The sequence below is a fragment of the Bufo bufo genome, chromosome 5 (genome assembly GCF_905171765.1).
Source record: "Bufo bufo chromosome 5, aBufBuf1.1, whole genome shotgun sequence".
Lineage (NCBI taxonomy): Eukaryota > Metazoa > Chordata > Amphibia > Anura > Bufonidae > Bufo > Bufo bufo.
The window spans coordinates 144,922,074-145,066,252 of NC_053393.1; the positions used below are offsets into that span (position 1 = coordinate 144,922,074).

General features: G+C 43.9%; 2 protein-coding genes across 3 annotated transcripts; one reads left to right on the forward strand and one right to left on the reverse strand.

Moving 5' to 3' along the window:
- Nucleotides 1-15,320: 15,320 nt before the first annotated feature.
- On the forward strand, nucleotides 15,321-78,266 carry LOC121002162 (maternal DNA replication licensing factor mcm3). Its single transcript, XM_040433501.1, has 17 exons — nucleotides 15,321-15,465; nucleotides 18,994-19,106; nucleotides 21,611-21,819; nucleotides 37,662-37,792; nucleotides 37,872-38,110; nucleotides 50,097-50,205; nucleotides 50,285-50,438; nucleotides 50,510-50,641; nucleotides 50,767-50,975; nucleotides 51,551-51,725; nucleotides 52,458-52,581; nucleotides 52,761-52,914; nucleotides 59,202-59,342; nucleotides 69,042-69,115; nucleotides 69,220-69,302; nucleotides 71,698-71,782; nucleotides 78,041-78,266. The coding sequence occupies exons 1-17, from the start codon at nucleotides 15,385-15,387 to the stop codon at nucleotides 78,237-78,239; spliced, it is 2,412 nt and encodes an 803-aa protein (XP_040289435.1). The 5' UTR covers nucleotides 15,321-15,384; the 3' UTR covers nucleotides 78,240-78,266.
- A 22,749-nt stretch (nucleotides 78,267-101,015) lies between these two features.
- On the reverse strand, nucleotides 101,016-143,457 carry LOC121002163 (meprin A subunit beta-like). 2 transcript variants are annotated; one of them, XM_040433504.1, is made up of 15 exons: nucleotides 143,389-143,457; nucleotides 134,989-135,007; nucleotides 134,829-134,876; nucleotides 134,706-134,746; nucleotides 129,561-129,639; nucleotides 123,506-123,623; nucleotides 121,481-121,659; nucleotides 119,753-119,971; nucleotides 117,570-117,722; nucleotides 115,820-116,035; nucleotides 109,905-110,360; nucleotides 106,904-107,083; nucleotides 105,029-105,305; nucleotides 102,462-102,663; nucleotides 101,016-101,104 (listed from the first exon to the last, which is right to left on the reverse strand). In XM_040433504.1, the coding sequence occupies exons 1-15, from the start codon at nucleotides 143,443-143,445 to the stop codon at nucleotides 101,090-101,092; spliced, it is 2,259 nt and encodes a 752-aa protein (XP_040289438.1). In that variant the 5' UTR covers nucleotides 143,446-143,457; the 3' UTR covers nucleotides 101,016-101,089. The 2 variants fall into 2 exon arrangements, with proteins under 2 accessions (XP_040289438.1, XP_040289436.1); XM_040433502.1 differs by lacking the exon at nucleotides 143,389-143,457 and adding an exon at nucleotides 137,408-137,527.
- Between the last annotated feature and the right edge of the window lie 722 nt (nucleotides 143,458-144,179).

Here is a 144,179-nt window from a genome sequence, read left to right on the forward strand (position 1 = left end):
AATGCAAACCCTTCATCCGCCACAATGACAAATGGAGCCGGCGGACCTGCATATCCGGGCAGTCTTCTGGACTCAGGCAGGGCAAGTTGGTTGGCACAAAGCCGCTCACCCATTCTAGAAGCACTAAAGATGCGAGCATCAGCAGTGCTTCCATAGGACCCGATATCAACCATTATAAACCGGTAGTTACTGTCAGCAACAGCTATAAGCACTACAGAAAAATATTGTTTATAATTGAAGAAACGGGTCCCTGAGTGTGGCGGCTTCTTCACTTGGATGTGCTTGCCATCCATTGCCCCAATGCAGTTTGGAAACTGGGCCGAAATATTGAAACCCTCAGCAATCCGAACCCAATCATCCACCTTCGGCTGTGGCATCACCGTCTCTCGGAGTTGCTGCCAGATGACATGGCAAGTGTGACGCACAATCCGAGAAATTGTTGAGGTTTTCAAAAGAAACTAAAAATGCAGGGATGCAAAAGAGTTCCCAGTTGCAAGGAATCTGTAGAAGTAAAAAAAAAAAAAATGTAAACAGCTTCAAAAAGGGAACATACAATACATGTTTCATCTAATGCTTTTAAAGACACGTGTTTCTAAGGGTACTTTCACACTTGCGACAGGACGGATCCGACAGGCTGTTCACCATGTCGGATCCGCCCTTCCGCTATTTTGCCGTGCCGCCCCCATTGACTATACTGGGGACGGGGCGGAGCTCCGGCGCAGAACGGCAGTGCACGGCGAGAGGCCGCCGGACTAAAAGTCCTGCATGTCCGACTTTTTAGTCCGGCGGCTCTCGCCGTGCACTGCCGTGCTGCGCCGGAACTCCGCCCCCGTCCCCATTATAGTCAATGGGGACGAAGCGGCGGCACAGCGAAATAACGGAAGGACGGGTCCGACAGGGTGAACAGCCTGTCGGATCCATCCTGCAGCAAGTGTGAAAGTAGCCTTAAATGTCCATTCATAAATAACAACCTACACAATAGCATTTTTTGGGTTTGCAAAAAACACTAGTAGCAATTGGGGTGTGGGCACTACTTCCACAAGCTATGTTACCCTGTTAAGGGAAATATGGCTTTCAGCCAGAACCTCATCCTGATGACCACACAAATATACCTAATAATTGGACCCAGTGGTATTCACCCATCAAGTATGGCCAGTAGCAGTGTGTCCCTTGTTAGCATATCTAAGGCAGGAAGGGCGCATTGTAAAAGCAGTTGAACAACATTCTCTTGTCCAAGAGATGGGGGAAGATATTTGGGTGGTCACAGGGTGGAGTCTATGGTGGGGGGCTGGGACATAGGAACATATAGGTGAAAGTTGGGAGTGGGGCTGGGGCTTCTCTTCCTGAACACCCATGGATGAACAGCATTTCAGGAGCAAGCTAAGTTATATTGTTGCGTATGTGGGTATGTATATAAGTATAATATCCCAGTAGACTTTATATGTGTACATATAGATACAAACCGGATTCCAAAAAAGTTGGGACACTATACAAATCGTGAAGAAAAACTGAATGCAATGATGTGGAGGTGCCAACTTCTAATATTTTATTCAGAATAGAACATAAATCACGGAACAAAAGTTTAAACTGAGAAAATGTACCATTTTAAGGGAAAAATATGTTGAATCAGAATTTCATGGTGTCAACAAATCCCCAAAAAGTTGGTACAAGGCCATTTTCACCACTGTGTGGCATCTCCCCTTCTTCTTACAACACTCAACAGACGTCTGGGGACCGAGGAGACCAGTTTCTCAAGTTTAGAAATAGGAATGCTCTCCCATTCTTGTCTAATACAGGCCTCTAACTGTTCAATCGTCTTGGGCCTTCTTTGTTGCACCTTCCTCTTTATGATGCGCCAAATGTTCTCTATAGGTGAAAGATCTGGACTGCAGACTGGCCATTTCAGTACCCGGATCCTTCTCCTACGCAGCCATGATGTTGTGATTGATGCAGAATGTGGTCTGGCATTATCTTGTTGAAAAATGCAGGGTCTTCCCTGAAAGAGATGACGTCTGGATGGGAACATATGTTGTTCTAGAACCTGAATATATTTTTCTGCATTGATGGTGCCTTTCCAGACATGCAAGCTGCCCATGCCACACGCACTCATGCAACCCCATACCATCAGAGATGCAGGCTTCTGAGCTGAGCGTTGATAACAACTTGGGTTGTCCTTGTCCTCTTTGGTCCGGATGACATGGCGTCCCAGATTTCCAAAAAGAACTTTGAATTGTGACTCGTCTGACCACAGAACAGTCTTCCATTTTGCCACACTCCATTTTAAATGATCCCTGGCCCAGTGAAAACGCCTGAGCTTGTGGATCTTGCTTAGAAATGGCTTCTTCTTTGCACTGTAGAGTTTCAGCTGGCAACGGCGGATGGCACGGTGGATTGTGTTTACTGACAATGGTTTCTGGAGGTATTCCTGAGCCCATTCTGTGATTTCCTTTACAGTAGCATTCCTGTTTGTGGTGCAGTGTCGTTTAAGGGCCCGGAGATAACGGGCATCTAGTATGGTTTTACGGCCTTGACCCTTACACACAGAGATTGTTCCAGATTCTCTGAATCTTCGGATGATTTTATGCACAGTAGATGATGATAGATGCAAAGTCATTGCGATTTTTCGCTGGGTAGCACCTTTCTGATATTGCTCTACTATCTTTCTGCGCAACATTGTGGGAATTGGTTATCCTCTACCCATCTTGGCTTCTGAGAGACACTGCCACTCTGAGAAGCTCTTTTTATACCCAATCATGTTGCCAATTGACCTAATTAGTGTTAATTGGTCTTCCAGCTCTTTGTTATGCTCAAATTTACTTTTTCCAGCCTCTTATTGCTACTTGTCCCAACTTTTTTGGGATTTGTTGACACCGTGAAACTTTGAATCAACGTATTTTTGGTTTAACCACTTAAGGACCACAGGTTTATACCCCCATAGTGACCAGGCCCTTTTTTACAAATCGGCACTCCACAAATTTAGCGGTTTATTGCTCGGTCATGCAACTTACCACCCAAATGAATTTTACCTCCTTTTCTTCTCACTAATAGAGCTTTCATTTGGTGGTATTTCATTGCTGCTGACATTTTTACTTTTTTTGTTATTAATTGAAATTTACCGATTTTTTTTTGCAACAAAATGTCATTTTTCACTTTCAGTTGTAAAATTTTGCAAAAAAAACAACATCCATATATAATTTTTTTTCTAAATTTACTGTTCTATATGTCTTTGATTAAAAATAATTGTTTGGGTAAAAAAAAAATGGTTTGGGTAAAAGTTATAGCGTTTACAAACTATGGTACAAAAATGTGAATTTTCGCTTTTTGAAGCAGCTCTGACTTTCTGAGCACCTGTCATGTTTCCTGAGGTTCTACAATGCCCAGACAGTAGGAAAACCCCACAAATGACCCCATTTCGGAAAGTAGACACCCTAAGGTATTCGCTGATGGGCATAGTGAGTTCATAGAACTTTTTATTTTTTGTCACAAGTTAGCGGAAAATGATGATTTTTTTTTTCCTTGTCACAATTCCACTAACTTGTGACAAAAAATAAAAATTTCCATGAACTCACTATGCCCATCACGAAATACCTGGGTGTGTCTTCTTTCCAAAATGGGGTCACTTGTGGGGTAGTTATACTGCCCTGGCATTTTAGGGGCCCTAATGCGTGAGAAGTAGTTTGAAATCAAAATGTGTAAAAAATGCCCTGTGAAATCCTAAAGGTGCTCTTTGGAATGTGGGCCCCTTTGCCCACCTAGGCTGCAAAAAAGTGTCACACATGTGGTATCGCTGTACTCAGGAGAAGTTGGGAATGTGTTTTGGGGTGTCTTTTTACATATACTCATACTGGGTGAGAGAAATATCTCGGCAAAAAGACAACTTTTCCCATTTTTATATACAAAGTTGGCATTTGACCGAGATATTTATCTCACCCAGCATGGGTATATGTAAAATGACACCCCAAAACACATTGCCCAACTTCTCCTGAGTACGGCGATACCACATGTGTTGTCACTTTTTTGCAGCCTAGGTGGGCAAAGGGGCCCACATTCCAAAGAGCACCTGGGCATTGCCTATAGCACAGACCTGTCACTTACCAGTAGGAGGAGTGCCCGGCCGGTCACAGACATCGCAGCTCGCAGGTAAGTATAATGCTTCTAAAAATTGCTAAGTAACCATGGCAACCAGGACTGCAGTAGCGTCCTGGTTGCCATGGTTACCAATCGGAGCCCCAGCGATTAAACTGGGACTCCGATCGGAACTCTCCACTGCCACCAATGATGGGGGAACGTGATTTTAACTGGGGGGGGGGAGAGGTGAGGCCAAACTGGCCACCAATGATGGGGGATTCGGAACGTGATTTTAACAAGGGGGGGGGGGAGGTAAAGCCGCACTGGCCACCAATGATGGGGGATTCGGAACGTGATTTTATCAAGGGGGGAGAGGTGAGACCGCTCTGGCCACCAATGATGGGGGATTCGGAACGTGATTTTACCTGGGGGGGGGGGGAGATGTGAGGCCGCACTGGCCACCAATGATGGGGGATTCGGAACGTGATTTTAACAAGGGGGGGGGAGATGTGAGGCCGCACTGGCCACCAATGATGGGGGATTCGAAATGTGATTTTAACTGGGGGGGGGAGGCCGCACTGGCCACCAATAAATATAATATTGGGGAGGGAGGGGGTCTGCCCCCTCCTGCCTGGCAGCACCTGATCTCTTACAGGGGGCTATGATACGCACAATTAACCCTTTAGGTGCGGCACCTGAGGGGTTAATTGTGCGGATCACAGCCCCCTGTAAAAGATCAGGTGCTGCCAGGCAGCAGGGGGCAGTCATGTACACAGTTCTCAGTATATTCTAACTTGAAGCGTCCCCATCACTATGGGAACGCCTCTGTGTTAGAATATACTGTCAGATATGAGTTTTCACGAAGTGAAAACTCATATCTGAAAAAGCTTTTATTTAGACGGATCTGCGGATCCGTCTGTGTGAAAGTTGCCAATGGCCACGGATCACGGATGCCAATCTTGTTTGCATCCGTGTTTTTTCACGGACCCATTGACTTGAATGGGTCCGTGAACTGCTGTCCGTCAAAAAAATAGGACAGGTCATATTTTTTGGACGGACAGGAAACACGAATCACGGCCGCGGATGAACAACGGTGCATTTTCCGAGTTTTCAACGGACGCATTGAAAGTCAATGGGTCCGCAGAAAATCATGGAAAACGGAACAACGGTTGTGTGCATGAGGCCTTATATTGAGCATACAGTGTATGATATTTTTTTTTTCCGTTCAGCCTCTGAAAGTAAAAATGAACGGCACAGATTTCTTCATTCGCATTGATCAATGTGGATAAAAAAATTTCTGCCCAAAAAAAAAAAGGAGGGGAAAGGCGTCTGTCAGGACATAGGAGCTCCGCCCAACATCCAAACCCACTTGGCCCGTATGCCCTGGCAAACCCGATTTCTCCATTCACATCAATCGATGTGGATGAATAAATCATTGCCGGGATTTTTTTATTTTTTATTTTATATACAAAGTGTTTGCCAAAGCATATGAACACCGCGCCCCTCAGCTCATATGCCTCGGCAAACGTATCTTTTACTGCAGAGGAGAAATCTCGTCTTGCAGCGCCGCATACACCGACTTTTGTGTAATCTGACAGCAGCGCAATGCTTCTGTCAGAATGCACATCAGTGCTGCAGCTGGTTCATCGGTTGGTCCACCTAGAAGGTAAAAAAAACAAAACAAAAAAGAAAAAAAACAGGCCACAACGCAATAAATTTATTAACTTTATAATAACATTTGAACGGAACATATAAACTTTATTTAACTTTTTGAACAGAACGTTAACTTTTTTGCTTACCGGTGATTTTTTTTTTTTACTTTTATAGGACAAACCTCTCCTTCCCCATGGGACAATGTGCAAAGCGCAAATCGCCCAAAGATGTGGCGAAGTACATTATGCACTTTGTCCCAGGTGAAAGGAGAGGTTTGCAGCAGCTGTGAGTGAAAGGGCCCTAATAGCCCTGTGTGCCTGTCCTTTGAGATGCTAAGTGTACCTGTGTGTGGTACTTCCGGAAACACTCCCCAAAGCATAGGGCAGGGTGGTCAGGACAGTCAGGACAGAAATAGCGGGTGTCACGCCTTATTCCACTCCTGCTACAGACACATCTTTTTCGGGGTGGCGCTTGGGTTGAGGTACCAGAAACGACACTGGGGAAATGTCGCTCGTGTAGACGGCTCACTACACTGGTGGATGGGGCCACGGAACCTCCTGGATACAGGAGGTTCTCGATGATCTCTTCCTGAAATTTGAGGAAGGATCCTGTTCTCCCAGCCTTACTGTAGAGAACAAAACTATTATAGGCAGCCAATTGAAATAAATATACAGACACCTTCTTATACCAGCAACTGGTGCGTCGGGAAACTAAATAAGGAGCCAACATCTGGTCATTGAAGTCCACCCCTCCCATGAGCGAATTATAGTCGTAGACCGAGAGGGGCTTTTCAATGACACTGGTTGCCCGTTCTATTTGTATTGTCGTGTCTGCGTGAATGGAGGAGAGCATATAAACGTCACGCTTGTCTCTCCATTTCACCGCGAGCAGTTCTTCGTTACACAAGGCAGCCCTCTCCCCCCTTGCAAGACGGGTGGTAACGAGCCGTTGGGGGAAGCCCCGGCGACTAGGTCGCGCAGTGCCACAGCAGCCAATCTGTTCTAGGAACAAATGCCTGAAGAGGGGCACACTTGTGTAGAAATTGTCCACATAAAGATGGTACCCCTTGCCAAATAAGGGTGACACCAAGTCCCAGACTGTCTTCCCACTGCTCCACAGGTAGTCAGGGCAACCGACCGGCTCCAGGGTCTGATCTTTACCCTCATAGATCCGAAATTTGTGGGTATAGCCTGTGGCCCTTTCACAGAGCTTATACAATTTGACCCCATACCGGGCGCGCTTGCTTGGGATGTATTGTTTGAAGCCAAGGCGCCCGGTAAAATGTATAAGGGACTCGTCTACGCAGATGTTTTGCTCAGGGGTATACAAATCTGCAAATTTGGTGTTGAAGTGGTCTATGAGGGGCCGAATTTTGTGGAGCCGGTCAAAAGCTGGGTGGCCTCTGGGACGAGAGGTGCTGTTGTCGCTAAAGTGCAGGAAACGCAGGATGGTCTCAAATCGTGTCCTGGACATGGCAGCAGAGAACATGGGCATGTGATGAATTGGGTTCATGGACCAATATGACCGCAATTCATGCTTTTTGGTTACACCCATGTTGAGGAGAAGGCCCAGAAATTTTTTTAATTCGGAAACTTGGACGGGTTTCCACCGGAAAAACTGGGCATAATAGCTTCCCGGGTTGGCGGCTATAAATTGAGTGGCATACCGATTTGTTTCTGCCACGACTAAGTCCAAGAGCTCCGCAGTCAAGAACAGCTCAAAAAATCCCAGTGCCGAACCGATCTGAGCTGTCTGAACCCGAACTCCAGACTGGGCAGTGAAAGGGAGAACTACAGGTGCGGCTGAAGTTGGGGGCTGCCAATCAGGGTTTGCCAGCACCTCAGGGACTCTAGGGGCTCTACGGGCCTGTCTGTGCGGTGGCTGCGACGGGGTAACTACTTCACCATGTTGTACGGCAGTGCTGGTACTAGGTCCAGGATGGGCTGCGCTGCTGGTGTATGCCTCACCACGTAATCCGACAGCGCCAGCCCCACTCTGCTGCACTTGAAGCGGATCCTGCGCAACCTGTGATCTAGCAACACGGGGCCGGGTACGCCTGGTGGTATCAGGGACCTCAACCTCCTCGTCCGAACTTTGGGTCAGACTGCCACTGCTTTCTACAGGTTCATATTCTGACCCGCTAGATTCGTCAGATGAGGGTTCCCATTCCTTATCCGACTGGGTCAGAATCCTGTAGGCCTCTTCAGAAGAATACCCCTTGTTTGCCATTTGGTCAACTAAATTTAGGGGTATTCCCTGAGACTACCCAAGAAAAAAAGCAAGCCTGTCTTACAAATGGGAGGCTAGCGAAGTACCGGAAGCCGCTGCGATTGATAAAAAATATCAAAACTGATTTTTTTTTATCGCCGCAGCGCTTGTGAAGTGATTGTGCAGTGATCAAAAAATATAAAAAAATTTGCCACTGCGGCGGGGCGGGCGTGGGTGAACGCACGTGTGGGCGACCGATCAGGCCTGATCGGGCAAACACTGCGTTTTGGGTGGAGGGCGAACTAAGGTAACACTAATACTATTATAGATCTGACTGTGATCAGTTCTGATCACTTACAGATACTATAAAAGTACAAATGCTGATTAGCGATACGCTAATCAGCGAATAAGTGACTGCGGTGCGGTGGGCTGGGCGCTAAACGATCGCTAACTACCTAACCAAGGGGCCTAAACTATCCTAAAACCTAACAGTCAATACCAGTGGGAAAAAAATGTGACAGTTTACACTGATCACTTTTTTCCCTTTCACTAGGTGATTGACAGGGGCGTTTAAGGGGTTAATTGGGGTGATGGGGGGGGTGATCTGGGGCTATGTGTGGTAGTGGTGTGTACTCACTGTGATCTGTGCTCCTCTGCTGGGACCAACCGACGAAAAGGACCAGCAGAGGAGCAGAGAAGCCATTTAACACCTTATATTTATAAATATAAGGTGTTAGATGGCTTCTGATTAGATTTTTTGAAAATCATCAGCCTGCCAGCGACGATCATTGGCTGGCAGGCTGATGACGAACTTGTCCTGTAACTTTTGCCGGCCCGCGATGCGCATGCGCGGGCCGGCTGTGAGCGTAATCTCGCGTCTCGCGAGATGATGCGTATATGCGTGACTCTGCCTGAGACTACCGCCTCCGGAACGCGATCCTGCGTTAGGCGGTCCGGAGGTGGCTAGACAGACTGTCTAAAACCTCTGTCATCTTTATGATTAGTAAATCTGGACCACTGTGTTTCAGAATTAGACCATATTCACACAGTCAGTGTTTGGTCAGTGATTTTTATCAGTGTTAGGCCTCATGCACACAACCGTTGTGTGCATCCGTGGCCGTTGTGCCATTTTCCGTTTTTTTTTCGCGGACCCATTGACTTTCAATGGGTCTGTGGAAAAATCGGAAAATGCACCGTTTTGCAGCCAAGACCGTGATCCATGTATCCTGTCCGTCAAAAAAATATGACCTGTCCTATTTTTTTGACGGACAACGGTTCACGGACCCATTCAAGTCAATGGGTCCGTGAAAGAACACGGATGCACACAAGATTGGCATCCGCGTCCGTAGGTTACTTTCATACAGATGGATCCGAAGATCCTTCTGCATAAAAGCTTTTTCAGAGATGAGTTTTCACTTCGTGAAAACTCATATCCGGCAGTATATTCTAACACAGAGGCGTTCCCATAGTGATGGGGACGCTTCTAGTTAGAATATACTACGAACTGTGTACATGACTGCCACCTGCTGCCTGGCAGCACCCGATCTCTTACAGGGGGCTGTGATCCGCACAATTAACCTCTCAGGTGCTGCACCTGTGGGGTTAATTGTGCATATCATAGCCCCCTATAAGAGAGCAGGGGCTGAGTTCCGATCGGAGTCCCAGTTTAATCGCTCTGGGGCTCCGATCGGTAACCATGGCAACCAGGACGCTACTGCAGGCCTGGTTGCCATGGTTACTTAGCAATATTACAATATTAGAAGCATCATACTTACCTGCTGCGCTGTCTGTGACCGGCCGGGAGCTCCTCCTACTGGTAAGTGACAGATCATTAAAGGGAACCTGTCACCTGGATTTTGTGTATAGAGCTGAGGACATGGGATGCTAGATGGCCGCTAGCACATCCGCAATACCCAGTCCCCATAGCTCTGTGTGCTTTTATTGTGTATAAAAACCGATTTGATACATATGCAAATTAACCTGAGATGAGTCAGAGCTTGAAAATATGACTCTTCTCTGGTCACACAAGTAAGATATGACTCTTTTATGTTAATTTGCATATGTGTCAAATTATTTTTTTTTTTACACAATAAAATCACACAGAGCTATGGGGACTGGGTATTGCAGATGTGCTAGCGGCCATCTAGCAACCCATGGCCTCAGCTCTATACCCAAAATTCCGGTGACAGGTTCCCTTTAAGCAATGCGCCGCACAGACCTGTCACTTACCAGTAGGAGGAGCTCCCGGCCGGGCACAGACAGCGCAGCAGGTAAGTATGATGCTTCTAATATTGTAATATTGCTAAGTAACCATGGCAACTGGGCCTGCAGTAGCGTCCTGGTTGCCATGGTTACCGATCGGAGCCCCAGCGATTAAACTGGGACTCCGATCGGAACTCTCCGCTGCCACCAATGATTGGGGGGGGGGCCGCACACTGGCCACCAATGATAATACAATAGAGGGAGGGAGGGGGGGCCGGGGCCACACACTGGCCACCAATGATATTGCAATAGAGGGAGGGAGGGGGGCCGGGGGAGGCGGCACACTGGCCACCAATGATAATACAATAGAGGGAGGGAGGGGGGGCCGGGGGAGGCGGCACACTGGCCACCAATGATAATACAATAGAGGGAGGGAGGGGGGGCCGGGGGCCGCACACTGGCCACCAATGATATTCAAACTGGGGAGGGAGGGGGGTCTGCCCCCTGCTGCCTGGCAGCCCCTGATCTCTTACAGGGGGCTATGAACCTCAGGTTAATTGTGCGGATCACAGCCCCCTGTAAGAGATCGGGTGCTGCCAGGCAGCAGGGGGCAGTCATGTACACAGTTCGTAGTATATTCTAACTAGAAGCGTCCCCATCACTATGGGAACGCCTCTGTGTTAGAATATACTGTCGGATATGAGTTTCACGATCTAACTCATATCCGACAGTATATTCTAACATAGAGGCGTTCCCATGGTGATGGGGACGCTTCAAGTTAAAATATACCATCGGATTGGAGAAAACTCCGATCCTATGGTATATTAACTCCTGACTTTACATTGAAAGTCAATGGGGGACGGATCCGTTTGAAATTGCACCATATTGTGTCAACGTCAAACGGATCCGTCCCTATTGACTTGCATTGTAATTCAGGACGGATCCGTTTGGCTCCGCACGGCCAGGCGGACACCAAAACGACTTTTTTTTCATGTCCGTGGATCCTCCAAAAATCAAGGAAGACCCACGGATGAAAAAACTGTCACGGATCACGGACCAATGGAACCCCGTTTTGCGGACCGTGAAAAAATACGGTCGTGTACATGAGGCCTAAGGCCTCTTTCACACGGGCGTTGCGGGAAAATGTGCGGGTGCGTTGCGGGAACACCCGCGATTTTTCCGCGCGAGTGCAAAACATTGTAATGCATTTTGCACTCGCGTGAGAAAAATAGCACATGTTTGGTACCCAAACCCGAACTTCTTCACAGAAGTTCGGGCTTGGGATTGGTGTTCTGTAGATTGTATTATTTTCCCTTATAACATGGTTATAAGGGAAAATAATAGCATTCTGAATACTGAATGCATAGTAAAACAGCGCTGGAGGGGTTAAAAAAAATAAAAAAATAATTTAACTCACCTTAGTCCACTTGTTCGTGATGCCGGCATCTCCTTCTGTCCCCTTTACTGAATAGGACCTGTGGTGAGCATTAATTATAGGTCAAGGACCTTTGATGACGTCACTCCGGTCATCACATGGTACGTCACATGATCTTTTACCATGGTGATTCACCTTGATTTTTGGAGGATCACCAGACATGAAAAGTGAAAAAAAAATCTAAGTCAAGTTTGCCTTGAAAATGATAGGAAAAAAACGGACACGGATCACAGACGCAGATGACAATCTTGTGTGCCTCCGTGTTTTTTCACGGACCCATTGACTTGAATAGGTCCGCGAACCGTTGTCCGTGAAAAAAATAGGACAGGTCATATTTTTTTGACGGACTGGAAACACGGATCACGGACGCGGATGACAAACGGTGCATTTTCCGAGTTTTCAACGGACCCATTGAAAGTCAATGGGTTTGCAGAAAATCACGGAAAACGGAACAACGGACACGGAACCCAACAACGGTCGTGTGCATGAGGCCTTAGGCCTCATTTACACGACGGTGGTTCGGTTCCGCATGCGAGCCACATTTTTTGCAGTTCGGGTGCGGACCCATTCACTTCAATTGGGCTGCAAAAGATGCGGAAAGCACTCCGTGTGCTGTCCGCATCTGTGGCCCCGCAAAAATTATGTCATGTCCTATTCTTGTCCGTTTTGCGGAAAAGAATAGCCATTTCTATAAAGGGCCGTCCGTTCCGCAAATTGTGTGAGGCACATGGGCGGCATCCATGTTTTGTGGATCTGCAATTTGCGGACTAGATTCGTGTGAACAAGCCCTTTGTGATCTAAAACCAGGAGTGGAGACTACACAGAGATAAGGTATAATAGAAAGATTGTTACTGTGTTTCTGGCCCACACTTGATTTTGGGTCACAATAACCGAGATTCAAACACTGATGTGTAAAAAAGGCTTTAGGCCCCTTTCACACGGGCGAGTATTCCGCGCGGATGCGATGCGTGAGTTGAACGCATTGCACCCGCACTGAATCCCGACCCATTAATTTCTATGGGGCTGTTCATATGAGCGGTGATTTTCACGCATCACTTGTGCGTTGCGTGAAAATCACAGCATGCTCCTCTTCGTGCGTTTTTCACGTAACGCAGGCCCCATAGAAATGAATGGGGTTGCGTGAAAATCGCAAGCATCCACAAGCAAGTGCGGATGCGGTGCGATTTTCACGCACGGTCTCTAGGAGACAATCGGGATTTTACCATGGTGATAGATCATGTGATGACCGGAGTGACGTCACCACAGGTCCTGTTCAACAAAGGAGACAGACGAGAAGCCGGGCAGCGCGATCAAGTGGACTAAGGTGAGTTAAATTATTATATTTTTTTTTAACCCCTCCAGCGCTATTTTACTATGCATTCTGTATTCAGAATGCTATTATTTTCCCTTATAACCATGTTATAAGGGGAAATAATACAATCTACAGAACACCGATCCCAAGCCCGAACTTCTGTGAAGAAGTTCGGGTTTGGGTACCAAACATGCGCAATTTTTCTCACGCGAGTGCAAAACGCATTACAATGTTTTGCACTCGCGTGTTCCCGCAACGCCCGTGTGAAAGGGGCCTTAGGGAAACAAGTTCAGGTAAGATCCTGCCACCTGGTGGTAAAATATATGAAATGACTAGGTTTAGAAATTAACTAGTCCCTTATGAAAATGTTTGTAAATTGGTGCTATATAGCACCACCATGTGGTAAAGATGTGAAGTTCAGGCTGCTGTACACCATAAAAATAAAGGCTTAAAAGTACAGTAAAAAATTCTACTTATAAACAGTTCTACAAAAAAACAAGTAAATTGTCAGATAATTGCACAAATTAGCAAAATATAATCACTGCCTATACAATGTAACAATTTGCAGCAGTGTGAAAGCAAAACTACTGTTGTTTGTGACAGTTTTCAGCCTATATATATATAGAGATAGAGAGAGAGAGAGAGAGAGAGAGAGAGAGAGATCCACCATTCACAATTGGTGATATCACAGCCTATCTACTCCTTCCTGATCTCTGCACAGGTCACAGAGCATGCCTAGAAATCTCTCCGATAGAAGTCAATGCGGTCCCCTCCTGACCATTGTGTCTATGGACCATGTGACTGCCGTAAAGTGTATCTTGAACAATAGCTCGGGCAAGAGAGCTGCCCCCTCCCCCCCCAAATCATGTCCAGGAAATAGAATTAAAAAATCTACAATCGGAAAATAAAAACAGATTGCAAAAAAGGATATGTGTCGCCATAATAAACCTTATCCCATATGGAGAATGGGGTAACGGAAAAAAAATGTAAATGGCCAATTTCCACGTTTTTTCATCAATTTACTTAATAAAAAAATGGAATAAAAATGGATGAAAAAGTTATGCACACCCAAAATGGTATTAGCAACAATGAAAGATCGTCCCGCACAAAATGAGCCCCCACTCATCTCTGCAGACCTAACTATAAAAAAGTTATGGGGTCACAATACAGTGATGACAACAAAAAATAATTTTTTTCAGATTTTATATATTTTTTTCAATATTAAAATGACAGAAAAACTATACATATGTGGTATTACCATAATTGTACTGATTTGGAGAATGAAGAGCAAAAGTCAGTTTTATGGCATAGTAAAAACAAAACCCCTAAAACTGTGGTGGAATTGCATTTTTTTTTCTTTTTTTTAATCCACCCCATTTGGAATTTTTTTCCTGCTTCCCACTACAATGTAGGCAATATTAAATGGTGGCATTACAAAAGTACAACTTGTCCCGCAAAAAAAAAAAGCCCTCATACAGCTATGACAGCAGAAAAAAAAAAGTTACGTCTCAGGGAAGGCTGGGAACGAAAAACAAAACAGAAAAATCGCTGCATCAGGAAGGGGTTAAAAAAAACCCTCTTTCATGCACAAAGATTTGATTTGTCACAGACATTTTGGTGAAAAATCCATTCTTTCCATCTGCTTGGAGTTGTACCTGCAGCAGTGCATGGATTTCATCACATCCCATTCAATTCTGTAATATACCCCTAAGGGCTCATTCACACGGCCATAGGTGGTCCCCAATGCACGGGCAACCTCCGTACGACCCCCGGGAAAAATCCAGACCTATTCAACTTGAATGGGTCTGCATTCGTCCGTTCTGCAAGTTCTATCTTTTTGCGGAACGTAAGTGCGGAACAGAACCTCACGGAAGCACTCCGTTCCGTATCTCCGGACCCATTAAAGTGAATGGGTCCGCATCCGTGATGCGGAATGCACACGGAACAGTGCCCGTGTATTGCGGATCCGCAAACTCGGGCCGCATTCTTGTGAATGAGCACTAAGGATTTGTTCACACAGCATTACATTTTTCAGTAGTACCTGGAGTATTAAAGGGGTTTTCTGATACTGATTATCTACCCTTAGGACAAGCCATCAGCATTACACCTTACCTACAGCTGTGGTGAAACTACAACTCCCAGCATGCTCCATTCACGTCTAAGATTGATCTTAGAACAGCCAAGCCAGTGTGCATGCTGGGAGTCCTAGTTTCACCACACCTGGAGTGTACAGTGCAAAAGTCTAAGCACCAGGAGCGCAGTTTAAGAGACAAAATGCTTGAATTTAATTAAGTCCTAAAATAACAACGCTACAGGGCAATGAGCCCCTCAGGAAGGGTAACAACATGGCGGCCTGAGTCTGGCCCAGCGCTCACACCGGCGCCTCACTGAGCTCAAGTAATTTCACCTTTCACACTGTGCGGGGGGCGGAGCAGCAGCAGCAGAGTCACGTGGTGGCGCGACTTTAAATGGAGGGGGCGGAGCAAGCGGGAGGTCAGCGGAGAAGATGGATTTCCAGGGCGGGCCGGTGGAGGACCACGAGCTGCGGGAGGCGCAGAGGGAGTACCTCGACTTCCTGGATGATGATGTGCGCGGCATTAAGCTTTAGTGAACTTGGCAGCGCCACCTGCTGGTGACTGCATGCTATTATCTAGCAGACGCTGCTGATACCTGGCGGCGGGCGCCGGGGCTGGTACTGTCTGGTGTCGTGCAGGCCTCGGTGTGGGAGCTGTGCACCGTTACTGCATGGCTTTCAGCTCCAGGATAGACATGTACTGACTGGACTGGCTGTGTATGCCTTCAGTACGTGCACGTTATCATACTGCTTTCCCAGGCTCCTGAATGGCATTAGGCTATGAGGCAGAGATGTATTTCTACATGAATGCTCCCTTACAGAGGCTTCTTGGCTGTATCTTTCTAGGAGTTTAGTATGTAAATTAGGAAATATACATACGTTTCTATTTAATGCTAGTATGGCCTGTCCTCGGGATAGGTCATTAAAGGGGTTGTTAAGGATTAGAAAAAACATGGTGGCTTTCTTCGAGAAACAGCACCTCTCAGTCCATAGGTTGTGTCTGGTCTGAGCTGCAATACCACACACGACCTGTGGACTAATGTAGTGCTGCTTTTGGAAGAAAACAGCCATGTTTCTCTAATCGCCGGGGTGTGACTCCCAGCACACCGGTCACCTGTATGTGTGCAGCTCCTTTCCATTCAAGGTAATGGGCTTAGGCTACTTTCACACTTGCGTTGCTGTTTTCTGGTATTGAGATCTGGCAGAGGATCTCAATATTTGAAAAAAAAACCCCAAAAAAAACGTTTGGTCTGTTCCATCAGCTTTCCGTTTTGTGACCGGACCTAAAACCGCTGCAAGCTGTGGTTTTGTCCGGTCATAAAAACGGATCAGTCACTGAAAACAATGTCAAGTCAATGATCAGATTTTTTTTATTTATTTTTTTGGAGCCTGAAAAACCCGATCCATCACCCATTGACTTTTAATGTATTTAGTGACCCTTTTTTTTTTGTTTGTTTTTTTATTTCACACAACCACATCCTAATGTGCAAAACCAAAACGGATCCGTTTAACTCCAGTATTGAGATCCTCTGCTGGATCTCAATACTAGAATTAACAACGCAAGTGTGAAGCAGGCCTTGGGCTGCAATACTAGGCACAGCCTCTTTACAATGGATGGCGCTGTGCTTGGTAAGCCGTAGGGAGGCTACAGTACTCATCGGAGCTCCATGGGCTCTTCAAACAGCTGATCAGTGTGGGGTGCTGGGTGTTAGACCCCCACTGGTCAGATATTGATGAGCTATCCTGAGGATAGGTCATAAGTGTTCTGCGCCTGGAAGACCCCATGAAATCTCCAGCCTATCCCACACCACACATGTGCCGGCATCAGCCTCAGGGAAGGAACTGCGCATGCGCGAGCTTGCTGGCCGCGAGATTACGGCGCTCTGACTTTGTGAGCAAGGAGGAGATTCCTGGATACAGGGGGGCATGGCTGGGCTCCAGAACTGCTAGTACAGCCCCTTGGGCTCCTTACCAGGCTGATTTACATATATAATCATTTTTTACACTCAATAAAACCACTGAGAGATGTGGGACAGGTATATTGCGGACATGATAGCGGCGATCTAGCCGTGCATGTTCGCATCTCTATAGGGTAAAAAGAGGTGATGGAATCCCTTTAATGATGGATGCAAGTCCCACCTCATGCTTGGGTGTTTTCTTTGATTCCCATAGAAGTGAATAGATAGTGCCGTGAACATGTGCGGTCACCTCTCAATCTATTCCCCACCCGGATGTGGCGTCCTGCAGCCACCTCACCATGGTTATGGACGTGATGGACCCAGAGGTGGCAACCAATCCTAACGGACATTCATGGCATGACCTGTAGATATCTCGTACATGTGCTTGACAGGTGGTGGTAACTGTGACAACTATCGTGGTGACCAAATTGTGTATCATTCGATCATCTAAAAATGAAGTAATGGCTGAATCCAACTTGACAGCCGCAGATGCTTCAAGGGCTTGTGAGTTTGAATTCTGCAGAAATTTCATGCAACTTGTGATTGCAGCTTCCGTGGGGTGTAATATTACTTTAGCTCACATGTGGTTACTGAATGCTACTCGTACATCAGACATGGCGTACAGTATGAGAAGGTTTCACAGGCTCGGGGGAGACCACTGTTAACTAGGAAGCTGATAAAACTCTTGTCACAGCATATAGCAGAGTCATTCTGGTGAATGTTCTGGTTCATTTTCTGAGACCAGTGGTAAGCTTTGTTCACCTTTTGTCTTGTGTGAACGGATCTTAAAGGGGTTTTCCAAGACTCTTGCACTGGTGCCATCAGCATATGAGATTATTACCAGAACTTGATACTAAAGTCACAGTTTTACTGATAAGTGTGGTGCCATTTCATGATATGACACCTGCAAACATTAGAGATCACAGGTTTAGACACTTTCCACACCTTTTGTAGAATTTGGTCCCAATTTAATTAAAGGGCTTCTGTCACCCCACTAAAGTGTTTTTTTTTTTTTTGGGCTAGTTAAATTAGTTATATTAGTTATATCTATGAAAATATAATGGTGTTACTTACTTTGATCCAGCAGTTTCTTCCAAAAACGAAGTTTTATAATATGTAAATTCGGTCTCTACCAGCAAGTAGGGCGTCTACTTGCTGGTAGCAGCTGCAGAAAACCGCCCCCTCGTCATGTTGATTGACAGGGCCAGCCGGGATCTCCTCCTCCTCCGGCCGGCCCGGTCAGTAATTTAAAAAATCGCACGCCTGTGTTCATTTGGCGCAGGCGCTCTGAGATGAGGAGGCTCGTCTCCTCAGCACTCCCTCAGTGCGCCTGCGCCGATGACTTCTTCTATTTCGGTGATGTCATCGGCGCAGGCGCACTGAGGGAGTGCTGAGGAGGCGAGCCTCCTCATCTCAGAGCGCCTGCGCCGAATGAACGCAGGCGCGCGATTTTTGAAATGCCGACAGGGCTGGCCGGAGGAGGAGATCCCGGCTGGCCCTGTCAATCAACACGATGAGGGGGCGGTTTTCTGCAGCAGCTACCAGCAAGTAGACGCCCTACTTGCTGGTAGAGACCGAATTTACATATTATAAAACTTCGTTTTTGGAAGAAACTGCTGGATCAAAGTAAGTAACACCATTATATTTTCATAGATCGCAATATAACTAATTTAACTAGCCCCAAAAAAAAAAAAAATCACTTTAGTGGGGTGACAGAAGCCCTTTAATCTTACCCACTTACCTCTCCTGCTTCGAACACCGCCGCTCACCTCCAATGTTCTTCCTGCCATCGGTTGTGCTCTGACCCGACATGTACAGCGAGAGGACACAGAGTACCTTCACGCTGTGCACAGCCGACAGCAGAGGACCAGGAAGCGGTGAGTATAGAGCCCGGGGAGCGCTGCAGTCACCGCTTCCCCATCCTCTGGTACCATTATGGAAGCGCTCATTAGTATTCGTCCCATAAGAAGCAGTGGGGTGGTAAAGTGCATCTTATAGGGTGAAAAATACAGTGTGTGTGTATATATGTATATAGGTAATTTACAAGCTTAAGAATAATCCTTCTTGGCTATTGTGCTTGCAGCAAGATCAAGGTGTTTACCATGGAAAAGTAAGGGACATGATCGGTGCGAGTGAGCATCGCTTAATTGTCAACCTGAATGACCTGAGGCGTAAGAATGAGCGCCGAGCTAATATGTAAGTATTTATGTATGCAATATTTATGCAGCTTTCAATTGTTTACACGTAAGCTTTTCCATTGTAGGCCCAATCTGTCTGTTAGGCTGCCTCTATAAACAGTATTTTAGGTTGATCTTGCAGTTATTTAAAGAGGTTTTCTGAGATTTTTACACTGATGACCTTTCCTCCAGTTCAGTCATCAGTATCTGATCGGTGGAGGTCTGACACCTGGGACCCCCGCTGATCAGTTTGAGGAGGCGCTAGCAGAAGCACCGTAGCCTTCTCTCAGCTCGCCAAGCACAGTGCAGTACATTGTATAGCGGCTGTGCTTGGTATCAAGCTCAGCCCCATTCACTTCAATGGGACTGAGCTGCGCCTATGTAATGTGACTGAATGTGTAGTCACTGGCCTAGGAAAAGCTGAGGGGAGGCCGCAGTGCTCACAGGAGTGCCGGTGCCATCTCATACAGCTGATTGGCGGGGTCCTGGGTGTTGGACCCTGGTCAGTCAGAACCTGATGACCTGTCCTGAGGAGAGAGCATCAGTACAAAAATCTCAGGAAACCCCTTTTAAAGGGTTTCTACCACTTCGTTTTCACATAATTAGCTTTCAGACACTAGCGATCCACTAGTGTCTGCTCTGCCAAACAATCCTAATATAATAGCTTTTGGTGCAGCCGTTTCCCTGCTCAGACATCTCCACTGCGCCTGCGCCGATGACGTCATAGTGCTCCGAGGAACAGGCGCAGTGGAGATGTCTGTGCAGAAAGCGGTCAGACATTCACTGCGCATGCGCCGAATACAGATGCACATGCGCGAGAATTCGTCCGCTGGCTCACGGAGGATAGCATTCCGGAGGAGATGGGCGGGCTGGAGGGACGCGCTGGGCGGCGGCATTTTGTGAAGGTAGACCGAGCCTCTAGGTGCTAATGACGCCCCCATAGCACCAAAGAGGCTCATTAGCATATCAATATAAGTTCTTTTTTTAGCGAAACGGCTGCACCAAAAGCTATTATATTAGGATTGTTTGGCAGAGCAGACACTAGCGGATCACTAGTGTCTGAAAGCTAATTATGTGAAAACGAAGTGGTAGAAACCCTTTAAAGGGGCTTACCAGAAGTAGGCTGTGAATCAGTTAAATTAAGTCACTCTCCAGTGGTGACCTCACTGATGCAGCCATTGTAAGAGCTTCATGTACTACTTCGACCCTTTTTTTTTTTTTTTTTTTACTTTTTGCTGAAGTGTGTTCTCTTGCGGCAAGTCGGTTTTGAATTTTCCGCAGAAGAAAGTCTGCAGTGATCTGACCAAATGATGTGGATCTTCTTGTGGATTTTATTACAGAAGCACTGCAGATTTGCCACAGACTTCACCCTCGGCATTGCAAGGGATGAAATATTAAACAGATGTCCACAGTATGTCAACTTAAAGTTTTTTGTTTTTTGTTTTTTTTCCAGGAATTTTATAATGATGGCCTATCCTTGGGATATGTCATCAATATGAGATCGGTGGGAGTCCAACTCCTGGCACCCCCATTAATCAGTTGTTTGAGGAAGCTAGAGGCCTGGTGAGGGCCACAACATTCTTGCAGCTTACCATTGGATAGTGGCTGTGCTTGGTATTGTAGCTCATCCCCATTCACATGAACACAACGTCACATGGCCTAGGAAGTCACGGAGTGCCACTGCCTCTTCATATCTTCATACAGCTGACATGCATGTGTACCCCCTCCGATCTCCTATTGATGACCTATCAGCAGGAAAGGCCATCAATAGGAAAATTTCAGAAAACCCATTCAAAATCTGCACCACATGTCAGGTTGTGTGCACATAATTTATTTTTAAACTCATCTAATTCGTTGCCACTGTGCAATGCTGCAGATTTGCAGAGTCAAAACCCTCAATGGACTCTCCACTTGTGAACATACCTTGAATCTGTGGCCAGCTTTACAGTAGGGATCCAATAGAAAGAATGTAATAAGACATTTCAACCACACAGCCAGTAAAATAGGAATACGTTTAGAGTGTACTTCTCCCTTCATCAGGTCCAACAGTTCAGCTTACTGCAGTATACTACCATGGTTCTTTCAGACTGGAGCATTGCAGTAAGGCAAGGGCTACACGGCGACACCTGTCACGGCCAGGATCGTTGAGCAGCGGTGATTCCATAGAAATGAATGGGATCGCCACGTCGGTCTCAAAAAATCCAGCCGTGTTGCCGTGGTCATCCTATTCAGTTCTATGGGATCACTGCTGCTCAGCGATCCTGGTCGCGCAGCCAGTGTCGCCGTATAGGCCTTGCCTAGTGCTTCATAATGAATGCAGCAAACAGAGGACTTTCAGCAGCTTTGTGTGCATGGCGTTCCTAAAATCTTGTGTAACTTCTGACTGTGCTAATTGTCAGTTTTGAGTGTTCAATGACTAAATCAGCCAGACCTCAGAGAAGAGCGTATGTCTGGATACTAGCATGAAGATTGATGTTATCCGTTTCTGTGATGCTTTGCAATTAACTGGTGTCCTCATTGCAGATTGCTGAGTAATGCCTTTTTGGAGGTCGTTGCATTTCAAAGAGCCTTAAAGGATTTGGTAGCTTCCATTGATGCTACATATGCCAAGCAGTTTGAAGAGTTCAGCGTTGGATTTGAAGGCAGTTTTGGAGCTAAGCATGTCTCCCCTCGCTCTCTGATCGCAGGTTTCTTGGGAAATCTGGTCTGTGTTGAAGGAATCGTTACAAAATGTAAATGCAGCTTATTTTACTATTTGGGGGAAATTAGACAGTGTATTGACATTCATACTGTTAGTGGTGGTGCCAGTAGAACACTCTATTCTTGTGTATATCCTTACATTGGAGCCACATTGTAATCTGACAGATAGTGAAGTATGTGGATCTGTATAAAAACCTAGTCACAGTTGGGAAGTTCACCCAACCATGTTGATTCAAAGTCTAAAAACTCCTTTGAGGTAGTTTCCATTTGCTAAATAACTGAGGAGAAATTGGTCCTGATTCTAGTATGACCAATGGAGAAAATCCCTTTTTCAACAGCGCTCCTCAAACAATCTTCTATAGGTCATCTGTAACATGTCGTAAAGAGCATGCAAGATGAAGCGATCCAGCACTACAGCTTCTTGATAAAGTCCACAGGCTTCATTGAAGAGATAAAATGACACTATGTAGCGCAACAACGCATGTCTGACGGCCAGGCAATGCTGCATGGTGTCATTTTATCAGAAGGTAGTGCTGGATCGCTTTCTTACATTTTCACCTGCTCCACTCGGGATTTCCATGCACCTAGCGGTCTGGGTGAAGCAACATTGGTGAGCTGAACTTGTCTTTTGATTTTCTCTTAAAGAGGACCTGTCACCTCTCCTGACATGTCTATTTTAGCAGCTACTTGCATCCCTGTGTAATAACAATTCTGGAGCCTTTATTCTTATGACTCTATGATGTGCCATTCCATTATTATTCCTTGTACAACTTATGATTAAATTGATAGCAGTTCTAAAGAAGGTCCAGATGGGTGTTACCAGTTGGGAGTGTCCCTGTACAATTTGACACTATCCAATCAGTGCTGCCATTGTTAGTGTGCAGGGACACATCACCAACTGGTAACATCAATCTGGATCTTCATTGCAAAATGCTGGCAATTCATTCATAACTTGCATAACATACAGTCATAAGAATAGATGCTCCATAAATATTACAAGGGAGGTGTAGTAGTTTCTAAAACAGACATGTCGGGAGAAGTAACGGGTCCTTTTGAAAAGTGAGCTCCAAAGAACTACTAAAATAAAATGAACTATGGTTTCTCTGCATGGGTCTCGGCACTTGGACCTCTGCTGATCATGGTTTTATAGTTCATGTGGAATACAAGTGTTTATTGGGAGAAACTCTTTTAAATTGTGAGGTGCAAAGCAGGCCCACAAAGAAAGTTCAAATAGTCATGTGCATTGAGGGGTAGACTTATTATAAAATACATGGAAACTGATTCGATCTGTGTAAGTAAAATCCCCTAAAAAAGTTTTGGATCTGTTTGACACAGAATTGGACTCGCAGCAGGAGTATCAGGCAGCTCCCGTCCTGACCTCCCAGCACTGACTGGATTGCATAACAGTATATTGATTTATGATGGTGTGTAAACCTTAGAGGTCTGGAATAAATTGGAAAACACTGACCGCATTATGTCAGTGTTATCCATTACATTCCAGAACTGTAAGGGCTCTTTCCACCTAATCACCACAAGGAGATTGACCCCTGACCTCTGTAGGGGCAGGAACAGAGAGAGGGTTTAAATCCCCCCTGTCCTCCCAGCACCAGTGTTTCCTGTCCCTACAGAGGACAGGGGCAGAGAGTCTCCCTACTGATGTCATTCCAAAACACCTCTGGTTACCTGGTGTTCCCCTGCCCTCCTGCGGTCTCTGTACTAATGCTGGGCAGGGGGTGATGTGGGAGGCCTCGCTCCGTTACTATACGTGAGCCTGCTCCTCGGCTCGCGATCTCCTGCCGGGCCTCCTACGGCTGTAGCTGGGCTGCGCGCCGCAGCACTTCAGGTATGCGGCAGACGTCACTTCCGGTGGACAGAGGAAGTGACGTATTTAGGATGCGTCTCCTTCAAAACATCGGCACAGCACATGGAAGTGCCGAGCAACAGCCGTTGTGTGTGCCGACATGTCTGCGGAACCCCGCTCCCTAGGAGACCCCTCTGTTCCGCCTGCCGTAAGTTCCCCTGTGGGGAAAGCGCTATTGCCCTGTTAACTGTGTCTGCACTGTTTTCAGGTTACCTGTCATTCATCCTCCTCCTCCACTCTTCAGGCTTGGGGCTTACATACTTTCTATATATGTATGTGTTCAGCTAGCCTGATTGGGGCTATTCCCCCCCCCCCCCCCTTCCCCAGGTCCCTAAGGAGGCCCCGAAGAAAGTCAGGAAGCCTGCTAAATGTGTATCCTGTTTTAAGCGACTTCCGGACGATTACCGCAAGAGATTATGTAAAGATTGTATCTCTAGCGTTATACGAGAAGAACAGCCTTCCTTAATTGAGGAGCTTAGATCTATGATACATGAGGAATTAAAATCCTCCTTATCCCAGCTCTCCTCCTTACCCAGGGACCTACCTCCATCTAAAAGACAGAGAAGGCCGTCTTTTTCTTCCTCGGATTCGGAAGAGGTTGCAGAAAACGCTTCATCCTCCAGACCCTGGGAGGATGAGGAGGCTTCCTCTGATATAGAAATTTCCGAATCTGACCGAAGATTTTGTTTCTCCTCGGACGAGGGCAGTCAGAGCCACTATGGGGGTGGAAGAAGCTCCAAAAGCTCACTCTGTGCAGGACGAGATGTTCGGGAGACTTCGTGTTAAGAAGACCCGGGTCTTCCCGATTAACGAAAATATACGCGATATGGTGCTCGATGAGTGGTCAAATCCCGAGAAACGCGTGGGAGTGTCTAAGTCCTTCAGGAATCGTCTGTTGTTCGATCCAAATGAATGTAAAATTTTCAATGAAACACCTAAAATTGATGTACAAGTAGCAAAAGTTAATAAAAAGACTGCCTTGCCCTTTGAGGATGCCTACCAGTTACGCAACCCCATGGACAGGAAGGCGGATAGTCTGTTAAAGAAATCTTGGGAGGCTGCTATGTTTAACCTAAAATCTAATATTGCTGCCACCTCGGTGGCAAGGTCTATGGGTTTGTGGTTGAATGACTTGGAGTCTCATATTAGGGACAACACCACTAGAGAAGAGATCTTAAGGTCCTTACCCTTACTAAAATCCGCCACGGCATTCATGGCAGATGCCTCGGCAGAATCTGTCAGATTCGCTGCTAAAGACGCCGGCCTCTCCAACTTGGCCCGCCGGGCTCTGTGGATGAAATGCTGGTCAGGGGATAACACCTTAAAGATGAAGTTGTGCTCCATCCCGTTCTCGGGGAATACGTCTTCGGTCCTGTATTAGACCGTATTTCAGAGAAAGCAGCGGATAAGAAAAAGGGCTTCCCGGAGGAACGACCCTATAAAAGAAAATATCCCTTTCGTGCCCCCACTAGCCAGAATAGGCCCTATAGGGATAAAGGAAAGTCGGGGCGTTAGAGCTACCCGAAAGGGGGCAGGGGGAGAGGTACCCCTCCCTCTTCCCAGAACAAATCTTCTGACAATGACTCCAAACTCGGGGGGAGATTGAAGAATTTTCTGGCTCCTTGGGAGTCCATTACTCCGAACCCTTGGGTCTGGGACATCATAAAATTCGGATACCAGATCGAATTTTCTTCCTCTCCCCCAGACCGCTTCATTGTAACCAACCTGAGCTCCTTCAATGTACGCAAGAAGATCCTGCAGGGGATTCAGAACCTTCTAGATATGGAAGTGGTAATCCAGGTGCCATAAACACAGCTAGGACAGGGGTTCTACTCGAATCTCTTCCTGGTAGAAAAGAAAGAAGGTTCATTTTGCACCATCATAAATCTAAAGACCCTGAACAGGTTTATAGTATATTGAAAATTCATGATTGAATCCCTAAAATCCCTGATACTATTAATAAGGAGAAACGCTCTGATGTGTACAGTAGACCTACGGGACGCTTACTATCACGTCCCAATCCATCTGGATTTTCAGAAGTTTCTAAGATTAGTCATTCAAGATCACAGGGGAGTAACCCTTCACTTCCAGTTTACGGCCCTTCCCTTTGGGATATCATCTGCTCCCAGAGTCTTCACGAAACTGGTGGTCAAGATGGTGGCCTTCCTGAGACACAGGAGAGAGCCAGCTCAAAACAGACCTAGTAACCTTCCTGTCTCTCATTCAGGATCTAGGGTGGTTGGTGAATCAGAAGAAATCAAATTTTTGACCTTCCAGCACAATCCAGTTTCTAGGGGTCATCCTGGATTCCCGGGTTCAACATACATTCCTCCCATCAGACAAGATCAGAAACTTTCATTTAAAGATCTGACTGTTTCAGAACAGGAGGTCTTGTCCCATAAGGGAAGCCATGAGCCTTCTGGGTCTCCTCTCGTCTTGCATTCCTTCTGTCCCCTGGAGTCAGTCGCACTTCCGATCCCTCCAGTCATGGATTCTCCGAATCTGGAACAGGCAGCAGGATTCTTTAAATCACAAGGTGCTTATCCCTCCAACAGTAAAAGCCTCCCTTGAGGGGCGTGGCTTGGCCGCTTAGAGGAATGGTCGCTTGATCTATCTGCTCCTGCACCTCAGCGACTACAGAGAAGCTCCCTAGAGCCACGAACACTGCCATCTCTAGTTCCCTACCTGCGACAGGACTGGGGCACGCTCCTGAACAAGATGGGAAAATCCAAACGGCAGCTTCACAGGCTGCAGAGCGGCAACCTGGACGGCTTCCTGGAACGGGGCCTAGCCAAAGATGGCGCATGTTCCCGCGCCGGCAGACTTGCCTCGTCTCCTCAGAGTAATACATCGCCGATAAGCGCCTCCAGGTCTTCTTCACCCCCATCGGAGCCCGAAGTCTTCTCCTTGACTGAAGCAGAGTTCCCTTCACTACCGCCGACTCCGATTGATCCGGGCATCACGGCTGCACAAAATGGCGCTGCGGCTAATAACATCGGGCTCTCACCTTCTTGTAGCCCCCAGAAGCAGAAGCCGCGCCTGGACCAGTCATGCTCTCTTGAGGTCAGTAAGGGGCCATGGTCACAAGCGGTGGAGACCCCCGCCATTATTGCATATCAGACCTCTGATAAACCCCTGTGTGAGGACTCCATTAAGAATATGCTCTTAGCTTTGCACCAGTCCCTGCGTACAGATATGGAGGGAATCATTAACCCTCTGGCGGCCAAAGTTAAAGAGTCTGCAGATAAAATACTGCATGTGGAGAGTAAGATGGCTGATTTTGCCACCTCACAGAATAACATTATTGACGCCCACAACGATCTGGCGGATGAAATGGAGATTAAGGGCAAATTGGCAGATCTGGAGGATCGTTCCAGAAGGAACAATGTTAACTTCAGGGGCATTCCGGAAGATGTAGCACCCCGAGATTTACAGCCCTACCTCAAGAACCTTATTAAAGCATTGCTACCGAAAATCCCTATCCCTGACATGATAATTGACAGGGCACATAGGATCCCAAAGCCGCCTCACCTCAATGCAGATATCCCAAGGGACACACTAGCCAGGATCCACTTCTTCCATACTAAAGAGGCCCTAATGATGGCGGCTAGGAATTGCGACAAACTCCCTGCTCCCTTCCAGACAGTCAGGCTCTTTGCTGACCTCTCTATGGCGACTTTGAGGCAAAGGAGGGAATTGCAGCCGGTCACCCTTGCCCTTAGGGACAATGACATTCAATATAAATGGGGATACCCGCAAAAATTGCTGATCCGCAAAGATGGAAAAACCCATGTGGTGAAATCAGTTACTGATGGAAGAGAGCTACTATCAACATGGGACATTCCCCTTCAGATGGAAAAATGAGGGACCCACAGAAGAGACGATCAAATGTCTGTGTCTGGAACACAGGATTGCTAATTTCCTTACTGGTCTAACCCGGATCCAGGCTGAAAATAAAGGAACTGTTCTTCATACTTAACCTTAAAGTACAAGCGCCTAGGAGAGGTGGAGATATCTTCGCATTGTACAATATGGGTCTGATAACTAACCTTTTTATTTAGGTGCTGTCACTATGTTTGTGCATTTAACGTAGTCAAGACCCCTCTCAGCTTCACCAGAGGACTTACGCCACCTATACTGCACAGACGGGTTGATCGTCTGGAGTTGTATTATTTTTTTCATTTTTTCCTTTTCCCGTTGTTTTTTTCTTACCACTTTCACCAACTTGTCATCTAGAGTATATATTTACAGCCTTCTGTACATCTAGCTTATTGTTAGGCAATTGTCTGTTACTGTAGTTAAATAATTCTTGATAGTCTGTCTATCCGTACAGATTCTGGTTCCTCTCCACTCATATGGGTCTCAAAATTTTATCACTTAATGCCAAAGGACTTAACTGTCCTCAGAAAAGATCATATGTTTGGAGAGAGGCAACCAAAGCTGGAGCGGACCTTATTTGCATCCAGGAGACTCACTTGCTGCAGGAAGATGCTAAACGTATTCATAACCGACTTTTCCCCCATGTACTACATTCTCATTTCAGTAAGAAGTCCAGAGGAGTGTTCATAGCTGTTAGGAGTTCAGTGGCATTCAACACCATTTTCTCAAAAGTGGACTCCAACGGCCGGTACATCATTTTGGTATGTTCTATCAATAACATCATATATACCATAGTTAATGTGTATGCACCTAATGAACACCAAATCCCCTTCCTGCGGAAAATACTGAAACAGCTCAATTCACTGAAACAAGGGAAGGTGATTATCTGTGGGGACTTTAATTCGGTGATGGACCGGTCGTTGGACTCCACTAGCTTAACCCGGCGTTCGGGGGGCGGCGTTGCCTCTCTGTTACACACGGAGGGTCTCATTGATGTGTGGAGAGCTCAACATAGCATGGAGAGGGATTATACTTTCTTTTCTGCTCCTCACCTCTCATACTCACGCATTGACATGTTCTTTGTAGATCAAGCTACCTTGATGCACACAATATCGACAGATATTGGACTCATTCAATGGTCTGACCATGCCCCAATAACATTGACACTAGAGGACCAATTTCAATTCCCACGCGCTCCCATTTGGCGTAATGACACATACTTATTCTCCAACCCAGAAACTATTAGGGAGTTATCTGCTGAACTGCGGGAGTTTTTCTCCTTCAATGACGGATCTGTCACGGATAAATATATCCTATGGCAAACTCATAAAGCGTTCATCCGAGGCTCATTGATCAGATTGAAATGTAAACTAAGGAGAGTCAGGGAAATGGAAATTTCTCAGCTGCTTAAATCGGTCGCAGAGCTTGAGAATCGGAATAAGATATCTCCTACAGCTCATATATCTTCCCTACTGAGGGTAGAGAGGGACAAATTGTGTAGTCTCAAGGCACGTGATTATTCTAGATCCCTACTCAGACTAAAGTCGAGATATTATATCCGGGGTAACAAGGCTGGCAAGCTACTGGCCAATCAACTTAAAGCCCAACAGATCAAATCTAAAATCCCATTTCTCATTCACCCGTCCTCCAAAGCAAAACTATTAGACCCCAGAGATATCGCGGAACAGTTCCGTTCTTATTACCACAGCCTTTATAATCTTAAAGATACGGTCGTTTTGCCTGATAACTACCCTGAATTGGTGGAGAACTTCCTAACTCAGTCAGACCTGCCCACCCTATCTACCGACCAGCTTCATTCATTAAACGCTCCTCTCACGTCAATGGAACTTCAAAGAATAATAGCAACTCTCCCATTGAATAAATCTCCTGGCCCAGACGGCTTGTCTAATGAATATTACAAACACTTCCTCCCCGTACTGTCCCCCCACTTTCTAGACATTTTTAACCGCGCTCTTGAAGGAACCCCATTTCCACCAGAGATGCTTACAGCCCTTATAGTTACATTACCAAAACCTGGGAAGCCCCCAGATACCCCTCAAAATTTTAGACCAATCTCGCTATTGAATTCGGATATTAAAATTTTTGCCAAGTTAATAGCCAACAGATTGTCAGTCATCCTCCCCTCCTTGATTTAAAGAGGACCAAACTGGGTTTGTTAGGGGTTGTGTATCTTCAGATAATACCAGAAGGATGATTGACTTGTTTGATTACGCGGAGCAAAATAACCTTCCAATGTTAGCGGTGACCCTAGATGCCGAGAAGGCATTCGACCGGCTACACTGGTCGTTTGCATTCTCGGTTCTTAGTAGGATGGGCTTTCAGGGAAGGATACTGAACGCTTTCCACAGCTTATACACATCCCCCATGGCTGGGGTATTGTCCGCGTCCTTCCAGATCACCAATGGGTCACGCCAAGGTTGCCCTTTATCGCCCCTCCTGTTCATTTTGGCCTTGGAACCTTTAGCTCAAAATATTAGGAGAGCTCCCCTCATTCATGGTGTGGATGTTGGAGGAAGGGACCATAGAATATCGTTATATGCTGACGACATTATCCTCACTCTATCGAATCCCCTTCAGTCATTAAGCTCAGCCTTTGACATAATTGCACATTTTGGCAAGCTTTCCTATTATAAAATTAACAATTCTAAATCCCAAGCCCTGTTACTTAATATCCCACATCATGACACTGAGGTGTTAAAGTCTCGCTTTTCCTTGGATTGGCAGGAATTGGAGCTTTCATATTTGGGAATCAAACTGACATATCCCTGCTCCCACTTATATAAGCAGAATTATGTACCTCTCCTTGATACTATGTCATCTGACTTTACTCATTTCTCCATGAAGGAGATATCATGGGTTGGTAGGATAGCGGCATTTCAGATGATGACATTGCCAAAACTAATCTATATATTTAGAGCTCTTCCTATTCCAATCCCTGATGCATTCTTTCGAAAAGCGCAGGAGATTTTGTCTAAGTACGTTTGGAAATCGTCTAAACCCAGGATTGCCCAAAAACAGTTATGCCTACGGAAAAAAGCCGGAGGGCTGGGTTTACCCTGCATTAGAGACTATCATAGCGCTATCAGTTTGTCACTTGCTAGGGAATGGTGGAACAATCATTGTAGCAAAGCCTGGCACCAAATTGAGTCTCATTCAACAAAAGAGGGCTCCTTAAGAGATTTGCTGATTAGTATAATATGGAGCGGGAAGGCCCTTAGTGTCTCCCTGCAGATGGTGCGACATGTAGGGAAGCTCTGGCTACACTTTCACAACACATACGCTGATTCTACTAGTGCCCTGACCTCTCATTTGGATACTCGCTCTCTAGAAGGGTTAGTGGGGAATATCAATCTTCGCAACTGGCGGGATCAAGGTATAGAGAGGGTCTCCCAGCTCATTTGCCCTGAGGGGGTTCTCCCGTTCACCTCTGTTCAACAGAAGTTCCAGCTTCCAACTAGGGAGATCTTCAACTATCTCAGAATTAAACATCTACTGACATCTGTTATCACTAAACCCCCCTCCACGCATGCAGGGATACTTCAACTCTATTGCACCCAGAGTTTACTGAAAAAAGGAGCAACAGGCCGTATATATGAGTTCATGGGAAATAAATCAGAATTTGCTAAATCCAAACCTTTCCAGAGGTGGGAACGAGAGCTGGGCAAAACTTTTTCTGAGGAAGACTGGTCCTCCGCAATAGGCTTCTTGACTTCTACCTTTAAATGTGTCACTCACTATGAGGCTGGGGTTAAGACTTTTTTAAATTGGTACTTTACTCCCAAACGACTACATATCATCTACCCTACATCTTCTCCCCTATGTTGGAGGGGATGTGGAAATATAGGCTCTTTGTTCCATATTCTATGGACATGCCCAGTTATCACTGACTTCTGGAAACAAGCGTTTGCATTGTTGGGGGAAATAACTGGCCACAACACCCCCCCCCCCCCCCTCCCCGGAACTTGCTCTCTTGTTCCTGGGCATTAGGAGTATATGCCTGACATATAGGCCCATAGCAGGACATATCTTACTTAGCGCCAAACTGGTCATAACCCGTCACTGGAAGAAAATGCTCCCCCCAGACTTCTCAGAAGTGATAGCTGAACTAAACACCATGTTGATATGAGAAGATGATTCCAGCTTCCATACTCCCCCCCCCCCCCCCCCCCCGGGAAATATAGTCATAACTGGAACCCCTGGTTAGCCCACCCGAAATTTTCCCAGTAGTTGGCCCTTACACACACGGCTCATATGAGAGAGTAGTGGATGGATGTATATTTTAGAGACCTTTTTTCGGATAGGTCCTTCCTGTAGATGAGCTTTCTGAATGGACAGACCTGTGTTCGATATGTGGTTATATCTGTGGCTTTTGTTTAATATTTGTTGCTTATGTTTGTATGCAAATACTCCATGAGAATGGAGACCTTACCTATGGAAATATTCTTGTCTCTGGTGGCTGCGTCCATCTCAAACTGTCAATGCATTGACATACTTTGCTGATTATTATGTGAAAAATTTCAATAAAAAACGTTGAACTATAAAAGCCTCCCTTGACTGGTAGACGAGTGCAAACAACCTGTCCTTAGGAGTTCCTTGGGAGAAGACTCCCTACATCTAAGTCCTAACAGACGCAAGCAAAAAAGGATGTGGAGCGAAATTGGGGGATCATTATTTCCAGGGTTCCTGGCCGCCAACAACTTGCTCTCAATCCTCCAACTTCAGAGAGCTGAAAGCGGTTTGGAAAAAATTAGACAGCAGAGGACCTACTCGAGGGCCTGCATGTGAAGGTCCTTTCCGACAACACTACAACAGTACTGTACCTTTCTCACCAAGGAGGGACAAGATCAGGAAAGCTGATGTTCGTGGCAGGGAAGATCTTCAATTGGGTAGAGTCCCACGTAAGATCCATCTCTGCGATTCACCTGAAGGGAGCACTAAATGTGGAAGCAGACTACCTCAGTCGACAGCTAATAGACCACACCGAATGGTCTCTGAACCAGGACGTGTTCCAGATGCTAATAGACAGATAGGGCACCCCTCAAATAGACTTGTTCGCCTCAAAGAAGAACACAAAGGTACCAACGTTCTGTTCCCTAAATCCACAAGAAAATCCCTGGACGCACTCACGATACGGTGGAATTGGAACCTCTGTTATGCATTCCCACCCCTGCCTCTACTTCCCAAGATAATCCAGAAGCTCAACCAAGAAGATACAACCTTAATATTAATAGCCCCTTATTGGCCGAAGAGGAGCTGGTTCCCTTCCTTAAAGAACCTATCAGTAGAGAACCCGTGGCCTCTCCCATCCAGGAGGGACCTACTTTACCAGGGGCCAATCTTACACCAAAACCCGGGTTTCCTCAAATTATCAGCCTGGATCCTGAGGTCCAGATGTTGAAATCACAAGGTCTCTCTGATCGGGTAATCTCTACCCTGAAAGCAAGTAGAAAGGTAACCTTTTCGATATATCTGAAAATTTGGAAGAGGTTTTGCTCCTGGATCGGTAACCCTGCCCTGAAGATTTATGAAAGCAGCTTCTCGGCTCCGTCCTTCTCTAAAATCCCGGATCCCTACCTGGGACCTAAATACAGTGCTCACAGGCCTGACACTTGCCCCTGTCAGATTGTTCCATTAAGCACCTATCTCTAAAAAACGCTTTTCTTGTTGCCATCACATCCGCAAGAAGGCTAGGTGAAATTCAAGCCCTATCAATACAAGAACCCCATCTCCGTATCACCGATGATAGAATCATTCTTAGGCTAGATCCTGGTTTTCTTCCTAAAATGGTATCCGATTTCCACCAAAACCAGGAGATAATTTTGCCTTTTTGTAGTAATCCCTCTAACAGTAGAGAATCTAGTTTCCATTCACTAGATGTGAGACACTCAGTTTTACGGTACCTTGAGGTTACAAAAGAATTCCGTAAAACCAATAACCTGTTGGTCTCATTTTCAGGTAAGAATAAGGGTCTAAAAGCCTCCAAGTCTTCTCTAGCACGATGGATTAGGGATTCTATTTCTCTTTATGAAATCCAGGGCCTACCTTGTCCCTCAAACCTAAGAGCCCACTCTACCCGAGCTATGTCCTCTTCCCAGACCGAGAGGGCCGAAGCTTCTCTAGAGGACATCTGTAAAGCTGCCACATGGTTCAGCATTCAGACCTTTTATGAAGCACTATAGACTAGACTTATCTAGTAGTTCAGACTTGTCTTTTGGACGTAAAGTCCTCCAGGCGGTCGCCCCCCCCCCCCCCTAGTTTATAATTTTTTTTATATCTCTTCGTGGTGATGAGGTGGAAAGCTGGAATTAGACTTACCAGTAATTCAGTTTCCACGAAATCACCACGACAGCACATATATTCCCTACCCTAAATTTGTTCCTGAGCTTGGAGGTTATGAAGTAATATCCCCTTGACTTATTATTTATTTTTTTTCTCACCACCTTTGTTTCTGTCTCTTTAATTTTGGACACACTGGTGCTGGTGGTGGGAGCGGGAGATTTAAACACTCTCTGTTCCTGCCCCTACAGAGGTCGGGGGTCAATCTCGTTGTGGTGATTTCGTGGAAACTGAATTACCGGTAAGTCTAATTCCGGCTTTTCACACGAGTGGATGCCGTGCGGGTAATCCACTGCGTGAAAGACAAGCCCTGTTCCGGACAGCAGAGACACGGAGAGACATGATTATGCTCTTTGCCATAAAGTTGTCATTGTGATTTTGTAGTAAAAAGATCAGAGAGGCAAAGAGCATTATCAATCATGTTAATTCTCTGTGTCTCTGCTGTCCGGAACGGGGCTTGGCTCTTTCACGCAGTGGATTCCACGTACGGGATCTGCTTGTGTGAAAAAGACCTAAGGGTTACATAGCATTATTAATCAATATAATGCTATGCAACCCTGTCAGTGCTGGGAGGTCAGTATGGGAGCTCTCCATGACGCACTATGCGAGTCCAGTGTGTGGAACTCGCTCGTGTGAAACCAGCCTTAACCCCTTAGGGACACAGCCTTATTTCACCTTAAGGACCAGGCAATTTTTTTCAAATCTGACCAGTGTCACTTTTAAGTGCTCATAACTTTAAAACTTTGACTTATCCAGGCCGTTCTGAGATTGTTTTTTCGTCACATATTGTACTTCATGACACTTGAAAAATGAAGTCAAAATTTTTTATTTTTTTGCATAAAAAAAATACCAAATTTACCCAAAATTTGGAAAAATTTGCAAATTTCAAAGTTTGTTTCTCTACTTCTGTATTACATAGTAATGCCCCCAAAAATTGTGATGACTTTACATTCCCCATATGTCATCTTCATGTTTGAATTATTTTGGGAATGATATTTTATTTTTTGGGGATGTTACAAGGCTTAGAAGTTTAAAAGCAAATCTTGAAATTTTTCAGAAATCAAATTTTTAGGGACCACTACAGGTCTGAAGTCACTTTACAAGGCTTACATAATAGAAACCACCCAAAAATGACCCCATTCTATAAACTACACCCCTCAAGGTATTCAAGACTGATTTTACAAACTTCGTTAACCCTTTAGGTGTTGCACAAGAGTTATTCGCAAATGGGAATGAAATTTGAGAATTTCTTTTTTTTTGCCTAATTTTCCATTTTAACCCATTTTTTTTCCCACTAACAAAGCAAGGGTTAACAGCCAAACAAGACTGTATCTTTATTGCCCTGACACTGCTGTTTACATAAACACCCCATATGTGGCCGTAAACTACTGTACGGCCACACAGCGGGGCCTAGAGTGAAAGGTGCACCGTTTGGTTTTTGGAAGGCAGATTTTGCTGGACTGGTTTATTTACACCATGTCCCATTTGAAGCCCCCCTGATGCACCCCTAGAGTAGAAACTCCATAAAAGTGACCCCATCTAAGAAACTACACCCCTCAAGGTATTCAAAACTGATTTTACAAACTTTGTTAACCCTTTAGGTGTTGCACAAGATTTAATGGAAAATAGAGATACAATTTCAAAATTTCACTTTTTTGGCAGATTTTCCATTTTAATATTTGATTTTTTTTCCAGTTACAAAGCAAGGGTTAACAGCCAAACAAAGCTCATTATTTATGGCCCTGATGCTGTAGTTTACAGAAACACCCCATATGTGGTCGTAAACTGCTGTACGGGCACACGGCAGGGCGCAGAAGGAAAGGAATGCCATACGGTTTTTGGAAGGCAGATTTTGCTGGACTGTTTTTTTGACACAATGTCCCATTTGAAGCCCCCCTGATGCACCCCTAGAGTAGAAACTCCAAAAAAGTGACCCCATTTTAGAAACTACGGGATAGGGTGGCAGTTTTGTTGGTACTAGTTTAGGGTACATATGATTTTTGGTTGCTCCTATATTACACTTTTTGTGAGGGAAGGTAACAAGAAATAGCTTTTTTGGCACTTTTTTTTAATTTATTTTTTATTTTATTTACAACATTCATCTGACAGGTTAGATCATGTGGTAATTTTATAGAGCAGGTTGTCACGGACGCAGCGATACCTAATACGTATGCTTTTTTATCTATGTAAGTTTTACACAATGATTTCATTTTGTAAACAAAAAAATGTTTTAGTGTCTCCATAGTCTAAGAGCCATAGTTTTTTTCAGTTTTTGGGCGATTATCTTAATTAGGGTCTCATTTTTTGCGGGATGAGATGACTGGCACTATTTTGGAGTGCATATGACTTTTTGATCGCTTGCTATTACACTTTTTGTGACTTAAGATGACAAAATGGCTTTTTTTACACCTTTTTTTTTTTTTTTTTTACGGTGGTTACCTGAGGGGTTAGATCATGTGATATTTTTATAGAGCCGGTCGATACGGACGCGGCGATACCTAATATGTATACTTTTTTTGATTTATGTACGTTTTACACAATGATTTCATTTTTGAAACAAAAAAAATCATGTTTTAGTGTTTCCACAGTCTAAGAGCCATAGTTTTTTCAGTTTTGGGGCGATTATCTTGGGTAGGGTATGATTTTTGCGGGGTGAGATGACGGTTTGATTCATCATAGTTTTTTTATTTTTTTATGGCGTTCATCATTCGGGTAAAGTAACATGACCGTTTTATAGATCAGGTCGTTACGGATGCGGCGATACCAAACATGTGTAGGGAATTTTTATTTTTTTGGTTTTTAATCAGTGATAAATGTGTTTTTTTTTATTTTTACTTTTTTTTTTTTCACTTTTTTTTTTTTTTTACCCAGATCCAGTGGGTCTGATGTCTGTATAATACAGTACAATACACTATATAGGGTATTGTACTGTATTTTACTTACACCTTGTCTGAACAGATCTATGCCTTCAGCACAGATCTGTTCAGCACCATGGACAGCAGGATGCCTGAGAAGGCGTCCTGTTGACATGGGAACCTTCCCCGTCTTCTCAGTTGTGGCCACAACTGAGCAGACTGGGAAGGGTAAGGACGGGGCTGTCGGGGGGGCTGTCTGGGAGCTCTCTCTCATCGGGGGGCTGCAAAGGCACAGCAGCCCCCCGATCGGAGAGGGAGGGAGCTCCCCGAGCTGTTAACCTTTTTCATACAGCGGTCCGTACGGACCCTGGTATGGAAAGGGTTAAACGGCTGACATTGCATCACCGATGTCAGCCGTTTATACCAGGGTGTCGGCAATGTGCTGACACCCTGGTATACCCACTAACTACCAACGATTATTCAAGGGGAGGCGGGCGCACCGCCTGCCGCACCGCCCGCAACCCTCCCCCTGCACCTCCCGCCGCCATAAAATTATTCAGGGGTGCAGGGGGGGGGGGGGGGGTGAAACATATATATATTTTGGGCATTAAAGTTTCTGACCGCGGGGATCAGAAACTGCAAAAAGCGCATCAAACCGCAGGTCTGTATTGACCTGCGGTTTGATGCGATCGCCGACATGGGGGGGGGGGGGGTCACGGGACCCCCCCCGCGCATTTAGCCTAGGTGCCTGCTCGATGATTTGAGCAGGCACCTTGTTCCGATCACGTCATGTGTCCTTAAGAGGTTAAAGTGCAAAAATATAACAAAAAAAATCAGACAACACTTTGAATGGCGAGTCTTTAGCACACATGGTTGGTTTATCTCTTAATTTTAAAATGCTTTTTACCGCTTTCCTTTATAGGTTCCTTGGTCCGACCTAAGGTCATGCGTAGTGTCCATTACTGTCCAGCTACAAAGAAGACCTTGGAAAGGAAATATACTGATCTCACAACACTAGAGGCGTTTCCTTCCAGTGCAATTTACCCCACCAAGGTAAGTGTTGTAGTGTGCCCTGAATGCTGTACTGCTACTTTGTATTGTCACTGAAGATTACTGTTCTAAAATGTCTTAGGATGAAGAAAACAATCCTCTTGAGACAGAATACGGGCTGAGCACGTACAAAGATCATCAAACTCTGAGCATACAAGAAATGCCTGAGAGAGCCCCGGCCGGACAGCTGCCTCGTTCTGTTGATATCATTGCAGATGATGATCTGGTAGACCAATGTAAACCTGGTGACAGAGTCCAGATAGTGGGGATATACCGCTGTTTACCATCTAAGCAGGGCGGATTTACATCTGGCACATTCAGGTATAAGGGGGATAAAGGTGTGTCTTGTTATGTTTGTGTACATCAAGAAAGCTTTCTGATGTGTGTGCTAGTTGTCTACATAGTCACTTTGTCAGATGGAGGCTAAAGCAGTGTCCTTTGACCTCTGGTCCTTATATATCAGCATAGCGTAAAAAGAAAATTAAATGGTGTAGTAGCCTACGCTATTCAATCTCACATAGTCCAGTGTAAAACCTTAAAGGGGATCTGTCAGCATTTTTGACCATGCTGAACTGCTGACAGCACTAGGTAGGGGCTGGAAAAAGCAGAACAGATGTACCTTTTTGTGGTGCTTTTGTCATCAGGAGTAGTGAGAATGTGAACTTTTTGTTCTGCTCCTTAGAGGTTCTCTGGGAATCCTTTAAAATGACTGCCAGCAACTTGTGTTAGAATGTGAGCAGGAATGGTTGCCTCCACTTAGTTCTGCCTAGGGGGTGAGGGGACAGGAGATCAGTACACTGTACAATAGATGGTAATAATGTGATCCTACCTATGATATGCCATCATGGCAGGAAAGCTCACCAATGTGTAGTATATTTAAGTGCCAGAGCGTGGTGTGTAGTGAGGCCCCCCCCCCCCCCCAGGCAGTTCTGCAAATGGAGGCAAATAGTCTGGACCACATTATAGGACAGGTTGCTTTTTAAATAATTTCTGGAGAACTCTTTAGTGCACTGGAGGTGGAAGTTCACTTTAAAGTGATCTTTGCATTGAGCTGCTTCACAGCCCCTCCCCTCTGCTGTGAGTGACAGCTGTCGCATCCAGCCAGAAGACAGCTACAGCTGTCACTGAAAGCTAAGAGGAGGGCCTGTGAAGAGCAGAGTACTGCACAACAGTGAAGCATCACCTCAGTGTACTGAGAACCTGGCAGAATGAAACTTCATATTCACTCTAATCCTGATCATGTAATATCCGCAAAAGGTATGTTTGTCCCCCAATGTGACAAATGGTAACCTATAAATTTAATGGACTAGTCATAAGCTTTTTCCCTGGCGCGTCCACAACGGCACTCACAGGAGGGTGTGACCGCCTCCCCAGGACAGGAAACAATGTAGAAGCTAAAGTTTAAAAGGCCCCCTCCGTTTACCTGCTTCAGTTGTTGTTTCCTGTCCTCAAGGGATCGCGTGGAAGCCGCTCCTGCAGTGTCGGAATTACAAGTGAAGTTTCGTACGGCCTGTCAGTTTGCCCGTCAGTGAAGGCGGCCTTGGGCATCGGCTTCCCCGGTGACAGTACCTGGGGAAGCGAAGGATCGCGCGCGCATGTGCCTAACAGGCTGGAACTTCTGGGCAGAGTGCCACTTCTCTGCGCGTCACTTCCATCAGCACATGACGTCAGAGACCTGGCTGATATCAGAGGAATGTCAGGAGCAGGGAATGCAGTAGACAGTGTCCTGCACATGCAGCATGTCCGCTCCCTTGGAAGTTCCTGACATGTCCCGCAGACCTGTGGATCCTTCTGCCACCCAGAGCCCGGTAAGCCTCCTTTTAACAGTCTCACATGTTACCTCTATTTGGGGAAGAGGGAGCACAGTTATATTGTTTCTCTCTCTTCCACTGGTATTGGTGCTGGCCTTCATTTAAAATTCTTAGTTGCTAATTCAGCCCAAAAATGTATTTTACTTTATAGGGCAGGGAGGCCAGGACAGTAAAGACCTCTGGCGGAGATTTGGTGCGGAGAAAATGTGCAAAAAATCCCTGCCGTCTAAGTCTAAAAGACGCTCTGTCCTAGGTGTACAGACAAAGTAGTAACTGAAGAATCGCCGTCCTTCCTAGAATCCATAAGAAATATTATCAAGGAGGAAGTAAACGTGGTGATAGACGCAAGATTACCACCAGGATCCCCCCAACCTCACAGATCAGATAGCGGAATTCCTATGTGATCCAGACTCTGGATGAGGGTAAAAGATTTTCACAGGCAGAGTCCGATTCTTCTGAGGACGAATCGGGGAAGCCTTTTTGTATTCCCGAAGATGGGGAAAAATTATTAAAAACAATAAGGGCTACTATGAGCATTGAGATTCCTTTACGTCCTTAATCAGTTCAGGATAAAATGATTCAATGATTGGGTGAAAGAGTCTTCCCCGTCATAACATTAAAATGTTGATCGCTAAATGGAAGAATCCAGAAAAGTGAAATACAATTCTGAATGCCTTTTAAAAGAAAACACCCCTTTGCAGAATCAGACTCCTCCTTGTGGGATAAAGTTCCCAAGATCAACGATCCAGTTGCCCGCATATCAAAAAATACTTTTTTACCTTTTGAAGACATGGGCCTCTTAAAGGATCCAATGGATAAGAAATGTGAGGGTCTTTTCAAGCGGGCATGGGAGACAAACACAGCTATGCTGAGGCCTAGTATAGTGGCTACCTGTACCTTCAGATCATTATGTCTGGTTAATCAGCTGGAGAAACACCTGGCAGCAGGGACCCCGAGAGGAGATCCTGGCCTCTTTCCCCATTTTGAAGCAGGCCTCAAATATTTTGTCAGATGCACCGGCGGATCTAGTAAGGCTCTCGGCTAGGTCTGCTGCCTTATCGAATGCCACTCGTAGAGTTGTATGGCTCAGATCCTGATCTGGGCATGCTACCTCGAAGAGTCGTCTGTGCTCCATTCCGTGAGAGGGGGGATAAGTTGTTTGGTTCAGCCTTAGACGACATTTTGGAGAAGGCATCAGATGGGAAAAAAGGCTTCCCTTCAGACTCAAAATTTTTCCAACAGACGGTCCATTTGGAGCCAAAAAAGGACCAGATCAGAGGAGGAAAGACATCTCTGGAAGATGGCAATCCTCAAGTGGAAAGGGGAAAGGTTTTTAGTTTACCCCAGAAACCACTGCAAAGTCTTCACAATGGCGCTATATTTCAGGTAGGAGGCAGATTAAAAAGATTTGCCTCTGCCTGGGAAAACCTTTCTACCTCCCCTTGGGTAAGAAATGCCATAAGAGAAGGTTACAAGCTAGAGTTCGCTACTATTCCCTGATTTCTATACCAGCAACAAGTCTGAGTCTACTAGAAAAACAGCAGGCTCTGGAATCCGATATTATTGCTGCTACAAAAACAAGTCCTAATTCCGGTGCCAAAAGATCAGGAGGGAACAGGGTTTTATTCTCCGTTCTTTTTAGTTCGAAAACCAAACAACTTTTACAGAGTAATAATAAACCTGAAAAGGTTGAACAAGACCATAGCCTACAAAAAAATTCAAGATAGAGACAATCGGGAAAACAGTAAATCTCCTGACTCAAGACTCCTACATGGTAATGCTCAACCTTTCCGATGGATATTACCATGTGCCCATCCACAAAAAATCTGACTGGCGATATTTCTGGAAGGAGAGAAGTGTCACTTTCAGTTTCAGGCCCTTCCCTTCGGGTTGTCCTCAGCCCCCAGAATTTTTTCAAAGATCATGGCAGGAGTGACAAGTCACCTTCACGGTATCTTAATCGTTCCGTATCTGGATGATTTTTTGATTGCAGCACCATCCCTCCAAATTCTCCAGTTATGTTTCAAAAGAAGTTGCCGGAATTGGGCTGGTTACTAAACAGAAAAGTCAGACTTAGTTCCTAGCAGAGAGAAAATATTTTTGGGGGTCAAGTTAAACTCCCACAATGTTTGTTTTTTTTAATGTAGAAAAACTGATTTCTCGATCTCAAAAGGTCTGTTTTGCAAGTCCAAAACAGTATCCTTTAGAGACATCATGACTCTTTTAGGCCATTTGATGTCCATGATTCCAGCAGTGCGGTGGGCCTAACACCACACAAGGCCACTACAATCATTTCTACTGGAGAACTGGGATGGAAATCAGAATACCCTGGACAAGAGGATAAAAGTTCCTTTAAAGGTAAAGTAGTCTCTCCTGTGGTCGAAAATAAGAAATCTTCAGTCAGGAGTATTTTGGCGACACACAAATCAAGTCGTTATTTCTACTGACTCCAGCAATCGCGGATGGGGAGGCCACACCAAAGATCAGGTAATACAAGGTGTTTGGAGTAAAAAAAAAAAAAATGGCAGAAGCATCTTCAAATCTAAAAGAGCTGATGGCAGTCTTCAAAACACTCCTCTCCAATCAACTGTAAAATCCCAACATGTAAAAATTCTGTCCAACAATTCCACTGCTGTGGCCTATTTAAACTGGCAAGGAGGGACAAAAAGCAGACTCTGCAAAATCTGTCGGGGGAGATATTCTTTAACGGTTGTCCATCTCAAAAGTAAGGAAAACATAGTAGCGGACTATCTCAGCAGAGAGAATTTAAAAGAGGGAGAATGGTCACTAGACACCGATATATTTGATCAATTATCCTCCTTTATGCATTTCCACCTTTCAATTTAATACCGAGAGTGCTTAACTCATCCTGCTATCTTGAGACAAAAGCCATTGAAAATCAATTGAAGGTGTTTGCTTAGATTAGATAACACAACTCAGAAATCTCAGAAAACAGGAGTGTTAACTCTACTCCATCTATGCTTATGTTATAATGTATTATCTGAATATTTAAACACACTTTCTTTGCATTATGATTAATTCCTATGTCATTAACTGAAGCAGGTAAAGGGAGGGGGCCTTTTAAACTTGAGCTTCTATGTTCTTTCCTGTCCTGTGGAGGAGGGGACATCATCCTGTGAGTGCTGTTGTGGAGGCTATTGGAAAATCCAATTACTGGTAAGAGTAACTAATAATGCCATTATAGCCTATGGATATCCGATGTGTTTAATAGATGCCTAGGAGCATTTGTCACCCATAGGCCATTATGGCAACTCTTAACCCCCTTGGTCACCAAGCCTGTTTGGGCCTTAATGACCAAACCAGCTTTTGGAAATCTGACCTGTCACTTTAGCAGAGAATAACTTCGTAAAGGTTTTGCACACCAAAGTAATTCTGACATTGTTTTCTCGTCACATATTTTACTTTACTTAGGTGGTAAAATTTTACTGATAAAATATGCACATCTTTATTAAAAACTTCAAAATCTATGAAAATTTGTAAACATTGTCCTATTTTTCAACTGCAGTATTTCACATACATACATAAATACTATTCAATATTTTTATCAGAAATATATTTCCACATCTTTACTTTATTTTGGCTGCACACTTTTTTTTATTTTTTTTTATTTAACCACTTCAGCCCCCAGTGCTTAAACACCCTGAAAGACCAGGCCACTTTTTACACTTCTGACCTACACTACTTTCACCGTTTATTGCTCGGTCATGCAACTTACCACCCAAATGAATTTTACCTCCTTTTCTTCTCACTAATAGAGCTTTCATTTGGTGGTATTTCATTGCTGCTGACATTTTTACTTTTTTTGTTAATCGAAATTTAACGATTTTTTTTGCAAAAAAATCGAGATCCATATAGAAATTTTGCTCTAAATTTATAGTTCTACATGTCTTTGATAAAAAAAAAATGTTTGGGTAAAAAAAAAATGCTTTGGGTAAAAGTTATAGCGTTTACAAACTATGGTACAAAAATGTGAATTTCCGCTTTTTGAAGCAGCTCTGACTTTCTGAGCACCTGTCATGTTTCCTGAGGTTCTACAATGGCCAGACAGTACAAACACCCCACAAATGACCCCATTTCGGAAAGTACACACCCTAAGGTATTCGCTGATGGGCATAGTGAGTTCATAGAACTTTTTATTTTTTGTCACAAGTTAGCGGAAAATGATTTTTATTTTTTTTTCTTTTCTTACAAAGTCTCATATTCCACTAACTTGTAACAAAAAATAAAAACTTCTATAAACTCACTATGCCCGTCACGAAATACCTTGGGGTCTCTTCTTTCCAAAATGGGGTCACTTGTGGGGTAGTTATACTGCCCTGGCATTTTAGGGGCCCAAATGTGTGGTAAGGAGTTTGAAATCAAATTCTGTAAAAAATGACCTGTGAAATCCGAAAGGTGCTCTTTGGAATATGGGCCCCTTTGCCCACCTAGGCTGCAAAAAAGTGTCACACATCTGGTATCTCCGTTCTCAGGAGAAGGTGGGGAATGTGTTTTGGGGTGTCTTTTTACATATACCCATGCTGGGTGAGATAAATATCTTGGTCAAATGCCAACTTTGTATAAAAAAATGGGAAAAGTTGTCTTTTGCCAAGATATTTCTCTCACCCAGCATGGGTATATGTAAAAAGACACCCCAAAACACATTTCCCACCTTCTCCTGAGTACGGCAATACCAGATGTGTGACACTTTTTTGCAGCCTAGGTGGGCAAAGGGGCCCATATTCCAAAGAGCACCTTTCGGATTTCACAGGTCATTTTTTACAGAATTTGATTTCAAGCTCCTTACCACACATTTGGGCCCCTAGAATGCCAGGGCAGTATAACTACCCCACAAGTGACCCCATTTTGGAAAGAGACCCCAAGGTATTCGCTGATGGGCATAGTGAGTTCATGGAAGTTTTTATTTTTTTGTCACAAGTTAGTGGAATATGAGACTTTGTATGAAAAAAAAAAAATCAGCATTTTCCACTAACTTGTGACAAAAAGTAAAAAATTCTAGGAACTCGCCATGCCCCTCACGGAATACCTTGGGGTGTCTTCTTTCCAAAATGGGGTCACTTGTGGGGTAGTTATACTGCCCTGGCATTTTCCAGGGGCCCTAATGTGTGGTAAGTAGGTAAATGACCTGTGAAATCCTAAAGGTGCTCTTTGGAATATGGGCCCCTTTGCCCACCTAGGCTGCAAAAAAGTGTCACACATGTGGTATCGCCGTATTCAGGAGAAGTTGGGGAATGTGTTTTGGGGTGTCATTTTACATATACCCTTGCTGGGTGAGAGAAATATCTTGGCAAAAGACAACTTTTCCCATTTTTTTTTTTTATACAAAGTTGGCATTTGACCAAGATATTTCTCTCACCCAGCATGGGTATATGTAAAATGACACCCCAAAACACATTCCCCAACTTCTCCTGAGTACGGCGATACCAGATGTGTGACACTTTTTTGCAGCCGAGATGCGCAAAGGTGCCCAAATTCCTTTTAGGAGGGCATTTTTAGACATTTGGATACCAGACTTCTTCTCACGCTTTGGGGCCCCTAGAATGCCAGGGCAGTATAAATACCCCACATGTGACCCCATTTTGGAAATAAGACACCCCAAGGTATTCAATGAGGGGCATGGCGAGTTCATAGAAATTTTTTTTTTTGGGCACAAGTTAGCGGAAATTGATATTTTTAATTTTTTTCTCACAAAGTCTCCCGTTCCGTTAACTTGGGACAAAAATTTCAATCTTTCATGGACTCAATATGCCCCTCACGGAATACCTGGGGGTGTCTTCTTTCCGAAATGGGGTCACATGTGGGGTATTTATACTGCCCTGGCATTCTAGGGGCCCTAAAGCGTGAGAAGAAGTCTGGAATATAAATGTCTAAAAAATTTTACGCATTTGGTTTCCGTGAGGGGTATGGTGAGTTCATGTGAGATTTTATTTTTTGGCACAAGTTAGTGGAATATGAGACTTTGTAAGAAAAAAAAAAAAAAAATTCTGCTAACTTGGGCCATAAAAATGTCTGAATGGAGCCTTACAGAGGGTGATCAATGACAGGGGGGGTGATCAATGACAGGGGGGGTGATCAATGACAGGGGGGGTGATCAATGACAGGGGGGGTGATCAATGACAGGGGGGTGATCAATGACAGGGGGGTGATCAGGGAGTCTATATGGGGTGATCACCACAGTCATTGATCATGCCCCTGTAAGGCTTCATTCGGACGTCCGGATGCGTTTTGCGGATCGGATCCATCTATCAGTGCATCCGTAAAAATCATGCGGACATCTGAATGGAGCTTTACAGGGGGGTAATCAATGACAGGGGGGTAATCAATGACAGGGGGGTGATCAGGGAGTCTATATGGGGTGATCAGGGGCTAATAAGGGGTTAATAAGTGACGGGGGGGGGGGGGGTGTAGTGTAGTGTAGTGTAGTGTAGTGGTGCTTGGTGCTACTTTACTGAGCTACCTGTGTCCTCTGGTGGTCGATCCAAACAAAGGGGACCACCAGAGGACCAGGTAGCAGGTATATTAGACGCTGTTATCAAAACAGCGTCTAATATACCTGTTAGGGGTTAAAAAAAACACATCTCCAGCCTGCCAGCGAACGATCGCCGCTGGCAGGCTGGAGATCAACTCTCTTACCTTCCGTTCCTGTGAGCGCGCGCGCCTGTGTGCGCGCGTTCACAGGAAATCTCGGCCATCGCGAGATGACGCATATATGCGTGACTCTGCGCAGGGCTGCCACCTCCGGAACGCGATCCTGCGTTAGGCGGTCCGGAGGTGGTTAAAAGACTTACTATTTTAACATTCATATTTTTTCCTGCAACAAGCCAAGTTTGTAGAGTCTGTGTCAGAATAATAGAGCCCCCCCCCCCAAAAGTGACCCCATTTTGAAAACTAGACCCCTTAACATATTCATCTATGGGTGTAATGATTTTTTTAATTTTTTTATTACCCCCTATTTATTTTTTTCCTACAAAGCATATGAAAAGGAAGTACACCGCAAAATGTATCACCCCATTTCTCCTTTTTTCAGAAATATCCCTGTTGTGGCCCTAATCTTGTCTTGACAAACAGCAGGGCCCAAACATAAAGGAGCACCCAGTGGCTTTCAGAACACAAAATTTGCTTGAAAATGTTTTAGGCCCCATTGCACACTTGTAATGCCGTTGAGCTGCCAAAACAATAGAAAACCCGCATAAATGGCCCCATTTTAAAAACTAGACCCCTAAAGTATTCATCTAGGGGTCTAGTGAGCTTTTAGACCCCCTAGCTTTTTGTAGAAATTAATGCTAAGCAAGTGAATGTTTGTTTTTTATTTATTTTTTGTTCTACAGAGCACATGAAAATGAAGTATGCTCCAATGTATAACCCCATTTCTCCTGTCTGCAGAAATATCCCCATTGTGGCCCTAATCTTATGTCTTGACACACAGCATGGCCCAAACATAAAGGAGCACCTGGGGCCTTTCAGATAATAAACTGAAAATGGTTCAGGCCCCATTGTTACATTTTCACAGTAAATTGGAGAAAAATATTTGTAGATGGGTAACCCTGTTACTGTCTTAGAAATATGCCACATTCTAATCTTTGTGGTGCATACAGATGAGAAGTGAAGCTGTGCACTTAAGGGAGGCACATTTCTGCCATTCTGATGCTGTTGTGAGCAGCGTTCTGGTCTGACATATAATTACTTATTACAGAAAAAAAACTGAACTGTAGTGAAAGGCAACATGTCCAAGAAAACCGAGAAAAATGTATCCAAATATGTTGCAAATTCCAGTTTGTTCACAAGATACATGAACACTGATAGGGCTGTAATGACAAGCTGGCATTCAAGGACAGTGACTGCTCGTACAACGGCTCTTTAACCCCATTAATCCCTATTTGAGAGACTAACGTGCTAAGTGATGGTGCACCATAACAGGCCCCTGCCCGGCAAGGTAGAAACCACTATGCACACAATCAACCAGTTACCTACAGAATATATGAAAGGACAGTGTCCAGAGCCGTCTATAGGAACAGTAATGGATGGCTAATGATGTCAGGATTTCTAGACTTGTTGTGGGGTGTAAGAGGTCCACACAAAAAAATTATTGATAAAGCCCTTAGTGTACTGGTAAGGAACAGCTTAATCATTAGAGTTCCTCCAAATAAAACAATATCATGCCAAAATCGTGATACAGTAATGTGAATGGAATTAAAAGCTTTGTGTGGCAGGACACAGTCATAAAAAAATGAAATTAAGAAAACAAATCTGAAAAGGTAAAAATTGTTCCAATGTCTGAAAAAAAAAAAATGGCTCCACAACCCATCCCAAAAGGATCCCTCCCTCCCTGGAAAGCCCACAAATTAAACAGAAAATGAGAATAAATTGACTTCCTGAAAAGACCCCACCCTTTTTGGCATTAAATAAAATTTATAATTAGCACAGTATGGTATGTCTCAAAACAGGGGTAATTGCAGAGGCCTGGTTGTGATGGGCAACTTGGGCAGTAAAATCGGGTGTCCCTCCTCCTTCCATGTTTGCTACACACCCGGCATCGTTTCTGAGGATATGTCTTGCTGGTAGTGACTGGGTAAGGGAAGTGTGAGTTCTGAAAGCCTTCGAACATCCTCCAGATTCAAAGGCTTGACCAAGTGCGGGCAGGGCCGGTGCAAGGATTTTTGCCGCCCTAGGCAAGATAAAAATTGCCGCCCCCCCTTATCAGATGATCTGCCCATATCATGACATCACATATGTTCCACCCCTTTCTCAGCTTTTAAATTAAAAGAACTGCTATGTTTCCCTTAGGGTTAATCCAGCTTCTTGTAGCTGTCTCTTTTTGCGGAACGGAATTGCGGACCCATACATTTCTATGGGATCTGCAATTCCGATCCTGAAAAAAATTTAACATGTCCTATTCTTGTCCGCAATATCGGACAAGAATAGACATATTCTCTTAGTGCCCGCAAAATGCGGAACGCACATTGCCGCTGTCCGTGTTTTGTGGATCCGCAAAACACACACAGATGTGTGAATGGACCCTAAATGTGAGGTAAATTAGTTTCCAATGTAGTATTAATAACTAAACAATTACATAATAAACATATTGCATTGTCTACTTACCACCAGGACAATAAGATGATCTGGTCTCTGGCTGCAGTCTGGCTCTTGGTCTGGCTCTGGGGACTCCCTTGTCACTCTCATTCCAGCCCCCCCCCCCCCTCCCTTGTCACTCTCCTTATTGCAGCCCCCCCCCCCCCTTCCTTGTCACTCTCATTATTGCAGCCCCCCCCCTTCCTTGTCACTCATTATTGCAGCCCCCCCCCTTCCTTGTCACTCATTATTGCAGCCCCCCCCTTCCTTGTCACTCTCATTATTGCAGCCCCCCCCCCCCTTTCTTGTCACTCTCATTATTGCAGCCCCCCCCCCTTTCTTGTCACTCTCATTATTGCAGCCCCCCCCCCTTTCTTGTCACTCTCATTATTGCAGCCCCCCCCCCCCCTTTCTTGTCACTCTTATTATTGCAGCCCCCCTTTCCTTGCGGCGCTCCAGCCCAAGGCCTATTAGTGACCGCCGTTAAAACATGTGGTTGGTTGGTCACTAAGGGGTTAATGAATAAGTTATGAAAAAAATATTGAGTAGCCTGTGACTTATCCAACATTATAGCCCATGGATAATGGATGGCATTATTGGGAATCCATCACAGCCTCTGGTTAAAACATACTTTTGGTATCTTTTCCCAGTGTTTACATTAAAGGGTTTGCCTGGGACTTTATATATCATTTGCCTATATTCAGCATAGGTCATCAATATCAGATTGGCAGGGGTTCAATGCCTGGCACCACTGCTAAGCTGTTTGCTCACAGCGTGCAACAACCTCAATGTGGCCTCCTCACACCTTACAAAGCACAGCGCCATCCGTTGGATAGTGGCTGTGCTTGGTATTGCAGCTCAGCCCCTTTTGCTACAATGGGAGTAAGCTGTGCCTAGCCCTTGTGACAGTGGTGATGTCACTGGCCTAGGAAAAGGATACAGTGTTCACTGGAGTTCAGCTGCCTATTCAAGCAGTTGTTGGCAGGGGTGCTGCGAGTCAGACCCCTGCTGATCTCATATTGATGGCCTATCTTGAGGGTAGACCATCAATATCAAAATATCAGACAGCCCCTTTAAACTGAGGACAAAAGAATGTGAACATAGCCAATGTTTTTTAAGTGGTCAGTTATTTTTATTTAAGAAAATTACTATTTGTGAAACCTAACCCCGTGTATAAGCTTTGATTTACACTGGAAAGAGGCAGTATTTTCCATAGCCCTGCTGGAATCCAATTCTAGTGAGGTTTCATTGTAGTGAGCCACGTGTTCTGTTGAAAACACTTCAGTGACCAGTTCCATAGAGGGAACCAATGAACCCGTAGATAAAAGGATTGCTCCTGGAAAAACCTGTGTTGAAGTAGATGGACTATGTAGGGGAAAAAAAAAGTATGCTTTCTTCAAATTTAGGACAATACTGTTGGCCAGTAATATCAAACGGATGAGCAAAGAAATTTCCCCAACGTTTTCTGCTGATGATGTTGCCAAAATCAAGAAATTTTGCAAAGTTCATACTAAGGTAAGTTTTAATTGGACTGTTAAAATTAAGAACAGATGGTTTTTATCTGCATGTTGATTCCTTTTCCCTCTTCTATTAGGATATTTTTGACCAGCTGAGCAAGTCATTAGCACCAACTATCCATGGCCATGATTATATTAAGAAAGCCATTTTATGCATGCTGCTTGGTGGTAATGAGAAGATCCTTGATAATGGAACTCGTATAAGAGGAGATATTAATCTTCTCCTAATAGGTAAAGACTATTTAAAAATTGTGTGTAAATTTCTCCATTTAGGTATAAATATTTTATATTTCCTTTTCCAGGAGACCCATCTGTCGCCAAGTCCCAACTGCTGCGCTATGTATTGCACACAGCTCCAAGAGCCATTACCACCACTGGTAGGGGGTCCTCTGGAGTTGGGTTGACAGCCGCTGTGACAACTGATCAAGAAACAGGCAAGTTACTCCTCTTGTTGTGCACAATGATGAAGTCAAGTTAACAGAATCTGATCCATCGGCCCTGGGTTTAATGTACTGCAAATGCCTTATTAATATATATATATTTTTTTTTTCGATGCTAGGGGAGAGGCGTCTTGAGGCTGGTGCCATGGTACTTGCTGACAGAGGTGTTGTGTGTATTGATGAGTTTGACAAAATGTCTGACATGGACAGGACAGCTATACACGAAGTGATGGAACAAGGTCGTGTGACAATAGCGAAAGCTGGGATCCAAGCAAGATTAAATGCCCGGTGCAGTGTTTTAGCTGCAGCAAATCCTGTTTATGGAAGGGTATGTGTTAGGAAAATGTCTGGTACATGGTGTGTGTATATCGGTAGTACATACATGAAACCAATGCAACATGTGCCATATGGATTGTCTGTTAGTGATTCTAAGACATGACCCTTTGAAAATCTTTTATTGGTCAGTAGTACTGAAGAATCCCTGGTTTGTCTTTTTTTTGCAAGTACATGTTATGTACCTAATCAGGTGTTTCTAAAATGTATGCATTCATGTAAAAATACTGTTCGTGTGGTTGTCTAAGGTCTCTTTTGCTGATATTCCCCTGATGGAAAGTTGCAATATATTCCTATACAGTGGCTAACTAGGAAATAAAGGAATGCTGACACATATCAGCTCAGTTTATGCCAAAATGACACCATTTTGGCATACACCAAATGAATGGGGTGCCCATGTATGCATTAGGAGGTCTTATTAGTACTTATTGAGTAAGTTCCAGTCAATGATTGTGCAAAGTGTTAAACACAATCTGGCTTACATTTCTCCCTATATTTTCAGTTCATTCTTTGGTGTAATTGGTGTAATATATGATGACAGTAACTTTCTACCTGTTCTGCATTTTACAGTATGATCAGTATAGGACACCAATGGAAAATATTGGCTTACAAGACTCTCTGCTTTCAAGATTTGATTTGCTTTTTATTGTTTTGGATCAAACGGATGCAGACAGTGATCGTGAAATTGCAGACCATGTGTTGAGAATACACAGATATCGAACTCCTGGAGAGCAGGATGGATATGGTATGCGGTGATAGCTGCATGCTTAGTGTTTCCTGTGTTAAGTATGGTGTGATTTGTAACAGTAAGTCATGTTTAAAAGAAATGTTAAAAATCTGCTAGTAACCGGGTCAAGAGTGGCCAAATGTCATTGATGTGTGGTAAGCAAAGGGCATTCCTTGTCTGTTTTTAAGCCCACAGGAGACACTGTAACACAGATTATTGTAGTCAGCATTAGCTTTTTCAATAGAGGTGTCCAAAAACCCAAGTGCAATGCTACTTTGCGCAGAGCCACTGACTGCTCAGAGTGCCCATGCTGACCCCTGCCTGTTTTTGTAAGCACCTGCAATCTGCATGCGACCAGCAGAACCGGACCATGGAGCAATGGAAGCTGGCCTGGTCTGATGGATCATGTGTCCTTTTTACGTGTGTGTGTGTGTGTGTATAGCCAGGTGCATGTCTGTAGCTTACCTGGGGAAGAAGTGGCACTTGTGATCGCTTGGGGTACCAGTGTTTTGACTCCCACCAATCAGATACTTGTCCCCTAACCCCAGGATAATAATTTTTTTATCTTGGCACAAACCCTTTAACTGCATTGTGTATTGCATTTAGCCAAATATGCCTGTTATTTCAGGAGAGCCGGATACCATAAGTGAAATCAGTTGACACTTGTAGCCATTGCCTTTGACTGTGGTACTAAAATGCTCCTGACTTCTGTTCGCTTTTTATTTTTATTTTTTTATTTTATATTCACAGCAATGCCTTTTGGATGCAGTGTTGAGATTTTTGCAACTGATGATCCGAATGCTACTGATGTCACTGATCAAGAGTTGCAGATTTATGAGAAACATGATAATCTCCTGCATGGACAACGGAAAAAGTTTGTAGCTTTATGTAATGCTTTTCTGTCTAGAATCTATGCTCCAGCATTGGAGACCCCTTGAAAACATCATAATCTGTATACTTTTTATGTAGTCTAAATATTAAGCTGTATTAATGATGATGTTAAAGGATATCTATACATTACAATACATTTTTTTTTTTTTTTTTTTTTCAAAGCAAATCTAAAATTGTAAGCATGCAATTCATCAGAAAATATATCCATGTTGCTAAACTGATAAAGCCTACTCTAACTCAAGAAGCAGCTGATTACATCTGTCAGGAATATGCCAAAATACGGAGCCATGATGAGATTAACAATGATCGGGCTAGGGTATGTACATTTTTAATGACTAATATAATTGAGTCACATTATTATGACCACCAGCTAATATCCAGAGTAACTGCTGTTTGCAGCACAGACAACAGCTAGACAGGCTAGGAGTGGCTCAATTAAGGTCCTGGTAGGTTGTCACAGATACCTGGAGCCATGCTGACTAGAGGGTATGGTGGGGAGGAATATATAGAGCGAACACAATGATTTGAGCTAGTCCCACAGATGATAAATTGGGGGGCCAGACTAGTACTTGGAAGTCTTGGTCATGCTCTTCCAACCAATGTCGTACATTTCTAGCGGTGTGACATTGTCGCTGGAAGATCACATCTGCCACAGGGAAGACAATAGACATGTATGGGATGCACATGATCTGCAAGGATTGATTTCATACCCAAATCAGTTAAGTGTGCCCTTCATATGGATGAGTAGGCCCAGAGAATGCCACAAACATTCCCCAGACCATGACACTGCCACCATCAGCTTGTGTTCTTCCAGCAATGGTTTTGGGGTGTTTAAGCAGAGAATCAGCAGAGGTCCAATTCCAATGCTGCAGTGAGAGTGGACTCCTTTTCTGCTGATGCAGCTTGGTTAGCAGAGGTTAACTGGCCATCGTCTGCTTCAGAGCCACATACGCAGTAGGGTTCACTGAACTGTTTTAGACAAATCTGTTAGGTCCTTGGTTCATTTTGGCGGTGAGCTGCTCCACTGTAGTGTCTGTCCCCTCTCGCGCACCTTCATAATCTATGTTTAGCTCAATCAGTGGCATGTGCTCCGCAGTTTCCACAACGCTTATTCACAATGATGCCATTTGTCCGCTCATGATAAATGTTCACCACAGCAGCAGGAGAACAGCTAACAAACTGCGCTGTTTCAGAAATGCTACCACCCTTGGCCGAAAGCCAATCATCCTTTCTTGCAACTCTGATTACCCCTTTTACCTATGACCGCAACAAGATTGTGTGCAGACAGCCTATCGTACACTTTATACCCTCCAAGAAAACTCACTACATGTGACTTCCATCGGGAGCTACACACCGACTTATGAAGTGATCATATGTAATCTACACAGTGGAGTCACATTTATTAATACATACTGCGTTTTTTGTGTTTTTTTTTTTTTTCTGAACCTGGAAAGTTATAGGTGAAATGTTATGTAAAAAGTCCTTCTGGCAAGTTTGCACAATGATTTTCGTTCATTTGCAATGTTTGTAGCCTTTATAGGTTATTTTGAGGCAGTGTTCTGGTCCAGTTTCAGATCAGGACTAAAATTTGAGCTGAAGTTTATCAGGAATATGTTTAGGATAATGTAAATTGTAAATTTAGTTCTTGTCTAAGGATATGCATGTGCACATTTTACATTAGTTTTCTGATTGCACACAGTATCAGTTTGTACTGAAGCACTTATCAGTTAGTTCTGGAGGTTATCTTGCAGTTCTACCTTTGACACCTGTTAAAAGAACAGATACAGTTGTCAAGTGTATTTAAATACTATGCCTCACATTTACTAATTGTTAAGATTTTAACATGAACGGCATCAACTTTTGGCACGTTTCTGCCCCATAATAAAGTTTTAGACCAACTTATGAAGTAAATGTGCCAAAAGAAAACCACTGTGTGGCTTGATAAGTGGACATGGCTTAAAGCCCATTTACACGGGATGATATTGCAGCATACTGTTCCTTCCCGACAATCTGCTGCTCACTAGCGAAGAGACCGGTGCATTTACATACAGCAATCTCCTCCAGCTCCCTCAGAGTCTGGGGAGGAGAGATCGCTAATGCCATCGCTCTTTCCCATACAGACTTGTTTCCCGGCAGCACAATCTGACACTGGGGAAACAAGGATTTCTCGTTAATGGCATTGGGGGACACTGCACCATGGGTATATGCCCAGCTACCACTAGGAGGCAGGTGGGCTATACCCTCTCCACAGCACTAGGCTATTCAGTTTTAGTCTAGTGTCCGTAGGAGGCAGACATGACCTGCTCTCTTTTTCGCAGGTCTTGCTGCTTTTTGTTTTTATTCTTTTTCCTTTCTTCTGCAGGTCTTGACCTGCCGCAGGATGGGGCTCAATCGTGGATTACCACTTTAGTTGCACCCCCTGCAGGCGCATACTCGGGTACCTCGCCGGTCACCCAGTCCCCATGGACTGCATCCGCAGTGGCATGCCGGCATTCCCACAGTCCCCGTGTTGAGTCTGCCGATGGGGTGACCCTGCGGTGCCCGACATCGGACGGTGAGTATTTCCCCTGCGTGCCTGTCCCATAGTTAGTGGGGGTCCCGGGTTAGGTCCCCTGTCGTGGCCGGGGATGCGATCCACTTTGTCGGGGGACCAGGGTGCTACTCCCCCTTTAACCCCTTCTCCCCCAGGCGCGGAGGTATTTCTCCCTCTGGGACGGGGGGGGGGGACCCTTTCTATCTTCCCCCTCCCTCCTTTTTTTTCCCCCCGGGGGGGGTCCTTTTCTCTTCTCCCAGGCCACCCTGCTTCCTTTGCAGCCTCCCCCTGTCCACTCCTCGGCCTCCCATCTACTTTGGTCCCCGGCTTCTGCTGGGACTAGGCCACGTTTTCTCCAGCCCGCCCCCGGTGCTCCTTTTGCCCTACTTTTCCCCCTCACTGAGCGTTGCTCCTCCTCAGGAAATCCCCTCACATTATTATTTTTTTTTCATTCTGGAGGGCCCCCAGTCTTCTGCGGTTCCGTCCAGGCGCACCTTTTCCGGCCACCTCATTAATCGAGGCCCCGGCTTCCACCACGCCTGGGCCGCGTTCTCTCCTGCTCGCTTCCTGGGCTTTTAATGGCCCCTTCCTGCTCCTCTTGGCTTCTGGAGGGGTTCCCCCTCCTATGCCGGCCAAGCGCAGGCTTTAACCCTGGGGGTGCTGTTTTCTACAAGAAATAGCCTCCATCTTGCCAGCAGGGGGGTACTTTCTCTCTGAGATTCTGCAGCTGCTGCAGCCCCTCTTTGGGGACTCGGCCCCTGGGATCCAGTAGACAGCCTTGGCTGGCTGCTTTCTTTTTCAGGCTCCCTCTCAGGCCTCATGTCCTCTTTCTGAGGACTACCATTCCCAGCCCCTCTCGAGGGGTCGCATGTATTTGGGTGCGCCCGTTGTGATAAACTGTTGCCACATGGTCAGCCTGTTCCCGTTTGTGTGCAGTAGCTCCCAGGCCCTCTCGTTACACCCTGACCTACTTTTTTCGGTCTCTCCTGACTGGGCCTCTTCCCTGTCCCAAGCCATAGGGAATCCTGTCCAACTCTCCCAGTCTGTGGCAGTCGCTGCACCGACTGCCTGACCAAAAATTGCGGCCACCTCTACCCTCCCAGGGACCCTTCCGCGGATGGGGCACACTCTGCTAGGTCCCGCAGACTACCTCTGGTTGTCACAACTATGTCCCACTCCACCTCGGCATCCTCGGGTCACTCCCAGGACAAGTCTGAGACTGGTGACAAACCCTTCCCTGCCATTCCATCCGCTGCCTTTGGGGGACACTTCTACTCCGATTCTCTCTCGATAACAGAGCATCAGGCGGTCTTCCACCATACAGATTCTCTCTGGGTGGTTAAAGACAAATGTCCACTGAGGAACCGCTTCTCTCCAGGGTTGGTATCCCCTCTAGTGGACTTTCGGATGGCGCTCCCCTGGCTGCACAAGGGTCAGCCCACTATTTGGTTAGCATGTCCCAGGTACATATGCCTTCCCCTTAACAGGGGGGTACTTGTACCACTGCCAAATGCTGTACCTAGAATTGCAGCTATTTCTCTGTACCAGGGGCTATATTCTACACACCATCCTAGTCTGAGAGTGTTCCCGCCAGGTGCTGTAGCCAAAACAGCCATTCTGGTGCTAGCATGCGACACGCAACCATATATACAGAGGGAGCCCTGGTTCATCAGAGTGAGAGCCTGTAGCCATCACAGTACACAATGCAGCCGTATCCAAGCACATAGGTAGAGTACCTGTACCATCTCCAGATGCTGTAGTCATTACACCGGTCTGCCTCTCTGGTGCTCCATTTTCAGGGGCTGTAGCCATTTCCTCTGCCTGGTTCTAGTGTGCACCAAGCAGCCACATTGCTCCCTTTTAGAGGTAGAGTACTTGTTCCATCTCCAGATTTGCTATAGCAGTTACACCTCTCTGGTTCTATTGTGCACCATGCAGCCCTATTTCTCCCTTACCAGGTGAGGTATAGAGGCCCTCTTCTAATGCTGTACCATCTCCAGATGCTGTACCCTTTACACCTGTCTGTAGCTATGTTCCACTCATTATAATGAGCACCATGCAGCCACATTACTCCTATTATAGGTGGAGTATTTGCAGTATCTCCAAAAGCTATGCCCTATTGCAGGGGTGGCCAACCTGAGGCTCTCCAGCTGTTGTAAAACTACAATTCCCACCATGCCCTGCTGTAGGCTGATAGCTGTTGGCAGTCTGGGCATGCTGGGAGTTGTAGTTTTGCAACATCTGGAGAGCCTCAGGTTGGCCATCCCTGCCCTATTGGTACAATCTGCAGCCCATTCGGCTCCTGCATTACTGGGCGTATCCCTCCCTTCCCTGGCTCTGATCTGTGATAGGCAATCATTGGTCTGAGACAACTTAAACTTTTAGTCTTTGGTTGAGGTCTGCTTCTGTCCTTTTTCCAGGCATTTTATTTCCTGCCAGGCACCCTTTATAGTCTATTTTGTCTTGTTGGGTCTGTCCTCTTAGGGCTTCTCCTCCTGGAGCTTCTTTATATATGCAGAGCGCTAGGTTGTTTCCAACTTGCGTCTTTCCCTATTCAGAGCGCTAGGTCGTTACCAACAGACTTTGCTGTGCTACTCTCCTGTTTCCCCAGGGGAGCTCAGGTTCTTCTAGATCCTTCCTCGGGCTCTCTAGTGCACTCTTGGTCAACTCTTGTTTTTAATTTTAATTTTTTCCACCTCGGGTGAAGCTGGGTGTTTCCCTTTGTTCCTTCTTGCAGGCCTTGTTTCCCAGGCACCTATCCCTTTTTTTTTTTTTTTTTTTTGGAACAATTTCATGCTAGGGTCTCTCCTGGTTCTGTTGGGTCACATGGTTCTTCTGCACCTGTGCACCCTTTTATTTTACATGAGATTCCAATCCTACCCTTGAGGACTGCTTTAGGACGTCCCATGGTGCTGTGTCCCCCAATGCGAGAAAATTGGATTTTTGCACTTGCCGTAAAATCCGTTTCTCATTCAATGTATTGGGGATACAGATCCCACCCCCTGTTTTTACTTTCTCTCCCGGTCACCGGGCTGCTGTTTTTTCTTTCCCGTTCCAGGACATGTTGGTTCTTCGCTTTTGTTTCTCTCTCCTACTGCTATTGGTACAAACGAAATAGCCTAGTGCTGTGGAGAGGTTATAGCCCACCTGGACGGAGCCAACATTTTTTGATATCTAGTGGTAGCTGGGCATATACCCATGGTGCGGTGTCCCCCAATGCATTGAATGAGAAACTAATTTTACAGTAAGTACAAAAATCCAAATTATATTTTTTTTTGTGCTGCACAAACAATCCAGTTACCCGATTAATAAGCATGCAGCTCTTTCATCTGGTAATCGACTGTGCATTCACACTGCCAGATCATCGCTAACAAGCGTTACTATCAATGCTCATTAGCAATGATCTTTTCAATTCTCAGGGCTTTAGTGGGGGAGGGACATGGTTTAGAGGAAATACATTGCCTGAGATGCAATAAGGCGTGCCAAATTTGGCCACAGTTTTTAGCACAAAGTAAGCCAACTAACAGTTGGTGTAAAGTTAGTGTCTATCAATGCACCATATTTATCACCCAGCTTGAGCATCTATTTACATGTTAGACAGGATTAGTAAATCTGTACCCTATGGGGGAACTTTTTGGCCCTTGAGCTTCCTTTTTCTGGCATGCAAAACATGCCAATTTTGTGACTTTTGTTCATTTTGCGCCTTGCTTGACCCTTGTCAGTTGTGGGTGGTGCAGCACATATGTTATAAATTATGTAAATTATACCTGAAACTATGCCAGTTCTGGTCCATGGGTGGCCTGAGATGTGGCACAATTAAGAGGTATGCTCCTCTTAATTGTCACATCTGACGCCAGCAGAACAGATTAAAGGGGGTTCACCAGGCATTTAGTCTAAATGGTGAGGGGGGAGCTTTTACATAGGACTTGTGCCCTTGATGCTGCCTTCTGCACTGCACCGTCATGCTCTGCAGGCTCTTCTGACTGGATGTGCCTGCTCATTTTCCTGTTTGGCTGCATTATTGGCAACTTCTAATTAGTTTGAATAACCTTTTTCTAATCTTCCTCTAGACTATGCCGGTGACTGCTAGAGCTCTGGAAACTATGATCCGGCTGGCCACGGCCCATGCTAAAGTCAGAATGAGTAAAACCGTTGATAGCCAGGATGCAGAAACTGCACTTGAACTTGTTCAGTTTGCATATTTTAAGAAGGTTAGTAGACTTCAGTTTGAGATACTAAATGCATTAAATTTGTTTTGTATTGGGTTTAAAGGGGTTGTCTGGGTTCAGAGCTGAGCCTGGACATATCCCCCTCCCCTTCTTCATCCAGGCAGCCCCTCTGAGATTAGCATTGGAGTATTTCATGCTCCAATGCTCTCCCTGACCCTGCTATGAATTGCGCAGGACAAGGGCTTTTTCTGCCGATCTGGTGACTTACTGGGTCTCTGCTAGGTGGAGGCTTCTGCCGAGCAGTGTTCCCGGTGACTTCACTGGTGCTGATGAGTGGGCTTTAGCGCTGCCCTAGTCTGTAAAACTCTGCCTAGCAGTGTAACAGTGTAAACAGAAAAGCCCTTGCATGAAATGCTCCAATGCTCACTAATATTAATATATATTTTTTTTTTATTATGGTCTCACACCTCCACACACCAAGTGTTCTTCCTGTCCCTACAGGGGATAGACGCAGAGAGGTTCCCTGCTCTAGGGTTGGAGATTCTACAAGAACTTTTAGGGCCTAAGGCTGGGACTAGGATCCAGGATGTCTGGCCTCTCCTTCCAGGTCTCGAATAGCCTTGCTAACACCTCTCAGGGTAGAGGTTCCTTAGCAGCCTGGAACTCACCTGGCAGAGTCCGTGCCTATAGGTGGGTTCTCTGATGGCCTGGGTTCATCCTCATCCTTCCTACCCTATAAGTGGCCGTGCCAGTACCTCTTATGTGGAGGTCGCCTGGCTTGCTCCTAACACTGATGAAGTGGGTAATGCAGCTGGTGGTTACTTCACTATGGATGGCTATGAGTTCATGGAGCTTAGATCCGCTGTTCCTTAATGGAGTTTAGCAGGATCGTTCTTCAGTGCGCCTGAAACAGTCAGCAGCTGGAATGGGTCCTTTTCTTTTCTCCTTACCAACGCTCCGTATGCAAGTGTTGGCAGAAGCTGCATGACATTATTGGTGCTTGCTTTGGCAGCACATACTCCATGATTGGTAAGTAAGCCATGCAAACTATTTGTCAGGTAAGAAAACCATGCATGTGTTTAACCAGCTGGATTGCCTCAACAGTTCTAATTACTTTAATTGAGAATCTGTGTGTGGATCTAAATGGGAACTCAGGCGATAGTAGCATCACCTGTTTTCTTTAATGAGGACTGAATGTGGATTTAACATTTTCAGATCCAGGCAGGGGCCCTGAAACATAAAAGTAACAAGGTAGGAAGTTAAGTTAAAGCTAAAGGGGTCCTAAGGTGAAGACTTCAGGTAAGAACCCAGTGTGACGGGGCGGAGCTAAGCACGGCATGTGAGCAGACGCAAGGCTGCTGAGCTCCTCTGCATTATCGGCAAATACATCCTGTAAACGGGCGAACATAGCTCACAAACAACCCCTAATCTACTTCTGGGCCGTTACTGACCTGTCCGGTGTGCAGCAGAGCCGAAAAATCGCGGCCATGAAGATAAAAAAGGACGCCAAAAGCGGGGACAGAGATATTCAAGATGGCGGAGCGGCAACCCCAGGCCGACAGAGCCGCTTGGGGGAGGTGCAGAGAGATACAGCGGTGAGGCTGGAGAAGTATGCCAGGACACCGATGTCACAGAGCACCAGGGGTATGAATAAAAGGCAGACACAAATGTCAGAAGAACTGCTGGCAGATGATGTGGCTGAAAAAGAAGCAGCTGCAGGGGAGCACAGTACTAAATCCAACAGGTACAATGCCCTGCAGTCAGAAGATGATGACATAGACACAGGGGAGCAGGACTCTGACTCTGATGAACCCACCCTGAAAGATGTTATGCATGCTATATCAAAGTGTGGCAAATCACTGAATGCTCTCACTGTGCAAGTGGGTGCTATAAAGGAGGATGTCACTATAGTCCGCCATGACATGAAAAAGTTGGCAGAGCGCACCTCAGCTTTGGAGGAAAGAATGGGAGCAGTTGAGGATGCCATACCACCCATGAAGCGTGATGCTACAGAATATATGCGACGTCTAGACATTATTGCGGCTAAACAAGATGACCTAGAGAACCGGTCACGCCGTAACAATATAAGGTTGGTGGGAGTGCCTGAAAAAACCGAAGGGGCTAATCCTACAGACTTTTTTGAAACCTGGTTAAAAGAAAAATTTGGGGAGGCAGCGCTGACACCACTATTTGCGGTCGAAAGGGCTCATAGAGTTCCAACTCGCCCGTTGCCTCCGGGCGCACCCCCGAGACCAGTCTTGATGAAAATATTACATTACAAGGACCGGGACATTCTATTGAGAAAAGCCAGAGATGTGGCTGACCTTACCATTAATGGGCAAAAGGTGGCGCTCTTTCCAGATTTCTCTCAGGAAGTGCAAAAAAGAAGAGCTAAATTCCTGGACATTAAACGTCGCCTTAGGGCGTTGAATGTATCCTATTCCATGATCTACCCAGCCAAGCTAAGAATTGTCGCACTGGGAAATACAACATTTCATGAGGATCCGAAGGAGGCGCTGAGATGGCTGGATCGACATGAACGGCAACTGGCGGAGAACAACAGATGAAGTTATCCGAGATGATAAAGAACATGCTCTCGTATGGACGCACTTTTTGCTTATCATCTGGCAGAATGAGTATATATGGGCGTGATTGGAGGATATGAATGCTGTAATGGTTGCATAACAGTTGTTATAAGGTTGGAATATGCATCAGAGTATTTAGCAGGTTTCAGTAGCCCGTTAATATTAATATCACTATATATGAAAATGCAGAGGGAGCAAGTAGACCTATAAGGTAAAGGAGGGATTTATACTACATAAACAATTTAAGTGTTGATAAGTTTTTAGGATTAGCCAACCCAGTTACTAAGGGTAAAGTGCTGACTAGTGCTAGGCCTCAGCAGCGGGTGCTGTTTTATCCCACGGGCCAATCAAACGGTGTTGTAGTGGGGACTCGTGGAGGAGGTTGAAGCACTAACCTTGTCTTTTTAGAGACAAAACTGTTAAAGGGGAAGTTACCAGTTGTTTGTTCAGATACTGCGACCATGATGGTTCAGACTAACTATGTTAGAGCTTGGTTTGTATACCATACACCAGAGAAATGTCTTGATATGTCTTATATTTATATAGGGTTCTACCCGAAAAATATGTGTGCAACGTGTAGGGATGGCAGGAACAATTAAATTTGTTAGTTGGAATGTCAGAGGGGTAAAAGATAATAACAAGAGAAAGGCAATATTGGATGGCATGAGGCAATGCCACCCCGTGATCTGTTGCTTACAGGAAACACATCTGTCTAAAGAACAGACATCGCTGCTCAGTCCCCGTTGGGCGGGGCATTGTTTTCATGCTACCTATTCCACATATGCAAGGGGTGTGAGTGTTCTCATACACAGGAATATACCATTTAAATGCCTATCCCAAAAAATAGATACTGAAGGGAGATTTATATGTTTATATTGTACTGTATTTAATACAAGATGTGTTATAATAGGAATGTATATACCGCCGCCGTATTCCCCTACTGTGCTCAGAACTGCTCTGGGTTTTATGACGGATCTACCAGAGGTCCCGGTTTTAATGTTAGGAGATTTCAATACGGTAATACATACTGATATGGATAGAATGGGTGGGGGTCCACAATCTGCGGGGGGTGGTGTCACTCAGTTTGGCAAATTAATTCAGGAGGTCTCCCTGTTGGATTACTGGAGGATGAAACATCCACAAACAAAACAATATTCATGCTATTCTACAACATATGGTTCCTTGTCAAGGATAGATATGATATTGGGTAATGAGAGCATGGGACAATATGTCCAAAAGGTGGAATATCTCCCACGAAGGATCTCAGATCATTCCCCAGTGATGGCAACGGCTGACTTTCTTTCTTCCCAATATAAAGGCATTAAGGTATGGAAATTCAATCCGTACTGGCTGCATATACTTCCAGATATTGGTGGAATAGGGGAGAAATTGAAGGAATTTTTCACACTTAATAATCCATCAGCCCCCAAAATGATAGTATGGGATACAATGAAAGCTTTCTTAAGGGGGTTATTAATAGCTGACATAAATAAAAAGAAAAATGAATCCAGGTTTAATGTACGTAGACTAATGGCTGAGGTGGAAACAACAGAAGCGGAGTACATTGTTTCACCGGACGTAACAATGGAAAAGAGATGGCGGGAGGCACAACAAAAACTGAACGACAATCTACTACAAACTGCACAAAATAAAAGGTTCTTCTCAAAACAATCCCATTATGAAGAAGGAGAGAAGGCAGGTAGGATGTTAGCATTAATCTCTAAAGCCCAACAACAAACAGCATACATAGCGGCTCTTAGGGATAGGGAGGGGAACATACACACATCATCAGAGCATATACTGAAAATCATGCACACATTTTATTCTTCTTTATATGAGACTAAGATGCGTGCAACGGATGAGGATTTGCAGGGCTTCCTACACCCGTTACATTTAAATGTCCTCTCTGAGGATCAGAGGAATATGCTTGAGGGGCCTATAACATTAAAAGAAATGGAGTTAGCCCTCTGTGATATGGCCAATAATAAAGCTCCCGGCAAAGATGGGTTACCGGTGGAAATATACAAGTCTTATGCTTCAACACTTTTGCCTCAGTTGTTGGAGGTGTGTGAAGAAGCTAAGGGTTTGGGTAGTTTACCGCTGTCTATGAATGAGGCCATAATTGTGGTGTTACCAAAACCAGGTAAAGACGTTCTAGAAGCTGATTCTTATAGACCTATATCTTTGCTTCCAGTGGATGTGAAGATCTTGGCAAAAGTGCTGGCGAATCGCTTAAATACAGTAATTACATCTCTCATACATACCGACCAAGCTGGCTTTATGCCAAATATGTCCACAGCGGTGAATATTAGGCGTCTGTTTTTAAATATTCAGGCAGGTCATGTTCACACCTCGAATGCGGCGGTCGCATCTCTTGATGCGGCCAAAGCATTTGACAGTGTGGAATGGCGGTATTTGTGGTCTGTACTCCAGAAGATGGGCTTTGGCCCAGAGTTCATAAAATGGATACAGTTATTATATGCTAGTCCTAGAGCGTCCGTAAGAGTAAATGGTAATTTATCAGACCCATTCAATATTTATAGGGGGACTAGGCAGGGGTGCCCTCTGTCACCACTATTGTTTGCGGTGGCGATAGAGCCGCTAGCTGAAGCCCTTAGAAGTGCAGGTCTAGTAAAAGGTTTTCAATATGGGAATCTTATAGAAAAAGTCGCATTATATGCAGACGACTTGTTGTTATTTTTGGAAGATTGGGAAACATCCCTTTCGGAAGCTATTAAGATTATAAATGACTTTGGCCAACTATCTGGATTGACCATAAATTGGTCAAAATCTACTGTAATGCCTTTATCTAAAACAGTGAATCCGTCTTTGCTAGTGTCATCAGATCTCAAAGTTGTTACATCCTTTACGTACTTGGGGGTGAAAATATCTACTGATACTCGAGAATATAGTGATCTGAATCTAGTACCCCTACTTGAAAAGTTCAGGAGTAAAATGCAAGCATGGACTAAGTTACCCCTTACGTTGATTGGCAGAGCCAACCTTATAAAAATGATTCTTATGCCCCAACTGTTATATCTCGTCCATAATGCTCCAATATGGATTCCAATCCGTTTTTTCCACAAGGTTAATACAATTTTTAGGGATCTTATATGGAAACGAGGTGTTCCTCGCATAAAACTAAGTACATTACAGAGGCCTAAAACGCATGGGGGACTAGCTATACCAGACCCTTGGGTGTATTATGTCGCAGCCCAACTGCAGCATATCAGGGGTTGGGGAGACAGTGAAAACCTAAACAAGACGGGAAAAATAGTGAAACACCTTATAGGGAAAAAATGTTTGCTATCAGCCTTGGAAGAGGGTACTTTTTATGATAGAGGTGCGCAATATCAGATATTGAGAGTGATACACAAAATATGGTGGAAAGCCAGGTCTATGGCTAAAATATCAGGATATACAAAATATACACCAATATGGCCGAACTATATGTATAAAGAAGTAGGTAAAGTGTCAGAAACAAAGGGGTGGGAGAGGTATGGTCTTAATAGAATGGTTCAGTTATTCTCTAATAACAATCTAAAAGAATTTGCACAACTAAAACAAGAATTTAATATACCACATAACTCTTTTTATCTTTATCTTCAGCTCAGACATGCTATACGATCGCAAATAAAACATGAAAACATTGTTCAGGCACCGAAGCATAGTATTATAGACCTCACCACAACGCAGGGGAGCACAAATGGGGTAATATCTCTTCATTACATGACCCTGATGGAAGTGCAGTATAAAAATAGGCCGTTAGGACTATATGGGAAATGGAAGTCTGACATTGGAGATCTAACTGAGGACTTATGGGAGGAAGTAATGAAGAATTTTCAAACCATAGCAGTGAGTGAAGCACAACGGGTATCACAATTGTACCTGATGCACAGGGTATACAGAACCCCGGTTTTGTTGAAAAAGATGGGATATAGAGCAGATGACTGTTGCCCGAGGTGTAATAGGCATAACGCTGATCTAATCCATCTGATGTGGAATTGTCCAAAGCTTAGGAGATACTGGATGGATGTTGTGAACTTGATAAATGTCGTGTTCCAAACTAACATAGAGGTTGCACCACTAGTGTGTGTTTTAGGATGTGTTAAAGTTCAGCCAGGAATGGCAAAAAAGAAAACGGCCATTATGCGTGTTTTATATCAAGCCAGGAAAAGTATTGCACAACATTGGATAGATCCAGAAGCACCTACATTGAAAGAGCTAATAGACAGGGTTCACATCTTGGTAAAGTTGGAAAGGTATGTCTATCAGAAGAGAGGAGCGGTCAAAAAATTTGAAATAGTATGGTTCTCGTGGTTGAGATATTACAACATTAATTAATAGTATATTGGGTGGAAAATGTCCAAAATATTGTATGTTGGATTATTTTATTTTATTTCTTGCCTGTTGGGAAGAATGGTGACCATTTATATGTTGGATGGATGAAAGATGAATATGTGAGCTGTTGAAGACAAGGGATGGAATGGCGGTCACGGAAGATATATGGGAGAGAGTATGTTAATGGTGTATGGTGTTACAAAGACTATCACGGAAATGACTCTGGACTTTACTTGGTCGCAGGACTGAAGAAGGGGTGGGTGGGAAGAGGGGGGTGGGTGGGTGTAAGGGGTTGTTACTGTAATAATTTGTTTTTATGAAACTCAAATAAAAATTATCTGATTTAAAAAAAAAAAGAACCCAGTGTGACAGAAAGATTAAGGAAAGCCTAGTGGATATGAGTGGTAGTTCAATCTATGCACTCTACTATCATTTGGGGAGTGGAGTAGCCTACAGGGCCTATTCACGATCTACAGTTTAGCGCAAAGCTGTATTTGGAACCACTTTCCTCCATGGACAATGAGGACAATATTAACGGAAATTGTATATAATTCAAGGAGTGCAAGACCTATGTGTACCTGCCATGTGATTTATAGGGTATAGTATACTCTACACCTGGAGATAGTATGGGTCAGTACTGTGTGCATTTTTCTGTCCACATTCAAACTTACAGCCATGCTCACACATATAAGCTGCAGCTATGTACGCTGCACAGGTCCTGTAACCTTTTGCCACTCCTCAGTCCCTGTGTCTCCTGGCTAGTGCCATGTAAAGATCTTGTGAAACCCTTAAGACTGCCTCTGCCTCTGACCTTGAAACGATATGGGCAAGTGGGTTCTTGGTTGGCCTGGTTTGTCTGGAAGGTTTTCTCCTTTCTTCTGCCTTGAGTTCATACCAACACCTCCTGGTATGGGATCCCAAGCTTGTCCTGGACCGGTATGAAGTTAATGGTACAGTTTGGTTACCTCATCGTTTGTCCATGCCTGCCGTGTGACAGTGCTGTCAGCTTGGCTTGGTTTCTTACATATACCTAGCATTCTTTGTGGAATGTCACTTGAATATACAGTCAGGTCCATAAATATTGGGACATCGACACAATTCTAACATTGTTGGCTCTATACTCCACCACAATGGATTTGAAATGAAACTAACAAGATGTGCTTTAACTGCAGACTGTCAGCTTTAATTTGAGGGTATTTACATCCAAATCAGGTGAACGGTGTAGGAATTACAACATCCCTGGTGATGCTTTGCCAGACCTCTACTGCAACTGTCTTCAGTTCCTGCTTGTTCTTGGGGCATTTTCCCTTCAGTTTTGTCTTCAGCAAGTGAAATGCATGCTCAAACGGATTCAGGTCAGGTGACTGACTTAGCCATTGCATTACATTCCACTTCTTTCCCTTAAACTTTGGTTGCTTTTGCAGTATGCTTTGGGTCATTGTCCATCTGCACTGTGAAGCGCCGTCCAATGAGTTCTGAAGCATTTGGCTGAATATGAGAAGATAATATTGCCAGAAACACTTCAGAATTCATCCTGCTGCTTTTGTCAGCAGTCACATCAATAAATACAAGAGAACCAGTTCCATTAGCAGCCATACATGCCCACACCATGACACTACCACCACCATGCTTCACTGATGAGGTGGTATGCTTAGGATCATGAGCAGTTCCTTTCCTTCTCCATACTCTTCTCTTCCCATCACTCTGGCACAAGTTGATCTTGGTCTTATCTGTCCATAGGATGTTGTTCCAGAACTGTGAAGGCTTTTTTTAGATGATGTTTGGCAAACTCTAATCTGGCCTTCCTGTTTTTGAGGCTCACCAATGGTTTACTTGTGGTGAATCCTCTGTATTCACTGGTGAAGTCTTCTCTTGATTGTTGGCTTTGACACACATACACCTACATCCTGGAGAGTGTTCTTGATCTGGCCAACTGTTGTGAAGGGTGTTTTCTTCACCAGGGAAAAAATTCTTGGTCATCCACCACAGTTTTCCGTGGTCTTCCGGGTCTTTTGGTGTTGCTGAGCTCACTGGTGCGTTCCTTCTTTGTAAGAATGTTCCAAACTGTTTCGACCACGCCTAATGTTTTTGCCATCTCTCTGATGGGTTGGTTTTGTTTTTTCAGCCTAATGATGGCTTGTTTCACTGATAGTGACAGCTCTTTGGATCTCATCTTGAGAGTTGACAGCAACAGATTCCAAATGCAAATGGCACACTTGAAATGAACTCTGGACCTTTTTATCTGCTCATTGTAATTTGGATAATGAGGGAATAACACACACCTGGCCATGGAACAGCTGAGAAGCCAATTGTCCTATTAATTTTGGTTCCTTAACAAGTGGGAGGCACATATGAAAACTGTAATTCCTACACCGTTCACCTGATTTGGATGCAAATGCCCTCAAATTAACGCTGACGTTCTGCAGTAAAAGCACATCTTGTTCATTTCAAATCCATTGTGGTGTACAGAGCCAAAAAATTTACAATTGTGTCAATGTCCCAATATTTATGGACCGGACTATGTAAACAGGGTTGTAGAAACGCCCTTAATATGCATGGAATACTAATTGCACATGGATTTTGGTGCGGGAATTGCACCAAAATCAATGTGAAAATTTTACCATATGAACATGGACATTTAGCTATTACGTTAGTGAAGCTATGCAATAATCTATCTTCTATTGGAGCTCTCATCCTAGAACATGTAACATTTTACCCCCGTCCTATTAGACCTGTTTAATATCGAAGGCATGACTGACTCGCAAAGTATGTATGCATTTCTAGAGTTCTTACATCTTAACACATTACTTCATAGGTATTGCCAAAGGAAAAGCGAGTGGAAAAAGATCCAGGTTTAAGTCAAGAGACACAAAGCCAAGAAGGAATAAGGTACATATGTGAAGCACTGCTTATTCTCTTATTTGTAAGATGACAAGGGCTGTCTATTTGTAAAGTCCATGAAGAATGAATTTTGTTGTGATGTGATTTTTCAGAGAAAGACGTGCAGGGAAAATATCTGACACTCAAGATTCAGTGGATCCTTATGCTTTTAGCCAGGATGTCAGTCAGAATGACTGTAAGTACATGCTTCACATACTTGTATTACTAAAATGGTAAAACTGATGAACATGCTTTGCTCATGAAAACCAAGAATGTTCTCAGGCAATCATAGGTCCACATGTATCTAATATATAAAGCTGTGTGTATGTCCGCTAAAGGAATCCGCACCGTCGCATTTACAATCACGAAATTTGGTACACGGGTACATCAGGTGTCCGGAAAGGTTTTAGACCGGGTCTCCGCTCTCTAGCACATATCGTTCCTGAGATATTACCAAAAAATGCATCAGCTAATAGAAGCTTGGTCACATGACCCATATCAGCCGATAGAAGCTCGCAGGTCCTCCAGCCTCCACATACAGTTTTACTCTAGGTTTCCATAACAACCCAGCCATTTATCTTCATTGCTGTAGGAGAGCTTTAAAGGAAATCTGTCACCAGGATAATCGCTATTGAAATAAAGCCATGGCCTAATAGCGCTTAGTACCTTATTTCCAGATGTGCCTTTTGTTTTAGCAATAGATGTTTTTATCCTATGGAAATGAGCTAGTAAGGTGCCCAGAGGGGCGTCACTCTTGCAGGAAGGAGCCCAGACACTGCCCCTGCCACAATGTGTCCACCCTCAAAAGACTTAAGGGACCTGGGGGCGGGGTTTTATCTGGTTAGGCCACGCCCCCTCCCACGCCTCAGCCGACAGGGATTGAAAAAATGAAGTTAAAGAGGACCTTTCACTAGTTTAAAAACTAAAAACTAACTTTATCAGTGGGCAGAGCGGCGCCCCAGGGGTCCCCCTGCACTTACTAGTATGTCTGGGCGCCGCTCCGTTTGCCCGGTATAGGCTCCGGTGTGTGCAGCTCCCTCTGTTGTATGGGGCGGAGTTTTTGTATTAGGGTTGTCCCTTGCTGCAGCGCTGGCCAATCGTAGCGCACAGCTCATAGCCTGGGACTCCCAGGCTATGAGCTGTGCGCTACGATTGGCCAGCGCTGCAGCAAGGGACAACCCTAATACAAAAACTCCGCCCCATACAACAGAGGGAGCTGCACACACCGGAGCCTATACCGGGCAAACGGAGCGGCGCCCAGACATACTAGTAAGTGCAGGGGGACCCCTGGGGCGCTGCTCTGCCCACTGATAAAGTTAGTTTTTAGTTTTTAAACTAGTGAAAGGTCCTCTTTAAAAATCAACTTCTAGGTCCTGCTAAGCCACGCCCTGATCTGGTTAGGCCATGTTCCCTCCACTCAGCCAACAGGGATTGAAAAAATGAAAGTAAAAATCAACTTCTGTCAGCTGCAGAGGTGGGAGGGGGACTTTCCCCCTGAAGCTCACACTCAGACAGTACAGCCCTGTTGTCTTAAGTGAGCTGTTCAAAAGGACACGCTCCCGATCCAGTAAAGGCCACTGTTAAGGGAGCGGGTGCCTGTGGAGGTCACTGGCAGGGGGGTGGTATGCTGTGAAAGACACTGTTGAAGGGGAAGGCTGCTGTAAAGGTCAAAGTTAAGGGGGTGGGCTGCTGTGGAGGTCTAATTTTAAGGGACAGGGCACTGTGGGGGGGGTGGGGGGGGGGTTGCTGTAGATGTCACTGTTATAGTGAATAGTGTTATCTTTTAACGACACACAAACATTAAATGAAATAGATTAAATATACCCGAGCGATACCCGGGTCCTTCTGCTAGTCTATAATAATGCTTAACTGCTCAATACAGTGTATCAAAGGGGCTTGAATTCCCTTTTTATTCTTTAAAGGGAACCTGTCACCGGGATTTTGTGTATAGAGCTGAGGACATGGGTTACTAGATGGCCGCTAGCACATCCGCAATACCCAGTCCCCATAGCTCTGTGTGCCTTTATTGTGTAAAAAAAAAACATTATATACATATGCAAATTAACCTGAAATGAGTCCTGTACGTGAGATGAGTCAGGGACAGGACTCATCTCAGAGTAATTTGCATATGTATCAAATCTTTTTTTACACAATAAAAGCACACAGAGCTATGGGGACTGGGTATTGCGGATGTGCTAGCGGCCATCTAGCAACCCATGCCCTCAGCTCTATACCCAAAATCCCGGTGACAGGTTCCCTTTAAACAATGTTGGACCAAGTTCATGGACTCTAACCATTTGGAAGATGAAGTTTGGTTGGATTTCATTACTCAAGCTTGAGATGAAAATGTGTGGTCATTTGAGGTGGTGCTACCCGCTTATAATTCTGCAGCCTCTATTCTTGTAGAGTGTGTGTATATAGTTGGTATACAAATATTAAGTATTTAAAGGACTATTGTGTTGTGTTATAGGGCAGTTCCCGTTTAACAACCAATTCCCTTTATTACAGTCCAAAAAGCATATTTGGTTTTAGAGGGGCTTTATCACAAGATGTCCAGAAAGTTCTAATTCTGCTTATTTTTCACCCCATAGCTCTTTCTCAGAGCGGGAGAACTCCAAGGAAGATTTCTGAAAGTCGGGTTGAGATCGACACCAAGAGATCATTGAGTCAAAAGAGGTAGGAGACATGATGATGATAATGATAATTGAGCTAGTGTTGTGTGGTGCCTCATGGCCAAAATAACTAGGAAAAGTATGTTTATCTGCAAACCATAGTTACTGAAAGCATTTAGGCTATGGCTAAATGGCGACCTGAAGATCTTAATCTTACATTTTAACATCTATTGTCTTAAATTATGGTTCCTAAAAAAAAAACTGGGTCTGATTCAGTTTACTGATGCCAAATGCCATTTGTGTAGAAGAGGAGGAAATTAAGAATAAGTAAGCTTCTAACAAAGGATATCAAACCTGATGCAATGGTCCGTGAAACATTCAACAAAAAGAATAACCAATAAAGCCTAGATGCCTGAACCGAAAATAAGTTTCCCTGTGCAAGGGATCCATGTGTAAATCTTGCAACATATTTATGGATATACAGTGTTATATAACATAGCATTGGCATGATTTAGCCCCTTCCTGACCAGTTGATCCTTATTTTAGAATATTTGTATTTTTATATATATATTTTTTTTTTTTTTATGCCTGGGGGGGGAAATGTTTTTATAAAAGGGGGAAAAAATAGTAAATTTTTCAATACAGAATGGCCAGGTGCAGAGCAGGAAGCAATGCACAATATCCATGCAGCTGCCAAGGAGATTCAGAAACATCCTTGCAGAGTTAAAGGGGTTGTCCGCTTTATTTATATTGATGACCTGTCCTCAGGATAGGTCATCAATATCGGCGGTGGGTTGACTCCCGGAACCCCCGCCGATCAGCTGTTTGAAGAGAAAGCAGCACTTGTACGAGTGCTGCCTTCTGTTTGTTTACCTGCTCGCCGTTGCAACCGCAGCAGTGAGCAGGTGTAATTACAACTACGCCGTCACATTCACTTCAATGGGACGGCTCTATAGTGTTCACTTGAACAGGAAGGAGCCGTCCAGTAGAAGTGAATGGGAAGGCTGAGATGTAATTACACCTGCTCACCTCTGATTGCGACAGCAAGCAGGTAAACTGTGAACAGATGGCAGCTCTTGTACAGAGCGTGACTTTCTCTTCAAACAGCTGATTGGTGGGACTGCCAGCAGTTGTCACTCCCTCCGATCTGATATTGATGACCTATCCTGATAGGTCATCAATATAAAAAAAAAAGCTGATAACTCCTTTAACCCCTTAAGGACCGGGCAAATTTTTTGCAAATCTGACCAGTGTCACTTTATGTGGTAACTTCAAAACGCTTTGACTTATCCAGGCCATTCTGAGATTGTTTTTTCGTCACATAGTGTACTTCATGACATTGGTAAAATGGAGTAAAAAAATAATTTTTATTTATAAAAAAAATACCAAATGTGCAAAAAAATTAGCAAATTTCCAAGTTTCAATTTCTCTACTTTTATAATACATATTAATACATACAAAAATAGTTATTACTTTACATTCCCCATATGTCTACTTCATGTTAGGATCATTTTGGGAATGACATTTTTACTTTTTGGGGGACGTTACAAGGCTTAGAAGTTTAGAAGTAAATCTTGAAATTTCTCAGAAATTTTCAAAAACCAACTTTTTAAGGACCAGTTCAGGTCTGAAGTCACTTTGTGAAGCTTACATAATAGAAACCACCCAAAAATGACCCCATTCTAGAAACTACACCCCTCAAGGTATTCAAAACTGATTTTACAAACGTCGTTAACCCTTTAGGTGTTCCACAAGAATTAATGGAAAATAGAGATACAATTTCAAAATTTCACTTTTTTGGCAGATTTTCCATTTTAATATTTTTCCAGTTACAAAGCAAGGGTTAACAGCCAAACAAAACTAAATTTTTCTGGCTCTGATTCTGTAGTTTACGACCACATATCGGGTGTTTCTGTAAACTGCTGTACAGGCACACGGCAGGGCGCAGAAGGAAAGGAATGCCATACGGTTTTTGGAAGGCAGATTTTGCTAGACTGGTCCTTTTGGACACCATGTCCATTTGAAGCCCCCCTGATGCGCCCCTAGAGTAGAAACTCCAAAAAAGTGACCCCATTTTAGAAACTATGGGATAGGGTGGAAGTTTCGTTGGTACTAGTTTAGGGTACATATGATTTTTGGTTGCTCTATATTACACTTTTTGTGAGGCAAGGTAACAAGAAATAGCTGTTTTGGCACAGTTTTTTTTTTTTGTTATTTACAACATTCATCTGACAGCTTAGATTTTTATAGAGCAGGTTGTCACCGACGCGGCGATACCTAATATGTATACTTGATGATTTTTTTTTTTTTGGTTCAAAAATGATAGTGTAAAACTTACATAAAAAAAAAAAGTTTTAATGTCTCCATATTCTGAGACCGTGTGTGTGTGTGTGTGTGTGTGTGTGTTTTTTTGTTTTGGCAATCGTCTCAGGAAGGGGCTCATTTTTTGCGGGATGAGGTGACTATTAGATTGGTACTATTTTGGTGGGCGTACGCATTTTTGATCGCTTGCTGTTGTACTTTTTGTGATGTAAGGTGACAATTTTTTTATTTTATTTAGCACAGTTTTTATTTTTTACGGTGTTCATCTGAGGGGTTAGGTCATGTGATATGTTTATAGAGCTGGTCGATACGGACGTGACGATACCTAATATGTCTGTCTTTTCCCTATTTTTTTTTTTATTTTTTTTTATTTTTTTACTTTATTATTTGTCCCACTCTGGGACTTCAACATTACAGGGTCTGATCCCTGTTTCAATGCAGCACGATACATCTGTATTGTGCTGTATTGAACTGTTAGTGTCTTACACTGTAAGACGCTAACAGTTGCCTAGGAGACCCAGCCTGGGGGCTGGGCCTCTTAGGCCTCCGTACATACTTGGATTGGGGCTGCCATGGCAACCATAGAGTCCCTGCCACAGCAGCGCGGGGAACGATGGATGAGGTGAGGGAGCACAAACCTCCCATATGCCGCGGTCAGTGCTGACCGCGGCATATAAGGGGTTAATCCACCGGCGTTATCGTCAATGCTGGTGGATGCAGCAGGGATCCGGCTGTCAGTAACAGCCGGATCTCTGCTGCTGATCGCGGCACCGCATGCGAGGGGGGGAGGGGGGAGGAACGACTGCAGGACGAGAACACTCGTCCTCTATCGCTAAGTGCCGGCGATTTAGGACGAGCATTCTAGTCCTGGGTCGTTAAGGGGTTAAATGCACACTGCCCTGATGTATATAGTTTTAAGGGCAGTCTGCAACTGGTGTAATCTCAATCCATCTTCTAAGTCAGGGCTGCCCAACCTGCGGCCCTCCAGCTGTTGCAAAACTACAACTCCCAGCATGCCTAGACAGCCTACAGGTATCAACCTACAGCAAGGCATGGTGGGAGTTGTAGTTTTCCAACAGCTGGAGGGCTGCAGGTTGGGCAGCCCTGTTCTAAGTATTCTAGACTATGCCTCACTTACCATAATAAAGACATAGTAGCACATAGAACTCATTATGCAGTAAGGGTCCTCATTTTACATTTCTGGTTGCAACTCCTGGCCAAATTATTATATTGATGTTCATTTGAAGGACCTTTTATGTGGGCAGATAATGTCCTGAATGAAGGCAATTAGCTTGGCCAGTAATTTGCCTGTGTAGAATTTTAACTTGCTATGCAGAACCTGTTTTTTTTGGGCTTTCAGAGCAATGTCTTTGACTCATGCAGTAATGGCGCCACATGTTGGAACAATACTGTGTATCTCTTGCATTTTATGATTTTTTTTATGTTGCCATCGTGTTTTTAATGGGATATTAAAATCACTATAAGGCATCATGAACACGACCGGTTTTTTTTGCGGTCTGCAAAAACGGGGTCCGTGATCAGTGTCCGTTTTTTCTTCCGTGGGTCTTCCTTGATTTTTTGAGGATCCACGGACATGAAGGAAAGTCGTTTTTGTGTCCGCCTTGCGGAGCCAAACGGATCCGTCCTGATTTACAATGCAAGTCAATTGGGTCGGATCCGTTTGACGTTGACACAATATGGTGCAATTGCAAACTGATCCATCCCCCATTGACTTTCAATGTAAAGTCAGGAGTCCCTATTATACCATCAGATCTGAGTTTTTGCCAATCCAATGGTATATTTTAACTTGAAGCGTCCCCATCACCATGGGAATGCCTCTGTTAGAATATACCATCGGATTTGAGTTAGATCGTGAAAACTCATATCCGACAGTATATATTCTAACACAGAGGCGTTCCCATAGTGATGGGGACGTTTCTAGTTAGAATATACTACGAACTGTGTACATGACTGCCCCCTGCTGCCTGGCAGCACCCGATCTCTTACAGGGGGCTGTGATCCGCATAATTAACCCCTCAGGTGCTGCACCTGAGGGGTTAATTGTGCGTATCATAGCCCCCTGTAAGATCAGGTGCTGCCAGGCAGGAGGGGGCACAACCCCCTCCCTCCCCAGTTTTAAATTCATTGGTGGCCAGTGTGCCCCCCCTCCCTCCCCTGTATTACTGTACATTCATTGGTGGCCAGTGGGCTCCCCCTCCTAATTAAAATCCCCCCCCCCCCTTCCCATCATTGGTGGCAGCGGAGAGTTCTGATCTGAGTCCCAGTTTAATCGCTGGGACTCCGATCGGTAACCATGGCAACCAGGACTCTACTGCAGTCCTGGTTGCCATGGTTACTTAGCAATTTTAGAAGCATTATACTTACCTTCGCTGTCTGTGACCGGCAGGGCGCTCCTCCTACTGGTAAGTGAAAGGTCTGTGCGGCGCATAGCTTATAGCACAGACCTGTCACTTACCAGTAGGAGGAGCGCCCGGCCGGTCACAGACATCGCAGGTAAGTATAATGCTTCTAAAATTTGCTAAGTAACCATGGCAACCAGGACTGCAGTAGCGTCCTGGTTGCCATGGTTACCGATCGGAGCCCCAGCGATTAAACTGGGACTCCGATCGGAACTCTCCGCTGCCACCAATGATGGGGGGGGGGGGGGGGGGGGGATTTTAATTAGGAGAGGGAGGGGGGGCCGCACTGGCCACCAATAAATGTACAGTAATACAGGGGAGGGAGGGGGGGCCCACTGGCCACCAATGAATGTACAGTAATACAGGGGAGGGAGGGGGGGCACACTGGCCACCAATGAATTTAAAACTGGGGAGGGGGGTGTGCCCCCTCCTGCTTGGCAGCACCTGATCTCTTACAGGGGGCTATGATACGCACAATTAACCCCTTAGGTGCGGCACCTGAGGGGTTAAGTGTGCGGATCACAGCCTCCTGTAAGAGATTGGGTGCTGCCAGGCAGCAGGGGGTAGTCATGTACACCGTTCTTAGTATATTCTATCTTGAAGCTTCCCCATCACTTTGGGAACGCCTCTGTGTTAGAATATACTGTCGGATCTGAGTTTTCACGAAGTGAAAACTCAGCTCTGAAAAAGCTTTTATGCAGACGGATCTGCGATCAGTCTGTGTGAAAGTAGCCTACGGCCACGGATCATGGACGCGGATGCCAATCTTGTGTGCATCCGTGTTTTTTCACTGACCTATTGACTTGAATGGGTCCGTGAACCGTTGTCCGTCAAAAAAATAGGACAGGTCATATTTTTTTGACTGACAGGAAACACTGATCACGGCCGCGGTGCATATTCCGAGTTTTCAACGGACCCATTGAAAGTCAATGGGTCCGCAGAAAATCACGGAAAACGGAACAACGGCCACGGATGCACACAACGGTCGTGTGCATGAGGCCTAATACTAACAAATTTTTTTACTTGCCAAACAGGAGTCCTTCTTACAATGTTGGTTACAGTAATTACTTGATCACCTTAAAGGTGCAGATAAACTTGGCATACAAAATGCAGTGTTATATAAATTTGCTCTTACAGACAAATCCTATACTAATCAGAACTATGGGGATTAAATAATTTTTTTTCCAGGCTTTAACGGTTACTTGTCACCTTTCCTGCGGATAGGTCATTTTCAGATTGAGGGTCTGACTATGGGCACCTATGGTGGATCAGCTGTTTGAAGAGCATGTGGTGCACTGATATGTTGCAGCCTCTTCCTAGGCCTGTGACGTAACATTCATCGGTCACGTGACCATTGTGCAGCACACGTCCATTCAATTGGGCTGCCATACCAAACATAGCCACTATACATTGTATAGCGCTGTGCTTGGTTAAGTATGAAGGGTCTGCAGCACTTGTCTAAGTGCTTTGGCCCTTTCAGACAGCTGATCGATGGGGGTGACACAAGTATTGATTACCAATCCTGAGGATAAATCATCAATATTTAAATCCTGTGTGTTAACTGATTATTTTTTATATAGGATAAAAGAATTTAAAGCCGCTCTATTAAAAGCATTTAAGGCAACACGCTCCCAGTCTGTTGCTGTTACTCAATTGCTTGAACTCATCAATAAAGGAAATCATGACCCATTTGAACTTTCAGAAGTAAAGGAAATGCTGGACTACATGCAAAATGACAACCAAGTCATGTTGGCAGATGATGTGGTCTTCTTGATTTAAACAAGTTCACATTTTGTGGAAATCTCTTAAAACATGTTACACTTTTTTTTTGTTGGTCATTTGTAAATGTATATATTTGGTTTGTTCATGTATTTTGTATTGCAAAAATAAAATGTGAATGCTGTGGATGAAGTATCTTGTTTACTACTCATTTGACAAGCTCTTAAATACATGATGACAAAACAACAAAAATCTACCATATTTCTGCTCCTGATCCACATCAATTCTTTATTCTAAGCCCTACCTCTGGAGGTTAGTCTTCCAAATGGCTCATAATGTCTGAACACTTAGGCTAGGTCTGCACGATGACATTTTTCGCGCAACATTTTGTTGCACTAATGTCGCGCGACAATTTTTATAATGGCAGTCTATGGTGTCGCACTGCAACATGCATTCGAGATGGATTTTTCTGCGACTGTTGCGTCGCAGCATGTTGCATGTTGCAGTGCGACACTATAGACTGCCATTATAAAAATTGTTGCGCGACATTGGTGCAACAAAATATTGCGCTACAAATGTTGCTGTGTAGTTGTGCCCTATCTGTCGCGCGACAAATGTCGTCGTGTAGACCTAGCCTTAGCCTAACAGTTTTTTGTCATGTCTCTGGCATACAGGGGAAGCTATGTTAACACAGTGGTTACTCTGGAAATCTGCAGCGGAAAAAACTTGCCAAATGGAGCATTTTTGTTGCAGATTTTATTTTTATTTTTTTTGAGAAATGCTGATTTAATACAAATTTAACTTTTTGGATTGCAAAGGGTTAAAACTGCAATGAAAATCTGCAGTAAGAATTATAAATAAATATATCTGCTTTTATTTTTTTTGCTGCATGTGGTGCTGTGGATTTTTCTTCGGTCTAGCTGTGCTGGTACTTTAAAATATGTATTTGAAATCTGCAGTATGTCCAATTCACTGCAGATTTCACCCTTTGCAATGGAGAGGGTGAAATCCACAGCCATTTCCATGGCAAAAACAGCATGTAATACGTTAGGTTTTTCCCATGGCTTTTGCTGCCTTTGACCTGCTGTAGCCAGTGATTTGCTGAGCTGTCATTTCCACATTGTGAGGGAGTAGGAACTAGAGACTATCAGGAGAACCAAGAAGAGGCACGACACGACTTGAGTGATAAACCAGATGAATATTATATTTTAAAAATTCAATTTAAGAACATTCTGAGCTTTTTTTTCTTTTTTTTTTCTACTGGCTAAACAACCTCTTAAAATTTAGAGTTCTCCAATATCTGGAAATCTAGTATGCGTCTGTCTTCCTGTCTTTGCCTATGTCATACCAGCAGTACATTGTTTTGTCTGAGTGTAAGACATGTGGCTGTGGGACCTGGCTCCTACAGGCTGGGTTTCTCATGGACAAAATCTGCCACTGAATCAGCAGTGGAAGATTTGAGTGTTGATTATGCAGCGGAAAATGCCCAAACATAATCGACAGTTTCCCATTGACCTTAATTTTTTTTTTTCTTTTTAAAAAAAAAATAAAAATCTATTTAACCATGTGCACACCTTGTGCTTGACAATGTTTTTCAGCAGCTGATGAAAAATACTTGAACTGACATGTTACTACATTTGATGGTCTCTTTCAGTAGAAGTCAATAGAAAACAGTAGTACCTCACAAACTCTTAAAACCCTTGTAAAAACACCTGTAAAATAAGTTGACAAATGTACCACTGTACAAATCAGTTTTTAGCTATTGATCTGCATAAAAAAACATGAATGTAAACCATGTGTAGTGTGTGTAGTGTGTGTGTATATGTATGTGTATATATATATATATATATATATATATATATATATATATATATATACATACATATATATATATATATATATATATATATATATATATATATATATATATATATATATACATACACTTAAACAACACAATGTAACTCCAAGTCAATCACACTTCTGTGAAATCAAACTGTCCACTTAGGAAGCAACACTGAGTGACAATCAATTTCACATGCTGTTGTGCAAATGGGATAGACAACAGGTGGAAATTATAGGCAATTAGCAAGACACCCCCAATAAAGGAGTGGTTCAGCAGGTGGTGACCACAGACCTCTTCTCAGTTCCTTGTGCAAGGAGGAACAGGAGGAGCACTGCCAGAGCCCTGCAAAATGACCTCCAGCAGGCCTCAAATGTGCATGTGTCTGCTCAAACGGTCAAACAGACTCCATGAGGGTGATATGAGGGCCCGACGTCCACAGGTGGGGGTTGTGCTTACAGCCCAACACCGTGCAGGACGTTTGGCATTTGCCAGAGAACACCAAGATTGGCAAATTCGCCACTGGCGCCCTGTGCTCTTCACAGATGAAAGCAGGTTCACACTGAGCACATGTGACAGTGTTGGGAGAGGCCGTGGAGAACGTTCTGTTGCCTGCAACATCCTCCAGCATGACCGGTTTGGCATTGGGTCAGTAATGGTGTGGGGTGGCATTTCTTTGGAGGGCCGCACAGCCCTCCATGTGCTCGCCAGAGGTAGCCTGACTGCCATTAGGTACAGAGATGAGATCCTCAGACCCCTTGTGAGACCATATGCTGGTGCGGTTGGCCCTGGGTTCCTCCTAATGCAAGACAATGCTAGACCTCATGTGGCTGGAGTGTCAGCAGTTCCTGCAAGACTAAGGCATTGATGCTATGGACTGGCCCGCCCATTCCCCAGACCTGAATCCAATTGAGCACATCTGGGACATCATGTCTCACTCTATCCACCAACGTCACGTTGCACCACAGACTGTCCAGGAGTTGGCAGATGCTTTAGTCCAGGTCTGGGAGGAGATCCCTCAGGAGACCGTCCGCCACCTCATCAGGAGCATGCACAGGCGGCGTAGGGAGGTCATACAGGCACGTGGAGGCCACACACACTACTGAGCCTCATTTTGACTTGTTTTAAGGACATTACATCAAAGGTGGATCAGCCTGTAGTGTTTTTTTTTTCCACTTTAATTTTGAGTGTGACTCCAAATCCAGACCTCCATGGGTTAAAAAATTTAAATTTCCTTTTTTTTATTTTTGTGTGATTTTGTTGTCCGCACATTCAACTATGTAAAGAACAAAGTATTTCAGAAGAATATTTAATTCAGATCTAGGATGTTATTTTTGTGTTCCCTTTATTTTTTTTGAGCAGTGTATATAATAGATAGAGATAGATAGATATATATATAGATATATCTATCAATTTTTTTTCCCCCCAGTCTCCATGACAGCACAACCTGAGATTGATTGACGGACTTCCTCTGATAGGACAGGAAAAAACTGAGAGGTTAAGAATCCCACCCCTTCCCCTCATCACCAGTGTTTTTTCCTGTCCTGTCAAGGAAGAAATACCAGAGAGGTGTGCTGGGAGCTCGCCTGGGTTCCCAAGCTTAACTCTGCATGTTTTTTTTTTTTTTGTTTTTTTTCCCTCCTCCTCCTTTACCGGATTGTTCAGGCCTGAGGTCCGGCTCTTCCCTCTGTATGCGGCCTGTGCCCGGGCCCCACTGTGTTTGGTGGCCCCGCCGAAGCTCCCTCCTGCGGCGGTCCAGTGGGGCTTGATGCGGAGTGGATAGGCGGCCGGAGCGAGGCTAGGACGCTCTTCCCTCCGGCCGCCGGGTGATGACGTCGGACGCTGAGGGGCGTGGCTTAGGTCATGGCGGCGCGCGGCCGGGAAATTAAAAATTGCCATGGCGGCCTTCATAGTGCGCCCAGCGTTTCCTCACCTGCCTGCAGTGCTTTGGCAACCTGCTGTGGACGGGACCGACGAGTGCCCCTACTACTGCCGGCTCTGCATTGGAGCCCTCCACTACTTTGGGTTCTGTGAGTAGCCTGTTTCAGGCACTCCTTGTATGTTTGTTTGCCCTGTAGTGGTTGACCCTTCTCTCCCTTGTGTATTGCAGGGAGAAAAGGAGTCCTCCTCTTCCACTAAGGTTAAACCCAGGAAGTGTGGCCTCTGTGCTAAGTGCTTACCTTCCTCTGGGTCTAAACTGCTATGTAAAGAGTGTACCACCTCAGTAGTCAAGTCATCCAGTTTAACTATGGATTTTATTTCCTCAAGCAGAGTGAAAGTCCAGTCTGCCATGGCTGCCCGGGAGCCCCTTCCCCCACTGAGTTCTTCTAAGGATATTATGAATGTTGGTAGTGATTCCGACTCCCTTAATCCGGAATTCTCAGACTCTGAGATATTGGAAAAATCTCAGGAGTCTGATGACTATAATGAATACAAAAAGTTTCTCTTCAATCCTAAAGATATTGATGATCTAATTAAGGCCATAAGAACCACGATCAGGATGGAAATTCCCAGGAAACCTAGGTCTGTCCAAGAACAAATTTTTGGGGGGCTGGGGGAGAGGCAGAGATCCGTTTTCCCTGTTCCTGATAATGTGCAAAAACTCATCAAGGCAGAATGGGATAAGCCTGAAAAAGGTTCATTTATTCCTTGTGGCATAAAAAGACGGTACCTCTTTGAAGAGGCGGATTGCACGGACTGGGAGTCCACCCCCAAAGTCAATGCTCCAGTGGCCAAGGTCGCTAAACGTACGGTCCTGCCCTTTTGAGGATGTAGCCCAATTAAAAGATCCCATGGACAGAGACAGAGAGCGTACTAAAAAAAAAACTGGGAAGCCACTGCAGCCCTATTAAAACCAGGGGTAGCTGCGACCTGTGTAGCCTGCACCTTAGCCGTATGGTTAGAACAGTTGGAGCTACACCTAATTATCTAGGATTTGCTCCCTAGGGGTCTGGTTAGTCTCCCCTTACTCAGGAAGACCACAAATTTCCTAGCGGATGCTTCCGCTGAGTCGGTCAGACTGTTGGCTTGCACTGCAGTGCTCTGCAATACCACCAGAAGAGTCCTGTGGTTAAAAGCTTGGTCGGGAGATATGGATTCTAAAAATAAGCTGATATCTTTACCATTCCATGGACAATATGTGTTTGGCCCTGATTTTGGATACAATTTTAAAGCAGGCTACTGACTGTAAAAGAGGCTTCCCCAAAGATAAATCTGGAAATAGAAAAGTTTTTTCGCAAGCAGCAGCAGGATTCCAGACCTGACCATGGAAGGTCGGGGGGACGGAATTATACCAGGGGGAATAAAGGGAATAGCTTTCTCTTTAATCCCAACAAGGGTGGTCCCTCCGCCTCCTCTTCCAAACAATGACGCCATCCGAGTTGGGGGAAGGCTCAGTTCCTTTTTAAGTTTCTGGGAACAGACCATCACAGACCCGTATATTATCAGCATCATAAAAAACGGGTATTCTTTAGAGTTGGATTCCCTTCCCTCGCAAAGGTTTGTAATAACCCAACTCCATGGATCTCTAAGGTCCTCCCTGTCCGAGAGTATAAGAGAACTCCTGTCCCTAGGGGCAATAGAAGACGTCCCCAGGGAGGAATGGGGGAATGGTCACTACTCGCCCTCTATTCATGGTCCGGAAACCAAACTGGAGATTCCGAACCATTATAATCCTAAAACCACTCAACAAACACATTTTATATCACAAATTCAAAATGGAAAGTATCAAGACGGCAGTAAAACTTATCTATTGCAATCATTTGAGCCCCCTTCTTGATATCAAGGATGCTTATTTCCACATTCCAATACATCCCCTCTCCAGAAGGTACCTGAGGTTTGCGGTGAAGCTGAAGGGAAAGATCCGCCACTATCAGTTCACCTGTCTACCTTTCGGAATTGCCTCAGCTCCTCGTATTATCACCAAGGTTATGGCAGAAGCCGTGGCCTCTCTAAACCGCAGGGGGATTTTAGTGATCCCTTATCTCGACGACTTGCTGGTAGTGGCAGAAACGTCAGAGCTCCTCCTCCTAAATCTACAGGTTGTCCTCTCTCACCTTCAGAACCTGGGCTGGATCATCAACAGGGAAAAGTCCAATTTGCCTCCAAGTCACCGGAGAGTGTTCTTGGGCATTCTACTGGATTTGACACTCCAGAGATCTTTACCTCCAACAAAGATCCAGAATCTAAAACTAAGAATCCAACTATTCCTAAAGATGCGTTCTTGTTCTATCTGGCAGGCCATGAGGATTCTAGGTCTTCTATCCTCCTGCATCCCAGCCGTTGCCTGGGCCCAATTTCACATGAGGCCTCTGCAGAGCCTTGTCCTCAAAAGGTGGAACAGATCCCAGTTGACCCTAGAAGAGAGGATGCCGGTAACCAGAGACATGAAGGCCTCCTTAATATGGTGGCTCTCGGACAGGAACCTGAAGACGGGGGTTCCCTGGAGCCAAGAAAAGGTACTATCACTAATGACTGATGCCAGCTCCTGGGGTTGGAGTGCCCTTTCTGCCACCGGTTCCTTTCAGGGTGCCTGGTCCGAAACTCAGAAGAGAATGGCATCCAACTACAGGGAGCTCCATGCCATATGATAAGGCCTCAAAGCAATCCAGATTCAGGCCAGAAACCGTCATGTTCTAATACATTCAGACAACTCCACAGTGGTAGCGTTCATACAACATCAAGGAGGGTCGAGGCACGGTCATCTTCAGAACCTCGCAAGACAGATATTCGTCTGGGCAGAAAGGAATGTGAAATCATTAGGGGCTGTACATCTGAAAGGCTCACTCAATACTCAAGCGGATTTCCTAAGCTGGCAGAGGCTGGATCCAGGCGAATGGTCTCTGTGACAGAGAGAGAATGCCCCACTGATTTTGTATTTTCTGGAAGGCTGGTTGTGACGGACCTATTTGCCTCAAAAAGAAATCACAAAGTACCACATTACTTCTCTCTCAACCCGAGGGATCCGCGTGTGGCAGTGGATGCCTTCACCCAGGACTGGACGTCTGGGCTGGTGTATGCCTCCCCCCCCCCCCCCCCAAATTCCGATGATCCCAAAAGTCCTCCAGAAATTCCAAGCAGAGAGATGTTTTTCCTGATCCTAGTCGTTCCCTTCTGGCCCAGGAGAGGCTGGTTCGGTCCCCTGAGATCCCTCAGTCAGGAGGACCTAATCCTATTTCCCCTGGAGAAAGATCTTCTGATGCAGGGTCCAATCCCTCACCCAAATCCCAGACTCCTCAGTCTATCAGCTTGGTTACTGAGAAATCCATCCTGTTAGGCCGATGCCTCTCTCAAAGGGTAGTAGATACTCTCCTACTTAGTAGAAAAAACAAATACCTGTAGGTCCTACTTTAAAGTCTGTAAGAAGTTCGCTGCCTGGGCGAATTCAAGGTTTAACCAATCCTCACCAGATATCCAACCCATCCTAGAGGAATTCCAAGATGAGAGGGATATGGGCCTCTCCCCTAATACTCTTAAAGTACAGGTTTCTGCCATAGGAGCCCTTTATAACACCAGTCTTTATGAGAGTGCCTGGGTGTCTAGATTTTTAAAGGCAGCTGATAGGCCTGATAGTATGGTATTCAGGTTCCAGGGAGCGACCAGAATTTTAACTGTGGGTCTCAACCTATTGGATACTCCCTTTTGAGCCTTTGGATTCCCTGTCCATTAAATAGTTCACCCTCAAAACCATTTTTCTAGTGGCCATTTCTTCTGCAAGAAGAGTATGTGAGCTTCAGGCCCTGTCTATTCAAGAACCCTTTCTCTCCATTTTAGAGGACAAACTCCAATTTAAATTAGACCCTGGGTTCCTCCCCAAGGTGGGGTCCACCTTCCACCGGTCCCAGGATATTATTCACTCTTTGTCCCAATCCTAGGAATGATCAGGAAGTAAAGTATCATAACCTAGACGTTAGGAGATGTGTTCTTCATTATATGGAGGTCACAAAAAGTTGGCGAATTGATAAGAATTTATTTGTGAAGTTCTGTGGCCCCAATTAGGGAAAAAAGGCAGCAAGGAGCTCTATATCCCGTTGGATTAGGTGTGCCATCACTGAGGCCTACATAGCTTCCGGCAGGGAACCTCCTCAGTCTCTCAAAGCCCATTCTGTAAGATCTGTTTCCAACTCTTGGGCCGAGAGGGCCTCTGCATCACTAGAGCAGATTTGCAGAGCAGCCACGTGGAAGAGGGCCCATACCTTTACTAAACATTACAGAGTAGATGTTTTTGTTAATGAGGACATGACCTTTTGGACGCAAGGTCCTGGGTGCTGTTGTCTCCCCCCCCCCCCCCAAATAAGGTTACTTTGTTAGTTCTCAGGTTGTGCTGTCATAGAGACGACTGGGGAAATGAGTATTACACTCACTGGTAACCCTTTTTTTTCTTTATTTGTTTCAAATTTCTTTAATACACTGCTCAAAAAAATAAAGGGAACACAAAAATTACACATCCTAGATCTGAATTAATTAAATATTTGTGGCGAAAGCCACTTCGCCACAGTGTTTTGGAGCGGGCTGTTTGCCCGCCTCCTGCCCCAGGATTATGGCCCATACTTACTTTGAAGGAGAAGATAGACCGGCCTTAAATCTGCTGGAACTCTTTTGGGCAGGAAAACCATGCTTGCGGCCGGCCAAATGTGACTTCCATGGAATTCGGGAACCCCTGCTCAGATCTAGGTGATTTTTGGATATGTTGTTCACCCAGATCAGAGCTATCCATGGATGTATACATTATGGGGATATGTGGGGTTTTGGGGTGTTTTCTGTGTTTGGGGGAAAAATGTGTGTTTTCTGTCTGAGTGATTAAGTTAGCCCATTACGTTTGGTAATTGTATTTTGTGGATTGCGTCTCAGTGTGTTAGTTAATTGCGTCTCAGACAATGCTCATTGTATTTTGTTGATTGTGTTACAGACAGAGGGAAGGGGATTTTGTGTACAAATGCTGGGAAGGTTCAATACTGTAAATACATGTGATTGGCTAAAATATAAACTGTCAGTCTTTTACAAGGCCCCCAGAGGGAGTGTCCCTTGCTAGGAGACCTGCATAAAAGGCTGGAAAATAACCCATTAAAGAGTTCTGCTTAACCCTCAAGCGAAGTGTCGTCTCGTTCCTGGGGGAATTCGATTGTATGCTGATTGCCAGGAGTGTAAGCCGATTGTACGCTTTTCCTGTTCCGCGGTTTCCAGGATTCGTGTAGTTTGCAGTTCGGCAGACTGGTGCTTGCAGTAGCTGCCTGTGCATGGAAAGGAGAATATCGTTGGAACGGAGTTGTGTGCTGAACGGTCGTTACAATTGGTGGCAAGCAACGGGATCATTCTCACGGCCCAGAAGGACAGCTACAAGGCAACACCAGTTCCTGGATTACAAACTGAGGGCAACGCTAGTACCCGTACAGCGCCCCTATCTACAAAGGAACCAAAATCAGCAGAGCAAGCATGGACCCCTGCTACACTCAGATGAGGTTGATAGAGAGGTTAATGGGGTGCTGTCTCTCTTGGGACCCAACCCTGCGGAGGGCCTCGTGCAGATCGTGAAGTGGAGGATCAGAGAGTACCTGCAGGCCATGGCAGCGGTAAACAGGGGGGAGATACCCCAGCAGCCGAGCAAGTTCCCGGAAGCTGAAGATGCCGTCCTTGCTCCCCAGCGGCAGTGTGTACCCTTAGGAGAGGAGACAGTTGGTCCCTCTCCACAGCAGCCAAGTGATCCACAGGGTGCTGAAGGTGCTGGCCTTCCTCCCCAGCGGCAGTGTGTCCTGCAGAGAGCAGAGATAGTTGGTCTCTCTCCCCAGCAGCCAAGTGAGTCCCAGGGAGCTGAAGGTACCGTACTTGCTCCCCAGCGGCAGTGTGAGTTACAGGGAGCTGAAGGTGCCGTCCTCACTCCCCAGCGCCAGTGTGTATTCATGGGAGAAGAGACAGTCGGTCCTCTCCCCCAACAGGAACCAGAAGTATCGGAGGTCGCGGACCTCATAGACTGGTCCTGGGAGGACTCCCAGCAGGCAGGGGGAGATGGGACCTAAGTCTCTCTACCAGCCCTACAGGGAGGCTGGGCAGTCGGCCCAGATCTCCAGCGGCAGTGTGAGTACCAGGAGGAGGAGGTAAGCGATCCCTACCCTCCACAGCTGACCCCTACCGAGGTACTGAGGTCAGTAGAGGAGCCGTTAGCTTCCTCTGACCCCCTCCCATCAGAAGAGCTGGCATCTGGGCAGAGCGCCGCTTGCCTCTGCCCTAACTTTCCCTTTGTCACCGGGCAGGACTATACCCCGGTTGCTCCAGCGGAAGAGCTGGCAACTGGGCAGAGCACAGTTGGCCTCTGCCCTTCTTTGTCCCCTTGTCCCAGGCTTGTCTACCTGCAGGTCCCCCCAGCTGAAGCGCTGGCACCAGGGCAGAGTACCGCCGGTCTCTGCTCACTCAGCGACCCACAAAGCCAAGAGACCAGTGCCCAACACAGCCATGTTGAAGCCATGGGACCGAAACAAGCTACAAAATTCCCCGGGTGCAGTAACCAAGTGTTGGGGGGGGGACTGCACTGCAGATTGTATATTATTGTGGGGGAGCTGCCTTGTTGATTGTAATTTACTGTGGGTGGTTGACTCGACTAACTCAGGCACTGACCGACTGAAGGTCAGCTACCTGGTTAGTCTCCCCCCGAATGGGAAGATATGTGGCGAAAGCCACTTCGCCACAGTGTTTTGGAGCGGGCTGTTTGCCCGCCTCCTGCCCCAGGATTATGGCCCATACTAACTTTGAAGGAGAAGATAGACCGGCCGCACAGCTTAAATCTGTGGAACTCTTTTGGGCAGGAAAACCATGCTTGCGGCCGGCCAAATGTGACTTCCATGGAATTCGGGAACCCCTGCTCAGATCTAGGTGATTTTTGGATATGTTGTTCACCCAGATCAGAGCTATCCATGGATGTATACATTATGGGGATATGTGGGGTTTTGGGGTGTTTTCTGTGTTTGGGGGAAAAATGTGTGTTTTCTGTCTGTGAGTGATTAAGTTAGCCCATTACGTTTGGTAATTGTATTTTGTGGATTGCGTCTCAGTGTGTTTAGTTAATTGCGTCTCAGACAATGCTCATTGTATTTTGTTGATTGTGTTACAGACAGAGGGAAGGGGATTTTGTGTACAAATGCTGGGAAGGTTCAATACTGTAAATACATGTGATTGGCTAAAATATAAACTGTCACAGTCTTTTACAAGGGCCCCAGAGGGAGTGTCCCTTGCTAGGAGACCTGCATAAAAGGCTGGAAAATAACCCATTAAAGAGTTCTGCTTAACCCTCAAGCGAAGTGTCGTCTCGTTCCTGGGGGAATTGGATTGTATGCTGATTGCCAGGAGTGTAAGCCGATTGTACGCTTTTCCTGTTCCGCGGTTTCCAGGATTCGTGTAGTTTGCAGTTCGGCAGACTGGTGCTTGCAGTAGCTGCCTGTGCATGGAAAGGAGAATATCGTCGGAACGGAGTTGTGTGCTGAACGGTCCGTTACAATATTCTTCTGAAATACTTTGTTCTTTACATAGTTGAATGTGCTGACAACAAAATCACACAAAAATAAAAAAATGGAAATCAAATTTTTCAACCCATGGATGTCTGGATTTGGAGTCACACTCAAAAGTGGAAAAACACACTACAGGCTGATCCAACTTTGATGTAATGTCCTTAAAATAAGTCAACATGAGGCTCAGTAGTGTGTGGCCTCCACGTGCCTGTATGACCTCTCTACAACGCCTGTGCATGCTCCTGATGAGGTGGCGGACGGTCTCCTGAGGGATCTCCTCCCAGACCTGGACTAAAGCATCTGCCAACTCCTGGACAGTCTGTGGTGCAACGTGATGTTGGTGGATAGAGCGAGACATGATGTCCCAGATGTGCTCAATTGGATTCAGGTCTGGGGAACGGGCGGGCCAGTCCATAGCATCAGTGCCTTAGTCTTGCAGGAACTGCTGACACACTCTAGCCACATGAGGTCTAGCATTGTCTTGCATTAGGAGGAACCCAGGGCCAACCGCACCAGCATATGGTCTCACAAGAGGTCTGAGGATCTCATCTCTGTACCTAATGGCAGTCAGGCTACCTCAGCCCTCCAAAGAAATGCCACCCCACACCATTACTGACCCAATGCCAAATCGGTCATGCTGGAGGATGTTGCAGGTAGCAGAACGTTCTCCACGGCGTCTCCAGACTCTGTCACATCTGCTCAGTGTGAACCTTCTTTCATCTGTGAAGAGCACAGGGCGCCAGTGGTGAATTTGCCAATCTTGGTGTTCTCTGGCAAATGCCAAACGTCCTGCACGGTGTTGGGCTGTAAGCACAACCCCCACCTGTGGACGTCGGGCCCTCATATCACCCTCATGGAGTCTGTTTCTGACCGTTTGAGCAGACACATGCACATTTGTGGCCTGCTGGAGGTCATTTTGCAGGGCTCTGGCAGTGCTCCTCCTGTTCCTCCTTGCACAAAGGCGGAGGTAGCGGTCCTGCTGCTGGGTTGTTGCCCTCCTACGGCCTCCTCCACGTCTCCTGATGTACTGGCCTGTCTCCTGGTAGCGCCTCCATGCTCTGGACACTACGCTGACAGACACAGCAAACCTTCTTGCCACATCTCGCATTGATGTGCCATCCTGGATAAGCTGCACTACCTGAGCCACTTGTGTGGGTTGTAGACTCCGTCTCATGCTACCACTAGAGTGAAAGCACCGCCAGCATTCAAAAGTGACCAAAACATCAGCCAGGAAGCATAGGAACTGAGAAGTGGTCTGTGGTCACCACCTGCAAAACCACTCCTTTATTGGGGGTGTCTTGCTAATTGCCTATAATTTCCACCTGTTGTCTATCCCATTTGCACAACAGCATGTGAAATTGATTGTCACTCAGTGTTGCTTCCTAAGTGGACAGTTTGATTTCACAGAAGTGTGATTGACTTGGAGTTACATTGTGTTGTTTAACTCCAAGTCAATCACACTTCTGTGAAATCAAACTGTCCACTATAGGCAATTAGCAAGACACCCCCAATAAAGGAGTGGTTCTGCAGGTGATGACCACAGACCACTTCTCAGTTCCTATGCTTCCTGGCTGATGTTTTGGTCACTTTTGAATGCTGGCGGTGCTTTCACTCTAGTGGTAGCATGAGACTGAGACTACAACCCACACAAGTGGCTCAGGTAGTGCAGCTTATCCAGGATGGCACATCAATGCGAGATGTGGCAAGAAGGTTTGCTGTGTCTGTCAGCGTAGTGTGCAGAGCATGGAGGCGCTACCAGGAGACAGGCTAGTACATCAGGAGACGTGGAGGAGGCCGTAGGAGGGCAACAACCCAGCAGCAGGACCGCTACCTCCGCCTTTGTGCAAGGAGGAACAGGAGGAGCACTGCCAGAGCCCTGCAAAATGACCTCCAGCAGTCCACAAATGTGCATGTGTCTGCTCAAACGGTCAGAAACAGACTCCATGAGGGTGATATGAGGGCCCGACGTCCACAGGTGGGGGTTGTGCTTACAGCCCAACACCGTGCAGGACGTTTGGCATTTGCCAGAGAACACCTAGATTGGCAAATTCGCCACTGGCGCCCTGTGCTCTTCACAGATGAAAGCAGGTTCACACTGAGCACATATGACAAACGTGACAGAGTCTGGAGACACCGTGGAGAACGTTCTGCTGCCTGCAACATCCTCCAGCATGACCGGTTTGGCATTGGGTCAGTAATGGTGTGGGGTGGCATTTCTTTGGAGGGCCGCACAGCCCTCCATGTGCTCACCAGAGGTAGCCTGACTGCCATTAGGTACAGAGATGAGATCCTCAGACCCCTTGTGAGACCATATGCTGGTGCGGTTGGCCCTGGGTTCCTCCTAATGCAAGACAATGCTAGACCTCATGTGGCTAGAGTGTGTCAGCAGTTCCTGCAAGACGAAGGCATTGATGCTATGGACTGGCCCGCCCGTTCCCCAGACCTGAATCCAATTGAGCACATCTTGGACATCATGTCTCGCTCTATCCATCAGCGTCACGTTGCACCACAGACTGTCCAGGAGTTGGCAGATGCTTTAGTCCAGGTCTGGGAGGAGATCCCTCAGGAGACTGTCTGCCACCTCATCAGGAGCATGCACAGGCGTTGTAGGGAGGTCATACAAATCCAGACCTCCATGGGTTGAAAAATTTGATTTCCATTTTTTTATTTTTGTGTGATTTTGTTGTCAGCACATTCAACTATGTAAAGAACAAAGTATTTCAGAAGAATATTTAATTAACTCATATCTAGGATGTGTTATTTTTGTGTTCCCTTTATTTTTTTGAGCAGTGTGTGTGTGTATGTATGTATATGTATGTATGTATGTATGTATGTATATATATATATATATATATATATATATTATAATCACACTCACACACAAAGTCTACACACCCCTGTTAAAATGTCATGTTTCTGTGCTGTAAAAAATGAGACAAAGATAAATCATTTCAGAACTTTTTCCACCTTTTAATGTTACCTATAAACTGTACCATTTAATTGAAAAATAAACTGAAATCTTTTAGGTGGAGGGAGGAAAACAAAAACTAAAATAGTGTGGTTGCATAAGTTTACACATCCTCTTATAACTGGGGATGTAGCTGTGTTCAGAATTAAGCAATCGCATTCAAAATCATGTTAACTAAGAGTTAGCATACACCTGCCATCATTTAAAGTGTTGAGGATAGATTGGAGGGGTGCAAGAGTGCTAGATGGGAGGCCACAGAGGAGACTGTTGCAGTAGTCCAGGTGGGAGATGATGAGGGCATGTACAAGCATTTTCGCAGATTCAAAGTTGAGGAAAGGGTGGATGCGGGAGATGTGTTTGAGTTGGAGGCGGCAGGTGGTGGAAAGGGCTTGGATGTGCGGTCGGAAGGAAAGGGCAGAATCCAAGGTCACTCCAAGGCAGCGGACTTGGTTGACCGGGGATAGTGTACAGCCATTGATCATGATAGATAGGTCTGTTGGGTGGGGTGGGGGGGGGGGGGGGGGGGTTGAGCAAGATGGGGGGAAAGATGTTGAGTTCTGTTTTATCCATGTTAAGTTTTAGAAAGCGAGAGGCAAAGAAGGATGATATTGAAGATAGGCATTGTGGGATTCTGGATAGTAAGGTGGTGATGTCTGGACCAGAGAGGTAGATTTGTGTCGTCAGCATAAGTAATACTGAAAGCCATGGGACTCTATGAGCTGTCCAGGCCAAAAGTGTAGATGGAGAAGAGCAGGAGTCCTAGGACAGAGCCTTGCGGGACACCAACAGAGAGGGAATGAGACGAGGAGGTGGTGCGGGAGTGGGAGACTCAAAATGTCCGTTCTGTGAGGTATGATGTGATCCAGGAGAGAGCCAGGTCAGTGATGCCAAGAGATGAGTTTGCAACAGAAGGGAGTGGTCAACAGTGTCAAAGGCAGAGGACAGGTCAAGGAGAAGGAGGACAGAGTATTGTTTCTTGGTTTTGGCTGTTAGTAGGTCATTGGTGACTTTGGTAAGGGCAGTCTCAGTCGAGTGGTGAGGTCGGAATCCAGATTGTAGGCGGTCAAAGAGGGAGAAGGAGGAGAGGTGAGAGGACAGTTCAGAATGGACATGTTGTTCAAGTAGCTTTGAGGCATACGGAAGAAGTGATATCCCCCCCCCATAACTGGACAAAGAAGATGGGTCAATTGAAGGCTTTTTGAGGCTGGGTGTAATGGTAGCATGTTTGAAAGCAGAGGGGAAGACACCAGAGGTTAAGGATAGGTTGAAGAGATGAGTTAGGGCTGGGATAAACTGTGGTGAGGTTAGGGATGAGGTGGGATGGGATTGGGTCAAGTGCATAGGTGGTGAGATTTGATCTGGAGAGTAGAGTGGAGAGTTTTTCTTCTGTAATTGTGGAGAAGCGGGTTTTGGGAGAAGAGGACTGAGCAGTTGTGTGGAGGGTCTGTGGGGACTGTGTACTGAAGCTTTCTCTGATGTTGACTATCTTTTGTTTGAAGTATTTGGCAAAGTCCTCAGCTGAGATGAGAGGAGAGGATGGGGGCTCTGAGGGATGGAGAAGGGAGGTTAAGTGTTAAAAAGTTGTTTAGGGCTGTGAGCCAGGGAAGATATGAGAGATGAGAAGTAGGCCTGTTTTGCATCAGCGAGTGAGGATTTGAATGTGAGGAGGGATTACTTGTATGCGGTGAAATGATCTTTAGAATGGGATTTCTTCCATCGCCTCTCAGCAGCCCTGGAAGCTTGTCTGAGTTTTTTGGTCAGGTTGGTGTGCCAGGGTGGTCTTAATTTTTAGGGTTTTGTTGTGTGTGAGGGGGGCAACAGTGTCCAGAGCTGTACTTATGGTGGTGTTTTATACACTGCGTGCAGAATTATTAGGCAAATGAGTATTTTGACCACATCATCCTCTTTATGCATGTTGTCTTACTCCAAGCTGTATAGGCTCGAAAGCCTACTACCAATTAAGCATATTAGGTGATGTGCATCTCTGTAATGAGAAGGGGTGTGGTCTAATGACATCAACACCCTATATCAGGTGTGCATAATTATTAGGCAACTTCCTTTCCTTTGGCAAAATGGGTCAAAAGAAGGACTTGACAGGCTCAGAAAAGTCAAAAATAGTGAGATATCTTGCAGAGGGATGCAGCACTCTTAAAATTGCAAAGCTTCTGAAGCGTGATCATCGAACAATCAAGCGTTTCATTCAAAATAGTCAACAGGGTCGCAAGAAGCGTGTGGAAAAACCAAGGCGCAAAATAACTGCCCATGAACTGAGAAAAGTCAAGCGTGCAGCTGCCAAGATGCCACTTGCCACCAGTTTGGCCATATTTCAGAGCTGCAACAGGTGTGCAATACTCAGAGACATAGCCAAGGTAAGAAAGGCTGAAAGACGACCACCACTGAACAAGACACACAAGCTGAAACGTCAAGACTGGGCCAAGAAATATCTCAAGACTGATTTTTCTAAGGTTTTATGGACTGATGAAATGAGAGTGAGTCTTGATGGGCCAGATGGATGGGCCCGTGGCTGGATTGGTAAAGGGCAGAGAGCTCCAGTCCGACTCAGACGCCAGCAAAGTGGAGGTGGAGTACTGGTTTGGGCTGGTATCATCAAAGATGAGCTTGTGGGGCCTTTTCGGGTTGAGGATGGAGTCAAGCTCAACTCCCAGTCCTACTGCCAGTTTCTGGAAGACACCTTCAAGCAGTGGTACAGGAAGAAGTCTGCATCCTTCAAGAAAAACATGATTTTCATGCAGGACAATGCTCCATCACACGCGTCCAAGTACTCCACAGCGTGGCTGGCAAGAAAGGGTATAAAAGAAGAAAATCTAATGACATGGCCTCCTTGTTCACCTGATCTGAACCCCATTGAGAACCTGTGGTCCATCATCAAATGTGAGATTTACAAGGAGGGAAAACAGTACACCTCTCTGAACAGTGTCTGGGAGGCTGTGGTTGCTGCTGCACGCAATGTTGATGGTGAACAGATCAAAACACTGACAGAATCCATGGATGGCAGGCTTTTGAGTGTCCTTGCAAAGAAAGGTGGCTATATTGGTCACTGATTTGTTTTTGTTTTGTTTTTGAATGTCAGAAATGTATATTTGTGAATGTTGAGATGTTATATTGGTTTCACTGGTAAAAATAAATAATTGAAATGGGTATATATTTGTTTTTTGTTAAGTTGCCTAATAATTATGCACAGTAATAGTCACCTGCACACACAGATATCCTCCTAAAATAGCTAAAACTAAAAACAAACTAAAAACTACTTCCAAAAATATTCAGCTTTGATATTAATGAGTTTTTTTGGGTTCATTGAGAACATGGTTGTTGTTCAATAATAAAATTAATCCTCAAAAATACAACTTGCCTAATAATTCTGCACTCCCTGTAGGGTGGTGGCAGCATCTGGGTCTTTGAGGGAACAGATGGTAGAGAGTGGGAGAAGAGTCAGAAAGCAAGCGAAAGTCGAGATGTTTAAGGTTTCTGCGGGGTTGTGCTAGTGTGTGGACCGGGGGAGCAGCAGAAGAAACAAATTAAGAGAAGGTGACTAGGTTGTGGTTGGATAGGGGGAGAGGCGAATTAGAAAGGTTAGATAGGGAGCAGAGGCGGGTAAAGATAAGATCCAGAATGTGACCATCTCTGTGGGTGGGAGTTGAAGGAAGAAGAGAGACAGAAGTTTAGAGGCGGCCGAGTGTCAGGTGTCAATAGGGATGTTGAAGTCACCCATGATAGTGGGGATGTCAGCAGAAAGAAAGTGTAGTAGCCAGGTGTTAAAGTGGTCAAGAAAGATGGTGGCTGGGCCTGGGGGGCGGTAAATGACGGCTATTTGAAGGTTGGAGGGAGAGTAGATGCGAACAGGGTGTACTTCAAATGAGGTGAGCGTAATGGAGGGTGGCAGTGGAGTTGGGCTGTAGGAGCAGGTGTCTGATAGGAGAAGACTAACTCCTCCACTATGTTTGCAGCCGGGGTGGGGGGTGTGAGTGAATTGAAATCCACTATATGAGTGCAGCAGGGGAGGTATTAGAGGGTGTCAGCCATGTTTCTGTGAGACCCAGAAAGGAAAGTTTTTGAGAGATAAAAAGTTCATGAATGTAGGATAGTTTGTTACAGACAGAGCGTGCATTCCATAATGCTCCTGCAAGAGGAACCAAAGGAGCAGGGGTCAGAGGAATGGTTGTTAGGTTTAAGGGGTTGTAGAAATTTGGAGAAAGAGCTTTGTAGTGGGACATGGAGATGATAGTGGGGATTTGCTGAGGGGGGCCTGGATTTGGAGCGATATCACCAGCAATAAGGAGAAGAAGAGAAAGTGTTAATAGGTGAGAATAGGAGAGGGCATGAGGTATGTGTTTGGGAAGGAAGTGTTTTACGTTGTCAAACAGGTTTTTGCAAGCGGTCAGATGAGAAGGTAAGATGGCGGAAGAGATGAATAGTTCCTCGCTGGGTAAATGGATGTGGGGATATTTCAGGAGGTTGTGGAAAAGTGGGAAGAGTAAGATAGTTAATGCAAACCAGGTTTACATTTTTCATGTCTGTAATTACCTGTGGTCCCCTTCTGGTTCCATTCTGGTATAATTCAGTATGTGCACTTAAGAGTTGCACTTGAGAGATGTTGCATTTGGAATGACCAAGGTCTGAAAAGACCTAGGAACTTAGATTTATACCACTCTGTGTTTAACCAGGTGTGACCAAGAGGGGAGGGGGCTACATTTGGCCTAATCAAGGGAGGACCAGATACAGGGGTGAAATGGTCAATGTAAACAAATACTCAATAAATCCAGCAGGGAAAGAGACATTAATAGTTTAGTGAAGACATACCAGGATTTAGAAGGAAAGATGAGGGGTGGACAATATCAGACTGTGGAAAAGCTGAGTTCAGCAGTAAGCTTCAGTAATGACATACCAGGATTTAGAAGGAAAGATGAGAGGGGTGGACAATATCAGACTGTGGAAAAGCTGGGTTCAGCAGTAAGCTTCAGTATTGACATACCAGGATTTAGAAGGAAAGATGAGAGGGGTGGACAATATCAGACTGTGGAAAAGCTGGGTGCAGCAGTAAGCTTCAGTGAAGACATACCTGGAGAGGAGAGAATTGGGTGATAGTCAGTAGGCAGTCATGACAAAGTGGATTCCATATCCGTAATATTACATTCTGGTATAATTCAGTATGTGCACTTAAGAGTTGCACTTGAGAGATGTTTGGAAAGACCAAGCATTAATATACCATGGAACACAGTGAAGACTGTCATCATCAAGTGGAGAAAATATGGCACAACAGTGACATTACCAAGAACTGAACGTCCCTCCAAAATTGATGAAAAGACGAGAAGAAAACTGGTCTGGGAGGCTACCAAGAGGCTTACAGCAACATTAAAGGAGCTGCAGGAATATCTGGCAAGTACTGGCTACAGGTACATGTGACAACAATCTCCTGTATTCTTCATATGTCTGGGCTATGGGGTAGAGTGGCAAGACGAAAGCCTTTTCTTACGAAGAAAAACATCCAAGCCAGGCTACATTTTGCAAAAACACATCTGAAGTCTCCCAAAAGCATGTGGAAAAAGGTGTTATGGTCTGATGAAACCAAGGTTGAACTTTTTGGCCAGAATTCCAAAAGATATGTTTGGTGCAAAAACAACACTGCACATCACCAAAAGAACAGCATACCCACAGTAAAGCATGGTGGTGGCAGCACCATGCTTTAGGGCTGTTTTTCTTCAGCTGGATCTGGGGCCTTAGTTAAGCTAGAGGGAATTATGAACAGTTCCAAATACCAGTCAATATTGGCACAAAACCTTCAGGCTTCTGCTAGAAAGCTGAACATGAAGAGGAACTTCATCTTTCAGCATGACAACGACCCAAAGCATACATCCAAATCGACAAAGAAGTGGCTTCACCATTAAAGTTTCGGAATGGCCTAGCCAGAGCCCAGAACTGAATCCGATTTGAAAATCTGGGGTGATCTGAAGAGGGCTGTGCACATGAGATGCCCTCGTAATCTGACAGATTTGGAGTGTTTTTGCAAAGAGTGGGCAAATCTTGCCAAGTCAAAATGTGCCATGCTGATAGACTTATACCCCAAAAGACTGAGTGCTGTAATAAAATCAAAAGGTGCTTCAACAAAGTATTAGTTTAAGGGTGTGCACACTTAGGCAACCATATTTTATTTTTATATTTTTTCTTCCCTCTACCTAAAAGATTTCAGTTTGTTTTTCAATTGAGTTGTACAGTTTATAGGTTACATTAAATGTAAAAAAATGAGACAAAGAAATCATTTCAGAACTTTTTCCACATCACAGAAACCTGACATTTTAACAGCGGTGTGTAGACTTTTTATATCCACTGTATAATATGGCAGCACTGACAAAAAAGCAACAGCAGCGGGTGCCAAGCCCAATGAGAATAAGCAATTACCCAAAATACAAATGGAAAAAAGGGCAGCACTCCAAAAATAAAATAACTTTTATTCACCCATGTGGTATAGCGACATTTCAGCTCAACAATAGATCCTTTCTCAAGCTTGATAAAGTCTCTATTGTTGAGCTGAAACGTCGCTGTACCATATAGGTGAATACAAGCTATTTTATTTTTGGAGTGCTGCCCTTTTATAGCTATATCTCTATCTCTCTCTATCTATATATCATCTCTCTTATCTCCTCTATAGCTCTCTTATCTCCTCTATAGCTCTCTTATCTCCTCTATAGCTCTCTTATCTCCTCTATAGCTCTCTTATCTCCTCTATAGCTCTCTTATCTCCTCTATAGCTCTCTTATCTCCTCTATAGCTCTCTCAACTTTTATGGTGGCCATGGGTTACTATAGCACATTCCTTGATTTTATGGTAGTTTATGCTAAAGTGATTTTTTTTTTCCTAAATAAATTTAAATTTTCAGTTGCTTAATTTTCATTTTATAGCCTCTTAATTGGTGCATCAGCAACATAATCTGTTACCACCAGATTACCTTGACTTCACTAAGCGGTAAAACTCTGCAGTTGCCACTAGAGGGAGCTAACTGCATTCAGTTTTGTACAGCTCCTAGGGACCTCAATTCACTGCTCAGATTTAAACAACTGGTTTTAAAGGGGTTGGCTACTATATCTTACTAGTTCCGTGTATACTGGGAACAGCACATGCATGCAGTACTGATGTCCAATGGTGTTATATGCCAAATTCCCAAATGGCAGCTGGTGGTCATGACCATTACCGTCTGCCATTAACTGGGGAGATAATCTGCAGATGAATGGATGTTGCTGAAGGACAGGAGTGGTCACATGAACTCCAGCAGTCTTTGAGAGAGCAGCACCTGGAACAAGTAAGGCTAAATTCACACTTCACTACTGGTTTTGGGTCACAATAACTGATCAATAATTGAAGTCTACACAGAGATAAGGTATAAGGAAAAGATCTGCACCTGTTCTGTGTTTTTGACACCTGGTTTTGGCTGTCAATAACAAATGAAAATAACGGACCAAATAACTAAAGTGTGAACTCAGCCTAAGCAGACCTGCAAGTAAACCTAAATTGGGCATATTAAACCATCAGACATCTGCACCAGCTGTTTAATAGTGCCTATTACTAGCTGCATGCATGTGCTGTTTCCAATACATGTGCAGCTAGTACTATATAGTGACCAACCCTTTTAAGGTTCTGCCTATTAAACACCCATTTGCAGGCTGGAGGAGGACTGGGAAAATCTGAAAGTGATGGCCGCTTCACTGTTATTTATGCACTGAATGACTGGTATTTGTGGTACATATCATGTACTATAGTAGACTTTCAGTATCATGCACATTATTGTAATAGGACACCATAGGCTTCTAAATTGCTGTATGGTATTTCAGGGATTTAGAGGATTTTTTTTTTTTCTAAATGGTTTTATATAATGCCTCCAACATTTGGTACGCAACCGGCCACGAACAGGTGACATGTGGTCCCAACAGTAATGTAACCACAGGACATTGTTGTGCAGACTCCTGCATGTGTGGCCTTATTGATAGATTCATGGTCGTACATTAATGTCTTGTTACATATCTATTCAGAGTGGCCGTATCATCTGAAACAAAGAAATGAACAAAGACAATATATGCAACCATGAGATCAAAATCTGTTCTTTTAGAAAAGTATGTGAAGGGTGCTGGAGAGTGGGGGAAAAAATAGGTTATAAAAGGACCTTGATTATACCCATCCCTGGCAAACTCCAGAACAAGAGTTCACAGAAGGAAAATGCTTTTTCTCCTGCAAGTGAACGGTCCCCAGAGGACTGGCAGACAGACTGCTGAAGAGGGATCTATCTTTTTTGATGTAATATGTAGTGCTAATTTTTCTCCATCAAAACAGAATCCTCTATAGAACTCCTATCGAAGATGTGAACATAGCCTTAGAAAACCTGTGCAAATACATCATTGTAACTGAGTCCTCGTTATCTGCTTATTTGTAGACCTTCTTTTGGCCATGGATGAATTTTATGGCTGATGCAGTCAAGAACCATATTTTAACCACCACTGGTATATGAATAAGCATGGGAGACATTCATGATTCTAATGTTTATTTTATCGATGAACTAAGGTTGCAGCAAAGTGTGACTGTTATGATTCCGATCCTTTGTTCAAAACTGGGATTTCTGTATGAGAGAAAGTAATAGAAATAGTCAGTATAAGATATTTGTACTAGGTGCATCCTACAAGTATTGTTATGTGTCAAGAACATCATTATGTTTTAGAGCCTTAGAATAAACCTTGTTTCACACCAGGGCTAAAATGTTCCGGCAGAGGGACAGCTTGCTGGAGTTAATCACAGCCAGAAACTGCCGCTGCACCGCCAGGCCCTATTGACTATAATGGGAACTAGCGGGGACCCAACCTGTTTCCGGCATCAGTGCCAAGATTAGGCCAGACAAATACTGCTTGAATCCCAGCACTAATGCCAGAAACAGGCCGGATACCCAACAGTCCCATTATAGTCAATGGGCTCCGGCAAGGAAAGGTAGCATCTAGCTATGCTGTATACAATGTACTCCGACAGGCTGTTCCTTTGCCAGAACAGCCTGCCAGAACATTTTAGCACCCGCGTGAAACTAGCCTTACTATTGTATTATTTCTTTTCATAAATCAATAGGACAAGCAAAGACCAGCTTTGCAGTATATCTTAGAGAAAAATGCCTCTTTCTCCACTTATCAGACTCCTCTTCTAGATAAGACAAGGCAAGGAGACACAGAGACGCTGTTGCAGTATCTGGAAGGTGCTCTATCTTGCCTCAGAACTTGATTCACAGCTGTACTGCTATATAATGTGTTTCCTGCTGCTGCTTCCTAGGCAGTGCTACAGAAACTGAGGGGAGTAGGATGTCCTCTTTCCTATGTGCGCTGTGCATTGGAGACTACATAGCAGCTAGTCTCCACCCGCTCTGGTGCTGATCTTAAGGAAAAATGGCAGAGATGGAACTTGCAGAGCGGGAAACTTTAAACCTATACTATTTTGAATGTACAGAATTTGATCTTATTTCAGCTACACCAGTTTTCTGGCACAACTGCAGTAAAATAAAACAGAGTTCAACATAAGGGTCTGTTCATGGACACGGTCATCTGAATGGATCCTACTACTGTATATTGTTATAGGTAAAGAGGGGTACATGCTGTGCTGTTTTAGGTCATCATTGCCCAATAAACTAAGGCACAATAAACCATTCCTCATTAAAAAAAACTAGCTTTCCATTCCTTTAACATGAGTAGGATGGTATAACTGTCTGGCATGTGAATCTAGCCTATCATCCTGACACATTCATCAATCCAACAGTAAATATCCCTTTTTAAGCAAACTACAAGATTATTGTATCATCCGGAATTAATGAACCACATTTGTGTGGCGGAAAGCAACACTAAACATAAACTAAACTGAACATGTAAAAACTATAGGACAATTCTATTATGCCAGTTTATAGTTGAGCCCCTGCATTAAGATGTTCACATTTGGATACTTACATTATTAGTAAAATTCATATTAGGGGCATTTATTAGCTTTTTGTGCTTCTTCTTAAGGCAGAACACAGTAACAAGGGTGATTATTAACATTACTACAAAAATAGTCACTGATGATGATACGGCAATCACAACTGTGTCTTGGCTGGAAACTTTGGTTTCACAATTGTCTCCAACATACCACCAGTCTTTAGTTACTTTGCATCTATAGAGAGAGAATGTATTAATTATATTGCATTGTTTTAAAAATTTGTCATTATATTCATCAAGATAGTTTAAAGAGAACTTGTCTAACAAGTTAGGCAATAACTACCGTAATTCCTTTTTATTCCACACAATACTGCCATACCTTGATTGAATCATATAACTATATGGTGGCTTTGCAAGACTAATTTTAATCCACATTCTGAAAATCTGTTGTCCTGTCTGGTTTTTTTTTAATGTTTTTTTATTAAAGTACATTTTTCCGACAACTTTCATGGTTGTTGAAGGTAATATGTTCAGGGATAGAGAGGACTGCGAGTCTCAGATTGAACAGCTGCACAGTTTTCTCAATGATGATTTATAGTGTTTTCTGAGAACTCTCTACAGTCAGTGAGAGGAGCCTGAGGATTTACATAAGGGCCTTTGTCAGTTAAAGGGCTTGCAATCTGGTCAAATGCACCCCTTGCTTGCTTGCTTGCCCCCAGAAACAACTCTGGTATCCATTATTTATTGTACAACTTTTAGTATACAGATAAACTGTACCTACTCTTAAAATTTACCAGAAGTTGTCCATAGCCTTTATTTTTTTCTGATTGCATTTACCGTAACTTTTTTTTGGCTAAAAATCATTTCTTAATTAGTCCTCATGAAAAATTTCTAGCAGTTTTTGTGAACCAGTCTGTTTGCAAACTGTCCCTCTTGCATTCGTCAGAGGATCTTATGACCTCATAAACACTAATTATAGCTACATTCTTAGCAAACTGATGAATGAAAACTGATGAGTAAAATGCAATCCTAATAAAAAAAAATTGCCCTGATAGTTTCCATAGCTTTTAAAGGGACACTTCCATCAGACAGGGGATTTTTTTGTTAAACTCAGTATTCATAGAAAACTTTTCTTTTAATTTCTTGACTTTGATTTAATTTCTTGACTATTTTGATAAATAATCAGTGGCAAAAAATTATGCACCAAGATTGACATACTGTATGTTTCATATTGCTGCAGAACTTGGTATGCAGATACCAGTATGTATGACAGATGTGGTCTGTTTGGACACTGGATCTGCCATGAGGGGTAAAATTACTTCCCACACAGCCCTATAAAAATCAGAGGCTACTTTTGGGTAGTGGACCTCTTGGGTAGATTGTTGACTGCTAAATATGCCTCTATGAGGCATTCAGAGACATTTTTCCCAGTTGATAGTCCAATGACATGCCCCCTCTAAAAGTCTAAGAAAAACAGGATGGTCGTTTCAACCAATTGTCCACCATCTAAGCTGTTCTGGCCTAACTGTTAGGAGGTGTAGGGAGCAATGGCTACATGAGGGCAAATCAGACCACAGGTGGCACCTTCATTACACACTCTTTTCTCTGCCTGGACCATTTCCAGGCGCTAAGCAGAAGGAAAATTTGTGTTGCGTCGGCTATTACGTGTCCTGCCATCGAGCAGTCATTGCCTTTGATTGCAGTGGTGTTGTGGATGAGAAATCTGAACTGCAATGGACTAGAACCATATCATCTTTAGCTACAAATTAAGGTTCTATTTGGGATCCAGCAACGGTCTGATTCAAGCATTTCATTTGTGCCTTTGCTGTGGAGTAACACACTGCTCCACAGATCATCACACCATCAGTTAGGGCAATCACATATGACAGTCGGGCACCCTTAGTAGTGATATGAGGGACACTAACAGCTCAGAAATGTGCTGCCTTTCATGGCAGGGCTTCTAATTGGTATTTTTTTTTAAACAAAACAATGGCTGATCTTAGGGAGACCAGCTACAGAAAACACTGTGGAGCCTCATTTAAGAGTCTCGACACAGCAATCCAAAGTGCAAAGCTCCATGGGAAACAGTAATATGCAAAATAACTGTGGAGCCCCAGTTATGGGTCTTCAACACAACATTCAATTGGTATTTTTTAGCAGGATAATGCTCACCCACACACAAGGGTTTCCCAGGAATGTCTTGACCAGATTACAACACTTCCTTGGCCTGCCCAGTCACCAGATTTATTACCAATCAAGCATTTATGCGACCAGCTGAGATGCCTGCTTTGGCAACCTACAAGCCCAGCTGCAACATCTGTGAGCAAAAGTGTCACAAGATACCATACGGAACCTGTATGCCTCCATGCCCAACCATATGTCATCTTGTATCCAGGCTAAAGGCGGCCCATAAAGGTACTAGAGCCTCCTTTCAATTGTACAGTTTTCCCCAATAATCTTATCCTTTCTAATATTGTAATAACTTACATATATAATCGTTACATGCACACATAGAAAGTTTCTTTCAATTCCAGCATCTCCTTCTTGGTGCATTATATTTTTTGAGCGTACATGCAGAAAATACTTTAACTTTGTTGTACCTGCAAACTGGCTTATTTTCTTCAATGGCACAGACACCACCATTTTTACAGTCATGGTTAACACAGGGTTCAGTCCCTGGCTTAACTGTTGTCAATGTCATCCCTGATACTGTTGTTGTGTTTGTTCCAGTTGTAGATGTTATTGTGTTTGTTCCGGTTGTAGATGTTATTGTGTTTGTTCCAGTTGTAGATGTTATTGTGTTTGTCCCAGTTGTAGATGTTATTGGTGGAGAAGTGGATGGAGGTATCGGCTGAGTGGTATTTAGAGATGTGACATCTAGGGAAATATGAATACATATGATATATATTTGGTATTGCATACTTCACGAAAAATATATGTTTGTCATCTGATATTGAATAGTTTGCAAAAATCAATAGTTCAGATCAACGGTTCAAAATAATATTTTCTTACATTAGGCTAGATATAAAAAATGCCTTATGACATAGAAAACAAGCATAGTTGTAATCACAGGTTTTCTACTGATTTTATCCTGTGTAAATGAACATTGCCTGTGGTGTAACGATTGCGGTCGCAGGGGATGTAACTGTGACCAGGCGCAGGGGAAGGGGGGCCCGGGCCTGCCCAGTTCTACTTTCAACTGTTTCCACAACTTCAAGACTGTCTTCTTTAGGCCTGGGGCTTATCAGATGACCAGAGGTTGAGCTCCCAGGGGGTTGGGAGCATGCAGAAGATGTCAGGTATCGCAATGTTGTCACTAGATTGTTCCTCTTTTGCCAGGCAGTTCACAGCGAGCGAGAGGAAGTGGCTGCTCATAGTAGGAACAGGGCTAGGTGAGTTTTTTGAATTTTTGCAAATAGCACACAGTGCCAGTTATTATTATATGACAGGGCACAGTGGGGTTCATTACTATATAACAGGGCACAGTGGGGTTCATTACTATATAACAGGGCACAGTGGGGTTCATTACTACATAACAGGGCACAGTTGCAGACATTACTATATAACAGGACAAAGTGGGAATCATTACTATTATAACAGGGCACAGTGGGGCATTACTAGTCTTACAGAGAACAGTGGAGGGCATTAACCTATTCAGGAGGACCTGGTGATTTTCCATTTTCCCATTTTCGTTTTTTACACACAGCCTTCCCAAAGCCATATGAGGCTGTTTTGTACTTCCTAATGGCACTATTCAATGATGCATACAATGTAACGGGAAGCTGCAAAAAATTCCAACTGGGTGGAATTGGAAAAAACACACAATTCTGCCATTGTTTTATGGGTTTCATTTTTATAGTGTGCCCTATGTAGTAAACCTGACCTGTTACTTTCATTGCCTGGGTCATAATGTTACAGCTACTGTTGTTTATTTTAATAAAAAAAAGTTTTTGTAAGATATGAGGAAAGTAGTGATATAATTTTTTTTTTTTATAAGTCCCCCTAGGGGACTTGAACATGGGATCACTAGATTGTTCGTCCTATAGACTGCAATCAATTACCATTGCAGCCTATTGAAATTTTATTATGTTCCTATGGAGCCCAGCCATAGGAACATCACTGCACTATGCCTCGGAGCCTTTAGCAGGCTTGAGGCTACTACAACAAATGAACAGCTCTCTGAATCTCAGCACGTGGGAAGTGTTCTGGCCCCAGGAGCACAGGGTATCCATAGAAAGCGATCTCAGATGCCTTGGTAGCAATTGGTCATGGCATCTGAGGGGTTAAATATCTGTGATCAGCATTATTGCCAATCACTGACATTAGCGCCAGGTGTCTGCTGTTTAAAACAGCAGAAACCATGTGGCTATGGTGCCCACTCAGCTTCTGAGCGGATGCCATGTTTAAAATGTTACATGTACAGTGGAGGTTGGGAAGAGGTTAAACTTTTAAATGTGATGTGAAGTTCAACTCACCTTCAACTGATAACAACATAAACGCATCTCCCCCTTTGAGAAAATCTCTGCTTTGAACTCTGCCATGTGTGATATATGCTGAAGTTCCAAGTCCTGGTCCACGGTAATACTGTGTTCCATTAGGAAAGGTAACACGATTCCCAACAATCTCAGGTTTATCCCAGAAATATCTATCACCAGCTGTAATAACAAAAATACATATTGGGAGTTTTTTCTGTTTCTGTCATACAGTAATATCTACATTAATAATGGTATAAATGTATCAATGTGTATTGTTTTAGAACCACATTTAAATGGTCAGTGTTGTTTTACACAACTTTGCATAATATATACCGGTAGTATGTGTTAATATAATAAAAGGTGTTGTATATCTAAAAAAAAATGTCTTGTTACCAGCTTTCTCCCCCCTCACTTTCCCAAACTAACATTCTCTCTGAATTCTGTGAAAAGTCTATATTGCTAAAATCAGATCAGGCTGAAGGACTGAAGGATCAGATTACATCATCCTATAGAAGATATATATACAGGGTGGGCCATTTATATGGATACACCTTAATAAAATGGGAATGGTTGGTGATATTAACTTCCTGTTTGTGGCACATTAGTATATGTGAGGGGGGAAACTTTTCAAGATGGGTGGTGACCATGGCGGCCATTTTGAAGTCAGCCATTTTGAATCCAACTTTTGTTTTTTCAATAGGAAGAGGGTCGTGAGACACATCAAACTTATTGGGAATTTCACAAGAAAAACAACGGTGTGCTTGGTTTTAACGTAACTTTATTCTTTCATGAGTTATTTACAAATTTCTGACCACTTATAAAATGTGTTCAATGTGCTGCCCATTGTGTTGGATTGTCAATGCAACCCTCTTCTCCCACTCTTCAAACACTGATAGCAACACCGCAGGAGAAATGCTAGCACAGGCTTCCAGTATCCGTAGTTTCAGGTGCTGCACATCTCGTATCTTCGCAGCATAGACAATTGCCTTCAGATGACCCCAAAGATAAAAGTCTAAGGGGGTCAGATCGGGAGACCTTGGGGGCCATTCAACTGGCCCACGACGACCAATCCACTTTCCAGGAAACTGTTCATCTAGGAATGCTCGGACCTGACACCCATAATGTGGTGGTGCACCATCTTGCTGGAAAAACTCAGGGTAACGTGCCAGCTAGATGCCCAACACAATGGGCAGCACATTGAACACATTTTATAAGTGGTCAGAAACTTGTAAATAACTCATGAAAGAATAAAGTTACGTTAAAACCAAGCACACCATTGTTTTTCTTGTGAAATTCCCAATAAGTTTGATGTGTCACATGACCCTCTTCCTATTGAAAAAACAAAAGTTGGATTCAAAATGGCTGACTTCAAAATGGCCGCCATGGTCACCACCCATCTTGAAAAGTTTCCCCCCTCACATATACTAATGTGCCACAAACAAGAAGTTAATATCACCAACCATTCCCATTTTATTAAGGTGTATCCATATAAATGGCCCACCCTGGGTAGATATATATACTGTAGAATATATCGGAGCAGGAGGTATAGAGGAGCACTGAACAGCAGAGTGAAAAAGAGAGACATACACCTGATTCAGCAACTAATAGTGTTATATCTCACCCAAGTGCTTTATTCACATCTATATTGCTCAGTACTTCTCTGTCTGTCCCATATGGTTCTTTTGGGTGATTCTGAGTGGGAGGAAATTATAGAGCAGAAGCTGTCTCTATGTGTAGTCTAAGGGAAGACATGATGGCAACTAGTCTTCACCAACCAGCTCATGTCCAATTGGGAATTAGATATAAAGCCTACAGCCTGCAAAACCTCAAAAAAATGCCAGTTATAAGTCATATATTGGTCAGATATGGTGTTACTCATGGCAGCTTATTCTGAAGTAATCTGAAATGACAAGTAAGCTTTAAAGGGAATCTGTCACTAGTGACCTCCCTCTCAAACTGCTGGCATAGAAAAATAGCTGTGGTTCACCTGATTTAAACTCTAAACTCTGTTTTTCTTTTGTTGATCCGAGACTCCATTCCCGAGTTATGATACTTTTTCCTAATATTCAAATTAGACCTTTGGTGCAATGAGGGTATCACCTTTGCTCTTGTTGTACCCAGGCTCCACTTCTTTCTGTAGTCAGTTCCTTTCTCACTTTTTTGCCACTGCCTGGATCTGTCAAGAAAAGCAACCAGGGATGGCTAGGCCACAAAAAGAGTGGAGCTTGGGTGCAACAAGAGCAATGGTGACAGCCTCACCAAAGGCCAAATTAAATATTAAGAAAAAGTATCATAAGGGTCCATTCACACGTCCGCAATTTCGTTCCGCATTTTGCGGAATGGAATTGCGGACCCATTCATTTCTATTGGGCCGCACGATATGCGGCCCGGATCCCGGAATTGCTGACCCGCACTACCGGGTCCGCAACTCTGATTCCGAAAAAAATAGAACATGTCCTATTCTTGTCCGCAAGTGTTTTGCGGATCCACGGACGTGTGAAGAACCCTAACTCAGCAACAGAACCCCGGATCAACAAAAGAAAAACAGCGTTAGCATCAGGTGAAAAACAGCTATGTGCCCTTGCAAACAGTTGGATAGGGAAGCTGCTGGTGACAGATTCCTTTTAAGATTCTGTTCACATCTGTGTTGGAGGTTCCATCAGAACCCATGAAAAATGCTGGACAAAATAGCACAGCATTATTTTGTCTATAAAACAACAGACACTGTGACAGACACCATTTATAGTTAATGGTGATGTGTCAGGCATCATGGGATTTTTTCCTTCTATGACAAAGTAGAAAACCAGGGCCAATGCGCCCAGAACAGGGGTAAAAAGTGAACCGCCATTGTATCATTATTGTCTGTTTATATGAGCATGAAGTCGTAGTGACCAATGCCTTAGATAACTACAAAGTTCAAGCTATTTTGACTTTTTTTTTATTATCACTTTCACCTATAGATTCAGAATAAACCAGTAATGTTTCTTTTACTAGAACTTACTTGTGAGGCGATAGGGATCTGTTGTAATGCTCCTCAGATTTGACATGCGCTTTCGAATATCTGGGTTTTGATCCATGAGTGTCATTGTTGCCTGTCTGAGAGAACATGGCCATTGCAGTCTGTTATCATTCTCCCCAGAGATGAGATGGAAATATATCCCTAGGTCATAGAGCAGGGCTCCTGAGCTGTTGGCTACAAGTTGTACTTGAAAGGCATAACCATCCTTGGAATAGTATGCTGGACTGAAAAGAACCTTATTTTCACTGTTCAGCTGGTTAGTGAAGTTTCTGATATGCCAGATATGATGTGGACACTTTGCCTCTGAGAAATTGATGTCATCAATTGAAATTCCTCCATTCGAGGTTCCAATGCCTTTGACTCCTTCAAAGACTACACGGAACTTGTTACTGGTTGATAAAGAGACATGATACAGCTGCCAGTAGTCGGCTGGCTGACCTGCAAAGAGGAATCAATCATAAAAAAAATCTTAACCTATATAGCCATTTTGGCTAGAAGCACATGGCTGTATTATGACTTCAATATATTAATTATGGCTCCATACAACCTGAATGAAGTCTTTAATGCTATACAGTACAAATGTTCAAATGGAGCCAGATATGAAATCGGTGAGAAAAAAATGGTGCTAATGTATGTTCCATCAGATGCCAGATCATGAAGAAAATTGTGGAGGAATACCTTCATAATATGGTGCCATATAGAAGCACCACATGAAATTGAAGACAAACATAGGTACAAAATAGCCCCACAGACTTTTAGAATTATTTTATATAGAACTGAAAGACGTTCATGAGCAAGGGGTTTTTCAATAGTTAAAAATAAAACCTGCAAGCATGTAATAAAATTAAAAAGACACATTATGCACAGGTAAGTCACCGGCCACTCCAGCGCCGATACTCACGTGGTTTCTCACTGGCCTTTGCTTATAGGTCAGCAGTAAATACGTGTCTAGCTGCACATGACCATTGCAACCAATCACTGGCCACATGTAATGGCACTCATTACGACATGCCCTTTAAGCTCAGTGGGATTTGACAGGTGAGCAATATGTTTTTGGAATTATTTGTATTACTCATGGAACACCCTTCCAAATGAGAGGCAGATGTGACAAATATTCATCTTTCCAGTAGTATGTTACCCTGAACTGGATTTGATGTAGTTATTTTGTTTGGAGGCTCGATTTCTGTGGTACCCTTTGTAAGAACATAAACACATATGTTGGCAGCAGCATGCACGCTAGTAATGTCCTGTTCATTGGTCACATGAATGGGCATGGGCAGCAATATCAAGCATAGCCATTATACAATGTATGGCGCTGTGCTTGGTAACCTGTAAGGAGGCTATAGTGCACATCGGGACGCCACAGCCTCTTCAAACATCTGATCAGCTGGGAAGCCGTGTGTTTAACACACACCAATAAAATACTGATGACCAATCCTGAGAATAGGCCATCAATATTGAACTCCTGGAAAACCACTTTAACAGCTCATGCACACGACTTTTGATGTTTTTGCAGTCTGCAAGTCGCTGATCAACAAAACATGGATACCGGCCGGGTGCATTCCACATTTCGTGTAACGGAATGTCTGGCCCTCTGTAGAACTGTACAATCCTTGTTGGTAAAAAGGACAAGAATAGGGCATGTTCTTTTTTGTTGTGGCGCCATGGCGCCATTGAAGTGAATAGGTCCGCATCTGACATGCGGAAAATGCAGATAGGGCTTATGCATACAACCATGTTTTATGTCCACATTCTAATACAGATTTATCTGCTGCCACTTTTTAAAAAGTCACAAAAAGTGTTGACATGGGTGTAACTATAGACAAAGCAGCAATAGCACCTGCTAAGGCATCCAGAGGTTGGGGGGCCCTTTCAGGTGCAAGAATATTGTACCTTTTTGTGGGAGATAACAATATGGTGGCTTTTTGCGATTATGTGGGTTTTCTGATATATTGTGCTATTTTACATACCTTATACTGCTGTTTACGGTAATTTTCTTATACTAGGTGGTGGAGGTGCCCATGTTATTTTGCTATGGTGCCTTATGAATTATAATTACACCTCTGGTGTTGCAATCTTTTTTTCCCATTAAAGATTTGGCATAGTAAATGTTAAACTTACAGCAAATCTATGAAACATCATGCGACAGTTGATAAATTTGGCACAAATTATCGTAATGCAGACCCCTAAAAAAATGACTTTAAAGGGGTTATGCAGGTAAATATAATCACCTATCCTCAGGATTAGGGTTGAGCGAATGCATTTGTTTAAAACACTAAGCCAAACTCTGCCTAACAAAGCCAAGTTCAGTTTGTATTTTGATACAGTAATTTATAGCAATAAACGAATTGATAGAAGCGAGTCTTGTGATATTTGCAGAAACTTTGGAAAGACCTCCGTGGAAGACATACATTTTACAGTATGACGGAGCCTATATTATTAAGGACCTATCCCTACTCAGGATAGGTCATCATTAATACATCGGCGGGGGTCTGAGTCCCCGCCCCCCTGCCGATCTCTACCAGGGAGCCGCCACGCTCACAGCGCCATACAAAAAATTCCTAAAAAAACTGCACAAATATGTTCATGTGGTAGGCAAAAAGGCAGACAAAATTGGTCTGTGGAAAAAAGCCTAGTGCCGTCATGTGGAAGTGGCTTAAAGGGGATGTGTCATTCTCATAGATTGTAAGCCTTCGCTGGCAGAGCCCTCTCTTCTTCTTTACCAGTCTGTAACTAATCTTGTTCATGCTTAGTGCAAATGTCTGTATTATGTATGTGCACCCTTATCATGTGTACAGCGCCATGGAATGAATGGCACTTTAATAATAAATGTGAATAGTAGGTCATTTTGTGATGATGATTATAATTTATTATTATTCATTACAGGCAGAATTTCAATGACAAGTAAGGCTACTTTCACACTGCTGTTTCTGGGTCCGCCTGTGAGATCCGTTTCAAGGCTCTCACAAGCGGCCCCAAACGGATCAGTTTAGCCCCAATGCATTCTGAATGGATAAGGATCCGCTCAGAATGCATCAGTTTGGCTCCGATCCACCTCCATTCCGCTCTGGAGGCGGACACCAAAACACTGCTTGCAGCGTTTTGGTGTCCGCCTGGCGATGCGGAGCCAAACGGATCCGTCCTGACTTACAATGGAAGTCAATGGGGACGGATCCGTTTACATTGACACAATATTGGTGCAATTGTAAACTGATCCATCCCCTATTGACTTTCAATGAAAAGTCAGGACGGATCCGTTTGACTTACACTTAGACTTTTTTTTTGACTGAGTTATGCAGACGGATCCGTACTGAATGGATACCAGCGTTTGCATTTTTTATGTGCGGATCCGCACCTAACGCAGGTGTGAAAGTAGCCTAAAACAGCTATGTAGTTAACACAGAATCCACCATTCACAGTTGGTGATATCACAGATTTATCTACTCATTCCTGACCTCTGCACAGGTCACAGAGCGTGTCTAGAAAAACTGGATCAGCTCTTGTCCATTGTGTCTATGCCATGTATCTGTTTTCAATAGACAGGAAGTCTTCACAAATTTTAGGCCTAGTGGGCAGTACGAAAACTGCACGATTTTATGATTTTTAAAATATAGATTGTGACATAGAAAATTAAAACAGAATTCACTGGAAAAAATATATATATACAGTACAGACCAAAAGTTTGGATACACATTCTCATTCAAAGAGTTTTCTTTATTTTCATGACTATGAAAATTGTAGATTCACACTGAAGGCATCAAAACTATGAATTATCACATGTGGAATTATATACATAACAAACAAGTGTGAAACAACTGAAAATATGTCATATTCTAGGTTCTTCAAAGTAGCCACATTTTGCTTTGATTACTGCTTTGCACACTCTTGGCATTCTCTTGATGAGCTTCAAGAGGTAGTCCCCTGAAATGGTTTTCACTTCACAGGTGTGCCCTGTCAGGTTTAATAAGTGGGATTTATTGCCTTATAAATGGGGTTGGGACCATCAGTTGTGTTGAGGAGAAGTCTGGTGGATACACAGCTGATAGTCCTACTGAATAGAATGTTAGAATTTGTATTATGGCAAGAAAAAAGCAGCTAAGTAAAGAAAAACGAGTGGCCATCATTACTTTAAGAAATGAAGGTCAGTCAGTCAGCCCAAAAATTTTGAAAACTTTGAAAGTAAGGGCTATTTGACCATGAAGGAGAGTGATGGGGGGCTGCGCCAGATGACCTGGCCTCCACAGTCACTGGACCTGAACCCAATCAAGATGGTTTGGGGTGAGCTGGACCGCAGAGTGAAGGCAAAAGGGCCAACAAGTGCTAAGCATCTCTGGGAACTCCTTCAAGACTGTTGGAAGACCATTTCAGGGGACTACCTCTTGAAGCTTATCAAGAGAATGCCAAGAGTGTGCAAAGCAGTAATCAAAGCAAAAGATGGCTACTTTGAAGAACCTAGAATATGACATATTTTCAGTTGTTTCACACTTGTTTGTTATGTATATAATTCCACATGTGTTAATTCATAGTTTTGATGCCTTCATAGTCATGAAAATAAAGAAAACTCTTTGAATGAGAAGGTGTGTCCAAACTTTTGGTCTGTACTGTATATGCTTAACATAAAAATGTAGTTCAAACAATAGGTCATTTTCTGATTGGACACAATGGGAGAGATTTATCAAGATTGGTGCAAAGGAAAAGTGACTTGGTTGCCCGTAGCAACCAATCAGATTGATTCTTTCATTTTCTAAAGGAGTTCTGAAAAATGAAAGCTGGAATCTGACTGGTTGCTATGGGCAACCAGCCATTTCTATTTTGCACCCGTTTTGATAATTCTTATTGCCTTTAAAAGGAGGTTGTGGCAGAAAAGCACATAAAATCCTGCACCAATTAATCTCCTTGAGCAACACAATTTAATGCTGCACCTTTGTAACCTTTGCTCTTGTCACATAACAGAGCTGCTCTATGTATGTGTTTACAGATGCCATACATTTTTATGTGTAATAAACCGTTAAACAGTGAAAAAGTTCAGTGTCATTCTAGAACACTCAAGGTGGATTTAGATGGGCAGATTGTCGGAAATTAATGTTCACAGGAATGTTTGTTCCAGGCAATCTGCCCATCTAAAGGTGCCGCCAATCACCCGATGAACGAGCAAAACGCTTCTTTATCGGGTGGTCCTGTCGTTTGTGCAGGCACCTAAATTATTGTTTCTGGGCAGCAGATCGTGCTGTCTAAACTGTGATCCGCTGCCCATAAGAACGAGGGATCGCAATAGCAGTGGAGGTGATCAATGCATGTAAATACAGCACTTCACCTCCACTTAAGGAGCAGCCCATTGGCAACGCTTCCTTCCCAACTATTGGCTTCTCCTCTGCGTATGAGCCTTTAGAGGGTTGTCCAGGATTTTCAGATTGGTGACCTATCCTCAAGATAGGCCCTAAATATCAGATCGGTGGGGATTCAACCCTCTCATCCCTGCCAATCATAGGTTATCCTGTAGCTCCATCTATTGTGTAGTGGACTTTGCTGGTAACTGCTGTGCTCTTCCCATTCACTACAACTGGAGCAGTGCTGCTGTTACCAGCTCCGTCCACTACACAGAGCGACTTCCTGCACTGGAACTACAAGGTAAAAAATGATCGGTGGGTGTGTGGGGTGTCTGAACCCCGGATGATCTGATATTGATGGCCTATCAATAAGGATAAGCTATCAATTTGAAAATCCTGGACAACCCTTTTAAAGGGATCGTATCATCAGAAAATGACTGGTTTAAATCAAGTTATTTATGTTAAACATATTTTGTTGGAGATTATTTCAATTTTTTTCATGTAACTATAATAAAATAAAATATACAAAAATGCCAATATAAAATATGTTACTATGTTAACGTCACTAACCATTAACAGTGGTGATGTATGTCAAAGTGCCATTTGGTGAAGTTTCTGTGTATTCACGGATCCAGATTTTGAGTTGGTCACTTTCATGCCCATTGTGGTAATAAAAGAATTCCAAGCACTGAAATCCTCTCTTTGGGTAAAAAAGTCGGCTTTCAAGCAATGCACTACCCCCAGCATTTAGTGAGCTTGGATTAAAGTGCATAAAATGACCGCTATCTGTGGGAAAATAATTGAAACCGTTAATTTATAGAAATATCAAATATCTTACTTTTTTAGGCAAAGAATTAAAAACCTTTAAAACCATGACTGGGTGAAACTCAAAAGTACTTGAATCCAAAAGTCCCTAATAGATGCTTAAAGGGGGTTTCAGGATTTTAATATATATAGCATCTTTTTACGATAGATAATCAATATCAGTGGTGGGAGAACTACTCCCAGTACCTCCACAAACCAGATGGGAGTCCTACTCCCAGTCTCCCCACAGACCAGCTGTTTAAAGGGGCTGCGGTGCTTGGGCTTGTGCCCCTTCGTTGCTAGGCAAAGTGCCGTACATTCTGTAGTGGCTGTGCCTGGTACTGCACATATATTAGTCCTGTGCCACTCACTTGAATAGGATGGGGTGGCAATAAACTGCAGAATCATGCACTGATGCTACAAAATGTGCAGCACTGTGGTGCCCCAGCCTCTTCAAACAAATGATCTGCAGAGGTGGTGAGAGTCACTGATCTAATAATGATAGCCTATCCTAAGGATAGGTCATCAATATTAAATCGCTTTCATTCCTTAAAGGGAACCTGTCACCGGGATTTTGGGTATAGCGCTGAGGACATGGGCTGCTAGATGGCCGCTAGCACATCCGCAATACCCAGTCCCCATAGCTCTGTGTGCTTTTATTGTGTAAAAAAAAAAACGATTTGATATATATGCAAATTAACCTGAGATGAGTCAGAGCTTGAAAATCTGACTCTTCTCTGGTCACACAAGTAAGATATGACTCTTTTATGTTAATTTGCAAAAAAAAAGGGAAGTACAAAAATGCTTTATACTTATTGAATTCATCTGCAAATGAAATTAAAAGTGTAATTTATATGTTTAGGGTAACACAATGAACATTTAGAAACGCTCAGTGAGGGTAGCATAGTAGAGGTGACAGGTTCCTTTTAAATTACATGTTTGTCTTTTATGCCCTATTTAGGTCCAAAATTCTATGCTGGAAGATGCTCCATCCAAACTACAAAACATGCCCCCCAATGCCTGGGCCCCTTATATAGGTTATACTCCCCCCCCCCCCCCCCCCCCCAACCCGATGTTTTGATCCATGCGACAGGGAGATGCAAAGTGGCGGGGAGTGGGGTGTTTGCTCGGGTAGCCAATAGCAGGCTGCGGTGGTGGCCACTCCCTAGCGTCACCCTTTAAGTGCACAGTATAAACTGATCTAATCTAATCTTAATACAAACTGGTGTTTTATAAATGGTATTTCCATAAGAGCGGTTTATCAATAGATTCATCAACTTTCTTCCTGTTTGGTGTAATGAATACAGTAGGCATCAGGTTTAATAAGGTAGTTGCACTTCTGCAGGCTTGATGTACATTGTTCTGAAGATAAACCCTGTTGCCACCCTTTGAACCAATGACTGATATTATGACACCTGTGTGTGTGTTTTGTGTCATTTGAGCACATCATATCCTTAAGTCAACCATAAAGTCAAATACTGCTGCAATAAAACATAGTAGATAAGAAGTTGCTTACCCTTGCAGTCCCCCATGTTTGTGTGATCAGTGCTAGGACCATTAGACACTTGAAGAACATGCTGCCAGTCACCATTATCTCCTGTACCTTGTATCATTCCACAGATGTTGTTATACTCAAAATCACATGTGTCCAAGAAACTGATGAAGTTAGCTAAAGAAGGAAGGTACAATAAAGTTAGTGCCGTGTCATGTCATTTCGCTTCTATGTGTGTCCCAGAAGCTCAGACACCCCCTATCCCCCAACTCCTTCTCACAATTCAGTGTCTGGCTGTGAGGCAAGTGTCTGCAGTTGGAGCTACCCCCACTGCTTAGTCTGCAGTAGGAGTTAAACCCCACGCAATGGCTAAACCTCAACCCTTTGCTGCCTGCCTGAAAACAATGGAAGGGATCAGGAGGAAATTAAAGGGGTTTCTATGATTTTGATATTGGTAGCCTATTCTCAGGGTAGGTCATCAATATATGAATGGTGGGTGTCCAACTCCTGGTACATTGATGATCAGCTGGTGCTCCGGTGAGTGCCACTGCCTCTTCTTAGGCCAATGGCCTAGCTGCATCTCAGGCGAATGGGCCTCAGCTGCAATACCAGGCGCTGTACAATGTACAGTGTTATGCTTTGTAAGCTGTGAGGAGCCCGCAGCATTCACAGTAGCGGGGTGGCCTCTTTAAACAGCTGATCGGTGATGGTGCCAGAGGATAGATCATCAGTATAGGAGTTCTCATAAAACCCCTTTAAAGGGAATCTGTCAGCTCTAAAACACCCCCCAAACTAAAGTAAGCGGTGTATAGTGTAATTGATGCAAAGCCCGGTTATGTAGCTTTTATCTTCATACTCACTTGTATTCCAACGCTGTGCCCCAACAAACCAGCAGTAAAATGCATTGAGAGGACTCCTGAGCTCACGGACATAATGGAGAGGACTCAAAGAGGAGTCCTCTCTATGCATTTTACTGCTGGTTTCTTGGAGCACAGCATCGGAATGCAAGTGAGTATAAAAATAAATATTACATAACCGGACTCAGCACCACTTACACTGTACACCACTTACTCTAGTTTGGGGGGTGTTTTAGAGCTGACAGATTCCCTTTAATGACTGTGATCTTTGCAAAATTTGTATAGACTGAGAATCTATCTGAGCAAGTTCATCTCCTATGTACAGTATTTGTATCATTCATTCAAGGTTCAGTCTTTTTTCATGCCTCTTTATTCTTTTGTGCATCCTGGGAACGCAGTAGTTTTACACTACCTGCGGTACTATGGTAAACCACAGGTAAGGCTACTTTCACATCTGCGTGGTTAAAACTGGAATTAAACGCATCTGTGCCATTTAGTACATCCATATGCATCAGTTTTGGTTGGATCCGGTTGTATTAAATCAAAAGTAAACAAACCGGATCAGGCATGAAAATCATTGTAAGTCGATGGGTGCCGGATCAGTTTTTTTTCTAAAAAAATAAATAAAATGATCCGGCACCATTGACTCATATTAATTTTCATGCCAGGTCCAATTTGTTCCGTTTTGCAAATCGGACACAAAACCGCAGCTTGTAGCGGTTTTCTTTCTGGCACCAACATGCGACAAAATGGAATGGATGCATACATGTCACAGTGTTATCTTAGTGATATCTTGAGAAAAGCCATTGAGATCCAATGAAAAGTCAGTTCACTTTTTCTTGACATTCTTTACTTAACGCGTTAACCATCAAGTTTAGCTCTTTTGTATCTGTACCATGAAATTATGATGATTTTTAATAGGTGCCAACCTCTGCTCTACTTTATTTGCAGTCCCTTTACAGGCTATTTTGTAGAGGTATTCTATGCCCATAATCCTTAGAAAATAGTGTAAGCCAGGATCCCTTCCTAGCTGGTCTGGACCTATGAAAATGTTCTTATGAACATAACAACCTGGATGTATCACTGATCAGAAATTCATTTAGGTAAGCAGAACTTTTAGACCGAGTAGAATCTGTACTTGGTTGTTACAGGCAATGGAAATTTGTGAAATAACTAAATAAAAAAAATAAAAAAGCGCAATGAATATTCACATAAATGATGGACTGCTGTGCTGTGTCTTGGAGTATTGTTACTACAACCAAAATGCATGTAAAGTAACAAGTATGCAATTTGCAATGTTTTGGATCCATAGTTGCCAAATCCAAGCCAAGTGGATAGCTAGAAACTTACAGCAGTTGTACAATCGATTAAGTTTTTCCAGATCGTAGTCACTGAAATCCATCCTTTGTCCAATCACGTCGCTGAATGCTTCTATGCGAGTTACAATGGTTGGCTCGTTACCAATCTGAAAGCCAGTCTTACTGTAGTGCATAACTGATGTGTAATCATATGGGACATTTAAGGAACTGGACCGTTTGTCATCATATTTGTTGAAATTTCCCTGACTTCCTGTGAAAATAAAAGTAATAGTCATTTGTTAAATGCATTATTATAGTTTCCAATGAATTTTAGGAATTGCAAATTCCAAATAAATAAAAAGAACCTTTTCACTGCGCAGCCCCATGGTCATGCAGTTTACTTAATTGAGTCTGAGAAGATGTTCTCTGCATAGCATCAGTGAACTTGCAGTCAGGCCCTCACCATTAGCATATAACAACATATCTGCTATTCCATCATTTCCCCTTAGGGAAATACTCTTGAAAAAGGTGTTTTCCCATTATAGACATTAATGACCTATCCATGGATAGGTCATAAATGTCTGATAAATGCAGATCCTACTGTACCTCTGGGACCCGCATTGGAATTCACTTCTATCTCCAGTAAAGGGGTCCCCAACCCCCCCTGGCACAGCTCTCCATTTACTTCTTTGTCAATTCAACTGAGCAGAGATGGATCGTGCATTTTTCAGACATTAATGCATATAGTCTGGAATGTCTAGGATGAGGAAAACCCTGTTAAAGAGTAACTAAACTTTTGAAAAAATGTTTGATAAGATGTTTCTAATGCCATAGTAACACTTTATCTAATATACTTTATTAATGCATATAGTCTAAAATTGACAGTTCTGTACAACGCTGACTGCTCAGCAGTGTATGAAGTATGGAGATGGCATTTTATGAATGGAGCCGCAGCGCTGCCCCCCGGAGGTTTACTAACTCCTGGCATAGCACATGGGTAACCTATAACCATGTGCTATGCCAGGATTAGCTGAGCGCAGAGGGCTCCTGCTTTTGCCTGACATGCAGGACTCTTAGCTTAGCGGAGCAGGCAGATGCCCTCTCCGCTCAGCTAATCCTGGCATAGTACATGGTTATAGGTTACCCATGTGCTATGCCAGGAGTTAGTAAACATCTAGGGGGCACAGGCAGGAGCAGCAATATCTGCTCCTGCCCGTACTCGCTGCGCTGCGGACCCATTTATAAAATGTCACCTCCGTACTCCGTACACCGCTGAGCAGTCAGCGGTGTACAGAAATGTCAATTTTAAGCACACAGGGAATGGTGTGCTTTGGGGGGGGGGGGGGGGGGGAGTGTATTAAAAATACAAAAAGCATTAATAAAGTATATTAAAGTGTTACTATGGCATTAGGAACATCTTATAAAAATTGTATTCAAAAGTTTAGTTACTCTTTAAGCTAAACTTCTTTTAGTCTAATGAGCAGAGATTGGGCTTCTGTATGTGGAATTCCTAGTGCATCACTTTATTATGATTCACTGGTGAAAAGTTCATGATGACAGATGCCCTTTAAGTAGATGTCTAGTGTGAGGGTTGTTCATAAACCAACCCATAACTGTGCTTCCCAGACATATGTGAGTATGACTTGGGAAGGTTTGGGGATATGTATTAAATATTGTGTGTTAGCTGTTTGAAGGGTAGCAGTGGGGAATGCCTTATTTCTTGCAATACATTTTTTCCAATGAGAAATCATTCATAATGGAATGAAAAGCATGTTCTTACCAGCCTGTATCCTGTCCCACATTATAGTTACATAATCATCCCTGTCGCTACGTGACTGCTCATGCCAGAAACCCAGAGCATGGAGAAACTCATGCTGAATGGTAGCTATTCTGTCACAATTGGCTCCAAGAGAAAGTTGCTGCTTTCCTCTTCTTAAGTTTCCGACGTATGACCAACATCTACAGGTAAAAAGCAAAAGTCTTGAGATGGAGTCTCTATACTGAATTTTAGGTGAACAAGTGAAAATAATGCTTTGTTAAAAAAAACTCTGAATTAAATGGTCACACTCACTAACTTTTCACACAATTTTGCATAAATAAATAGTACAAGTGACTACAAGAAGCTTTGTAATATGTTTTATCAATGAGAAATAGACATTTCTCATTGATATCAGCTGTTTACCAGCTACCCCCATCCCCTGCTAATTGCTTTTCACTTTGAAAAATGCCTTCGCCCACCTGTCCATGCCAGGATCATCTGTGCAGGAAGATCATATTACATATTTCAATGCAAGTCTTTAGAAAGGGGGAGAGGAGTGAGCAGGAAATAAGTGATTCAGACACAGTCAGAGAGACTACACAGCTACATCGAAAGGTTATTGCTGATCGCAAGTGCTTCATTCACAGAAATACAGGTAAGTACTTCTCTGTAATGTCCTCGGATTATCCTGAGGCTGATGACTGACTGTGAGACAGTTAGGAAGGAGATTCTCCTCTATTTTTTGTGTGCGCAATAGATGGAAGCTTGTCTCTACCCACAAAGTCTGAGAAGACTGCAAACTAATTGTTCAGCAAGCATAGTGGAAAACTGCCAGATACAAGTGATAGAATGGCCAGATATAGTGTTATTCCTCATGTATACACACTGTACTATTAATTAATGCAGAGTTTGTTGAAAGTTCAGTGACGCTTTAAGACCTGCGTTTCCTTGAAATCATACTTATAATTACAATCCTAGCAATAGAATTGTACTCTTTATTGGAATAGGGTTCTTAGCTATGTTGAAGGCAAACGCAAGATGGATTTAAGGCTAGTTTTTACACTAGCATTAAAATCTTCTGGCGGCTCTTCTGACAGAGGAACATCCTGCCGGTGTTCATCGTATCTGGCATAGCCGGATACTGCCTGCACCTCTGGAGCCCATTGACTATAATGGGTCCTGGTGGGGATCAGGCCTATTTCTGGCATTAAGCCGGACAAAACTGGTGCTAGTCAATGGGGCCTGGCAGTGCTCCAGCCCTTTCCTGAAATGTCGGATATGATGAACTCCGGCAGGCAGCTCCTCTGCCCAGCAGTAAGCCCTGGTGATCAGACACTTATCACTTATCCTGTGGATAGGTAAGTGTTAATAGGAAAACCCATCTGATTTGATTGAAAGGAGTATTCTAATACTGATGCGGATGGCAATACTGAATTTATATAATCTGGGTGTGGATCCTTGCACTAATCTGTTGTAGAAACATGAGTTTCTGCCTTGACATTTTGCATCAAAAGCCTTTTACAAAGTGCAGAGCATTGAGTATAGTAACTACACTGTAACAATGTTTCTTGCAGCTGGAAAACAATAAGGTGGAAATTCATTATTTCCCTTACACCTATCTTTGGTGTAGAAAAATCTAAAAATTCTGAATTTGTGACTCCTCAATGCCATTGTGACTTTTCTAGTCGCAATTGGCATTTTAAGCTGCCCTCACCAATTTTACAAAAAGGAGGCATGGCAAAGTCAGAGTGTGGGCATGGAAATTGCCACCCTGCTCATTCATCATTATTTATCCCAGAAACTGCTGTAGATTTTATTCCAGTGCACGGACCGCCAAAGCAAACGTAATTTATGGCACAGCCTGTGCATCATCATAAATTACATGGCTCCTTTGGCAGTGCCAGCCCTATCAGGACTGGTATAGCAGACGCTAGTCTTGATGAATCAGTGCAGGGCCCAAAATGTGCTCAATGATATACTATCTGTAAGATAACATTATAACCCACACCCTTGTTTGTTCATGACAAGTATAGAATATTTCCTTACCCACTTTCCTTGAACACAGAGATGTAGTTCGGCTCTCCCTCCCAGGGTTTAAATTCAATGCAAGTTTTCAATCTGTAACGCTCAAAGGCTTCCAAGACAAGAGCTTTAGCGTTTATCTCTAAAAAAGAATTTAAGTTTTAAATATACAAATGATAACTGTGTTTGAACATGGAGGAATTTTCAGGGGGGAGGGGGTGAATGTATTTCATAGTGCCAATGAGGAAAGACTTTAAAGGAGTTGTCGGTCAACCTCTCCTCACCTCAGACTCAACCAGTGATCAGCTAATCAATATGGTTCCAGCTGCTAAAATCCCCTGTGGTCAACGGAAATCTTTGCATGCAGCCACATATCAAAGACATCACCACCACTGACTCCATCATCCTAAACCATGTAATAGTAAACTATATAATATTAACCACTTAAAGGTGTTGTCCAAGACTCAAATATTGATGACCTACTCTCCGACTCCAATCAGCTGTTGGAAGAGACTGTGGTACTTCTTCCTAGACCCGCAGCTCATTCTTATTCAAGTAAATGGGACTGAGATTCAATGCCAAGTATAGCTGCTATACAATGTGCGGTGGTGTTGTTGCTATAAAGTGAATAGGCCACATCACTTGTCAGAGTGTCACAGTTCCTTCATACAGCTGACCGGCAGGAGTATCAGGAGTTGGACTGCAGCGTCCCACTACGTGTGTGTGGGCACTGATTAAAAGCACTTTTTGGTCTTAACAATGTATTGTGCAGTATTGTATGATTTTTGTACTATTATATCTAGAAAATCCCTGTTACCAGGCAGATTAGGTGTAATTTGTACATCCCACCACTAGATGGGGATATAACTTAGGTCTTATATATACCTAGGTCAGGCCTAGTGAGGTAGTTTTTAGTTGAGTTCGAGGCAGATAAGAAAATGTAGTCAGAGAAGAGAGCAGATCTGAGGGAGTCAGATCAGATTAGTGGGAGAAAATGTAGAGTGAAGACTCCATGACACAGATTAGTGAGTGGAGCCAACTTCGCTAGGAGGTGATACTTAAGATGTGAGGCGCAGAAGAGCGTTTTCCTTCTGTGGCCGGACTATAGACTTGCATCCCTGAGCAGTAGGAGAAGAGTTTGCCTCCCTGGAAAAGAAACAAGCTTTCCTAAGGAATCGTCTGTGATAAGAGCCATTATTGAGGGCCACAGACACCTTTGCATGGTGAAGGATTCATAGCTTCTGGCAGCCACACCAAACTTCTGAGAGACAGTTGAGTTTCCCTGTCTAAATGTTCAGCTTGTAGTGAGAGACAAGGAATAGGATCCAGCACATCAATAGGAACAAGGTACACCTTACCCAGAGCTCCAAACTAAAACCTGAAAAGCCTAGAAACAGTGGATTTGCAGAATCAACTCTGTTAACATCAAGAGACTGCATTTTTGTACTTCTGCAACCAAAGTCATCACCAGTAAAAGTTGTGAGTTGCATCTTACCACTGTCTACCTCATTATTACCAATATTGGTTGTACCACCATTAACGGTACTGGCGTCACGACAAAAACCATCAAGCGACTCAGCCGCAACAAGCACCCTAAGCACCCCTAACATCAAGGGCACCTCAACCACCATCTTGGCTGATGCTTCCCTACACAGAGCGTGCCCCGGAGGATTTCATGCTGTCCACCTCAACACTGTGCTGCCAGCCCAGGGACGCTTTCTGCTAACCGTGAGTAAACTGATGAACTGTGTGTTATAATTTGGCCCCTCATCGGTCCACCGTGCACCTCACGTGTTGCCCCTGCGCTACTGGCTGGCTGCATATCTTTTATTGGCGCCACGAACAGGATATTAACCCTTGCGCCATATTTGAGAGACTATCGCATGTGAATAAGCCCCTTTATTTGATTGAGAGACTTTTGCTTATTGTGCGCTGTTTTGGGCTACAGAACTGTTTAAACTGCTTGAAAAGTATATGGAGGTGCTATACTAGTCCCCAGCATCAAAATCGCAGTGTTAAAAGTGAGAAAATCCAACATTTGTGTGTCACTATAGCTGCTTGCTGTCAGTGAATAGACTGTTCCTATGCAATTAAAATGGCCGCCGGAGCACTGGTTTGAAAAATAATACTGCGCCATCACTGTGTACAAGTTAGCGACACCCCCTGAAGAGCGAGAAATTAATGTGCCGCCCACTTATGCAAAATTGTCTGGTCAAAGCCCATCCTACCTTTACTGTGTGGTTTCTAAAAGGCCAACCCTGTATGCAAACGCAGCACCGCCTATTTGCCCTATGAAGAGTTCTACCATAGAAACAAAATGGGTGGAACTATGTGTGGAATAGCAATGTGCCTACCTGTTAAATGTTGGAACAAAAGCGCTGACGCCTATGAACATCTTTATACCCAAAAGACTGCTCCAGTATTGTGTGTCACCAAACAACCAAGCCCAATTGGGGTACTGACCAGTGTTGTGCCAAAAGCCCGACTCGCTGAGACCGCCCCTCGCATGGTGGATAAGGGTTGCACCGCTCCTGTCATTCAAACAGACCTGGGAGGCGGACATAGGACTTTGGAAGAGCGTGACGTGCGTGCACGTGTTAGAAGCAGAGACGCCGATTGCTGTAGAGAGAGAGAAGCAAAGTGCCGGAGCAGCATGGCCGAAAGACAAGAGCGCTCTGCACCTGAAATAGAATCCGGACAGAACCCGGTCACCGCTCCGACTTGAACCCCCACGGATATGACTCCGGAGCTACAGGTTCGTGTGCAGGAGTTGTGGGACCGTCACTGGAGAGAGCGTAGTGGAGACCGCGGCCCTGAGTCTGCAAAGAGTAGTGCAGGTCAGCATACACTCGCGACGCAGCGACCCCAGTCTCTGAAAGTAACCAAAAGGTCCGGTCAGACTGAAGATGTTCCCACCATAGCGTGGCCCACTATGGAACATACCGCGCTTTGGGCTAAATTGTCTGCAGAAATAAAGTCTGCTCGACTGCTGCGCAATCATGCCTGCAAACATTATAATGAGGGACTAACCCGCAAACTGTTGGAGGCACCGGTAAAGGATTTCCTGGTACCAGTAAGCAAACTGGGCCGAGTGCTGGATTTTTGCAAGCAGCGGGGATTCGGATTCATCTGCGACCTGGCGACGGACCGTGAGTACTATGTTAACCGCCGGTCCGTAAAAAGAAAAGAACTTCCCCCTTGGCTACATAGCTTATACATTGGAGAAGTGGTCGAGTTCACCCCTGCTGAGGGTACACGTGGACCCTATGCCACTGCAGTCCGCAGGCCAGGACAACCTACAGAGCCCCAGGAGCTTACTCAGGACTCTGAGTCTGAGGAAGAGTCAGAAAAGAGACTTCCTACCGCCCCCGTGCGGCCTGATGCCAAGTATATACCACCCAGTACTACACAGAACCAATACGCCACTGGTTTTGTAGAAACCAACATTCTTTGGCAACCCGGCATTGTCACCAGGGATCCTGAAACCAAACCTAAATCCCAAAGAGAAAGGGTTAGGAGGAAAAGGCCCGAGCCACAAAACCTCACTACTGCTACAGAGGACTGTGCTATGCTATTGCAACAACTGGCTGTACAGCAGCGACAGGGATTTGCTATCCCACATTATGGAGAGGAACCTGCTGGTCCATCAATACAGAAGAAGCCAACTGAGAAATCCAATCCTGTGACCAGGAGTGACCCTACTGTTGGGCTGGCTTGTGCAGAGAAAAGAGAACTGCCCCCTATCTTTGAAAAGGTGAAGCAGGAACTTGGTTTGCTATCTACACCTAAACAGAGAGTGATGGAGGGATGACCAGAAGGATCATCCCCTGATTCCTGGGATTCTGGGAGCCCTATTCCGACAGATGTGTCTTCCTGTTTGGATCCCTACAACTAAGTAGGCTGTTCACTTACCAATAATATGGAGCAGGAGCTGCTAATTTTTTGAGGGGACTTCTCTTCTTGTTTTTATTCTTTGAGCCCCTCTCTAAGTTCTTCTTGCAAGGACTCTGTTCAGGACTCCACCTACTTCAAGAATTTTGCAGTACAGTTGTGTTTTATCATGTTTAACCCCTTTTTACCCCATTTTCAGGTTATCAAGGGACTTTGTTAACGCAACGTTTAAAGTAAAACACCCAGAAAGACTTTTCTGTGCTTAACCGTTCTACAACAAAATTTTTGCACTTTAAAATGTTTTTATACATGTTTGGTACCCCAGTTTAGGTATGGACTCTACTGCCCTAATGTGCGATCATTCTCTAATAACCATTTTGGCCGTAACACATCTACCATAAAAGAAAAATTGTATGTGATATATTTTATATATTTGCCTAAAATGTATCTTTGTGCATAACCCTTTATTCACAGGAGGTTATTGAAGAGTCATGATAATACATTGCAATGTCTATATTCACATGTGCATATTTGGTGGAGTGTATTTGGTGTATTTCAGGACACAGCTTAGAGATCCACAGCTTCAGACAATACCAACGTCGAGGGCGACTTCCATTTTACCATGGGGGTATGCAGCGTCCCACTACGTGTGTGTGGGCACTGCTTAAAAGCACTTTTTGGTCTTAACAATGTATTGTGCAGTATTGTATGATTTTTGTACTATTATATCTGCAAAATCCCTGTTACCGGGCAGATTAGGTGTAATTTATACATCCCACCACTAGATGGGGATATAACTTAGGTCTAGATTGAGGCAGATAAGAAAATGTAGTCAGAGAAGAGAGCAGATCTGAGGGAGTCAGATCAGATTAGTGGGAGAAAATGTAGAGTGAAGACTCCATGACATAGATTAGTGAGTGGAGCCAACTTCGCTAGGAGGTGATACTTAAGATGTGAGGCGCAGAAGAGCGTTTTCCTTCTGTGGCCGGACTATAGACTTGCATCCCTGAGCAGTAGGAGAAGAGTTTGCCTCCCTGGAAAAGAAACAAGCTTTCCTAAGGAATCATCGGTGATAAGAGCCATTATTGAGGGCCACAGACACCTTTGCATGGTGGAGGATTCATAGCTTCTGGCAGCCACACCAAACTTCTGAGAGACAGTTGAGTTTCCCTGTCTAAATGTTCAGCTTGTAGGGAGAGACAAGGAATAGGATCCAGCACATCAATAGGAACAAGGTACACCTAACCCACAGCTCCAAACTTAAACCTGAAAAGCCTAGAAACAGTGGATTTGCAGAATCTACTCTGTACCATCAAGAGACTGCATTTTTGTACTTCTGCAACCAAAGTCACCAAAAGTAAAAGTTGTGAGTTGCATCTTACCACTGTCTACCTCATTATTATCACTATTGGTTGTACCACCATTAACGGTACTGGCGTCACGACATAAACCATCAAGGGAGTCAGCCGCAACAAGCACCCTAAGCACCCCTAACATCAAGGGCATCTCAACCAACATCTTGGCTGATGCTTCCCTACACAGAGCGTGCCCCGGAGGATTTTGTGCTGTCCACCTCAACACTGTGCTGCCAGCCCAGGGAGGCTTTCTGCTAACCGTGAGTAAACTGATGAACTGTGTGTTATAATTTGGCCCCTCATCGGTCCACCGTGCACCTCACGTGTTGCCCCTGCGCTACTGGCTGGCTGCAGGACCCCCACAGATAAGATATTGATGTCCTCTCATGAGGACAGGTCAGCACTATAGGTTTCCCAGACAACCCCTTGGATCACCCTTGGCCTCCAGAGATATTACATATCAGTCCAGACTCTATAGCCATCCCAGACCAACATGGGAATAGGTTTCAATATTGCCCCTTTTATCATCCAGACCACTAGAGAAAATAGATATTCAGCAATAAAGCACGGTATGCCACCAAAAATATTACAGGAATGCAATACCCCATGTAAAAATGTGTTATATAATACATGCAGAAAGTTTGCAAACTGAATATAATTGCTGCCGGCAACGCCCCTTTAAAAATCCTGAGTTTGTCCCTTGAAGTAATGCATGTTTCTGGTGACAATTGCTTACTGTTTGTTCATTTCTATGACATCTGATTATACACACAATATATGATTACTTGACTTCATGAAAATCATGAGAAAAGACATAGTGTTTGTAAACCTACCCAAACTATGCTCTAAGTAGTACGGAACTGGTATTGGCCATCGGTACTGGTCCCCGATAATTGAGTTCCTGTCATTTGGCTTCACAAAAATATAAACAGAAATATGGTGTATACATTGTGCAACAATGAAAAACTTGCAGAAGTAATATGATTAATGTACTTTATTACAATTATTTTGTTTAAAGCGAGTAAATAACTGATTCTGTGCCAATCAGAACTCTTTACTTACATGTTCTAGAATAATAATTGTAGTAATAGTCTTACTATCTAGTACTGAATGACTTAAATGGGTTGCATTGTAGCTGAAAATGAACTGAAGCTGCAGAGTCTGGTTTGACTGCTCCAAGTATGTTATCAGATAAATATTGAAATATTGTTATAAAATGACTACAGATTCACTTTAAACTCAGTGATAGGGGACTTAGTATTCTCAAAACCATATTCCAAGAATGTTATCTGTAAGCAAGTTATTTATTAATAGAGGTTAGATAGTGTGACGGACCGCCTGGTACTCCGACTGGGTACCTCCGTCAGAAAACAGCTTCCCCTCTGCTGAAACCCGAATTCCAGTGTCCTCAGCCCAAACCTGCCTAATAATTGGACAGAGCCAATATATGAGGACAGAACGCTAAATTCTTCAATCATCAGGAAACACAAATGTTGAAGAGTAAATCAAGAACTGACTTTATTGAAGACCAACTCAGTATATATACAGTTCAAGAAGTCTAACAACATAACGCAATCAAAGAGGAACAGCATGCAAACAGACATCCCCTGCCCAGTGTCTTAATGAAATAATAAGGAGAGAGGAGACACATGTGATGGGATTATCTCCTAAGTGTATCATAGGGTGATCTACTCCTCTACACCGGAGTTGGCTACTCCAAGAGTCAGCTATCTTAAAATCAGGCCCTGCGCTACCATAAGGCAGTCCAAGCAGCTGCCTTAGGGCGCACCCTGTGCAGAGAAGGGGTGGGCGGAAAAATGAACCTTTTAAAAAAAATAATAAAAAAAAATTACTTGTGAGTACTCCAAGTAGTTCCCCAGCCCCAGCCTGCGTGCGTGTGTGCCGTGTGGCCCCAGCGTCAGCTCTCACTCACAGAGCAGCACGTGAGCACGGCAACACGGTCACAGGGTCAGCAGGGGGTGTGACTGGCGTGGAGAGTGGCTCTTGGCGACGGGCAGCAGCAGCTGAGACTGCCGTCTGGTAGGTGATGATGAGCGCACGCAGAGCGCATAATGTTTATTACTGTAACTTACTTACACAACATTAATGGGGGGGGGGGGGAATTGTCTATAGCCTGTGCCAGTGCCATGGAGGGGGAGAAATGTGACATGGGGGGATGATGTGCCATGGGGGGATAAATGTGACACAATAGGGGGTCAGGGGTGATGTAAAAAGGAGGGAGTGATGTGACATGGAGGGGGAGAAATGTGACATGGAGGGCTGATGTGACGGAGGTGATTTGACATGGAGGGGGAGAAATGTGACATTGGGTAGAAATGTGAAATGGAGGACTGATGGCTGTCATGGGGGAATGATGGCTGACATGGGGGGCTGATGGATGGGGGCTGATGGCTGACATGGGGGGCTGATCTGAGGCATTGCGGGTCTGATCTGAGGTCTGATTAACATTGGGGGTCTGATTGCTGGTCTGACCTGAGGTGTAATGGAAAATATTTTTTTCTTATTTTCCTCCTCTAAAACCTAGGTGCATCTTATGGGCAGGTGCATCTTAAAGGGCGAAAAATATGGTCCTCAAACCAGCGATTGTCTGAAGCAGAGCGAAATTACCAGGACCACACAGAGGAGAAGCCAGCTGCTGCAGACGGGACCAGGGCCAGGTGAGCTGCGGGGGGAGGGGGGGGCCAAAATGTAGCTTCACTTGTGTTGGCAAAAAATCCTTGCACCGGCCCTGATCTTAATCCCATCACTAACACAATAGAACAAAGGGACAAATAAACTAACACATTCATTGGGAGTCTCAGTGCAGAGTTAACCCTTTTTGTGTTGCGGGATTCACACCCTACACCTTTAACCTGTTGGGGACACATGACGTACCGGTATGTCATGATGTCCCGGTACTTAAGGACACATGACGGACTGGTATGTCATGTGTATTTCCGATCACCGCCGTGCGGCAGGCGGTGATTGGAACTGGGTGCCTGTGACCCCCCCGTATCGGCGATCGCTGCAAACCGCAGGTCAATTCAGACCTGCGGTTTGCAGCGCTGTCGGAAGTTTCTGATCCCCCGGTCCATGACCGCGGGGATCAGGAACTTTAAAATGACATAAATTTTAATTTTTTTACCTCCCCCTGCAGCCCTCATTATCTGCCGGCGGGCTGTGCAGGGGGGAGGTGCGGGCGGTGCTCATTTGGGCGGGCGATCATCCCGCCCACCCCCTCTCATTTCCAGGATGGCCGAGCGGTTAGCAAGCAGAGTGTTAGCACATTGCTGATACTCTGCTTGAAACGGCTGACATCTGTGCTGTGATGTCAGCCGTTTAACCCCTTCCATGCCGCGGTCCGTAGGGACTGCTGTATGGAAGGAGTTAACAGGGAGGGAGCTCCCTCTCCCATCAGAGGGCTGCTGTGCCTTTTCAGCTCCCGATTCTTGATGGGATCACAGAGGGAGGGAGCCCCCCTCCCCATCACCCGCTGCTCTGTTGTGGCAGCGGGTGATGGTTACCATGGCAACCGGACACCTTCACAGTCTGATCAGACTATGTAAAGTGAAAATACAGTACAGTACATTATATAGTGTACTGTACTGTATTATACAGACATCAGACCCACTGGATCTTCAAGAACCAAGTGGGTCTGGGTCAAAAAATATATATAAAAAAAGTGAAAAAACACATTTATCACTGATTAAAAAAATGTTTAAATTTTTTTTTGTTCATGGTAATGCAAACGGATCCGTTCTGAACGGATACAATCGTTTGCATTATAGGTGCGGATCTGTCTGTGCAGATACCAGACGGATCCGCACCTAACGCAGGTGTGAAAGTACCCTAAAATAGTACCAACAAAACTGCCACCCTATCCCGTAGTTTCCAAAATGGGGTCACTTTTTTGGACTCTAGGGGTGCATCAGGGGGGCTTCAAATGGAACATGGTGTCAAAAAACCAGTCCAGCAAAATTTGCCTTCCAAAAACCATATGGCATTCCTTTCTTTCTGCACCCTGCCGTGTGCCTGTACAGCAGTTTAAGACCACATATGCGGTGTTTATGTAAACTACAGATTCAGGGCCATAAATATTGAGTTTTGTTTGGCTGCACAGCCCTTGCTTTGTAACTGGAAAAAAAATTATTAAAATGGAAAAGCTGCCAAAAAAGTTACATTTTGAAATTTTATCTCTATTGTCCATTAATTCTTGTGGAATACCTTAAGGGTTAAAAAAGTTTGTAAAATCAGTTTTGTATACCTTGAGGGGTGTAGTTTCTAAAATGGGGTCACTTTTTTGGAGTTTCTACTCTATGGCCTGGATAAGTAAAAGCGTTTTAAAGTTATTCACACATAAAGTGACACTGGTCAGATTAGCAAAAAATGGCCTGGTTTTAAGGTGAAATATGACCGTGTCCTTAAAGGGTTAATGGGCAATAGGAAAGATGTGGCCCATAACTACACACACATAATTTAAGGTTAATAGTTCCTTGTAACCCCAAGAGGTCTGAGGGGGGTCTCCATAGTTATGGGTCCATAGTCTGTAGGAAGGAGGCTAGCCCTCAGGCTTCTCCAGAAGCCCCAGTGACGGTTCAGTCCGTCACAGATAGCTCTTGTGCTATCATTACCATGTTGTAAATTTCGGGGAAAGGAGACCTTCAGACATAAACAAGTACCCATTTGCCCACTGCTGGATGGGGTAAAGTCTTTTCAGGATCTACCAGCTCAGGTCTCCATCTTTTCTGAATATTGTGCGTACCTCTACTCATTTTCTAGTAACTGGGGTTCTAGTTTGTGACCAGGGTATTTTTGGCTTTAGATTTTTATTTTATGTTATGCAAGCAATAATGTTTCTTCGTTATACTTATTGCTTTATTTCTATAATTTTTTTCCAAATATGATTTAACTAAGAGCGCTATAGAAATTGAAAAAAAATCCTTGTCTCCTCTATTAAAGGGGGTTTCCAAGACTTTTATACTGATGACCTACCCTGTGGAAGCAGAACGTTTATATACAGATGGTTATCATGAAAGGGTTAATACACGTGCCCCGCGTACAGTATTTTGATGGAATGTATGAAGCTGGATCGGAAAACAATTGGGCCTTACTAGGTCTAGCTTTATAAAACCCTGGTGATCAAATGTTATTCTCTGGTGGAAGCTGCAGCCCCTCATAGTTTTCTGCTGCTGGGTGGAATGGCCAGCAATCAAATACATGGGAAGGTTCAATATTCCAGAGCTGCTTGTGAACTGTCTCATAGATGAGGTCTTGAAAATGGGTTGTCTTCATAAGATATCCCAATTAAAGGGAATGTGTTATCAGAAAATTACCAATTTTTTTAAATCAAGTTTTTATGTTAAACATATTTTTTTTTAGAATTTTTGCAGATTTTTAAAAAAAAATTCCATATCACCGTCTAATTTTAAAAAACAAACAAACAAAAAACTAAAATGGGACATTTTTTCACTGGCCAGTGGGTCTAAGGTTTTGTCAAGACTTCCTGTTCTATAGAGATCACGTTTCACCTAATTATAATGAAAGATAACACCTTAAATATTTCAAAGTTTGACTCATCAGTCCATAGCACCTGCTGCCATTTTTCTGCACCCCAGGTCCTTGTTTCCACGTCAAAGCTATGACTTTTTGGCCACTATTCTTCCATAAAGACTATTGGTCTGATGAGTGAAAATTTGAAATATTTGGCTGTAACAGAAGGCAAACCCCCTGATCAGCTGTTGGAAGAGGAGGCGGTGCTCATATGAGCGCTACTTTCTCTTCAAGATTACACCGTGCATCTTTTGAATTGCACATTGGGGCTGGTAAGTAAAAAAAAGAACATGGATATATGGGATTAGTAGGAATTTAGTTTGTAATTTTTTTTTCAATGAAGTGAGAAAAAATATCAGTAGTACAGATTTTTGCATCTTTTAACCAGAGAAAAAAAAAGTCTCAAAATTGAAGACAATAGACCTCACCTGAAGTTTGATGTCCCCTTCAAAAAGGTTCAGGTCTAATTCTTAAGAAACAAAAAATAAGCATAAGTGCATATACAGTATGTAGAGTATTACAGTGAAAAATATTTGTAAATTTTTTAAAACCTTCGTTGATGTCAAAAATGTCAATGTCTTTTCCACCATCCACATCAACTGCAAAAAGAGGAATTTAAATTGCCGGTTATTTATGTGTTATTGACCTGTTATTACCTTTTTTGTGTCACATAAAAGACACAAACAGTCGACAAACACACACTGCCCTTACCTGTATGTTCCTGAAGAGGCTGAAAAATAAAACACATTCAGTCATTTACGTGCAGTTCAGAAGATCTTAAATGTGATTTCTGATTAAATGATCAGTGTACGATAATTACTGTGTGAGTTTACATATACTTTAGCCACATTGATTTTTTACAGTTCCTGACATTTAATCCTAGTGCACTTTCCCTCTCTAAGGTCAGTTAGGATCGCTACTATATTTCAAGAGTGTTTTATTTCAGCTTTTATTTCTTTCCTCACTTTCCCGGTGTCTCAGAAGCCTACATACACGTGGTTAGTAGTTGGTAGCATTGCCAAATGCTCACTTGTCTAATTTGGGCCACACATTTTTCATAACCTTCCACAAGCTTCTCACAATAATTTGCTGATATTTCAGCCCATTCCTCCTCACAGAACTGATGTTACTAAGCTAGGTTACTTGCACACGCTTTTTCAGTTCTGCTCATACATTTTCTATGGAATTGATGTCAGGGCTTTGTGATGGTTACTCCATTACCTTCACTTTATTGTTTTTAAGCCATTTTAGATGTATGATTAGGGTCATTTTAAAGAGCCATTTGCACCCAAGATTTAACTTTCCGCGAATGTCTTCACATACTTCCACACAATCTCCACAGATTTTTATTTCCTCATAATGCCATCTATTTTGTGAAGTGCAACAGTCCCTCCTGCAGTGCTCCAACAACATGATGCTGCCACCCACATGCTTCACAGTTGGGATGATCTTCTTTGCTTGCAAACCTCCCCTTTTTTTCTCCATAAATAACGATAGTCTTTATGGCCAAACAGTTCCATTTTTGTTTCATGAGGAAGACCTTTGCCCTCATGTGGAGTTTCAAACAACTGTAGATTGGCTTTTTGAATGGCAGTTGCTTTTTTCTTAATGAGCAACCTTTCATGCTCATGTCAATATAGGACACAGTATACTGTTGATATAGATACTTTTGCACCTGTTTCCCCCAACATCTTTACAAGGTCTTTTACTGTTGATCTTGGATCAATTTATATTTTTCACACAACAGTATGTTCATCAGTAGGGGACAGAATGTGTCTTCCTCAATTGTATGATGGCTATGTGGTTCTGTGGTGTTTGAACTTGCATAATATTGTTTAGACATATGAACGTGGTACCTTCAGGCCTTTGAAAATTGCTCCCAAGTATGTACCAGACTTGTGGGGGTCTAGAACTAGAAATTGTACTCCAGTTTTCTATACCGCCCTCTTACTGAAGTGGCTTTGGGACTTTTTATGTGACTTCCAGTAATAAATCTGGATTGAAACTCTTGTAAATAAATAAGATATTATATAGTACATTACTCATGGGATAACCCCTTTAAGGTCTGATGATCGCCTAAACAGTGTTTTGTATGCCCATCAAATGAACCAGAAACAGCTTATTTGATGCTGATCACCTATTTTATGATGACAAAAAAAATCACCATTTCATGATCATGTCCGTAGTTTCTCATAATGGAAACTGTATGAGAGAAGGGAATGAATAAACAATTGTAGAAACAATATTTTGTTTAAAATGACCTCCACCCCCTTTAAAATGTAGTGAACGGGTGTTGATCCCCTTGCTATATACTCATTCAGAGCTTTTTACAGGCAATTTATCTGCCAGTATAAAAGACTCTTGTTACACGGCCCGATGCAGGGCCAATAACAAGTGCCAACTGACCATATACAAGTTGATTGCCGTTGCTTAAAGGGCTATTCACGTGGACCATTGTAAGTGAAAGGAGAACGAACAATCGCTATTACGATCGTTTGTTCCCCATTCACGTTACATAATGTTGGCACATATTACCTGTTTTTACTAAGCTATGTTCACACAGTGATTTTGCATGCAATCCATGGCAGAAATCAAGAGCTGAAACTTGGATTTCTTCAACTAATTGGAAGGCAGATCCACACACAGATTAGCCCCTACTGAAGTTCGATTAAACTAATCTGTGGTTTTTCTGCTCTGAATCTGCATCAAATATGGAGTAGGGTATCAAGTATTCCACTCATGCATTTCCTGAGGAATTATTAAGAGCGTGTCCATGTTTAGCCATGGAATCTATGTCTGTGTCCTGACAGAATGCACAGTGTATGAATATTGTCTAAGGGGGTGTACAGTATTAGAATGTATTGGCTCCGATGAGCCGAAGTTATTACTTCGCAAAATCTAGCGAGACTTCGTATAATAACTTCAGAAATTGATTTATGCTGTAAAAAAAATTTCTCGAACTCGGGTTCGGTTCCAAGTAGTACCTTACGGTGATACCTTAATGGGCTTAACTGTAGATCATACTAGTGAGGCATTTATAAAACAATACTATCCTATGCTTTCTAATTTACAAACCATTAACCATTACCAGATAAGACACATAATATGGAGTAAGACTTAATGGACTCACGTGTGCAATGACAGACTGAAGTAGAAGAAGAACCAAAGGGAAGGAAACTAGGTCCATTGTGCTTCTCTTCATCTTACAAGGACTACAATGCTGGTTAAGCTCATCCTTTTATGTATCTCTTTTTTTCTTATTTTTGCACTTTGTCCTGTTATATGACTTGTCAGTTACAGTTTATCCAGGGTATAAGACCCTTGGACCTCAACAGGCAATATACTTGTAGCACCAGTAATCTATGTTCTGGGTTATTAAAATTCATTTTAAAGAGGTTTTCCAGTTTACTGATATTGATGACCTCAGGATAGTTTATCTCTACAACCAATCAGATTTCACTTTTCATTTTCCATAGAAGTTCTGAAAAATTAAAGGTGGAATCTCATTGGTTAGCAGCTTAGCCAGTTTTCTCTTCCACCAGTTTCTGATCAGGGCACACCTGCTCACACACCTTTAGGGTCCATTGACACGTCCGTGTGTGTTTTGCGGATTCCATGGGCTTAATATCGAATTCAATGTGAACAGTATACAAACCGGATTCCAAAAAAGTTGGGACACTAAACAAATTGTGAATAAAAACTGAATGCAATGATGTGGAGATGGCAAATGTCAATATTTTATTTGTAATAGAACGTAGATGACAGATCAAACGTTTATTCAGAGTAAATGTATCATTTTAAAGGAAAAATACGTTGATTCCAATTTTCACGGTGTCAACAAATCCCCAAAAAGTTGGGACAAGTAGCAATAAGAGGCTGGAAAAAGTAAATTTGAGCATAACGAAGAGCTGGAAGACCAATTAACACTAATTAGGTCAATTGGCAACAAAAGAGCTTCTCAGAGTGGCAGTGTCTCTCAGAAGCCAAGATGGGTAGAGGATCACTAATTCCCACAATGTTGCTCAGAAAGATAGTGGAGCAATATCAGAAAGGTGTTACCCAGCGAAAAAGTGCAAAGACTTTGCATCTATCATCATCAACTGTGCATAACATCATCCGAAGATTCAGAGAATCTGGAACAATCTCTGTGCGTAAGGGTCAAGGCCGTAAAACCATACTGGATGCCCGTGATCTCCGGGCCCTTAAACGACACTGCACCACAAACAGGAATGCTACTGTAAAGGAAATCACAGAATGGGCTCAGGAATACTTCCAGAAACCATTGTCAGTGAACACAATCCACCGTGCCATCCGCCGTTGCCAGCTGAAACTCTACAGTGCAAAGAAGAAGCCATTTCTAAGCAAGATCCACAAGCTCAGGCGTTTTCACTGGGCCAGGGATCATTTAAAATGGAGTGTGGCAAAATGGAAGACTATTCTGTGGTCAGACGAGTCACGATTCGAAGTTCTTTTTGGAAATCTGGGACGCCATGTCATCCGGACCAAAGAGGACAAGGACAACCCAAGTTGTTATCAACGCTCAGTTCAAAAGCCTGCATCTCTGATGGAATGGGGTTGCATGAGTGCGTGTGGCATGGGCAGCTTGCATGTCTGGAAAGGCACCATCGATGCAGAAAAATATATTCAGGTTCTAGAACAACATATGCTCCCATCCAGACGTCATCTCTTTCAGGGAAGACCCTGCATTTTTCAACAAGATAATGCCAGACCACATTCTCCATCAATCACAACATCATGGCTGCGTAGGAGAAGGATCCGGGTACTGAAATGGCCAGTCTGCAGTCCAGATCTCTAACCTATAGAGAACATTTGGCGCATCATAAAGAGGAAGGTGCAACAAAGAAGGCCCAAGACGATTGAACAGTTAGAGGCCTGTATTAGACAAGAATGGGAGAGCATTCCTATTTCTAAACTTGAGAAACTGGTCTCCTCGGTCCCCAGACGTCTGTTGAATGTTGTAAGAAGAAGGGGAGATGCCACACAGTGGTGAAAATGGCCTTGTCCCAACTTTTTGGGGATTTGTTGACACCATGAAATTCTGATTCAACATATTTTTCCCTTAAAATTGTACATTTTCTCAGTTTAAACTTTTGTTCCGTGATTTATGTTCTATTCTGAATAAAATATTAGAAGTTGGCACCTCCACATCATTGCATTCAGTTTTTATTCACGATTTGTATAGTGTCCCAACTTTTTTGGAATCCGGTTTGTAGATGGGTAGGATATTTCCTGAGCTATTTGTCCAATTCAGTATGATGCTGATTTTACATGTTTTTTTATGGCGAGTATTTGTTTAATTGTTATTCACCTCTCACATTCGCCCCTCACACTTGGTATTTGTGCCGCTCTGGAGTCTGGCTGTGATACTGTGCTCCTTATTGGGGTCTATTTAGATAATAGGAAGCACATTGTTCCCCTTTTTTTATGATGTATCATGTTATGTGGATGGGCATTACGATGGATTTGAATGGGGCCCAATAGTGCACTATTATGTGAGAGACATGGTCTTGTCCGGATACGGTGCATATACGGTCCCAAGGTGATCCCTGTATCTGCTTTGCATGATTTATTATGGAGTGACATCCGCATGACTTCTGCATGACTTCTTTGTTATCATGCAATGGTCATGTGGTCCGGGACTAGGTTCAATGACGCGCACTATGTGCGCTCTCTGTGACGCTGTAGGCATGTATATGCTGATCACGTGGGCACTCAGGTGGGTGTGTATGCTCATTCACCTGACGTTGGGCGTTGTGATGGCAACGCGGTGACGCTATGGACATGCACGCTGCGACGGCAGCGTGATGATGTCATGGACATGCGCAGTGCACCTGGCTAGACGCCGATATGGAGTACAGACACACTCGAGACTCCCAGACGGCGCTCGCTATATATAAGGTACACATTTGTATTAATTAGGCACAGACATTCTGATTAGACCTTGGGCTGTTTTTAATTACACAGATGTGATTAGTGGGTTGGGGCTTTTAGATGATCGGCTCCACCATGTGGTGGGAGTGGTTATTTATGAGTATTTATGGCTTCTATTTTCATTGTATACATGCTTGATAAAGGCTACTATGTAGCCGAAACTTCGTATTCTGCTTTTGTACGCACTCAAGGCTTCAATAAAAGACACACCGGACATGCTGCTGTAATCCCCTTCTTTTCTGCACTTCTCTGTGGTCACTGCACTTCTCTCTGGTCACTGCACTTCTCTCTGGTCACTGCTAGAGATGAGCGAATCGAAGCTGACGAAGTGTAATTCGTTTAGTATTTCATGAAAAATTTGATTTGCAATGAATGTGAATTTCCTCGCGCTTTGTGGTAACGAATCACATTTTTCCTAAAATGGCGGCTACACATGTGAAGACTGAGGACATGGGATAAGGAACTCTGGGAAGGTGGGATCACCCAGATTGACGAGCCTGCATGCGACCAATCAGCAGCCAGCCCTGTGATGTCACAACCCTGTAAATACAGCGGCCATCTTAGAGTCAGACATTTTCCAGCGTTCAGAGTGCAGGGACAGACGTGTGAAGACGCTAGTGACAGCAATTGGAAAAACCTCATTGTGTAAAAAAAAGACAGAAAAAACTATTGATAAGTGCAGGGAAAGGATAGGGAGGAATCGTTTCACAGCAACTTAGTGCAGGGAGAGACGTCAGAAGGCGCTAGGGACATTGATAGAAAAGTGATTTACAAGTGCAGGGAACGATTATTTGGGGATCCAAATAGTCATTAGAAGGCTCTGTCATTCCAGCTATTTGTTATTGGGCTTCAAGTGTTATGTTGAAAAGCCTTTAGTGGCTTATATCTTAGTATCTTTAATATCTTATATCAGTACTACAAGAAAAATATATACGCATTTCACTTCTGCAGTTATTTCTGGTGAAAGCGTACAGGGTCATATTTCAGTACAAGAAAAATATATTCTCAGTGCATTTCTGCAGTTATTTCTGGTGAAAGCGTATAGGGGTGTATTTCAGTAAAAAAAAATTTTTTGGGGGGGGGGAAATTTGATGGGTGAATGTACACTTTCTTCTGTATGAACCGAATTCCATTATCCTTTCGGTGGTGAAATTTTATTGGGACAAGCCCTTTTTTGGTAAAATTTGATACTTTCAAATTTTGGTAAAAATTTTGGTAATATAAGAAAAAAAAATTTTGGGGGGGAAATATGATGGGTGAATGTATACTGTCTTCTGTATGAACCGAATTCTGTTATCCTATTATAGGTGAAATTTTTTATTTCAAAAATGTTTTTTTCGTTAATATTAATGGGTGACTGCAAAACTCCTTTTGCTGTATGAACCGAATGACGTCGTAGTGAAATTCTTTCTTTCAAATTTGTTTTTTTTCCGGTAAAAATGATGGGTGACAAAAACTCCTTTTGCTGTATGGACCGAATGACGTCGTGTGAGGTCATGTGACGTCTGAAAGTGTGAGGAAAAGTACATGAAAACAGTGACAATCTCCTGTTGCTGTCGCCACCTCCAGACTCTGTCATTGTGCCACTCGGTGGCCTTCTCCTGATGCTGCTGCTGCATCCGCCACCTTCAGACTCTGTCATTGTGCCACTCTGTGGTCCCATCATACTGTCGCCACCTCCAGACTCTGTCATTGTGCCACTCGGTGGCCTCCTCATACTGCTGCCATCTCCAGACTCTGTCATTGTGCCACTTGGTGGCCTCCTGATGCTGCTGCATCCGCCACCTCCAGACTCTGTCATTGTGCCACTCGGGGCCTCCTTATACTGCCACCACCTCCAGACTTGTCATTGTGCCACTCTGTGGTCCCCTCATGCTGTTCCCACCCTCCCCACTTCATGACTGGGCCAATACTGATGGATTACTGAGCAAATGCTGACCGAGTAAAGGCGGATGCTCCACAGACAGGATCCGTTTTTTGTGGGTTATTGTTCTGACGGATCAGAGGAAGAGCAAAATAATCAGTGACGTCAAAAAAACTTACTGCTGACACCCTCTCCACTCTGTCAGGGGGCTCTACTTGTATAGGCGTTTAATAGAACAGGTTCTGTGGACATCTATGTGGAATCAGCTGACGACGGTGTAAAAGGAGTGAGCTTGTTCTTGACGCTGACATCGACCTGTAAGGCTGAGTTCATACTTCACTTATTTTGGCAGTCACAGGGCCAAAACCAACAAAATAACTCAAGTGTGCAGTGATTCTAAGAGCGACGCCTGTCATCTACATTTCATACTGACTCACAGTATTATTTCACCCCAGCAGACTCCCTATGCATGTTGCTTCAAGGCACAGTGTTCTACACCCCTATAAAGGCTCTCTGCAGCTAATTGCATTAAAAAACTGCTATTTCCGGGCTGCAAATAAATTCGGATCGAAGAAAATGTTTCCCAAAAAATTTGTCAAATCAAATTTTTTAAAAATGCACTCCTCTCTAGTTACTGCGCTTCTCTTTGGTCACTACACTTCTTTCTGGTCACTGCACTTTTCACACATACTGTAATAGGCAAGAGAAAAGTTTACATAGCAAGAAATAAAATCTTTGAATCTTATGAGGCAATATACATGGGATGTAAAGGAATTAAAAATCTGAGAACTGAAAAATCTGGTCTATAGTAGGGGTGGTCTTCTCAGAGTTGATCTTTTTGTGGAGAAGTGTATGACAGGGAATCTAGGTGTAAAATATCTTTCTAACACTAATTATTATAAAATTAAAAAGTTTCTATGTATAAGCCTATTGATTTACAGCAGGGTCTGTCAGGTTTCGCCTTGGTATTTGTCATTTTGATGGGCAAAATTATGTTTCCCGTCAAATGTGAGGAATGTGCTATGAAGTCTGATTTGATCGATGGTGGTAGTGGGTTCATGGAGACAAATATTTTTTTGCGATAAAACCATGTGTGGTTGTTAATATAGTGAACCCACATCAAATTATATATTTAGCCTAATCCTGGCTGGAATGGTGATACCTTAATGGGCTTAACTGTAGATCATACTAGTGAGGCATTTATAAAACAATACTATCCTATGCTTTCTAATTTACAAACCATTAACCATTACCAGATAAGACACATAATATGGAGTAAGACTTAATGGACTCACGTGTGCAATGACAGACTGAAGTAGAAGAAGAACCAAAGGGAAGGAAACTAGGTCCATTGTACTTCTCTTCATCTTACAAGGACTACAATGCTGCTTAAGCTAATCATTTAATGTATCTCTTTTTTTCTTATTTTTGCACTTTGTCCTGTTATATGACTTGTCAGTTACAGTTTATCCAGTGTAGAAGACCCTTGGACCTCAACAGGCAGATTACTGGTGCTACAAGTATATTATGTTCTGTGTCATTAAAATTAATTTTAAAGAGGTTTTCCAGTTTCTTGATATTAATGACCTCGGGATAGTTTATTAAAGCGGTTGTGTCACTTCAGCAAGTGGCATTTATCATGTAGAGAAAGTTAATACAAGGCACTTACTAATGTATTGTGACTGTCCATATTGCCTCCTTTGCTGGCTGGATTCATTTTTTCATTATATTATACACTGCTCGTTTCCATGGTTACGACCAGCCTGCAATCCATCCATGTGGCCGTGCTTGCACACTATAGGAAAAGATGCTGGTGTTTTTTTTTATGTAGTGTGCAAGCATGGGTACCACTGCTGAATTGCAGTGTATAATGTGATGGAAAAATTAATCCAGTCAGCAAAGGAGGCAATATGGACAATCACAATACATTAGTAAGTGCCTTGTATTAACACTCTACATCATAAATGCCATTTGCTGAAGTGACACAACCCCTTTAATTTTTGATCCTTTCCTGCAGCCTCTGTTGCTGTAATTAGCACTTTAAATAGAACGGGAAGCACTGGTAGCTGAGCTGCAGTAACCCAGC

What these genes read in the sequence shown, in the direction of transcription:
- LOC121002162 (XM_040433501.1), top strand. Translation starts at nt 15,385, where the DNA reads ATGGATTTCCAGGGCGGGCCGGTGGAGGACCACGAGCTGCGGGAGGCG. An exon ending in TTTGCAAAGTTCATACTAAG is followed by an intron (nt 50,206 to 50,284) that starts GTAAGTTTTAAT and finishes CTCTTCTATTAG; the next exon opens with GATATTTTTGACCAGCTGAG. An exon ending in AGTTTGCATATTTTAAGAAG is followed by an intron (nt 59,343 to 69,041) that starts GTTAGTAGACTT and finishes ATTACTTCATAG; the next exon opens with GTATTGCCAAAGGAAAAGCG.
- LOC121002163 (XM_040433502.1), bottom strand. Translation starts at nt 137,479, where the DNA reads ATGAAGAGAAGCACAATGGACCTAGTTTCCTTCCCTTTGGTTCTTCTT. An exon ending in AAACATGGGGGACTGCAAGG is followed by an intron (nt 116,036 to 117,569) that starts GTAAGCAACTTC and finishes ATTTTCCCACAG; the next exon opens with ATAGCGGTCATTTTATGCAC. An exon ending in TATGTTGTTATCAGTTGAAG is followed by an intron (nt 105,306 to 106,903) that starts GTGAGTTGAACT and finishes ATATTTCCCTAG; the next exon opens with ATGTCACATCTCTAAATACC.